The 144,179-nt window shown below is 45.9% G+C and overlaps 1 protein-coding gene across 2 annotated transcripts; it reads left to right on the plus strand.

The window, feature by feature from the left end:
• The first annotated feature begins 10,155 nt into the window (after positions 1–10,155).
• On the plus strand, positions 10,156–109,334 carry LOC116950145 (calcium-binding protein 7). Of its 2 annotated transcripts, none has more exons than XM_032967659.2 (6): positions 10,156–10,895; positions 30,055–30,278; positions 34,383–34,526; positions 76,521–76,633; positions 79,979–80,162; positions 93,264–109,334. In XM_032967659.2, the coding sequence occupies exons 2-6, from the start codon at positions 30,176–30,178 to the stop codon at positions 93,389–93,391; spliced, it is 672 nt and encodes a 223-aa protein (XP_032823550.1). In that variant the 5' UTR covers positions 10,156–10,895; positions 30,055–30,175; the 3' UTR covers positions 93,392–109,334. The 2 variants fall into 2 exon arrangements, with proteins under 2 accessions (XP_032823550.1, XP_032823552.1); XM_032967661.2 differs by having other exon boundaries at positions 80,009–80,162.
• Positions 109,335–144,179: the final 34,845 nt, after the last annotated feature.

The following is a 144,179-nucleotide window of genomic DNA, read 5'->3' on the forward strand; positions in this document are numbered from 1 at the left end:
AATTGCCTTCAGCTTAAACAATGAGGAGGATATCTCACAACTACAAACCCCAATTACTGCACATTACCTTGGCGTGTTTGTGTGTGTGTTTGGGCGGGAAATCACACGCGAATGTTTAAAAGGTATTCAAGCATTATGTACACATATGTGTATAATACATCGGGCAAGCATCCCAGTGCAATACCATCCTAACAACTAATCTTGAGACCCAGTGAGGATTTCCCAGATAAATAAAGGACATTACAGTAGTAGTATTATTATTGTGAATCGGTTTTGGGCTCGGGTACCAACATATACACACAATTGTGATTAAAACCACAGTACTCTATACTCGTTTGGAGGCATAGTTAATATTCTAAATTGTATGCGATTAGTTGATAGCACGTGTGTGTGTGTATTTATTGATGTGTGATGATGGAGAGCGGTGGTGTAGCGGTTAGCGCGCCGCCCTATGAACCCGGCGACCCGAGTTCGATTCACCGCTCACGGCCAACACCGGTGATGGTTATTTGAACCAATTCCTGACGCAGCTTCAAATGAGTACCTGGGTACGATGCATAAACATCGCCTCGAGGGATACAAATGCGACTGGGCGTTGTTGCTGGCCACCCCACCACCTCGTCCGCGGTGCCGAGGGTTCAGAGGTGTTGCTCGCTAACAGTACTTGCCCCGGCTGTCCGCTCAGACTAACACGGGGAGATGTTTTCGTCGTTTTTTACTTCTTTGTGCGCGCGCGTGCGTGTGTGTATGTGATTGTAAGGCAAGAAGAGACGCCTGGCCGTGGAGGCTTGACCATACATCTCCACTCCCTCGTGTGTCTTATCAGGTGCTGGCGAACAGTACTTTGCCTGCGGGGGGTGGATCGTTGTGTTTGATTGCGCCCGTGTGGTCATGTGCCCTGGTGGTTCTGGCTATTGGGGCTGTGTGGGTTGCGAGGGTTCGCTGGTTTGGTGACCGTCAGCACACCCAGTGATCCTGGGGGGGGGGGGGGGGCGTTGAAGACGCCGTATGACAATAGTTTGCAAGCGTTAGCCACCTCGTGTGCGTTACCGTGCCACAACAACATTACACATCGTAATATTTGGGGGGAGGAGACTGGTGGCACAGCGGTGAGCGCACTTCACGGCTAACCTGGCGAACTGAGTTTAATTCAAGGACCAAGGCTAACATCAGTGGCGAGTGATATCTGAATCGATCTTGCCCCTCCCCCCTCTCCCCTTGACCAACATGCACTAACCGGTATGGTAAAGTATGGTCGAAGAGCCCTCATGACCGACACGGCGTGGGGGAGCTTTTATTCAGCTCTGAATTAAAAAATTTTTGCCGTGAATCCATATTTATTTTACTTTCAACCTAATCATCAGTCACGCGCAATCCACCGCTGGATGAAGGCCTCCTCAATGTGCCACACCACCTCTTACGATCCTGCGATCCACCCAGGCCCCATGCACACACAACACACTGATCTTATCTCCTACATCCACTGCGCGTCATCGTCCTCTCGGACGCGTTCCGTCCCTTGGCTGCAACTCCTTTATTATTCTTGACCACCATCCATCATCCCTTCCGTTGAGGCGTCCTACCCATGCCCACTTTACTTAATAGTTTGAATTTCTGGCATGAACCAACATATCTTCTCGATTTCCACGTGTCCTTCATTCTGTCCCTCAATGTTATTCCGAGCATAATTCCACGCTTCTTCGGAGCGCTTTTCAGAATTTGTTTCGATATTTTCCGTGAATAACCGTGTTTCTGAACCCACGCGTCAAACGCGGAGGAGTTTTGCGCTGATTAAACACATCCGGCTGTGGACACACACTGAGATGGATATAATCACGATCCAGTTTCGGCTGTCCAGAAACACTCCACCCTGCTCTCGTCCACCTCTTTATTTAATAATTGTGATGTCTGCCCGCTTTCAATCGCTGCCCTAGCCGCACACACACACACACCGAGACGCTGGTGCCAGGTTAGGTTCACGCACACACACAGAGTCTGCTGCGTTCCAGGTGAGTCCCTTCGATAGACATCTCCACCTGTGTAGTGAACTTTGCTGCGCGTGGTCTGCGATTTTCTCATTTATCCTCAGCACGACTTTGCAGCCTTTTCTCCTCGGCTCTTGGAACATTTCCCTGAAGTTCATTCCAATTTTGACGCTACAACCAACTATCTCATCGGCGTATCCGAGACAGCTTACAATGAGGGAAAAAAGTATTTCATCCCCTGCTGATTTTGTACGTTTGCCCACTAACAAAGAAATGATCAGTCTATAATTTTAATGGTAGGTTTATTTGAACAGTGAGAGACAGAATAACAACAAAAAAATCCAGAAAAACGCATGTCAAAAATGTTATAAATTGATTTGCATTTTAATGAGGGAAATAAGTATTTGACCCCTCTGCAAAACATGACTTAGTACTTGGTGGCAAAACCCTTGTTGGCAATCACAGAGGTCAGACGTTTCTTATAGTTGGCCACCAGATTTGCACACATCTCAGGAGGGATTTTGTCCCACTCCTCTTTGCAAATCTTCTCCAAGTCATTAAGGTTTCGAGGCTGACGTTTGGCAACTCGAACCTTCAGCTCCCTCCATAGATTTTCTATGGGATTAAGGTCTGGAGACTGGCTAGGCCTCTCGAGGACCTTAATGTGCTTCTTCTTGAGCCACTCCTTTGTTGCCTTGGCCGTGTGTTTTGGGGCATTGTCATGCTGGAATACCCATCCACGACCCATTTCAATGCCCTGGCTGAGGGAAGGAGGTTCTCACCCAAGATTTGACGGTACATGGCCCCGTCCATCCTCTCTTTGATGCGGTGAAGTTGTCATGTCCCCTTAGCAGAAAAACACCCCCAAAGCATAATGTTCCACCTCCATGTTTGACGGTAGGGATTGTGTTCTTGGGGTCATAGGCAGCATTCCTCCTCCAAACACGGCGAGTTGAGTTGATGCCAAAGAGCTCCATTTTGGTCTCATCTGACCACAACACTTTCACCCAGTTGTCCTCTGAATCATTCAGATGTTCATTGGCAAACTTTAGACGGGCATGTATATGTGCTTTCTTGAGCAGGGGGACCTTGCGGGCGCTGCAGGATTTCAGTCCTTCACGGCATAGTGTGTTACCAATTGTTTTATTGGTGATTATGGTCCCAGCTGCCTTGAGATCATTGAAAACATCATTCCGTGTAGTTCTGGGCTGATTCCTCACCGTTCTTATGATCATTGCAACTCCACGAGGTGAGATCTTGCATGGAGCCCCAGGCCGAGGGAGATTGACAGTTCTTTTGTGTTTCTTCCATTAGCGAATAATCGCACCAACTGTTGTCACCTTCTTCTTTGGTTCTTTCGGTAAAGTCACGTAGAATGAGAATAAAATAATAAATTGATAAAATAAAATAACACAATAATATTCTCACGACGTTTCGACACCTTCTCACCAAGCTGCTTGGCAATGGTCTTGTAGCCCATTCCAGCCTTGTGTAGGTCTACCATCTTGTCCCTGACATCCTTGGAGAGCTCTTTGGTCTTGGCCACGGTGGAGAGTTTGGAATCTGATTGATTGATTGCTTCTGTCGACAGGTGTCTTTTATACAGGTAACAAGCTGAGATTAGGAACACTCCCTTTAAGAGTGTGCTCCTAATCTCAGCTCGTTACCTGTATAAAAGACATTTGGGAGCCAGAAATCTTTCTGATTGAGAGGGGGTCAAATACTTATTTCCCTCATTAAAATGCAAATAAATGCATAACATTTTTGACATGCGTTTTTCTGGATTTTGTTGTTGTTATTCTGTCTCTCACTGTTCAAATAAATCTACCATTAAAATTATAGACTGAACATTTCTTTTGTCAGTGGGCAAACGTACAAAATCAGCAGGGGATCAAATACTTTGTTTTCCTCACTGTATGTTTTCTCCACCGAATGTGTATCCCCTTGTTTCTGCAGTCCAATTTCTGGAAACGGTCTTCGATTGTTGTGAATAACTTTGGTGAAAGCGCGTACATTTGTTAAAATGTCTGTCGGTACCTTCTTCATGTATTCTTTGTGTGGCTGCTCTAATTTTTGAACATGGGTCGTGTTATATCTAAATACATATTTTTTTTACTCGGGCATTGATTTGTAAGAGCTTGAATGATTATGGTAATTGACCGTCATTGTTCATGTACATATTATGATCAGGGGTGCTGTGTGTGCTCCATGGTAGGGACACTTTGATGAACCCTCTTCACTGGCACATGGCCCTGCCTGTGGTTAACAGGCTTGAGAGCCTTGTACACCCCCAGTAGCTGTACTGGATTGGAGCGCCTATACCAGTCGGGTAACACGGCAAGACGTGAGACCAAACGTTGCTCTCTCCACCAACCCACATTCACGGGCATGGTGAAGTATGGCCAAGCAACTCATCCCCAGCCATTACCGTTGCGCTTAAACCACAGACCCCAGTCCCCAGCGATCTCTGAGTCCACAAAAATGGTGTCAGCTGTGAAGGTGAAAGAGCAGAGAGGTGCTAGGAATCACCGGATACGGTGGACAAGGGGACAACTCCAAGTTTCTGAATGGTGGCAACCTTTCTAGTACGGAGAGTTTATAATGATTGTGGAGTGGGATTTTTGATTTCTTCGGAAATCAAAAATCTAGTTTTAGGGTTCAATAATTCATCTGATGAGAGTGACCAGCTCACACTAATGCTCTCAAACCACTACAAGTTGCGTTGCATTCAAGTATTTGCTCCAATAACACACCACAATGAATGCGCGTGGGCCAAATGTATGAGGAAACTAACCAACTACGAAATTAGAGTAAAGCGCATTTGAACATCTTACTTGAAGACCTTCATGCAAAAGTAGGTCAAAGATGCAGGGACGAGATATCTCGATTGACGAGTTCGGCGCTTGGGTGGAGAGATGATGGGGGCGAGCGTCTGCTCGAGATGACAACCGTCAAAGGCATGACGAAGTGAAAATATTTTTTTGGAGAAATAATTTCGGAAAAGGACGTGAAAAAAAATCTCAAATGGTGACATCAGGACCAAGATTGACGTGGATTTCATTGGCAAACCCCAGCTCGTCAAATAGACCGCTCCTCCGTCCTCAACAAAGTCCAACGCAGAAGGCGATCAGAGAGACGGGTGGCGATGCAAAGTTGGCACTTCCAAGATGAACCATAGGGGAGGGTAAAGCGAAGTCCAAACAAGACCAAGATGGGGCACATTATACAGATCCAGCGCAGCACAACACTGATTGAAGATCTTGACTTAAAGCTTTCGTGATTACAGGCATTCATACTCGTTGGGTCTTTCGGTAAAGTCACGTAGATAGAAAAATGATAAAATAAAATAAAAATCACGACGTTTCGATCGCAACACCGTCTTCCTGCCTCAGCAGTCCGCCTGCTGTATTTTTTTCACCTGAAGACGATTGCTTGTGTTGCGATCGAAACGTGATTTTTTTTATCTACGTGACTTTACCGAAAAACCCACAGAGTACTGATTGAAGATTTTGCAAGCAATGGGAGCTTGGAGGCAGGGTGGCGTAGACGATTGAAAGTTCACAAATGCCAGTATTTGAGGACAGTGTTGGAAGCATCATTCAGGAAAGAGACGAGTCTTGAAAATTTAGCGGAGGAATTTTGTACCACTGATCTCGACAACGAACAACGTTCACGTAGCGCATGAATGAAGACCGACGATCTCGACGAAGAGAGGAGGCAGCTCTGGATATGATGCCCTTCGCGGCACGGTGAGGGAGAAAGTTCGTGGAGCCAGTGGTATAACTGGACATTGTTAAACAACGGGAACCTCTGTGCGCTTGTTCACGAAACATTTGTACGGAAAAAAATACTGCAATCACAAGACTGATGTCTCAAATCATTCCTTTGTTAAAACGGGGGCGATACATCAGACTTGGATGACTATAGTTCAATCAGCCTCTTATGGTCCACGTATAAATTGCGCACAGATATCATTGTAAACAGAATAATAGACGGATGGACAAACCAACGGAACAAGTGGAGTATTTAACTTTAATAACCTTGGTGATACCAGTAGCACTTTCTCTTACTGCGGTGGGGACAAAAAAACCCTCTATGCGCAGGAGTCGAAATACTCAAATGCAACACACGACTTAAAACAAAGGCACTCTTTTAGTCTTATCTACTCATAGGGGGCAAGTAATGTTTGCGAGCACCTATTAAGGCCGATATGCACGTTGAACTTCTTTCGCACCGTATGTAGCCATACCGCGCTAATCGGATGTGCGGGTGAAGGATGACAAACTAAACACAGAAAAAGAGTTCTAAAGAAAACTGTTTTCTTCAGTCTAGATATCACACACTCGAGGGTGCTGTGGCCAGCACCATGCCACACCGTCTTCGTCCTTCCGAGTGCGTACGGGATGGTCACGCACCCCATCAGAAGGAAAGGTCTCATTTCAGGCCTCAGTGACCTCGGTGATGCCCAGCACAGGTTCCTAGCGGCCAGTGATATTGGCCATAATTTTTATGTGATGTACCCATATCAGCACACGCCCTGATGTGTCTTGCCACCTTGGTGTACTTCCCGCAGGACTCAAAAAGTGAACTAACACAATTACATAATCCTCTCACACAGCTTAAAGGTCGTGATTTGAACGTGGCTTTTTCACTCCAGCGCTGTCCTACCAGACAGTCTCGTCCCTTCACCTGATGAAGGCCGCTTGTGTTGTGGCCGAAACGTCGTGAGAATATTATTGTGTTATTTTATTTTATCAATTTATTATTTTATTCTCATTCTACGTGACTTTACCGAAAGAACCAAAGAAGAAAAAATAATAGGTTTAACGCTTTCTGGCAATAAAAAAACAGGTGTTAAGATGTTCAAATACCAAATAGACATCTTTCGCAAGGAATCAAGTACTGCATTACCACACGTACATGTGGCAAAACGTGCAATGAAACTAGTAATATATAGATTTTTTTTATATATAATATATGGATTGTCTTTGAAACTGTTTTACACGTAGTAGGCTTTCGTGACCAATATCATATAGGGTTTTTTGGGGGGTGAGGTCGCGTAAATATAAATGTATCGTTAAACCCGCCACCACCCGACACAGCCAATTAGTAAGGTTTGTCGTGTAAACTAGTAACGAATTGGCGTATTATGTTTACGTGACAAACCTTACTAAATTGGCTGTGTCGGGTGGTGGCGAGCTTAACGACACATTTATATACTTACGCGATATAACCCAAAAAGAAACCCCTCTATAATCTTGAACACCGATTGCCCTACAACTACAGCCTTCTTTGGGGCCTCGTTACACTACCAGTGTCAGACCAGAGACCAATACCAAATAGGCGAACAGCACAAAGACAATGCACGCGTCAGAGCATTTATAGCTTGGGATGATCAGCTACGACATGGGGATACCTTTTCAAACAATTATAATTATTATTACTAGAAGATTATTTCGGGCCCCGTGAGGCTTTCAACTCCTAGGCCCCACGGATGGCTTGGGGCCTTCAACGAGTAACAATCTAAACTACTCCCAAGTAAGAAACATTAAAATGACCGTAACATTAAGGAATGTTATTAAAGTATCAACCAGTGCTATATATATAATATAAACAAATTCACGGACACCATTAGAAACCTCATTTGCCAGTAACAAAATATGATAATTGTTTTTTTACCCTTTTATCTGGCAACAAAAGTGACGCCTTTTTTTACAAGCAGTCATGTTTACATTGACCACAATACCTGCGGTCAGAACGCAAACAAAAAACAACAACTCTGATAATGTATGCACTGTCCTTGAAATTGATTGGTCCACACCCGAGACAGCTTTCTTTAGAGCCTCGTCTCACATGGTGTTGGACCAGAAGACGCCAAAAGGCGCACAGCTCAAAGGCAATGCACCATCAGAGTATGAGAGCTCGGGGTAAGCATTTACACCATTGGAAACCTCTTTGCCAGTAACAAAATATGATAATTGCTTACCCCGAGCTCTCATACTCTGATGGTGCATTGCCTTTGAGTTGTGCGCCTTTTGGCGTCTTCTGGTCCAACACCATGTGAGACGAGGCTCTAAAGAAAGCTGTCTCGGGTGTGGACCAATCAATTTCAAGGACAGTGCATACATTATCAGAGTTGTTTTTTGTTTGCGTTCCGACCGCAGGTATTGTGGTCAATGTAAACATGGCTCCTTGTAAAAAAGGTGTCAGTTTTGTTGCCAGATAAAAGGGTAAAAAACCAATCATCATATTTTGTTACTGGCAAATGAGGTTTCCAATGGTGTAAATTCTTACCCCGAGCTCTCATACTCTGATGGTGCATTGCCTTTGAGTTGTGCGCCTTTTGGCGTCTTCTGGTCCAACACCATGTGAGACGAGGCTCTAAAGAAAGCTGTCTCGGGTGTGGACCAATCAATTTCAAGGACAGTGCATACATTATCAGAGTTGTTGTTTTTTGTTTGCGTTCTGACCGCAGGTATTGTGGTCAGTGTAAACATGACTCCTTGTAAAAAAGGCGTCAGTTTTGTTGCCAGATAAAAGGGTAAAAAACCAATTATCAAATTCACGGACGTTCTAGGAACGTTGCACGGTGGAGTCGAGGGAGATGGGTCGTGATGAAGAGGTTCAGTGCCGTAAATCTATCCACGGTGACCCTTAGATAGGGCGTCGTAAAACGTGTTCCGCACCGTCGTAAAGCGAGTGTGTAAATGTTTCCCCAAACTTGAAAACTTGTGAAAGTTATATTTTTTTAAACTAACATTATTTTTTGTTAAGATAGAATCAATGCTTGATCGAATATAAACGTTTCACTTATGTTACACGCTCAAAAAAAATGGTTTAAGAAGTTACAACAATTCGGGACAGACAGAGTAAGCGACAAACTCTCACTTGCTTCATTATAGTAGTATGATGAGTACAATAATAATTATTATTAACTCGTAGATAACTCGTTGCTCTTTAATGGAAAAAAATATATACAGCTGTATCTTTCATATTCTTCTCACAATGCTGTACTCGGAGCCGTAAGAGTAATGGTTTCAGTTATGTCATTAAACAGCCAAGATTTACTTTTTTATATTCTCAAGGATTGAAATATTGTAAAAGGTTTTTACCCTTTTAGCTGCCACAAAAACTGAATACCTTTATACAAGGGATCATGTTTGCAATAACCACAATACAAGCTGTCAAAAATGCAAAAAAAAGAGACAACTCTGATAATGATATGCACTGTTTGCATTTTTGACTGCTTGTATTATGGTTATTACAAAACATGATCCCTTGTATAAAGGTGTCAGTTTTTGTGCCAGCTAAAAGAGTGAAAACCTATTACTATATCTTGTTACTGGCAAAGGAGGTCTCATAATGATTGAAATCTTATCCGAGAAAAATAATGAAATTAATAGGACCACACAATCTTAAGTTTTATTACGTAATTTTACCGAATAGAACCAAAGAGTATGGATCCTTGCAGTCACGAAAGCTTTAAATCTAGAATTCTTAAGTTTGAGAAATGTTAAATGAACCGTGTCAGTCATTTGTATTCGTTAAAGTCGCACGTATTCGGTGTCGCCATCTATTAGATGTATTCCAAACTCCTTAAAATGTTACAAGGAAAATGCCGTTCAGCCAGCTACCCAGCTAGCTTCGCTGGCGACGACCCACAGCAACTACTAAACAGCGACGTTATCGCCGGGGTAGACAGCTCGGAAACTTGAGGCATAGATTATTATTATATCTCAATAGCCGTGTGAACTGTATTTTACTTCCACAGAACTCTACAGTTTCACGCCAGCGCCGCCGCCGCCGGTGATTTATCAATTCGCTCGTTGAATGAGCCTTGATTTTAATATGAGACCCGCAATTCCCACTACCACCAACTCGACACTTGTCCCAAGGACCTCTCAAGTCACGCCTAAACAACCCCCACGCATCTTCTTAAAAAAAGAACGTGAAATTGGATTCGGATCGTCTGCATGCCTTCAATCTGATGGTGCAAAAAAATAATGCCATTGCCCATGGCTGTCACGACGTAGCCAAAAGGTGGTCGAACAATGGATTATTGAAGCCATCTGCGCAGAGAATTCAGTACTACGCCTCCCCCCCGCCTCGTATCCTTTGATTCTCTGGTTTCCTCGCACACGAAACCAAACATTAATGGATTTGACCGCACATCTCCCCGATGCAGGAGGAGGACCCCTCTTGCAAAAAGAAGCAATGGGACTCAGTCGGGATTTCTTGTGTAAACAAAGGACATTGCTGTAGTAGTAGTAGTAAGAATAATAATAATATTATCATTATAATAAATAGACCTCGCCGAATGGTGGAGGTGCATTCGTGAACATAAACGGTTAAATGGGCAGCTGCTACTCGCGGCACAGCGACAAAGGTCTGGGGCTGGTGGCCGCTCAACCCTCCCCGGCAGGGTGCCGCTCGGCGCCTCGTCTGTCGCCCCCGCCGCCACGTTCGTCTCGTCCGCGCCGGTGGCGGTGACGGTGTCGGTGTCAGCTCTGGAGGCGCTGAGAGTCCGCGCGCGGCCGCGCTCCGTGACGCTCGCAGCGGCTGTTAGCGGACGGGAGGTGCGGGCGGTGAAACGGAGGAACGGCGAAGGGTGGAGGAACCATGCGCGCGGCAGCTCCGGATTCCGGGACGATTTCTCGAACGCATCGACGGCATCTCGCAGCGAGCTAGAGACGCGGCCGTCGCGTCTCGCCTGAGCTCCTGCCGCGTAACAAGGTGGTGGGGGGGGGGGGCACAGAGAAGCTACCGAGACGAAGCAGCAAGTGTGTGTGTGTGTGTCTCTCCCTCTCTCTCTCTCTCGCGCTCTCGTCCGCATCTCCGGGAGCCGGCGGCACAGCCATCCCGGGACTTTAACGGAAGCCAAGACGCAGAGGAAAATAACAGAGGGATAAGGTGAGCGAGGATCTGTCTGCGTTGCTCCGTGTAGTTGCGATTTTGCCCGCTGCTGCGCGCGAATCTGTTGCCCGTCCGTCCGTCCGTGTGTGTGTCTGCGCGCAAGATCGCAGGACTGATTGTGTTTCAACAGGCGTCTCCTTTCTAAGATAGCAATTTTTTTTCCTTTCTCTCCATCCCTCTCGTCTGCACGCGCCAGGCAACGAGCGTGCCTCGTTGCGTGTCGTGATGGTGATGAGATGGCAAATTGTTCTAAATTTGTAGGGGGGGGGGAGGGAGGGAGGCTATGAAAGTGTGGATGTGTGCTTTGTGTGTTGTTCTCGCCGTCGTCGTTGTCGTCGTCGTTGTTGTTGTTGTTGTAGGCGTGCGTATTTCTCGCATTTACGCGGACGCGTGCCGTAACCCACGATCGCGGTTTGTGCGCCTGCCTCTGAGGTTCACGGATCTCCGGTTCGAGAGTCCCGTCCGGGTTCCGTTTGCCAATTCCAAAGGCACCGCGGCGTGCTCGACGCGCGATCCGTGTTGCTGATGCGTGCCGAGGTGAAGGTGGCGCTCGGCCGTAATTCCGTACTCCTAATGCGGTGGGTAATTGTTAATTTCGCTGAGAGTAATCACGACATAAACCCACCCATGTATGCTTGTCGTTACCAGGCGCCACTCTTGAAATGCACCCGGAACAGACGATCGCAGGGCGATGTTCGGTCTACAACGTTTCGTTTTTGTTGTTTCACATACAGATCTATTGTTTGTGCGTCTCTAAGCAGGAATGAATACGGTTGCAGACTCTGTGAAATTGCTCACATCCGTGGGTACAAAATGAGGGAGCTTTTCTGTTGTGCGGCTCAGGTAGAATGCGCATTGGGACGACCTGTACAGTCGTGAGTGAAGGCGCCCGTGCTGTCGGATGGCTGTTGCCGAGGATGTCTGTAGCCTGCTTGGTGTTTGTGTGTGCGTGTGGTCCCGACACGTGTGTGCATGCGCGGCGACACTCTGCGTTACGTTAAACAGGTTAGTGCATTACTGTGGCTGCATCATTACCATCATCGTCATCAGCAGCAGCACAGTCATCGCTATCACCTACGTCTTATTATACATCATTGTCCTCCACTTCATCATCATCATCACCCTCATCATCATCCCCAGCATCATCATCAGTATCCACCACATCAATGTTACCATCAACACCACCATCATCCTCATCAATTATCAGAGTTATCATCATCCTTGTCGTGACAATAATACATTTGTATCGTCGTTGGTTTGAGATGTAGCAATTAAGCGCGCAATAGATGCAAACTCGTATGATACGAGTGGCTGTGCCGTCTTCACCGTTTCTCTCCCCGGTGTCCCCGTGCACGCGTTTCTGTCCCTGGCTGCCCAAATCTGTCCGGAGCTCTTCACCACAGCTTGTCATTCCGTGCAGTGCCAGTGTCCAGCAGCACACACACACACATCCACGTGCTTGTTCTGAATAGTGAGCGTGATGCCGCATGTTCACGTGTATTGCCCCAAGCGATGCGCCTCTTCGAGTTATTCCGTGGGCGGCTCTCTACCCAGGCAAACTCCACGAGCTTGTTCCCATTTTTACGATATCTTTAGCGGAGTGACCATACTTTTTCACACGCGTGTCATATATATATACGATGACCGTCACGTGTTGCGTACGTGAAATGAATGGCACCTGTGTACACTACATTGATGCCATCAACTCACTATCGAATAGTCTAAAGTGTAAATACAAATCTGGTGGATGCTACGCACTAGTCCCTACCAGAGTCGACAAACATTGGCATCAATTTGTGGAAAGTCAGAGGACGTCGTCTCTTCACGAGACTGCCCTCCACCCCCGCCGTGGGAATGTGGAATTCCCACCGTTGGCTGAGGGCCAGCAATGCAAATGAGCCTTGTCTCGCTGCTCGTGTGCGCAGTGAGCCACTTGACGTTTGAACTTGACTCTGCCTGAAACTTGTCGTCGTTATCGAATATTTTATTTATCACCACGTAAGAGTCAAATAATATTCATGGCATCAGAGTTTGTTTAAGCAGACAACCCCCCTGCCTTCTCTGAGTCTCGTCAGCAGAGCGTGGACTGTTGAACGCATCTTGATAAGCTGTCCGATCTTATATTTGTATATCGGCCAGATCAATCGAGACACCATGGACCATATAGTAAACCACCGTAGTCTGCGCTCCTTCAACAGAAAAGGAATCGCAAAACTCCAGGAACTCTCTCTCCCTAAATCCCCCTCCGCGTGGCCAGCAGACCTCGACACTGGCATTTAAGCTCCCGAAGTTATCGCTGCCATCATGCTCAGGAAGAGAAGAGTGCCAACACTCTGGGCCATTGAGAACAGAGAACAGCAACGTGGCACAGGACATGTGTTTGTGCGGTAGATGTGCGCGCCGGCGTCTCGGATTTGCGTGATGCATCTCGCACTATCCACATGCTCTGGGGGCAGCGGGGTCGTTCAGGGTCGGCGTTCAACGATTCGCGCTCACTCACGATGCAGGGTCGCGAATTAATTTCATAAAATAAAGAATCGATTCTTTTTTAATGCTGTAATTTGTGTTAATATAGCGGCCTCTATCGGCTAGAGTGAGTCACTTGAACCCACTTACGTACAACATCGATTCTCACACACTCTGTCCAATGCATATATCCTGAGCTTAATAATCGTTATAATTAGATGAATCGATGTTTTGCTCCCCTCTTAGATTTTGGTCATCACACAGGCATGCATCACACATTCCTTGCATCACACGCTGCTGCATCACGCCCTGCTGCATCACACATTCTTTGCATCACATCCTGCTGCATCACACCCTGCTGCATCACACACTTCCTTGCATCACATCCTGCTGCATCACACACTTCCTTGCATCACATCCTGCTGCATCACACCCTGCTGCATCACACACTTCCTTGCATCGCATCCTGCTGCATCACACCCTGCTGCATCACACACTTCCTTGCATCACATCCTGCTGCATCACACCCTGCTGCATCACACCCTGCTGCATCACACCCTGCTGCATCACACACTTCCTTGCATCACACCCTGCTGCATCACACCCTGCTGCATCACATCCTGCTGCATCACACACTTCCTTGCATCACAGACATCCTTTCATCACACCCTGCTGCATCACACATCCCTTGCATCACACCCTCCTGCATCACACCCTGCTGCATCACACATCTCTTGCATCACGTCCTGCTGCATCACGCCCTGCTGCATCACACACTTCCTTACATCACACGCCCCGCTGCATCACACACCGATGCATCATCACACACGCGTGGAGCGTACAGCATTGGCCACGGGGTGTCCGTGCAGTCGCATATTTACCCAGGCGAGGGTCGCGTGGCTCGCCGATCACAGCACAGCACTCACGCGCCCTCTCCCCGTTATGAAATGTTTCGTTCGCCAGACGAGGTCATCCATTCGTGGCCCATAATTTGTACACATTTGCCTTGACGAATGAAAAAATGTAAGGGCCTTTGGCAATCCGCAACCGGGTGATGGCCTCCTAACGCCGTGGTTGTTTGACCGCATACTTCACCGGGCTGGGCATGGGGGGTTGGCGGTGAAGGGTTGTGGCTCCTCGCTGACCTTAAACCATGGCCGGGAATCAAACCCTGAGGCCGCCGGATCACGGCGCAGTGCGCCTGCCTCCTGCCGCCTGACGGCTCGCCCACTTTTTGGTTTTCTGTTTTACGAAATGACAAGGTCGAAGCGCAACCCCGCAATCGTTTGCTACACGGTCCCGTTGGTGGAAGGGCCTCCGCATTAGAGCGAACTCGAGCAGGAGGGAGTGGGGGGGGTGCTTGTTCTACTCTTCCGCGTTCAACCAGACGTTGTTGGGTGAAGGTGCGGCATGCCCACACTTTACAACCACCACCACCGCCACCACGCGACCTGCCACCGATCGACTGCCCAATGTCAGCTGCTGGCTGGACAGAGGTGCGGGCGATGAGCAACCTCCTCATGTCACAACTGCCGCGCCGGGAAATCGAATCGAACCGGCGACTTCTCAATTATCGTGGGTTCCTTTTTGTAGGCCAACCGGTTTCCAAGACAGCGCCCGTATGTTATCAGAGCAACGCTCTGTTTGCATGTTCACCACGCGTACTGTGTGTGGTTAATGCAGATTTGATTCCTTGCAAAATGTCTCTATTTGGTGTCCGAACATCTCAACGTCTGTTTTATTGGCAGAAAATATAAAACCTGTTCTTATTTTTCAGACTTCTCAATTGCAAGTCCAGTGTTTTACTAACCGTCACGGGGACGGCAAACTGCCCGTTTTACGAATAACTCTCTCTGTTTTGTTTAAACAATTGGAAACTTTATAATAATTGGCAGAGCACCACACAGCAGGGCCGTATGTGTTTAGCCTACTCGGGATGGCGGGCTGAGTTTGAGAGTTTGCTTGTGCTGAATCAATTGCTGCTGAAAAAAAATGAATCTCACTCCCAGAAGAGGGTGCGTTGGGCCGATTGGGTCGTGGAACAAATACTTAACACGTGTCTGTGGAGAGACGGATTATGGACATCAATATTGACGAGACGTTGTCTGCTCATCTCCGACGGGGCGATGGCCGTTAGCTAGGCCCCCTATTGTGACGCGCACGGAGGATGGTGTTGATCGGATCAATTCAGTCCCCAGCTTTCTCTGTGACCCTGTGCTGCTGCTGCTGACTACGCAGTAGTAGCAGTAGCAGCAGCAGCAGCAGCTCGTGACAGTATTCGGGCCGAGTCTACCTAAAGCGTGCTCGCTTCAGATAGCAGCTACCACTTGGTGTCCGTGACCTGGAATCGAACCAGGATCGTAGGATGGCGGCGGAGGCAGTTTCCTCCACTAGTTCCCACGTTGGATGTCCCGCGGTATATTTATTAGGGGGCGTTAAACAATAGCCGGTAGACCGGTTAGCGTTTTAAAAATCGATTACCGGTTAAGAAAAGGAGGAACCGGTTTTATACCCGAGTTATTTTCTTTATGCCGCTAATGGAGGGGGATTTTTTTTTTAAATCAGTAGCTCGTAGTGGACCTTTAACACGTACTTATGAAGGTACATTACTCGGTTCACTAATAATGGGGATATCTCAGTGTTTAGCCCAACACTTAAAGTTGAACTTTAGGCCGACCCTGCTCCATGACTGAAACTTACCAACCTCCTGGATGGCAGTAGCGTCACTTGTTGGTGATTCACGTGAGCAAATGTCCTGTTACCGGGTGTTTACTGTTACACGGGTAGAGGGTTTTACTATATACAGGGTGCTTCCAAAATGTGTTAACGCTTCTGAGAATGTGCAACAACAACAATACCACGAGAAGTGTGCCTCTGGGGCTCTGGAGAGACCACCTGGAAAAGATTCCAGGCACGCGTTGACAACGATGGCGAACAAGTGGAGACTCTTTGATTTCTTTGAAGCTATTGACATTACATTTGTTCATAATAAACGTTTTTGGGTTATATCGCGTTATTTTTAAATGTGTCGTAACCCTCCACCACCCGACACGGCCAATCAGTAAAAAAGTGTCACGTTGACAAAAGACAAAATAGTTCACTACTTTAGCCCACCGGTGTGTTGAAGAGTGACTCCACAACATATTTTTTACCATTTGTTATCATGTTCCAGTTGTATTATTGTCCGTTTCTTTTCCCATTAAAAAAACGATATGTCCCATATAAGTGTTCACATTGTTTTTTCAAGCACCCTGTATGTTGCGCGCGTGCCACGTGTGTCAGACCTCGAACCCGCCTGGGACGTTATAATTCACGTTCACATCACCCGGCTACTGCCCGCCTTACAAGCAAGCGTGGGACACGCGCGCTCCACGCACCTTCACAAACCCACGTCATCCGAAACCTTTGTAATGGTTACGCTATTTATAGCAACACGGAAAGTCATCACTGAGCGCCGTCGTGAGCAGGGACGAGAATGTCGAGGATGGGGGGGGGGGTGAAGGGAGAGAGGGAGAGGTTTTTTTTGTAAGTGGAATTAAAAGTTGATTCGCGAGTGATATTCGCAAGAGTCGCCCTGATGACACGGGCGTCGAGGCGGGTTAGAGCACGCACGCACGCTGGGTGTTAATAAGTGGTCGCGGTGCAGCCGCGTGTCGCCTCGCTTTGCTCAGCCACAGATTCACGGGGACAGCGTCCCGAACAGCACCACGGACAGCCGCGTCCACTTGGTACCCAAAGCCCTGTGCTGTGTCACCCCCTCCCCACCGCGCCCCAAACAAAGATAAAGATCCCCTGTATAGCCTTAACAATCTGTTGTTAGTGAGTAGCACCTACGAAGGTCGGCACGGCACACCAGGGGGTGGGTGGCCGACACCACGCACGGCCGCCTTTGTCTCCCCAGTGCTGATGTATACACACCGAACCAGGTACTCGTTTAAGGCTGAGTCGACCTCGCGGGAGATCCAGGACCGATTCAGATAATCGTCACTGGGTGTTGGCCGTAAGCGGGAATAGAAATTCTGGTCGCCGGGTTTGCAGTGCAGCGCGTTAACCGATGCGCCACCGCTCCCCCCCCCCCCCCCCCACACACACACAGTGCCCCCCACGCCATGCCCCCTACACACCGTGTCCGCCTCCCCCCGCATCACACGCTGTGCACCCCCCCCCCCCCCCCGCTCGTTCCACACTGGGCACCTGGACACGCACTGCCTGTGCCTGTAGCCTCGGACCTAATTCAGACCTCTCTGCTCGCACAATTATTGCGACCCATATTGACTCGGTTCGACGCCGATTGTGGATGGCCTTGGTATTCCATCCCTCAAATGACACCCTGGGAGATGTTGTAATCGCTGATTGGGTGGCAGCAGCAGCAGTAGCGGCGGCGGCGGCGGCGGTATTGTGTTGTGCTCACCGAATTGGGCCCGAATGCCAAGCGGCATCGAGCCTGGTTACTGTTTGGTATGGGAGAGTAAGTACCTGGAATACCAAGTTCCATGTCGGCGTCGGATGCGAGGTGGTCAGCAGATGGTATCACAGCAGCAGCGTTGAATCTGTTTTTAACACCTAGTGGGGCTTTCGCGATCAATATCGCAGTAAAAATATAAATGTGTTTGTTAAGCCCACCTTGTGGGTTTAATGTGTCGTTAAACCCGCCACCACCCGACACGTTTATATATTTACGCGATCTAAAACTACCAAAAACCTGTATTATGAGTGTTGAATCTATTTTTTTGTTGCGGAAGCTCTGAGCGTTACTCTGGGTAAGCCGTGGGGCTGTTTTCTCTTGGCACTCAGCTCACGACTCTCCTTAAGGAGAACCTCGAGTCTCGGTTTGGCTTCACCGAGAGAGACAATCCAGTGCATTGCTGTTATTATGTTAATCCGTGCGATGCAGTTTGCTATATATTTTTTTTAAGCTTATGATTTGGAATATTTCCACTGATGACCATAATGGTTTCTAACACCCATGTGTACTCATTGGTTTTTTCGGCTTTAATACTTTATTAACACCCATGTGTGTTTAGTTAATAGCTGTGTGGAGTGAATGCTGAACAAGAAAGAGAGTTTTATTATTATTATTACACGAATGTTAAACTAGTTTGCACATGTAGATATGCTCTTTTGCAGTATCTTTGTAGCGTTTGGTGGTCCACTGCTTTATACATTGAAGTGTGTACCGTTTTCTCTATGCTATTTGCATAAACACAAAGCGATATTCGGTATTATCCCATAATATCGGCAAGTCCTGTTCGCTGCATTACTGGAATCAATGCAGTGCGCTCACTAACCACTTCACCAACGCTGCCCACATATAATGCATAGAACGAACACCTCAATCGAGACGCGCACATCGCACCCCCTGTCTCTGACATTCCTCGAAGACGCTGGGTGGCGTAACCCCATCAACCGCATCAGATCATCAACAGGCTGATGTGCTCACATCTCCTGCATGAGTGGACAAATGAAAGATACGCGCCACAGCAGTGCGACTGTGGCCAAGAAACCCCGCATCTATGGACCGTATAGTAAACCACCGTAGGGGCCGTCCATAAATGACGTCACGCACCTAGGGGAGGGGGGGGGGGTCAGACATTTGTCACGATGTGTGACGAGGGGGGGGGTTGAGAAATGTGACGTCACATCAAAATGCGCAACTTTAAATAAATATAGACAACACGTTCTATTTAATCAAATAGACTTTTTAATACATGTTTTCTCCTACAACATCAGAGTGCAGCGCCGCATTAAATACGCACTACAATGACAATAGTTTAAAGCAATTTGAAGCATGTTTTTTTGGGGGGGGGCAGAGCTTTGTGACGTCATTTTTTGAGGGGGGGGTCTGACTTTTTGTGACGCCGTGTGACGATGGTCGGGGGGGGGGGGTCAAAAATCGTCCAAAATCACGTGACGTCATTTATGGACGGCCCCATAGTCTGCGCTCATTCAACGGAGGAGGAGCAGCAGATCCACACGAACTCTCTTGAAGCTCTCTTGTGGCAAGCAGACCTAGACACAGGCATTTTGCCTCTGCACATATTGCTGCCACCATACACAAGAATATAATATCTACATGTGGACGTATTGGGGGGTACACCGATGCAGCATTACACACCGGAACCTCATAAAACTGTTTAAAATCAGCATTTGAATCAGCAGATCGGTTGTATCGGGTCTTTAATTGACTCCGCAGCCAAGTTTGACGCGCGTCGAAGGTTTATTCAGTCTTATGAGTCTTGCAAAAAAAAGTCAATATTAACCGTTGATTTGGGTCCCGTTGAACCGAGGAGCCGACCGACCAAGTCTAGGGCACGTGGAGTCAAATGTTGTCCTTGGAACCACAGAGCCAGCCAATTGTCATCAGGCTGGGTGCTGCGATACGGCAAAACAGACTGGCGAAGCTTCGTGGTTTAGCCGCTCGTATAACATTCGTCTTCCGACTGCTTCGACATCACGATAACTGATTGTGACGCACGCCTGCGAAGATGTTGTCACCGGCCTCGCGAATAGCCGAATGTATATGAAATAATTATCGCGTAAAATTCTCTTTATATACACTGCGCAACCGATGTACCGACAATACGTTCGCATGCGGTGAGATGTTTTGTTAATCAAGAGAGTCAAATTGTAGGGGATGTGACCCGATCGCCAGTGACATTCTTCGTGCAACCGTTGTCAACGTCCCAGGCCAAGGGCTCCCCTCCTCGATCGACTCCGCAGTTGCGATGAACTCGATGGCCCACAACACCGCTCAGCAGCGCGTCAAACAACGCTTTGTGGTTGGAGTTTTTGTTTTGTTTTTTGACACGTAGGGCAATGCTTGCGACAGCACGCCTTTGGATTTCCCCCCCAGGATTGCGTCGTGCGCCTCCCTTTTACGGCACGTCCTGGCGAATCTGTCGGTCTCTTTGGGCCATTCAAAGTTCCGGTTGGCAGTAATTTCATTTGTGCAAGGACACACTTCGTTTTGCTCCGTAGTTCATCCCTTCTTCCTCTGCACTCTTGTGAGATAGTCTTTAATCACACGCTACGGTCCCGGTTGTTTTTTATTTGTGTACCTCGCGGGGTGATCAGCCTAGGTCGATACCACCCTCCCCCCTCTTGTACACAGCGATATCGCGTGTTGGGGCGATGGGGCGTGAGCACGTCGTTTGCTCGACCGAGTGGTGTCGGTGATGACAATGGTGAATGATGATGATGAGCACAAGATCCTAACACGAGCGTCCAGTGGTCGCCGAGCAGCACTGGCTTCCGGCTGCCGAAAGGAATACAATTATATAAGGGTCGCACTCATTACACACAAAGTGCTTGCCACAAATGAAGCACAATACCTCGCTGATCTCGTCAGGGAGCATAAACCATCATGACGCGAACTCCGATCAACCTCGCAGCATCAGCAGCGGATTTTGGCTGCTGGCCATCGAACAAAAACGGCGATCAGCGAATCGCGAGCGCGCTTGCAGATGCTCTTCCTCGGCCGTCTGGAACGCGCTCTTCCTTCCGATATCAGGAAGCCACTGGAGCTACGCACTTTCAAATCTCGATTGAAAATGCATTTCTTTAGAACTGCTTTGTTTAATTTGCTGTCCTCCCCAACGCCCCCCCCCTCCCCCCCACGGGACCTCCGATTAACAAGGTTGTCCACGTACACGTTGCAAAAGGAAGTCAACACACGTACACATAGTTCTGACCCAAGCCGCCGGGAAACGTCCCTGTGTTTCCATCTACCGTCGAGATTGCGACCTCATGAACATCGCAGCACTGACTCTGTGTGAGCAGCGGTGATGATGCCGGGGTCTCGTAGCTGTGCTGCTGCGAGAGAGAAAGGGAGAGCCTTGCCCGTAGTGTCGTGGCGTTACATAACCGTGCACGCACAGTGGACACGTGACTGCAGCGGCCCTTTGAATGTTGTGCTTTCAGCTAATAATGCATTTTTGTGGAGTTGGCATACGCAATGGGACAAATCGTAGGTTAATTTACATATTTTCTGCACGCTGTAATATCGCTTGGATTTAATGTGTAAATAAGGCGTGGTTAAAAATTGGCCATGCTAAATTACGATGGTGATGATGAATCATTTGTCAATAGCAATGGTAGTGGTGAGCAGTACCTGGATTTGCATTCAAACGTTTTATACATAAATCTATTTTCTGCCATTTCGTTTTACTTCACAGCCAGATGAGAGCCTGTTGAGAGAATGAATGTTTATTTTGGGGGTTTTAATGACATGCGAATGAGAAGGGAGCAAACAAAACAAATCAATGAAAATCCCTTGGTGACTCCACAGTAATGTGTTGGAATGTAGTTGTGGCCAATGCATTTCATTAACCAATGACTTGAATTGTTTAAGGATTACTTTTCTTTTTTTTTATACAAGATAAACACATTTTACTGGTAGGAACCTCCTGGTTACACCAGCCCATAGGGGATTATTGTGTCCGTCCGTTGTGCATCCAAAAATGGGAGGGGTGGGGCTGGGTGGAGAGGGGAGGGTGGGGAGGGGAGGGTGGGGAGGGGCTGGGTGGGGAGGGTGGGGCTGGGTGGGGAGGGTGGGGAGGGGCTGGTCACCCCGTGGTGCCCTTATAAAACTCAACGTTTATCCTACTCACGCCGGCTTGTGCCCGCCCTCACAGTCGGGCATATTTGCAGAATACACCACGTGGTGCCGCCGTTGACCCTGGCCATTGACTGAGCAACCCAACGTTCCTACCAGCTCCCTCCGCAGGAATGTGTTTTTAAACAAGGAAGAAAAATCATGCTTATGCATGGATTCTGTACTGATTTCCAACATGTGTTTATTCTCAGATTGGTTTATTTTTGTATGAATGCGTATTACCCACGGTTACATTTCTCAGAATAAAAGTATTGACATCAACAAAGAACATTTGAATAAAAATAAAAACTATGGCATGGGGAGGCTTTTCATGCAGCAATTAATTTTTTAAGGGGTTATACATTTATTCGAGTGTAACTGTTCGTGTAGTCCTGAATTGTGATGTATGCACATCGGAGATGCGGGGGAAGGACAACAATCTAAACACAAACAGCAGTTCAAAGGGAATGAGTTTGCAGTCTAGATTTATAAGCGTTTAATCATTATCCAGGCGTTGATTTATTTCTGTAACTTGTGGAGGATAATATACAGTATTTTACATCTGTTTCATTGGTATCTATTGATGAGTGTTTTTTTAAATGCATGTGCGGCACATTGCAGACGGGGGAAAATACTTATGTGGTTAGATTTATGTTTTCCCTGTTTGAGGTGTACAGAGAGTGTGTTGGTTTGTATGATGTTACGGAGTTTCTTTTAAGTTAAATATTAAACACTGCAGGTGTATTAACCGTTCCGTGCCGTATTCGTCACGTGCAACGTCATAGCTTCACAGTCAACGTCATAGCTTCACAGTCAACGTCATAGCTTCACAGCGAACGTCATAACTTCACAGGGTACGCCATAGCGCCACGGCGAACGTCATATCGTCACAATGAACGTCATAGCGTCACAGCCAACGTCATAGCGTCACAGCCAACGTCATATTCCATGACGTCCATACCTTCATGATAGCCTTGCGCTGTAAGATCTTCATTTGAAGCTTTCGTGACTGCAGGAATCCATACTCTTTGGTTATTTCGGTAAAGTCACGCAAATAACCAAGTGGACTAAAATAATTATTGGTAATATTTTACGCCCAGAATTTTCTTGTGTTCTGTCTGGGTGACACAGTGGCCGGGTGTGAACTTATACCACAATCCCCATACTGGGTTAGTAAATCAAGTACCCACTTATAGGAATAGGTTTTGCCCTTTTAACTGGCACAAAAACTGACACCTTTATTCAAGGCATCATGTTTGCAATAACCACAACACAAGCAGTCAAAATGCAAACAAAAAAGACAACTCTGATAATAATATGCACTGTCCTTGAATTTGATTGGTCCACACCCGAGACGGCTTTTCTTAGAGCCTAGTCTCCATTGGTGTTGGACCAGAAGACGCCAAAAGGCGTACAACTCAAAAACAGCGCACTCTCAGAGCATTGAGGGCTCGGGGTGAGCATTAACATTATGAGACCTCCTTTGCCAGTAACAAGATATAGGAATAGGTTTAACCCTTTTAACTGGCACAATTCAAGGCATCATGTTTGCAATAACCACAACACAAGCAGTCAAAAGTTGTCTTTTTTGTTTGCATTTTGACTGCTTGTGTTGTGGTTATTGCAAACATGATGCCTTGAATAAAGGTGTCAGTTTTTGTGCCTTTGTCAAGGCGCTTTGTTGCTTCTCACACAGCTTAAAGGTCGCGATCTGAGCGTGGCTTTGTTCGCTCCAGCGCTGTCCTCCAGACAGTCTCGTCCCTTCACCTGATGAAGGCCTCTTGTGTTGTGGCCGAAACGTCGTGAGAATTTTAGTGTTATTTTATTTTATCAATTTATTATTTTATTCTCATTCTACGTGACTTTACCGAATGAACCAAAGAAGATGAATCCTTGCAGTCACGAAAGCTTTAAATCAAAATACTTTTGCCACAGCAATGGAGAATTTACACTGCGGCCTTTAAAAAATGTAACGCCATGGTTGGCTTCATGGCCTATGGGGCCGTCCATAAATGACGTCACGCGATTTTGGACGATTTTTGACCCCTCCCCCCTCGTCACACGGCGTCACAAAAAGTCAGACGTTATCAAACATAAGCAAATACACACACGTGTTATCAACTAATCGCATACAAGTCTGAATATATAATATGCCTTCAAATGAGTATAGAGCAACACACACGCGATCTTGTCCCACGTCCGACCACGTAGCCAGACAGGAGTGAATTCCAACAGCATACGGCAATTTCTTTTCAGTAGAAATACTTTCCACGCATATACACAAAATTGCAACAAACGGAACCCGCATAAAGCGAGGGAAACCTGATCAGAGAAAATATTTTATTTAAAAGCCTCAACATGCCTCCTTTGAAAACTCAACACACCCGTTAATTAAATAATTAATCATCTCCTCTGCAGGCTATGGGCCTATCACTTTCATAATATTCAATCAGCCGTTGCGAATAGAGGGGGTCATTCGGAATCAGTCTATAAATGGGTCACCTTGGGCCACCGTCGTGAGTATTATCACTGCGCTTGTTGTGCCAGAAATACTCGCTGGGCCTTGAGGACTCTTGTTTCAGGAGGTCCCGTCAAAGTTTTCACCGGGGAATATTTTTTGTTACTTGGAACAAACAAACAAAAGTATCCAGAGCGCAGTGAAAGTCCACGGGTGTTGTGATGCACAACTCTTAGCGGGACTGCAAACAGGAAGGGGGCCCAAATTTTGACCTTCAAACTTTCGTGACTGCAGGAATTCATATTCTTGGTTCTTTCGGTAAAGTCACGTCGATAAAAAAGTTGAAAATAATAAAAGCAAAAACCCACAATTTTCAATTAATTTTATTATTTTTAGAACCAAGAATAGGAAGGGGCCCCAACGGTGAGCAGCAAAAGCGAGGGGGGCCCTCTTTTTGGGGGGCGAGCGCGTGCCAAATGTTATCCGTCAACGCTGTAAGAATCACTCCATACGTGGCCATTAATTCGCGCGCGCTTGTAGATTGGGCCCCACGTTGAAGGAGGGTGCTCTTCAAAAGTCCTTGCCTGCTGCGCGCCACCGCATGGAACGAACCGTCCTCTGTGCAACCATAGGGTCCCTTTGTCCCTTTGTCCTCAGTTTATGAAACCGAATGAGCTCTCGCGGGCCTCCGGGGGAGGAGGGGAGCGAGAGGGCGATGGGATTGGACATCGTCGCTCCGATTAAAAACGCAAACTGCGACGAGGAGATGCAACGGCGAAACGACCATCGCGGACGAAATGGGCAACGCGTTTATTTTGTTGTTTACAAATTTACAAAAAAAAACCTCAAACAAAACTCGAGCCACCGAGTTCTCGAGTCTCACTTCCTATGCTGTGGTGTGTGTACTCAAGAAGCCAGCTCCCCTCCCTCCCCCCGTGGTCAACCGCGCATCACCTGCCACCCGTGCCGCTGGTCTCCTGCTTCTGCCATATTACCCTCTTGTCGATTAAGCCTCCTTTCTCTGCCTTTCCCCTGGGTCCCGAGGAGGAGGAGGGGGGAGGGGGTCCTCGGTAAATGTCCCGTTGTGGAACACTCGACCCCCCTATCACCATTCATTCGCGCCAGCCAGGGCACTCTCTCCACAAGTATTCATTTAAATCCGCCTATGCCACCTGCGTCCTTTTTAGCTCAGCACGGCACGCGTCTCTCATTACGCAGGGTGCTTCAAAACGAAGTTAACACTTTGGAGAATTTGCAACAACACCACGTGACATGTGCTGCTGCCTCCGGGGCTCTGGAGACCTCCTGGAGAAGATTCCAGGCCACGCGTTGACAGCGATGGCGAACAAGTTGACTTTTTGAAGCTATTAACATTACATTTGTTATCATGTTACGCTGTATTATACCGTTCTTTTCCCATTAAAAACGATAGTCCCATATAAGTGTTAACATTTTTTAAGCACCCTGTATACGCGCGTGTATGTGTGTGTGTTCCGCACCATAATACTCTCTCTGCCTTTATTTAACTCCGTCTCATCGTTCTACCCCCATTTTTATTTTCATAAGGTTTGGTTTTTGTACCAAAACAATAATCGGGAGCGCGTACAATTTCTCGACAAGCCATTCGACCAATAGAGCCAAATTCTATCAATTCAATGACGGACGAGGGCCTACCCTGCATCGCGGGCCGCGAAAGACTCTTCGACCATACCTGACCACTCTGACCAGTGTGAGTTGTTGTTGACGATGCGGTGGAGTGCAGAAGAGCAAGGAGATTGCTGCACCCACCTCCCACACACACCCCCACCATGTTGCTTGGTGGCCACATGACTGCAACGAGCCTCAATTCTGCAAAGCTTCCAGTAACTCTCTTGGCCATGTGTGAACACGATGAGAGCCCACTGAGGTTGCAAAGTGAACTGGTACACTCGTGCAATTAAGTAAATTACCAATTTGTAAGCCATTCATTTTTTGACACGTGAAGTGTGCTTTTTCTGTGTGTTGTTGTTTATGTGGGGAGCGGTCGTGCAGTGGTTAGCGCTACGCTGCGCCACGAACCCAGCGATCCCAAGTTAGATTCCCGCTCACGGCCAACACCAGTAACGAATATTTGAACCGGTCCTGGGCCTCCCCTAGATCGACTCAGCATATAATGAGTACCTGGTACGGTGTGTAAACATCGCCACTGGGGAGACAAAGGCTGCCGGGCATAGTGCTGGCCACCCACCCTCTCGTGGGCCGTCCCGGCCTTCATAGGTGCTCGCTACAGCGCTTGCCCCAACAGTCTCTTAAGGCCTCCTTTGCCAGTAACAAGATATAGTACACAGTTAAAAGGGTAAAACCTATTACTATATCTTGTTACTGGCAAAGGAGGTCTCATAATGTTAATGCTCACCCCGAGCCCTCAATACTCTGATAGTGCGCTGTTTTTGAGTTGTACGCCTTTTGGCGTCTTCTGGTCCAACACCAATGGAGACTAGGCTCTAAGAAAAGCCGTCTCGGGTGTGGACCAATCAAATTCAAGGACAGTGCATATTATTATCAGAGTTGTCTCTTTTGTTTGCATTTTGACTGCTTGTGTTGTGGTTATTGCAAACATGATGCCTTGAATAAAGGTGTCAGTTTTTGTGCCAGTTAAAAGGGTAAAACCTATTACTAGTCTCTTAAGGCTTTACAGGGATCTTTGTCTTGTGCGTTTTGGTGCGACTGGAACGCGACTGGGCAGTTCGAGACAGTCACCCTCCAACAACAGCGGAGCACAGAGGAGCGACGCTCACAACAACGTAGCGGAGCTCCGGGCAGCTAAAACACAACAAGTTGGCACAGTGGGGAGCACATCTATCTATCAGTCATCTCAGTCAGTCAACCCACGGTACCTGGGTCTGTCACGTGAGCTCCAGCCAGTTTTGGACACTTCACGTGGCACTCAAAGTGCACCTAGCCTGGCACAAGCGCCGTGGTGACATCATCCCCACTTAGGGGGACACTTGTCGGTTATTATTGTTGTTTTTGGTGCAAATCGCACGGCACTTGCAAGTGCCATGCGCATGTCAACAGCTCTGCTCAGCACTTGTGGTTCGAGCTATTGAACCTGACCTGGACTTCTTCTGGGTCAGCTCGGCATACAATGAGTACGTGGCGCGGCATGTCGACGTCACCGGCGGAGAGAAAAGATATTACCACCACCACCCCCTGGTATTTTGGGATCTTCGTGTTTGTGTCCGGGGTCGTGCCCATGTGCTTCTATCGTGCGTAAGTGTCCTGAAGCGAACTCACCCTTGAAAGCATCTGATTTAACAAAAAAAAATCTATTATATTGCATGCATGTTGAACTTCTTCCGCACCGTACGTAGCCGAACGCGCTGGAAACTGCTCGGAGATTAATGTAATCGCGATGGTTTGATTAAATGTGTACATACGGCACTGGGGGGGGGGGGGGGGGGGGGGGGGGTCATGTGTTTCGAGAGAAGAGCGCATCTTGTAATTGCAATGTTCCAAGTTTATATCATCCATAATTAGAGATTTTTTTTTCGTCTTTGAAACTGTTTAACACGTGGCTTTCGTGACCAATATCACATAGGGTTTTTTTGGGGGGTTAGATCGCGTCAATATAAATGTGTCGTTAAACCCGCCACCACCCGACACAGGCAATTAGTAAGGTTTGTCACTTAAACGGAACGTGCCTATTCGTTACTTAGTACAGCACACCGGTGTGTTGGAGAGCAAATGCACAAGATTTACAATCTGAGTATTTGACTTTCGTTTTTCTCGGCTTGATCAAACGAGCAACAGGTTGTGGAAAGGCAACGGCAGCTGTCATTATTTTTTAACAGACTTGTCCTCTCCATGGAAATGTGGAATTGTCACCATAGGCCCAGGAGCTGTAACCGGGAGATGAGTATTGTCCATTTCTCGTTTGAGTGGAACACGACTTTGGACTTTATTGGTTAGTGTCTTCACTGACCACGATCATGTATATGACCTGCTCTCTGCTAACATAACCTGGCCGGCATTGGATGTTCATTCTAAAATGTATAAACTGTATCGTGGTGACATTGCCAGGCAAACTTTTGTTGAAATGGAACTTGTTGCTCGTGCGGAATTCTGAATAAGGACGCTGCATTTCCTTTGCTCCGTTTTCATTAATTAGCCTTTGCATTTTGCTGAGGCTGTTGAAAAAGATTTTAACGGTGAACGCTCCTCGCGGTAGATTAACATGGAAGGAACTTCAAATGTGCGTGACAGCAGTGATTAATGAAAATATCTGTTTTAAAATATTGTAAAAAAAATCAAACAAACCGTGACACCGTGTTAACGTAAACATTACTTTTTTTTTTATAACCGTAAAAAAAAAACCTTAAACAAAAAAAATCCATCGCTGTAAAAATTCCCTCTCCGACGACTCGGCAGCGATTAAACCTCCTCCTGTCACCTGGCAGGGAGCGGGGGGGGGCGTAGGAGGAGGGGCATGGTGGGGGGGCATGGTGGGGGGCATTGTGTTGGGGGGGACATGGTGGGGGAGCATTGTGGGGGGGCATGGTGGGGGGGCATGGTGGGGAGGGCACGGTGGGGGGGCACGGTGGGGGGGCATGGTGGGGGGGCATTGTGGGGGGGGGCACGGTGGGGAGGGCACGGTGGGGGGGGCACGGGGGGGCATGGTGGGGGGGCATTGTGGGGGGGCATGGTGGGGGGGGCATGGTGGGGGGGCATTGTGGGGGGCATGGTGGGGGGGCATGGTGGGGGGGCATGGTGGTGGGGGCACGGCGGGGGGGGCACGGTGGGGGGCATAGTGGGGGGTGCACGGTGGGGGGGGCATGGTGGGGAGGGCACGGTGTGGGGGGGCACGGGTGGGGGAGGGCACGGTGGGTGGGGGGGATTATTGTGGGGGGGAAGGTGTTCCCCCGTCACCGCTGGGTAAGAGGCTCTGGCCGGCGTGTGTTGTTTGTTATTTTATTTCTCTCGAAGTTAATGAGCGCAGTGCCCCGAGACACCGGCGGTGTTGACCGTGGGACCGACCACATCAGAACGTCAACGGGCCGGCGGGCGCCACTCCTTCTTCTTAAATGGAACGTCCAAAGGCACGAGTGGTGCGATTGTGGCCATGCAACACAAACTATGGACCCAGTAAACCGCTGTACAGGGCGGTCCGGTTGTATTGTGACCCCCATTTAATTCTCTAAAACGTCCAATATATTTATTTAAGTAAAGTTAATATAAAATATAAATAAATATGCAACCAGACAAAACAAATTTAGGGGTCAGTTAATTATTTTTTTGGGGGGGGGGGTCACAACGCATCTGGACCGACTCTGTAAGTCTACGCTCCTTCCAACGTTATTTAGGAGCAGCAAATCTACAAAATAAAAAACTCAAACTCTCGACGAACGAAGTCCACTCGTCGTGGCCAATTGCCATTTAGCTGACCAACATATTTACTGTCGTCATCGTCGTCGAACTGCGAGGCGAACTCATCAAATGAGCATAGCCCCCCCCCCCCCCTCCACCTCCCCCCCAAGCGGCCGGCTTACAATTACCAAGCACTGTCAAAAGTACGAACTTGCAACAACAACAACAACAAGAACAACAACCAGGACAACAACAATAATAACCGCGTGGCGTTGCCTCCGGCGCGTGTACAGGTGTGGCCGAGGTGAGGGTGGCGGCCGGCTTGGCTCGGCTCGGCCCGGCGCGCGTGGAAAAACCGCACGTGTCCGCCCGTCGTGGCCGCGCGCGTCACTGTGGCACGCGGCCGCCGCAGCCATGCCGATGCACCCGGTGAGCACGGGGCTCATGTATCGCGGCCTCTGCAGCATTCCTGAGCTTCCCGAGGGACCGCCCGACATCTCGGAGGACGAGGTTCAAGGTACGTGTTGCGGTGTGTGTGTGCGGTGTGTGCGGTGTGGGGGTGGCCCCAACAGTCTGCTAAGGCTATGCGGGGGATCTTTGTCTTTGTTTTTGCGGGGGGGGTGGGGGTACTGTGGGGAGTGATGCACACGTGTGTGTGTGTGTGTGGTGGGGAGCGGTAGTGTAGCGGTTATCGCGCTGCGCTTCGAACCTGGCGACCCGGGTTCGATTCCCGCTCACGGCCAACACCCAGTGACGATTATTTGAACCTGTTCTGGGCCTCCCCTAGGCCTACTCAGCCTCAAATGAGTACTTGGTGCGGGGTGTAAACATCGCCACTGGGGAGACAAAGGCGGCCGGGCGTGGTGCTGGCCACCTACCCCCTCGTGTACCGTGCTGGCCTTCATAGGTGCTCGCTAACAGCACTTGCCCCAACAGTCTGTTAAGGCTACAGGGGAAACTTCGTCTTGCACGTGGATGTGAAAAATGTATCAAATGTTTCTGCCTTCCTCCGGCAGCAGCGTAAGAGGACCTTTGTGACATAGCCTTGAGAATGGTGCTTTCCTAAATGTATTATTAGTGTTGCTGCTGCAGCACTAGAATGAACATTGTCCTTTGAACGTTTGTTGATGTTTATTGGGAGACATTTCCACTTGTTTAACTCAGAAAAGCCTCTTTAGGCAGGACACGCAGAGCCAGATTCTCATCTTGGTGAAACAGCCTAAACGAATGACAGTATTTATGCGAATATTGCCCCACTTTGATAGCAACGCATCTTTTCATGTAAATAATGTGGAAAATGTACTTTCGTCAAGCTAGTCACATCAAGGTGTAAATATATATAGGAATCAGAACGTAAGTTAATGGCACGTGGCAGAGCACAGGGACACATGCGCCTGGAATTCCATCGCTTCAAATATGTCCTCGGTTACCCTCATGTCTAAATCACCACGTGATGCTCATCTGTCGATTCCTTATGATAACTTCACTTGCAATTGCATTTGACATACATCCACATCTGTTTACTGATTGGTGACAACAGTCAGGCTGTATCTGTTTAATGTTTCTAAAACGTATAAGGAACAATCTGAAACATAATCTGCCTGAGCCGACTTATGCTTCAGGGAGTTTATGATCTCGGACATTGATTTATGTTCGTGGTATATATATATTTCCATTTCTCATGCGGCAGAAATTGTTTTGGCTCCCATTCATATAATTTGCTTTAATCGTTGTACTTTTAGTTCGATTTGTGTTGGCTTTTTTTTGTTATTCTGGTGACCACCGCCCTCCGCCCAGGTGACTCTTACCGATGAGACTGCGCCCACCGTTTCTCTTGAGTTCTCACCTCATGGCTAAACAACAACAACAGCAACAACAACAACACAAACGAACGTGAAACTTTAAAAAAGTGTCACGGCCGCTGGAACTCGCCCTGGGGGCAAAAGGGGCCACGTGTTGTGGCGGGGGAGGGGCTCACGTGAGGACACGCCGACGTGTGTGGGGACATTTGAATGCCCTAAGTGCGCGCACGGCATCGCCGTAAATATCAGGGCATTTGGCCCATATGTCAGCCCATCATAGAACACGTGGGTGCATAAAAGACGCCTGTTAAAGCGTAAGAGCGTGTCGTGGAATAGCGATGTGATTGCTGGTGAAGGCGCGCGAGTCACTCTGCAAAGGGAGGGGGGTGGGGGGGGGCGATGTCCCGGGCACGAGCCAAGGAGGCGCTGCGAGAGGTGGGAATTTAAGTCCACGGCATCAGTTCAAGTTTTAAGTTTTCAAAGCTCAACCCCCCACAAAAGGTCAAAGACCCACCGTGTAGCCTGAACAGACTCCAGGGGCTAGTGCTGTTAGCGAGCACCTATGAAGGTCAACACGGCACATGAGGGGGTGGGTGGCCAGCACCACGCCGGGCCTCCTTTGTCTCCTCAGTGTCGATGTTTACACACCGCACCAGGTACTCATTTGTGGCTAAGTCGACCTAGGGGAGGCCCACGACCGGTTAAAAATGATCGTCACTGGGTGTTGGCCGTGAGCGGGAATCGAACCCGGTTCGCCGGGTTCGTAGCGCAGCGTAGCGCTCACCGCTACACCACCGCCCCTCCACCCACATCCCCCCCCCCTGTTTTTTGCATTCACAGAATTAACATCATCCACACGCAGTGTCCACAATTAGTACCCGCGCCACAGCGTCGTCGGCCCTGTGGATCGTGGCGTACGGATGTGCGCAGAGGTAGCAACAGTCGTGCCGCCGTTCGTAAGGGACAGTTCTAAGCGACTCATTTCCCCTCACGGTGGGATTTCTCAGGGCAACGCGCTTAGTTTGTTGTTGTTGTTGTCCTCCTTCTTCAACTAAAAGCAGAAGTAGAAAAAAACAATTCCCTGGAATAAGACGGAGATGTTTGGCTGTGCGACGGACACCCACGCAGGCAGCGGTTAATGAATTTAAAACGGTGCAATTCCAATGTTCAACGAGGCAGGCCCCCTTAGCTTTCTCTTCCACCCACCCACCCTGCCACTCCCCCCCCCCCCTCCCTTTCCCCCACTGAGTTTCAATATCGAGTCGCGGCATAATCTGAAGGTTACCTCGCTAGTGAAGCTCCCAAATTCAATTTAACTAAATTTGCACACAAAAAATCCTCCTCCTCCCCCCCCCCCCCTAAAAAAATTCGTGCTTAAAATACGCGACCACGATACGATCTGGGGGGGCCCTCCCCACAGTGACAGGTTCCTGCCCCCGCTCCAGAAGGAGCCACCCACTTACAAATTTAAAATGACTGTTGCAGATGAATAGGACCCTGCTGCTGGGGAGCTAACAACTGTCTGTTCCTGCTGCTGCTGCTGGACCACTTTGAGGGTTGATTAAGAATGGAAGCTCTCCGTGTTGAGACACAGAGTGCGGGCTATCCACATGCCGCGGGTCTCAATTGAGTGTGATTCCGGTATCTGTATATCTTCCTGTACGTGGTACCAAACCCCTTTGGAAAAGAGCGCTTGGATATGGCCTCAAGGTTTTGAACGGCGGTTAAACTGTCACGCCCACTGACCCTGTACAATTATTTGAAGGTGCAGCTTACTTTTTCGGATTCACGTGTTTTCAATTGCAATTGTGGTCTAAAGTGTTCTAAAGTGTGGTCCTCGTTTCATGCTTTTGGTTGTGATTTTATCGCGGCCTTATCAAATGTTCTCATTGGTGGAAAATCAATCTTGATGTCATTGAAGCAGGCAGATATTTATAGAATCTGTAAAATGCAATGAATTCCAAAGTTACTGCTCTTCGCCAACACAAATACATTCTAAGATGTGTTGGTGTTAATGTAAGTAAATTAATACGTAACAATATTTTGGCTCCGTTTCATCCAAAGCGGATAATTAAATAATTAAATAATTTGCGCCACCAGCCTCTTCACCTTTTTCACTCTTTTCATCGGGAGCATTTGTGTGAGCAGAAAACTCCTAACCGGTTTCAACCTTGTAGCTTATCGTCAGCAGTGTGCCCAGAAGGCCCATCGCCTGATAGACCAAGATTTTGAATTATTTCGTTGGTTATGTGGTGGAAATAAAGTGTTCATTTATTGTTGTGTGCCCAGAAGGCCCATCGCCTGATAAACCAAGATTTTGAATTATTTCGTTGGTTATGTGGTGGAAATAAAGTGTTCATTTATTGTTCTGTTATGCAAATTGCCCACATCCCACCACCACCAGCACTCGCACGCAACCTATTCACCCCGGATGCACGCAGTGTCATCGGATGCCGAAATCGAATCAGGCCTGAGCCAGATGAACACATTGGTGGGGAAACTGCCTCTTGTAGGTTTGTGCTGTGCGGCGTTGAGAAAATGCCAGTGCAGCCGTGGACTCTTGATTATACGAGTCACGCTCAAGTTAACCCTGCACTTAAAATCCTAAACCATTATCAATTAACTTGGCCAAACATCCCAATGACAGAAAACCCTCCTGCCAAACAGCGTCGAGACCCCCCACCTCCCCCCTCTTTGAGGCGTTCATCCTTTGGCGAAAGCCGCACCCCCACGCGGTTTTTCGACCGCTTTGCCCCACCCCCCCCCCAACCGCGTGACGGCTTTCCGCGGTGTTCGTTTGTGGTGCGGTGCGCGTGCAGAGATCCGGGAAGCGTTTCGCGTCTTCGACCGAGACGGCAACGGCTTCATCTCCAAGCAGGAGCTGGGCATGGCGATGAGGTCGCTGGGTCACATGCCCAGCGAAGTGGAGCTCGCTATCATCATGCAGCGCCTCGACATGGACGGTACGTGACACGCCACGGGCGGCGGCGGGGGGGGGGGGGCCCGGTTGGTCATCACACTCGGGTCGTGTCGCCCCTCCGCCGAGTTAGAAACAAGAACTGTGACACTCACAAGAAGTGATTGCATCGCAACGTATGCGTATGTTACGTATGTTGAACTTCTTTCGCACCGTACGTAGCCAACCGCGCTAATCGGAGGTGCGGGGTGAAAACTAAGGAACAATATCGAAAGAGGAGATGACTACACGTAAATTGTCTTAGGCAGTGTATCATTGCACAACTAACAACAACTGGATTTTGTTGTTGTCGTTGTTGTTGTTTAACGTCCCGGAAAGTATTTACTTATTTCCCCACGGGAGCTTCCAGCACGTCAAAAAGAGGAGTATCACGGGGAAAACCCCAGCAGGGGTGGCAGCCCTAGGCCACACGTGACCGCGCACCCACAATTCCCGCCTGCCAAACGCCTCCCCACGTGGCTCACTCTCTAAGTCTAAGGGGTGCCGCTGTATACACAGCAGCAGCAGCAGCACAGACAAGCACAGACCTGAGCCCGTTCATCACTCATCGCCTTGGTCATAAAAAAAAACCGAAGTCAGGTGGAGAACCTCGTCGGCCTTTGCCGGTCAGGGGGCTGTTTACTCAGAAGCCGCTGCTGCTGTACGTTACCCCCTTTTCCTTCTACCGGGTTTCGAAAGAAATGAAAAAACAAGGCCGGTGATGACAGCTTTGGAGCGGTAATTAGAGGGGGGGGGGGCTAAAAATTTGCGGGGCTGTCAAAGTTTTCGGGGGGTTTTGCCCACGGCATGAACGCCTCCCCATTGGTGTCCCTTGCTGCTGATGGAAGAGACGTCAAGTGCCGTGGCCAGCAGAGGGAGGCGAGCTGCCTGCTGGAGTGATGGGGCTGGTGAAATGCACGGATGTTGTGCGTGGCGGTGTTGGTGGTGGTGCGTGTGGTGTGTATGAATCTGACTGAATGTGTGATAGTTTTGTGTGTGTGCGTGTGGGTCATGTAGCCCGCATGTCCAGCCACGGTCTGCCCAAGCAGCTTCCGTTCGGCTGAATAGAGGGGGCTAAACGGGCGCGACACGGGCTACAGAAGACATGGACTGATGTGGTACAATAGGATATGGAAGGATACAGAAGGATATGGACTTGCCGATGACTGCTACCAGCAATGTCAAGATAGGCCGCTGTGGAGGAGGTTTGTGAATGATTCTGCGGGGGAGTTGGACGCAGTCACCTTCCAGTAACAACGGAGGGTAGAGGGAGCGACGCTTACAACAACGAGCAGAGCGCCGAGCGGCTGAAGCGTAGAAAGTTTGCACTCGCTAACAGCACTTGCCCCAACAAGTCTGCTCAGGCTATACGGTGGACCTTTGTTTGTGTGTGCAGTGCAGGAGACTTGACAGGCATGAGTATGACCCTGGCTTTAGAGGTCAGAAATGTAACCTTGACCTCGGGGCCCTGCGAGCAGAACACCGAGGGGGTCGTGGTGCTTTGGAGCACTTGCGCCCACTAAAACGGTGCTTTGCTGATTCGCGCGCCACTGAAGTTGGTCATCTGTGTGGCTTTGGTGTCCGAGCACGGTGTTTCTCGACAGCCGAGCTCACCTTTGTCTCGCGTGTATGTACCGTATGCACGTTGGACTTCTTTCGCACCGTACGTAGCCAACCGCACTAATCGGAGGCGCGGTGAAAGGACAACGAACTGAACACACAAAGCGGTTCTAAAGGAATTCGTTTAGAAGCGATCTAGAATCTTTGCAATCAACATATGCACGCAATGCACGCGACTGGGGGTGGTTGTAAGGCATTGGTTGAAGGGAGACGTGGATGTTCCGGCTAGCATGGGTGGTGGTAATACGAGCACTGAAGTGTTGTGATACCTATTCTTGGTTCTTTCGGTAAAGTCACGTAGAAGGGAAACAATAAAGTACTAAAAGTATAAAACATTAAAGCTTTAAATCAAAATTTGTCGTGATACCGTTGGGTCAAAGGTCAACGATAACTACCAAAGTATTTTAGAGTTGTGCCCGTGCATTGTTTGGCTTTATTTCCGAGCAACATGCGGTACAAGCATGTTGCTCGGACATCAAGCCAAAAAACGCATCGGAGAACTAATAGGTCATCCTAGCAAGAGACTGGCCCCCTGTCATAGGAAGGTGAAATTTACAGCTGGCTCGAGGTCACAACGGAGCTGGGGAATGCCCTACGCAGGTGCGTGAACGGAGAGAGCGGCTTTGATTGTTGTGAAGCCTGCTTTTGAGTTGACTCTTCATGGCGTGAGCCATCATGAATGTTTGGTAACCATTAAGCATTGCCGCACCACCCTTCCAAAGAGATAACCGCTCGGCACATACACGGGCACGAAAGACATCAAACACCGTTTCTGACAGTACGGTGAACATCATGGGGAAAATTATGCAGGTCCTAATTGCGTATCTCAATGGTCTTAGATCCAATAGAGTTATCTCGAGATGATCACAAAACAGTCGGTTAATGACTTTGGCTGCAAATCATGCTTGAGTTTGTTGTGAATTATATATCAATACTAATCTACAGTCAGTCCACTGTGAGATGAAAGGCGTATCGCTCGTGGGGATGTTTGACCATACTTCACTACGCTGGTCAGTGCAATTTGGTGATAGGGCGGTGGCGACGGTGGGGGCGGGGGGGCACAGGGGCTGTGGTTCGGAATACAGCTTGGGTCGCTCCGTTCATAGCTCAGCGCGCGAATCACCGTGCCCACCTCTCACTCCGCACGCCGTTTGATTTTGCAGGTGGGAAAATTCTACGCAGAAAAAAAAAACATCTGTCGATAAACTACAGCGTTCGAGGGTACCATCTCCTGGGAGAAAAGGTAGAATGGTCACGTTGGTCCACAACACTTTCTGTAGTGTGCGCGTGTGTGGCGTGTCATTGCGGATTCAAGTCACGAACAAATAAAAAATAAATGTTGCTCATTGGCCTTGACGTTGTCGGCACCGATTGAAATGAAATGTGCCCTTCATTTCCAAATCGCACTGCATTTCACCCACCCCAGCCCTCGCCACTACATTTGGTTCGTTGGAGATGCCGTGACGGATGGCGATGCCGCGAAGATAACCAACTGGCGCCGTTTACGATACAGTTGTCCAAACTCCGTCGGCTCGCCTCGCTAAGGGCCGCCACGGGCCTTCGAGCTCACACCAGAGGAGGACGGGGGGGGGGGGGCATCGGATTGTCCGGTGAATTGCCATGCAACAGTCACACAACTCCCCAGGCAGGGCGCGTGATCAAGTGCCCTCGAGGCGATGTGGTTCCGGGGGCGGGGAGCGGCCACAGGGGGCAATTGAGAGGTCACTCTCTGAATTGCCCTCTGTGCCCTCAAGGCGATGTAGCTCCGCATGCAACGGGAGGGCAGAGTGTAGTTCCTATCCGCGCTTCATCGGGGGACGCGTCTTAGCGTGCACGTAATGTAAGCAGTCTGCCTCAGCAGCAGACCATGCTTTCCCACCTGATGACGGACGCTTGTGTTGCGCCCGAAACGTCGTGATTCATTTTATTTTATACCTACGTGACTTTACCCAAAGAACCAAAGAGTAACAGGGCGATGCGTTTATTGGCCCCGTTTTTGTCACTTTAACTGGGCTTCTTTTGCGACACGCCAAATTGGAAACAAATCCGGAGAGGATAACACGCTTCTGTTGCCAAAGGAAACTAAAGGATAAAATTTAAAACATCTAAAGTACGAGACTATAAGGTAAGATACGAAACAATAAAAACCTTGCAAACGTTTGTTCACGAAACAATCAGTAGCTGAATTTTCATCCCGATCATCAAATTTATATTTGCTCACTCCTGTGAGTGGCATGCATTTGTATGAATCGTATTAGATTTTGAAAACAATATGTAATCATTATGCACGAAGTGACTCTCCACTGTTACAGCTGCACGCGACACGCCGCTATTGTTATGAGTATATTGGCACTTTCAAGTATATTTTTTTATTTGTTTGTTTGTTAATGCGCTATTCATACTGGAGAGAAAAGTGATATCTGAATAAAAATTGGCCATTGTTTATTGATTGCCGGGATACGAGTGCCACCACCACCGCCAATTTCGATAACATTTTGATCAGCTAGTTTCTGCCACAGATGACGTCAATGTTCTTCTTCTTTGGTTCTTTCGGTAAAGTCACGTAGAATGAGAATAAAATAATAAAATTAAACAGTAAAATTCTCACGACGTTTCGGCCACAACACAAGTGGCCTTCTTCAGGTGAAAGGAACAAACCTGTCGGGACGACAGAGCTGTGTCGTCCCGACAGGTTTGTGTTGTGGCCGAAACGTCGTGAGAATTTTATAGTTTTATTTTATTATTTTATTCTAATTCTACGTGGTGACTTTACCGAAAGAACCGAAGAAGATGAATCCTTGCAGTCACGAAAGCTTCAAATCGAAAAGTCAATGTTCTTCTTTCGTATGGATTCATAGCCGCAGATTAAAGATGTAATTTTAGGGTTGTTATCCACTCAATAAAACGATGCTTTTGACCCCATTAAATAATCACGACACTTCTTCGTGCGTACGATAACGAGGAAGTTGCCATCGACATTTCCCATTCCCCCCCCCCCCCCCCCGGGGAATTCAAATGTGAAAGCTTTTTTATTTTCGTATTTGTACGTTTGAACGTTTTCCTAAAGAAGAAAAATCGAACTTTGTACAATAAACTTAGGGCGCATTTATGTATTTACTTACTTCGAAGTTTAAGCTTTTTTTGTTTTAATATTTCAACGTTTTAACGTTTCCCCCTAAAAAAAAAATCTAACTTCGTACAATAAACGCAGGGTGCATTGATGCATTTACTTAACTTACCCGTAATGTTATTGGCAGCGCCGGTTCCACGCGGCATCATTTCCTAGGCAACTCGCTCGCGACACACGTGTGTAGCGAGACGACACGTGTGTAGAGAGACGACACACACGTGTCATTCGCATTTCAAATCCTGTTGCAGCAGCGTTACGTAACGCACACTATATATTTAAATGCAAGCGCGCAGCAAAGCTGCGAGGTGATTAATACATTTTAAATGCTGTGCCGTGATGATATTGCATGCGTAATTTATTTAAATATTGTACGGTGATGTTGCGCAGTCTGTGTAACATTTTTAAATGCTCAACGGTGATACATCGTGTACTGTAGTGTATAGTACATTTTAAATGTTGCACAGTCATGTGTCGTCTATAGCATATTTAACTTTTTTTTACAGTGATGAAAGACATTCTCATCCATTGTTCGTCTGCATATTGTAATATCTTGTATGGAATCGTCAACTAATTTTGAAGACTCTATCCCTCTCATCAGTTACGGTTTATTGCATTGCCACTGAATTATTCATATTTTTCTTTTCCACGCGAAGCGGTGACGTGCGTGATTGGTGTCGGTTGGCGCATTTAGCTACAAATGCGCATCATTCCTGAGCCCCCCCATCACTAACCTGCTCGCGCCGACGTGGTGAAGTATGGTCAAACGACGCCCACGGCGCGCAGACACTGATAAGATCCCCCCCCCCCCCCGACGATCGCGGAGGCAATCCAGCTTCTATCTTGATTTGAAGCTTTCGTGACTGCAGGAATCCATACTCTTTGGTTCTTTCGGTAAAGTCACGTATAGTTAGAATCCAGCTTCTCTCAAACGCAGTGAGTCTTGTCGGTCTTTTGGGTCAATCATTGATGATTCAATTAAAACAAAGCACGCACCACTCCCACGACGTTTGTTTCTATCCAAAAAAACGTTGGCGTCCTCTAAACGTTCCGGACGCTCCGCCTTGTCCGCTCGAAGTCGCGGATGTGGAACGGAGCGCCACGCAGAGCAGTGGTTCTCGTAGACTTTGCCGCACCCCTTTGGTTCTCAATCGTAAAACGTGTTAATGAATACATAGCTCTGATGAAACCACGTAGTTGTACTTACCACGTGCTTAATTTGTGTTTTCGATGATTTACCTTCTAAACAAATCTGGCCGTGTCTCGCACCCCCAGAAAGGGCATCTCGCAACCCTAGGGGGTTGCGTGCACCGCAGGTGAAGAACCGCTGGTGTAGGGCAACGTGCGATCTTCTTTAAGCTGCAAATCACAGACTTAGTGTACAGACAGAGGACTTATTTTGCGCACATCACAGAGTTATATATGTCCCAGAGACAGACACATCTCCTGGCAGTAAAAAAAAAACAGTAAGGGCCGCACTTCCCCCATTGAGTGCGTGCACCCCAGGCTAAGAACCGCTGGCATGGAAGATGCTCAGAGGTCCAGGCATAATGCAGCAGGAGTTGCCGTGAGTTGCCTCTGGGATTGCCGCTCGTGAAGGGGGTTGCTCTGCCATCAGAGGCGGGGAGGAGAGGGTCACGGGAATGGAAGCCATCTTTCGCACACACACATACACATTGGCCCGGGATAGTGCAATGAAAACATTTTCACCACGCGGCCTTTTTTGGGTTGTGGTTCTGCGTGACCACTGACATTTCACTCCGCGCTCTGCGAGTTTCTTCAGGAACCCGAATACTCAGTTTTTGTTCCCAGCACGTGGGGTCAGAACGTCGGACATCGTGCCGAACAACACATCGGAGAGTTGTACTACATACCTGTGGTGCTCTTCATTGACAGTCCAGAGCCGGCCGTGTGGGAATTCCACATTTGTATGGAAGGGGCCACATATCCGTGGTGATACTCGCTATTGACGTTATAAAAATGGTACTCATTTTATCAAACCCCGACAGTTTTTACCTTTCACGGCCATTTGAACGCAGTCGAGCCGTGTAGTCGAATGTTAAGTCGTTAAAACGTATTTATTTTATTGTATTTATCCTGCATCTGATTGCCAACGTTCATTAAACACCCGGGTCAGTTGCGGCATTCATCAACGACGCACTTTCAGCCGAATCAGAGATTTCCAGTTACAATCAGCCGCACCATACCCAGGCACGCGACACCAAATGCGCGCATCGCTATGCACGCACCGACCCAGAACCCACACGCTCGTTACGCCGTATTGAGCAAAAGGCACTCTTGTCATGAGTTTCCAGGATCGCGTCGGGCGCATGCTAATTTGCAAACAACGGGGAGGTTACAAAGCTGCGCGACTCGCCTATATTATCGAGCGAGTTGTGCTAGGCAGCGTCAGTGGATCGTGCAGAGATGGGATGATCGTTTTGGCCAGTGGCGACACGCAGCTGTGATGCAATGCGGGCACCTTAGGGCACACACGGTACAGCGGGTACAGTGAGGGAAAAAAAGTATTTGATCCCCTGCTGATTTTGTACGTTTGCCCACTGACAAAGAAATGATCAGTCTATAATTTTAATGGTAGGTTTATTTGAACAGTGAGAGACAGAATAACAACAAGAAAATCCAGAAAAACGCATGTCAAAAATGTTATAAATTGATTGGCATTTTAATGAGGGAAATAATTATTTGACCCCCTCTCAATCAGAAAGATTTCTGGCTCCCAGGTGTCTTTTATACAGGTAACGAGCTGAGATTAGGAGCACACTCTTAAAGGGAGTGCTCCTAATCTCAGCTTGTTACCTGTATAAAAGACACCTGTCCACAGAAGCAAACAATCAATCAGATTCCAAACTGTCCACCATGGCCAAGGCCAAATAGCTCTCCAAGGATGTCAGGGACAAGATTGTAGACCTACACAAGGCTGGAATGGGCTACAAGACCATTGCCAAGCAGCTTGGTGAGAAGGTGACAACAGTTGGTGCGATTATTCGCAAATGGAAGAAACACAAAAGAACTGTCAATCTCCCTCGGCCTGGGGCTCCATGCAAGATCTCACTTCGTGGAGTTGCAATGATCATGAGAACGGTGAGGAATTAGCCCAGAACTACACGGGAGGATCTTGTCAATGATCTCAATCCAGCTGGGACCATAGTCACCAAGAAAACAATTGGTAACACACTACGCCGTGAAGGACTGAAATCCTGCAGCGCCCGCAAGGTCCCCCTGCTCAAGAAAGCACATATACATGCCCGTCTGAAGTTTGCCAATGAACATCTGAATGATTCAGAGGACAACTGGGTGAAAGTGTTGTGGTCAGGTGAGACCAAAATGGAGCTCTTTGGCATCAACTCAACTCGTCGTGTTTGGAGCAGGAGGAATGCTGCCTATGACCCCAAGAACACCATCCCCACCGTCAAACATGGAGGTGGAAACATTATGCTTTGGGGGTGTTTTTCTGCTAAAGGGACAGGACAACTTCACCGCATCAAAGGGACGATGGACGGGGCCATGTACCGTCAAATCTTGGGTGAGAACCTCCTTCCCTCAGCCAGGGCATTGAAAATGGGTCGTGGATGGGTATTCCAGCATGACAATGACCAAAAACACACGGCCAAGGCAACAAAGGAGTGGCTTAAGAAGAAGCACATTAAGGTGCTGGAGTGGCCTAGCCAGTCTCCAGACCTTAATCCCATAGAAAATCTGTGGAGGGAGCTGAAGGTTCGAGTTGCCAAACGTCAGCCTCGAAACCTTAAATCTGCAAAGAGGAGTGGGACAAAAACCCTCCTGAGATGTGTTCAAACCTGGTGGCCAACTACAAGAAACGTCTGACCTCTGTGATTGCCACAAGGGTTTTGCCACCAAGTACTAAGTCATGTTTTGCAGAGGGGTCAAACACTTATTTCCCTCTTTAAAATGCAAATCAATTTATAACATTTTTGACATGCGTTTTTCTGGATTTTTGTTGTTGTTATTCTGTCTCTCACTGTTCAAATAAACCTACCATTAAAATTATAGACTGATCATTTCTTTGTCAGTGGGCAAACGTACAAAATCAGCAGGGGATCAAATACTTTTTTCCTTCACTGTAGGTCGTTTGTCACTGTGCAGTGAGTCATTCAGAGACACTGTTGAGGAGGCAACGACGTTTATTCATCACAACAACAACACACACGCTCTTTTTTTTCTTCCTGATGACGAACGCTTGTGTTGCGATCGAAACGTCGTAGTTTTTTTTTTATTTTTTTGGTCATTTCCTTTGAACCTATCTACGTGACTTTACCGAAAGTAACAAAAAATCGGTATATATAAAGACACAAAGAATCGATTTTAAGCTTTCGTGACTGCAGGAATCCATACTCTTTTGTTCTTTCGGTAAAGTCACGTAGGTATAAAATAAAATAAATCACGACGTTTCGGGCGCAACACAAGCGTCCGTCATCAGGTGTGAAAGCGTGGTGCTGGCCACCCACCCCCTCGTGTACCGTCTCGGCCTTCATAGGTGCTCGCTAACAGCACTTGCCCCAACAGTTTGTTAAGGATATACGGGGGATCTTTGTATTTGTCTTTGGTGCGGTATATAAAGTGTGTCATGGTCATGTGGAGTATGGAGTTTTGGGGGTGGAGTATAAAGATCAGAGATGTAGAGTTGGGGTGAAACAGGACAGTCTGTGCCCAGTTTGCTTGTTAACATTTAATTTTTAGGATGGAGATAAACTGCTCTTTAATTAAAGGCACCTCATTAGGATTTTCTGTAAAAAAAAAAAACTTGGCAGATCGGTCCAAAGTGTCTCCTCCACACCCCCGCCCCATTTGCCCCAGCGAGTAATAATTACCGGAGTGAAAATACACACGCTCCTTGTAAGTGAGCCGTGCATCGAATTAGGGCCGCGGCCAGAAAGTAATATTTATCTGTGTTCAGGGACTGGAAATAGTTGACAGTGTGAAATAATTCCGAAATATATAACAAGCTCTACAAAGTTGCATTAAATGTAAATGTGTTTTTTTTAACACAGATTCCCCTTGCTAGTAATGTCTGATGCCAGTATCCGCAGAAACATTTCGATAAATATTAAACGTGGAAAATGACCACGACCCCAGTATCAGGCATTTGTGAAATCCCATCACTTTGCACTTTGATTGCCTTACCCTTGAATCGTTTGATGTATTGACGTCACCAACTCACATTTCAATGCACCCGATCTTGTTTAATGGCAGGTACTAAGCAGGATTTTGGCTTGATATGCACTCGTATCGGTTCCACCGGTGAGTTATCAGCTGTTGTCGATGTGGAGCTGCCAGGAGCTCACGAGATGGCCGTGTCTATTGTCACCACCCCCCCCCGCCCCCCCCCCCGCCCCCCCCCCCCCCCCCCCCCCATTTATGCGTCGACTTGTTTCCGGGTTCTCCATTTGACTCCCACATAGCCAAACACTCACGGATGGAAATAGCCCAAACATCCGGCAGATTCGCTGAGGCTTTCCTGGGAAAAGAATCAGCATAGTATTTGACATTATTATTTACTTAACTGCATACGTGTTAGCTTTACGTTATTGTGGAAAGTCCTAAGTGTTACGTTGAAAATATGCTATTTTGAAGTCCCATTCTCAAAAAACCTTTTCACATACCTCGTCTATTTTCACAGATTGAATAACAAGAGCGCATCTCCTCTGTGTTCAACACGATGATGATTCATGTGTAATTTGGACACAGCGCTACTTCTGAGCTGAGCTCATCATTGATATTCAGAATGTGCTCAGAGGATATGGCATAGCGGTGAGCCTGCCTGCCACTCGCCCGAATGTATGCAGTAAATTCACTCTTCCTCTGCGACACCATAGATTGTCCCAGTTGTGATATTATTCAATAATTTATTCTTTCTGGTCTCGTTTGTTCCGTCACTCTTGTATTTTTCGATCGTGCGTATTCTGTCTCGTTTATTACACGAGCCTAACGGAAAATGCACAATAATTTCCATAAATAGTAAACTATGTATTATAATCTTACATGCATGCATCGAACGGGTAGGAGTCATTTTTATTCGAAGCATAATTTGCATGCCTATATAGGCCAACGTGTAGACAGTAGGCATGTTATACTGGTACCCTCCGATTTACGAACGTTCAATTTACGATTTTAATTGTTTCTTTTTGCGTGAGCGCAATGGCCAAATTGTGGACACTTTTCGATGGACAAACTAGAATTCAGCCGCGTGAACGAAATTCCATCACGGCCACGCGCCACGAGGTCATCAAACGAGAAGGTCACTTCCGGAGACGGCGTCGTCACGGTGTCCCCTGCAGCAGCAACGGTGACGCCTCTCCACCACATTCGCCTTCGTCAGCCATTCCGACGTGCAGCAGGGATCTCTTGGTGGGCTTCCGCGCAAAGGTTAATTATTTTGGTTTTTTAAATGAATTATTATTAGTAGCGGTATTCAATCGTTTTAACATTCATGTTCTCGATCATGGTTATTGATTTTGTATTTTGCGAAAAGTGATGTAGGTGGATATCTTGAGGTTAGGAGTTAGAATTGGAATGATTGTCCGAAACATGTTTTGTCTTCAAGAAATAAAAAGAAGCCATTACAATTTAAGACATTTCGTATTTCCACGTGTTTTTTTATTTAAAGAACGCATCCCTTTCGTAAATACCTTGATCTCTCACGGCTGTTCGGTAATATCTGTGGGGCATTCCTCAAACGTCGCCATCCGTTGGGAAGTTGTTGTTGGGCCATGGAATGTTCATTTAGCAGATTGGAACCATCGTATAGTCCGTTTAACACGTAGGCTTTCGCGACCAATATCGTCCATAAACGAGACACTCCTTGCATGCCTATACAGGTCACCATATATCAATTGGGGATTACGTGTACGCAGACAATAACAGGGTACTGCTATTTTATTTCACGCAAACAACAGGAGTTACAAGAACAATGTGCATGCGTAATGTACATTGATTACCATGTGAATAACTCAACGGGCGATGGATACCCATTGCAATTTATATTCATTCATTAATCCTCCCCCCCCCCCTTCACACGTGAAGGACTCACAAGTGACGTCATCACACCTACCCCTCTAAGGAACGAAAGCGGAGGAATTCTACACGAATCTGGCTCTCGCCTGATGATGCCGGTTGTAATTACTGGCGAAACGTCGTACTCAGATTGTAAATGTTGTGGATTTGCTCTCCAGCACACCGGTGGTTTGTGCTAGTAACGAATTGGCCACGTTCTGTTCACGTGACAAACCTTACTAATTGGCTGTGTCGGGTGGTGGTGGGTTTAACAACACATTTATATTGACGTGATCTAACCCAAAAAAACTCTATTATGGATCGTATACACCGTCTCAATTTGTGTGACCGGGAGCCAGTGATGGAAATTCCACATTCCCATGTGACACAGACGACCGCCACACCTACGGTCTAATTGGTTCCTGGAGGATGGTCGCAAGTCGAGGCGTCGTAAGTCGAACCCTCATCCCCCACAGGCGCAATGCTATACATTGGGGTTCCGTTCCTGGAAACCCATTACATTCCATCAAAATACCAAAATAGACGACGAAAAGAAATGAAAATAACGCAAATATTTATTGTAATTTTACGTAACCTTTTCGAACATTTATTCAGTAAAAACAAAAACACATTTGAAAATACTCAAGTAATTTTTTTTTTGCATGCGCATCACATTTCCTCTTCTTGTGATGCATGCGCATCACATTTCCTCTTCTTGGCTGCAGACTGTGGGGGCTATGCGGTTCCTAGGCATGCGGCGGACGAGCAAAGCAGCACTGTTATCAGGGCATGTTTTTTCGTGTCGTTTGCATGTTCACCACAAAGTCCCGCGTGTGGTTAATGCAGACACGATTCCTTGCGAAAGTCATCTCTCTATTTGGTGTTTGATCATCTTCACACCGAGTGTTTTTTTTTTTTTACACGACAGAAAGGGTATACAACCTATTGTTGTGTTACGCATGACGGGCGCAGACTCAGCGCCAGTTGACGCGGCGTCGAGTAGCAAGTCGTTAGGCTGTCGTAGACACGAATTTTGGTCCTTTACTGTGGCGGTAAGAGGGGGGGGGGGGGGGTGCCTGAATTTCGATGAGAAAGGTGGTAAAGGCCGAGGGTCGCAAATCGAGGACCGTCTTAAGTCGGGGGTCACCTGTCCTTGTTTCAACGACCGCCAAGACATTCGCGATGGGCTGGGTTGGACCTCCGGATGTGGGTTGACACGTGCGCACCTCTCTCTCTCTCTCTCTTTGTGTGTCAAGCGCCTCTGAGTTGTTGACTTGTCTGTTAAAATCCGGCGCGTTACAAGTGCCATTATTATTAAACGCCTAATCATAAAATCTCACAAAATCGCTCTCCCCGAGGCATTACCTTGGGGCTGCTTTGATAATACATCTGAGTGAAATAAACGACGTCTATTATGATATTGCTGGAATGTTGTTGGTCGTTAAGCCCCCTCCCCCCATTCCCCTCCTGTCCCTCGCCCACCACCACCACTGGTGTGCGTTCACACACCTCCACCATCACTACAACCAACCCCCACTACCACCACCACCACCACCCCCACCACCAACCTCACCTCCACCCCCACCACCACTACAACCAACCCTCACCACCACCACCCCCACCACCAACCTCACCTCCACCCCCACCACCACTACAACCAACCCCCACTACCACCACCCCACCACCAACCTCACCTCCACCCCCACCACCAACCCCACCCCTACAACCAACCTCCACCACCTCCATCCCCACCACCCCTACCACCTTCACCACCTCCACCCCACATCCTCCACCACCCTCACCCAGCTCTGTGACCAGAGGGAAGGAGCGCCGCCTAAACAGGGAGAGCTGCGGCCTAAGGAGGAAGTCATTGGGGGGGCTCGGGGGGCAGTAGCTACTTGTGCTACTAGTAGCTACTAGTAGCTACTGTTATCAGGGCATGTAGCTACTACACAAGTAGCTACTACACATGTAGCTAGTACACATGTAGTTACTACACATGTAGCTACTACACAAGTAGCTACTACACAAGTAGCTACTACACAAGTAGCTACTACACAAGTAGCTACTACACAATGTAGTAGCTACTTGTGTAGTAGCTGCTACATAAGTAGTAGTAGCTACTAGTAGCTACTACACAAGTAGCTACTACACATGTAGTAGCTACTACACATGTAGTAGCTACTACACAAGTAGCTACTACACAAGTAGCTACTACACATGTAGCTACTACACATGTAGCTACTACACATGTAGCTACTACACAAGTAGCTACTACACAAGTAGCTACTACACAATGTAGTAGCTACTTGTGTAGTAGCTACTACATAAGTAGTAGTAGCTACTAGTAGCTACTACACAAGTAGCTACTACACATGTAGTAGCTACACATGTAGTAGCTACTACACATGTAGTATCTACTTGTACTACTATCGTAGCAAAAGTAGCTACTACAAATGAGGCTACTACACATGTAGCTACACACACACAAGTAGCTACACACAAGTAGCTACACACATGTAGCTACTATGTAGTAGCTACTACACAAGTAGCTACTTGACCTACTATCGTAGCAAAAGTAGCTACTACCTATGTAGTAGCTAAGGGCCCCGCACTTTCGAGGGCCTCGCGCTAAACGCTTTCAAGTTATCAATTCCGGTTCAGTGACTCTGCACTTGCTCTATTACTATAGTACTATACCACCTTCAACTTTTATGAACGACTGGGTGTTTAAGGTTCGCGATTTGTCGTTATTTTCTGGCTGTATAGCAAATGAAAAAATGCAATTACTTTACTGTGCAAGTTAAAAATGTGTGTTTTAATATTGATGTGGGTTTTTTTTTTTATTGTAGCGCCTCTTTATGACATATGCTACAGGCGGGGGGGGGGGGGGGCTGGAGACGCAGCAGTCTCTATCGAGGTGGAACTCTCCTCTCCCTGTTCACTTCAGGTGATGGAAATCGATAGACTCAAATACATACAGGCAGCAGCAGTTTTATTAGTTCGGCGGAGGCGGACGTACGCCAACCCGTTGAGTCGCATTACGCCTGCAATGAACTGTAGTTGCATGGGCAGTTCTAAAACAAACAAACGCAACTTTAAATTAACAAAGATTACTTAGATGCACGTACGACGTCGCTAGCAAACGATCCGTGGACGCGTGAGAGTTTGCCTCCAGGTCTGTCTTTCCGGATTGCGACATTTGCAAGTGCGTGTGCTTAATGCAAGACTCGATTCCTTGCAAAAGGGGAATCTATTTTGGTGCTTGAACATGTTACCACCTCCTGTTTGATTGCCAGAGAGGGTTTAAACCTATTCTTACTTTTCATACTTTGCAATTAATGGCGCGGCCGTGTCTGATTGTGGGGGGGAGGGGGGGAATCATCAAGCGAACCGGATTTTAATTTAAAAAACACATCCAGACACTCCTAAAGCCTGATACTCCATATTTTTGCTCGGGTTTCCAAGATATGCCTGTCCATAATGGTGATGGCAACGGTAACTCTCCCGTGTGGCGGCAGCAGCGGTGGTGGTGGTGGTAACAAGGGTAGCCACGTGTTCCAAGGCAGGGAGATCTTGGTAAATCATGGCCCTCTTAGTCCATCCATCATCCCTCTTCATCCCTTGGCCTGGGTAGGCGTTGTGCAGCCGTCGTCCCGGGCTCACCAAGGCAGTGATTCTTCTTAACCCGGGGTGCACGCTGCATCCCCTGGGGGTGCGAGAAGCCCTTTCTTGAGGGTGAGAGACACGGCCAGATTTTGTTGTTGTTTTAGAAGGTAAATAATTAATCGAAAACACAAATTAAGCACGGGCACGTAAGTTAAAACTTACTTTCATTCATCAAACCTACGTATTTATTGACATTACTGCGTACATTTTTTTTTTACGATTGAAAACTAAAGGGGTGCAAGGCTGCACTAAAGGTGAAGAACGACCACAGCTCTCTGGCCAGCCTTCCCCCAGCCCCGATAGCCTCTTTCCCCAGCTATCGTTGGTGCACGCAAGGTTCACAACCACCCCATGCACCCTGCCCCTTTCACCCTCCCCCCCAGGGCCACACGTCTTAACTCTCCGTGTCCCCCTGAAGAAATTCAACGTGAGCACTGGTTTCATTGTCATGATCGTTTTTTATTAGCTCACAAGCTCGCAACGCAAAGCATCAAATCGCGCCGTACACACACACACATCAACAATTGTTGTCTTCGTAATAAAAAACTATTTCGTGTTTTACAGAAAAGGAAACATACGTGTGTGTTGAGTAAAATTCAACTGAAAGGAAATGCTGCGCATCATCATCACACGCATCTAAATAAAACAGGAAAGAACCGGTCAATGCTGTTGGATTTAAAGGGCGGAATACATGAATAGAAACACAGTTAAATGCCTCGGGGCTTGGCCGAAACCTTCCACAAACAAACAAACAATGTCCTCGTTTCTCGTGAACATCGGCCTCCTCCCCAGGCCCCACACGAACGTCCTAAGTGTCCACTCTCCCCTCGCAAGCAAGTAGCCATCCGCAGACGCTCCTCTGTTCGACTTTACACAAAAACTATGTTCGGGTCACGTTACGTCGCAGGACAAGACGAGCTGGGGGCCTGTCGGCACCATTCACCCTACGGTACCATAGCTGTCAACCCATACGGGTTGACCCCGTATGCTTGTCCAGGGAAATTGAGTTTTCAGGTCCGTACGGCGTACAGCCGTTTCAATACGGGCACACAAAAAATGTCTTTGTTTGCGTTTCTCCCTTGTGATGGGACTTTGTAGGATGAACGTTGAGATTTATAAGGGGCACGGGGTGACCAATAAGGTCTGAATCGGTCTGTAATAAGGTAGGGCACTGATAAGGGGTTGACAGGCATGGAAACCCACACGCAGAGCCTAGACTGCTTCCCATGCTATGTGGAAGCGCTCTGCGCATTCTCAAACCTCAAAGACCCTGCCTCCACCCCTCATATTGTACCTCTTTCTGAATCCCATCATCCTACTCCAGCATCTTCTAGCCTATCCCCCTCTATCTCCACAACACGGGTGCCACGGTGGCGAGATGTTAACTACCTCGCCTGATTTACAGGATGCTCGTGGGTTCGATCCCGACTCTGACGCCTGCTGCTGTATATTTGGAGTTTGCGTGTCTCTCCTCGTGGTCACGTGGGGCTTTATCCGGGTCCTACCGGTTTCCCTCCACGTTTAATAACAAGTGTTTAGAGTATCTGGCCGCTAAAAATCGTCCAAGTGATAAACCACTTTGTAGATCTGTCACTTGTGGCCAGGTCGCTTCTGAAAAAGAGCTATGTCGCTCAGTGGGCCTTAGCTGGTAAAATAAAATAATTTGTTTAGTTTTAGCTTTGAAGGCAACCAAAGGATTGGCTCTTCTCAGTTCCAAGTGAAGAGCGTCCAACACACACATACATACACCAGAGGGATGTAGGGACGTTCAGCGTCTCGTGAACACAATGTGCCCTGTTGAACACACGGGTAAAGTGTGCTGGACAGGAGACTTGGATCAATACCATGTGCAGGGCCGTATAAGAGTCACCGTGTGAATTTAGTGGGTGCTTGCTTTTAATTTAACTTGTTTTCATGGGAAAGGTGTACCAGCCTTTGCATAAATTTAAAGGAAATAATAATGCAAGGTCCTTTGGCAGTCTACTGCTGGAAGGCGGCGGCCTCCCATTACCATGTAGGTCATGAGAGTTGTTTTTGACTGAATTTCACCACGCTGGTCAGCGCAGGCTGGTAAAAAAAATGGGGGGAGGGGGGTCAGATTTCACTCGCCACTAATGTCAACAGTGGCCAACGATTAAATCGAGGTTGCCGGGTTCATAATGCTGTGCACTAACCAGTCCCTCTGTTGCACTCGGAGAGAAATATTAAATGTGGAAAGAGAAAACCCAACGCATATCCCAGGTGGGCTGACATTGAGCACCGCCATCTCTTCAAAGCCCCATGACTACAACACCTGGCAAGTCCCAGGTCGTCACCACATACCAATGACTAACCAGACTCCAACCTGCTTAGCTTCTGAGATCCAACAATATCTGGCGTAGTTATGGACATGTTTTATGCTGGTCAAATTGAAGTTGGGTGGCCAGGTAGCCAAGGAGAACTATGTCAAGTATAGTTGCCAAGGGGTCCATTAATTATTGATGTTGAGGGGGCACAGCGCATGGACCCGTTTCCCTCGTCCGATAGTTGGGGAGGGCATACTGGCCAAGCTGTTCCCGGCGCTCTCACACCCATGGCTGTATAAGGTTTTGAATTCTTAACAGCAGGTATTTAAATATATAGCTGTGATATCTGCCAGAGTTCAATTACAGGCAGGCTAGACGATGTAATTGGATAGGTTCGGATGCGATAAAAAAAAGCCGCAACACATTCCCCACGTGCTTACGTAACCCGCGCCCACCCCCACTGTGCCCTCGTTCTGCTCGTTCTCATTGAAAATAAATTGTCAAGCGTTCAGTCATTATATCCTTGCGTCACATTCTTGCTCCGGATCTATGGCTCTTCGTTTGGCGCACCACGCCCGCACATTATCACCGTCGCCTCCGCGCACGTGGAGAGCCTCCAGGCGACGCTGATTCGACGCAAGTGGTGGCGTCCATTTATTCACTCGCCCTGTGACGTGTTCACACTCCTGCGAGACCATCGCTCCCTCTCAGTTGCCCCACGTGGCTCCGACCTGTGAGTCACGTGCTCTCTATTGTGTGTTCAGAGGCGGGGGCAGGGCCTATAAAGTGCCGCCTATTCGCCCAAAGCCGATCGCGACCCAGTGGTGTGTTCGTGTCGCTATTGCGCAAACTCTGTAGGCTGTTTGTAAGCAGCCATGCAAATTCCTGCACACGTCCGGCGCTAAGAGGGCATGGTGTATCATTGAACGTAACCACACCTGTTACATTTTATCCAAGCAATTATTTCTGCACGCGTTACAGTAAATGACTATCACTTTCACTACAATTCGGACTGAAATGGGTTATATTTCTCACGTATGCCTCTGTTGTAAAACATTTATTGTCCCAAGCAAGCATTTTATACAAACGCAGTTATGCAAATGAGACCATGAAGATATGTGTAATTAGCCACGTAATTATTGCAGCATATATAGCCCGGTATTGCTATTCCAAAAGGAATGGTTCTTCACATAATGCCATATTAATATTACTGATGTTTAAAATTGTAAGTACATAATGAGAATTAACGTCGTTTACAAGCACGGTATTAACGATAGCCAGTAGAATAAGGAGGCATTGTAAGTGTAATAAATGGATGGTGCGCTTCATTGAAATAAAATAGCCCAAACAAATGGACGGAGTCTGCAGAACGTGCAGTGGCTTGCGGCTTTTTGAAGCTCAATTCCATAATCATAGCTCGGCTTCTCGATGGCATTGGAAGGCAGGGGTACAGGTGGGCACAAACTACGGCTGCACAGCTTTAGTTTGTATACTCTCAAACAGATCTGCTCATCTATTTAAAGCGTAATTTAGTGTCAGATTGTGTTGGGTCTTTTGATACACACAGATTGTTTTGACTATGGCCAACTCGATGGATGCTGAATGGCCTGAACTCATCAGATCTCAAAAGCTAAGCAGGATATTTTCCTCGTGAGCATGATTAGTACTTGGCACAAAAAGATCTGTTCAAGGACCGTACGAGTTTGAAAAAGTAACTTGTTTTTAATCGGCGATTTATGATAATTTTGCTGTTCATTAATTATCAGTGTCATCAGGAAATGAGGCAGAGCATTTTCATTCTCTTTTTGAATAAAAAGACACGTGAAGCAGATAGCACAGAAGTACTTCTGAGGTGCCTTTAAGTTACCCACTTTTTCCGCGTGCTGGAAAGCACTGCACTTTTCCCAGTGCCTCACTATGGAGATTCTCATCGCAAGACAGACAGAAACATTTACATCTCAGAGTTGAATTTTCCAAAATTAAGCGAACATTTTTTTGTGTGTGCACAGACTAGTGACTGCCTGTATATAATTGTAGAAAATTTTGAACAAAAATTTGCTATTATTCTTTTCTTGCGGTTATAAAACCAGAACCAACCGAAGAAAGAACATGTGTTTATTTCAGCACCACACCTGGGAATCCCAGCCCTGATAACTATAACTGTCTGTGTTTAAAGCATTTCACTCACGGTTAAAACGATTTAGTTGTTATCTCGGTTGCGGATTATCTTAGCCCCGCATCTACGCGTGTGATAAAAAAAAATCAACGGCGTGTTGGAAGTGACCATAACGAAAGACGAAGTTGTAGAGTTATCTTCTGAAGATGTGGATACGTTTGGTATTAAGAAGCACTTTCTTGGCTTAAGGTGACACACTTTCAGTGGATGTGCCCGCAGGGATATATTTAATTTACTCTTTAAATGAGTTTTCCACACTAAGATGTCCCCACACAATGCTATGTGCCAGGCATCAGTACTGCTGGTGTTCAATTATTATTATTTTGTTGTGTTTCGGTGCAACACAAGCTATTAAGTCGTGTCCTGCAGGAATTCAGTTTACAATGCTGAGATCCCCAGGCACGTTATTTAGATTGCCTCTGTGGGACCTCCTTGGTACAAAAAGATCTGTTCAAGGACCGTACGAGTTTGAAAAAGTAACTTGTTTTTAATCGGCGATTTATGATAATTTTGCTGTTCATTAATTATCAGTGTCATCAGGAAATGAAGCAGAGTATTTTCATTCTCTTTTTGAATAAAAAGACACGTGAAGCAGATAGCACAGAAGTACTTCTGAGGTGCCTTTAAGTTACCCACTTTGTCCGCGTGCTGGAAAGCACTGCACTTTTCCCAGTGCCTCACTATGGAGATTCTCATCGCAAGACAGACAGAAACATTTACATCTCAGAGTTGAATTTTCCAAAATTAAGTGAACATTTTTTTTCTGTGTGTGCACAGACTAGTGACCAGACTGAAAACATCAACTCACGACAATTGAGAACCCGGTTTAATCACTGGACATCTGTGAACAAAAATCTGTATAGCTCATTGGATTCCTCCAGTATTAATACATATTCTAATTCAGAATCTGATCATGTACAAGGTCGCCCAGATCTCTTTTAACCCCCATTTAACTCTCTAAAACGTTTTTTTTGTAAGTTTTTATTTAAAACATAAACGAATATGCAAAGGGAGAAAAAAAACATTCGGGGTCAATTCATTTGGGGTGACACGGCATCTGGCTGACCCAGATGTCTTGGCGACGTCATCCCGTGGCGGTGACGTCATCCCGTGGCGGTGACGTCATCGTACCGAGAATCGAGTGTTTTCTTCCGTCGCTCGCATTGACTTAAGAGCTGCGTTGACAATCTCACACTACCCTAATTTAAATCCAGGTTTCTGGCTCAGCGCTCGGTGACCTCTAAACGACCCGGTGACCTCTACATGCGTGCACACCTGCGTGCTTAGTAGCTGGAGTGGCCCGGTGGCCCAGAGGTCCGACAATTATTCTCTGATACCCTGGGCCACCCGGGTTTGCGACGCAGATTTTAGCGCCGATGTCAAGGGGTGGTGCCACGAGCAGCCCATTTTGGGGCCACGAGCAGTATTCTGTGCACCGGTGTGGACCAGAAGTAGTCACCACTCGACGTGTCCATGTCCAACTGAACACTGCAATGTGGTACATCACTGGAACCCTCGATTAGCATCCCCCCGCCCCAACACCCTGGCTGCCCGGGCTGTCACAAATCTCTCTCCCCACCCATCTGCCGCGTGTCTGCGCTGTAACCCTCTGGGAAGTCCCTGCGGATCGAGGAAAGCAGTCGCCCCTTTCCCATTCATCAGGACCTCAAACGCGTCCCTCGTCATCGCTTGAAGTCACGCCAAGGCCCTTTTGGAGCCGTGCGCTTGAACTTCAACCCCCGATGAAGCTCGTGGAGCCGAATGGAGTTCAAAAAGAACTCACAAATACCTTGTGAAAGACCGGACGCAGAATATCCCTGGGTTTGACCTTTCACGAAGCTCACGGTCCGCCCGAAATCGCGTCTGCACGAATCATGGCGCATGCGCATACCTGAGCAAGAACTCTCCAGTAGTGTGCGACTGCGGTCATCCTGAACAGAGACCGTACAACGTGTCACGACGGACAAGAAGAAGAAGAAGAGGCAGAAATCGTGTTTGGGTCACGTGACTACAAAGATCCCCCGTGTAGCCTGGAACAGACTGTTGGGGCAAGTGCTGTTAGCGAGCACCTAAGAAGGCCGGCACGGCACACAAGGGGGTGGGTGGCCAACACCACGCCCGGCCGCCTTTGTCTCCCTAGCAGCGATGTTTACACACCGCACCAGGTACTCATTTTAGGCTGAGTCGACCTAGGGGAGGCCCAGGACCGGTTCAAATAATCGTCACTGGTGTTGGCCGTGAGCGGGAATCGAACCCGGGTCGCCAGGTTCGTAGCGCAGCGTAGCGCTAACCGCTACACCACCGCTCCCCACAGACACACACACACGTGACTACGGACATCATATGACGGACAAGCCACAAAACCGAGTTACATCACAGTTGAGTGAAACAATTAAGATAATAGGCTGATTTCCACGATGCTAGTAGTTGTTATTAGATTAATGATATTGTTTTGCTATTGTTTATAAAGATCTGAGCTCAAAGTTTGCATGTGTTGTATTTTTTTGCGGGCGACGATTTTTCCCCCCCCCCCCCCCATTAATCTGGACCCCGTTGAGCTACGTGGGGCCAGGGGGGGTTTTTGTTTTGTTTACCGAGCTCGCTTGCGTCTCACGCCGCCGCCACTTCCCAAGACGATGCGTTGCTGTGGTGGCCTGCTGGAGGGACACTGTTGCTTACGCATGCGTGCACAACGGGAGCAGCTTATGAGCTCTTGATGTGAGGTCACCCACCAAAATGTTTTCTGTCCTACCTGAAAAAATGTGTGCCCTCCCCCCCCAATAAAAGGGGCTCCCAGAGAATTAAATCACCCCAATCGTCCATTAAAAATGTATTGCAGTGCCGCATATATCCCACGAAAGAAACAGATATATTGCACATATGCAATGGGTGTATGATACCTTTGCATCACTTGATAAAAGCAACCACCCTGCAGAGCACTGAGCGGTTACTCTCTAAAGTTCGACACCGCTCCCCCTCCGCCTCTGTGTACGGGTGCGGCAGTGACTGGATTTACGAATTCACTATGTTTCTGTTGTTATAAGGGGCCGTCCATTAAAGACGTCACGCACCTAGCGGAGGGGGTGGGGGGGGGTCAGACATTTGTGACGATGTGTGACGAGGGGGGGAGGGGTTTGAGAAATGTGACGTCACATCAAGATTCGCAACTTTAAATACATTTCGACAACACGTTCCACTTAATAAAATAGACTTTTTAAGAAATGTTTTCTCCTACAACATCAGTGACAATAGTTTAAAGCGATTTGAAGAATGTTTTTTTTTTGGGGGGGGGGGGCAGAGCTTTGTGACGTCATATTTGAGGGGGGTCTGACTTTTTTGACACCGTGTGACGAGAGGGGTCAAAAATCGCCCTAAATCGTGTGACGTCATTTATGGACGCCCCATAAGTGGCGTGTATTATATTAAAACAGGTTGGGTAAAAAAAAGTAAATTAACATAGAATCAATAATTTTTTTAAATCCCCCTGGTCATTCCACTTCTGGATTAAAGCCTCTCTCCTCCCCACTCTGTCGGTCATGGGGGTTATCTGGCCATACTTCACCACGCTGGTCAGTGCTGCTGAGTGAATGGCGAGCCAGAACCGGTTTCGAAACCACTTGCCATTGATGTTAGCCGTGCATGGGAATCTAACCCCAGTATCTAGGGTTCATAGTTCATTACACGACCCACGACGCAACTGCTCCGTTTAAATAATAAGGATAAAACTACCACACGTCCTATCCTACTCACGGACGAGTTAAAACTGTATATAGCCTTCATATTGTCTTGAATAAACGCATAGAGCACACCGTGAATGCCTTTAACGTTCAAATAATCGACACGATCACTGATTTAAAGCTTTCGTGACTGCAGGGATTCATATTCTTGGTTCTTTTGGTAAAGTCACGTAGAAGGGAAACAATAAAATAATAAAAATATAAAACAATAAAATTCTCACGACGTTTCGACTGCAACACCAGCAATCATCATCAGGTGTGGTTTTCACACCTGATGATGATTTGCTTGTGGTTTTCACACCTGATGATGATTGCTTGTGTTGCAGTCGAAACGTCGTGGTTTTCACACCTGATGATGATTGCTTGTGTTGCAGTCGAAACGTCGTGAGAATTTTATTGTTTTATATTTTTATTATTTTATTGTTTCCCTTCTACGTGACTTTACCGAAAGAACCAAGAATATGACACAATCACTGTTATAATCAGGACACTACTGGAAACCCGACGCATTAATCACAGCGCACTGCACGAGTAGTGGTCGTTGGAGAGAAATACTAATTTTATTATTGGAGACGGATGGTTACTCGGCTTATAAAACTTAAATTGAATACGCCTCCATTCGTCTTACTTCCTCGCAACGACAACAAAAAACTGACCCCCATTTGGGTAATTGCTACACCTGATGTTGCTGTGGTGTGATGGCTGGCGTGCATTGGGCTGCAGTCCAGTCGTCCTTGGCTCAATCTCCTGGCAAGGCAATTTAAAACAAGGGTGCAAGGTTCTTGACCCCCTCGCCCCGGCCTGCCACCACGAACCAACAACCTCTGTCGTCCCAATAGTATTAATGGGCTCAGCCACAATTAATCAATCGGCAGGACACGTGCATCTGATGGGTTAAACTGTGGTTACCGTCACCTCTTCCGATGTTGTCCGCCCGGCCAACGTGGAAGAGTAGGCCAAAACACTTCCTCCAAATCTTCATTTGAAACTTTCGTGACTGCAGGAATCCATACTCTTTGGTTCTTTCGTTAAAAGTCACGTAGGTGTAAAATAAAATAAATCACGACGTTTCGGGCGCAACACAAGCGTCCATCATCAGGTGCGCCCGAAACGTCGTGATTTATTTCATTTTACACCTACGTGACTTTACCGAAAGAACCGAAGAGTACGACTTCCTCCAAAGCTTCTCGCTTCGTGTGGGAAGTGCTTCTTGCGGCAGTAGCATGAGCAAGCAATTGCAGGGCTGCGCCTTTATCCTTTACGCCCGCACGCACTCCCCCCCCCCCCCCCCCCGCATCTGTTAGTCTTCCCATCCATCCGTCGCGCGTGTCTGGACGTCCAGTGTTGGGGGGGGGGGGGGCGGATGCGCGAACGCAAACGACCCACTTGGAGTCCTCAGAGGGGCCGGGCAATGCGCGCTGGCATCACGCACAGGTCATCTCGATGACTGTCCGCAATTGCTGGGTGCCGTGGCGAAGCTCGGTGGAGCCTCTGTGTGGAAAAGAGAACCCTTGTTGAAAAGTGAAAAGAGCAAGGACGGTTGGTTTGTTGGCTGTTACGTAAACGGATTTGTTTAATTAAGATGAGATTAAGATGCCGTACGGAAGCGTTAGCATAATCTCCCTTCTTAAAAATGCTTTGTTACTTGTTGCTCCCGTGGGAATTTCGCGTTAGTCGTCGCATTTTTTGGGCTGCCTAATTTGGGAATGTCCCTGCAGCTTAGTGGAAGAGTGGGGCTCGCGGTTATCATCACACCGCGCAAATAACCCAGAATCCTGTGTTCGATTCAGGCCAAATCCTAACATCCAGTGGCGAGTGATATTTGACATGGCCCGGGGCACCCTCCTTCATCAACCTGCATTGACCAGAGCGGTGAAGTATGGTCATACAACCCCTGTGACCGACGCGACAACGGCGAGCTCTTCTCTCATTAACATTATTTTTGTTTAAAGCATTGTAAATAAGAATTTCAATTTATTACGCACACAAAATCATAAGCTGTTGCATGGAATAGCTGGAGAGTGCACATATGTACGCGTGAACATTTAATAGGTGCTCACTAACAGCGCTTGCTCCAAGAGTCCGTTAAGGCTCTACGGGGCATCTTCGTCTCGGTGATCTTTTAGCAATGGCGCTGACTCGATGCTTGCTATGGGCCAAATGGCTTTGAAAATAGCGCTCAGTATCATGCTGCAAATTTGAATTTGTTATACGAGATTGTATTTTTTTTATTGGATATATATATACTTGCAACTATTATTTTCTCTGGTTTATGCATTGAGATAAAGTAGACCATTGACATGGGCACACATAACAATACGCCTTTAATTAGAAAGAGGCGCACAGCAACACGAAACAGCAATTGTCTACGCCTCACACTTTACACTTTCTTTTTTCCCCCAAATTATATTGCATGCATGCGCACGCGCGCGCGCGTAAAATTTATTATTGAAATGTTGGTGCACAGTTATGCATAAATGCTGCAAACACACAAGAGCTTCACTTTCTAAAGTATTGCAATTTGGCCTGAAAAATGTGCTACGCTTCAAAGATGCTAGCAGTGTTATAAAGTATAAACTTAAAAAGGGCTAAGAAGAAGCCAATTCATTTCCAAGTGCCTACGAAGAATATTCCATTGCTGGAAAAAATGCCAATATATACGATTAATATTCCATTGCTGAAAAAAAATGCCAATATATTTATAGATTAAGTTTTTGTCGACAGCTTGGTGCGTAATTGGCATTTTCCACAAGTATCTGTTGTGTCCACAACCAGGGCCCAGAACCAGCACCACTGAGGCTTTGTGGCCTTGTCATCATTTAACAACCCCTCTCTCTCTCTCTCCCCTCGGAGATTTTGGTGAACCGTCACAATGTCAGGGTCACAGTTCTTTCCCCCTCTCCTGTAGTCCCGTTCACATCGTTCAGTCATCTTATTTTTGTGTTGCATTAGCCTTGAAAAGTAATTTTTTTATTATATATATAAATGTATGATTTTTTTTATGTATTTTAAGAAAAATATTACATTCATAGAAGGACTGTTCGATCAACGTACTGTTAGGAGCATACAAATTTAATCGATTAATTATTACATGATGAGGCCCTCAAAGAAGCATATTGCACATTATAATTAGTCCAGCAACGTCACCAACGATCGTCCAACCGCCCCCGGTTAGCGCACCGAGCATTCACTTACGTGTCTGCAGAAATAAAGAGTGCTGCACTGAGTTATGATTGAGGCTTTGAAGGCAGCCCAGTGAAAGCATTGTTCCTCGTCGGACGCTACAACGATGTTGTGCTCCATCCTCATCGGGGAATTCACAGCCGGGAAACGCGACTTGCACCGACAACCACTGGTAGAAAAATATGAAAACGCAAATCTGTTCGTCACAGATTCTCTTTCACGTGTTTGCCTTGCATCTGCCAGTGCAACTTTAAAACAAACACTTATCTGCATTTTGCAAATGTGAGTGGAGGTAACCACTGCGAAGTAGAATGCGCTGCGTGACAGAGAGCCATTCCGACTGCGGAACGAACGACACCCTGTGACCTACTTGACTCTTAAAGTCGTCAAAATAATGTTTAGGTGCAAAAAACCCCGAAGTTTTCAATGCACACACTTTTATTTGCGCTCTAAAGTACAAAATGAATTATTTTGACCCTAGAATTAATCGCATTTGATGTGCTCACTAAAAGTGAGTGGCTTCCTTTCGATATGCTTCATTTTCTTAAATGCAAGCCACCCAATTTTTTATTCAGCACATCAAACGTGATTTATTATTGGGTCAAAACGAATATATTTTATACTTTTCAGTGCAAATAAAAGTGTGTGCATTCAAAACTTGTCGTTTTTTTATTGACCTATTTCGGGTCTAAAACAAGAACCGTGCAGATATTTCTAATCCTGAAATAATTCGCACATCCGGCCGCGATGCGATAAACTTGTGAGTGCAATTATTTGCTAAATGTAAAGGGCATTCATTAAAAGGAGGCCGATCGTAAATCGGCGTCTGTTTTGCTCGGTTGCTGGGTGGTCTCCAACGCTCCTCGGGGGGGGGGGGGGGTCCCTTTTCCAACTCCTGTTTTCAGCGATTTTGATTTGTATGCACGTTGAACTTCTTTCCCACCGTAGGTAGCCAACCGTGCTAATCGGAGGTGTGGGGGCAAAGGACATTGAGGCGATGTCCTGGACCGGTTCAGATAATAATCGTCACTGGTGTTGGCCATGAGCGGGAATCGAACTCGGGTCACTAACCGCTACACTACCGCTCCCTGCGTGTGTGCATATACACAACAACCGCCATTCGTCACGAAGTGGCGGTGACATCACCACGGGGCTTGTGTCAGGCTGTGTTCACTTTAAGGCCACGTGAAGTGTCGAACGCCCGCCGGCAGGAGGTCACGGGTCAGACCCAGCAGGTGCCACGGGTCGACTGACTGAGATGAATGGCCGATGCGCCACCTGTGCCCCCTACTCTGCCAACTTGCTGCGCTCACTCTGCCCTCCGTTGTTGTTGTTGTTGCTGGAGGGCGACTACCTCCGACTGACCGGTAGCAGCAGCGTCCTTCACGAGCCTCTTTCCACAGAGCGTGCGTATAACTCAGATGCGTACACACTCACCGCTCCCCACACATCCGCTGTGGGTAGCATTAGCTCACTGCGGGGCCGTTCACTTGTGGAATAGCTGTGCCTGGTGTGCGATGTGTTCTCAGCGGCCTCGGTTCAAATACCTGCGTGCATGCAATCATGGCACAAATTAACCCCGGGGGGGGGGGGGGGGGGGTGGAGGACAGGCAGGCGGGGAGAAGTTGAGGGTTTGGCGCCAATATTTTGCTTGGAAAGCTCCCCACTCTTTCAAGTGTCTCTGGGTGGCTGGCAAATTCGCCAATCTGCTCTGGAAGAAAGTGTCGCAGGGAATTAATGTAAGGCGATGCATATAATAAGTGTAAGGTCATCTGCTGTGGGGGTTTTTTTTTGTCCTGCCCCAGGTGTGTATCGTAATCAATCGCGTGTAACTTTACATTGGGAGAAACATCCTTATATAGTCCATATACTTTAAACACATCGGCATCATCAGATACACGGACTTATAAAAGAGGAAGAAAGTCATTCTAGATTTGAAGTTTTCGTGACTGCAAGGATCCATACTCTTTGGTTCTTTCGGTAAAGTCACGTAGGGAAAAAATAAGTAAATTGAAACAAAAATGAAAACAACTAAATTAAATCACGACGTTTCGGGCGCAACACAAGCGTCCGTCTTCAGGTGTTTTTTTCGCTGTGTGTTTTTTCTCCACCTGAAGACGGACGCTTGTGTTGCTCCCGAAACGTCGTGAATTAATTTAGTTGTTTTCATTTTTGTTTTATTTTATTTATTTTTTAGCTACGTGACTTTACAGGAAGAAAGTATATACTGTATATCAGACTGAGGTTCGGGCTATGGCCCGCTTTCGTGTATGTGAGCGATATTAATGGTGCACACAAACGCATACTCTTTTCTTTAATTTTCAGTGGGTGACTTTTAAAGGTGCACTTGTACTGCCAGTGAATGATGAGTATGTACAGATGGCGTTGTTAACATAAGACATATGCTGGATCGACAAAAAAAACGTTTTAGCGCCATATTTTTCGAACGTGTTAGACTGCCCTTCATAGCCGTGTACATTCATTAAATAAAAAAATTAACTGCCATGAAGCAAAAAATAAGTTTATTACATTCAACAAGATAAGCTATAACTATTATACTGGTCTATTGCTAAACCATAATCAATGTGCCACAAAAGCAATTATTCTGGTTATGGCCTCGCAGAGTCTCTGTAGCGAGGTCGATTCATCCTGTCCAATACATAAATGCCCGTGAGTCTAGTGATGTGATTGCCAGCAGCTTTCCATCAACACGGTGAACTGGCAATCTTTGCCATCCATGTTGCTGTCTTGTAAAACAAATAGTTTTGGTGAGAATATTACTACATTTACGAACCAATTTCATCGTCAGCCATGATCGATCCACGGCTGGATGATAGCCTACCCACGTTGTCACCATCTCTCACGAGTCTGTGATGTAACGATCAATCCGGAATCTGCGCACGAGCTGATTTCATCTCTCCATCTCCTCCTCAGTGGGTGCCCTCTCAGATGTGTTCCATTCCTTGGCTCCATCCATCTCGCCATCGGCATTCATCCCTCCTAGTCACGTGTCCTTCCCAAACCCACTTCCTTTAACACAGCTAGAATTATGCTTTTAAACCTGCGTATGTTTTCTCCAATCCACGTGTCCCCTATTCCTGCCCCGCAAAAATGCTTAGCATGCACCTCCCCTATGCTCCGTTGCATACTTTGTCTCTTGCTCCATCTTTTGTGAGCGACCATGTTGCTGAGCCACGTCGCGGGCACCGATTCAACGTTGCTTTCTCGAGGCACAGGTGTGTAGATTATTTTGTCCAGTTGAAAAAAAATGCGCTCCAGCCTGCTCTTGCCTGCTTGTTTACTTCGTTATTTTTTTTCATTCTGGTCCATCCTCAGCATGCTGTGCCACTCTTGACAGATGCCTCTCGTTACGGAGAAAAATGTGTTGCACCATGACCTTTGTTTTCATCAGTTTTTACCCTCTGAGCCCATTTTTTTTGTGTGTATCCTTTTAAGCATATCCTGCGGTTAGTTTTCACTCGACGCTATAAATTAATAGGACGTCAGCAAGTGCGAGATGGTTCTCATCAATGTTTTCTCTATTAAATTGAATGCCTTTGTTTCTGCAATCCAACGTTGGGAAAATATCTACCGATAGTTTGCGAGCTAAATTCTTGAAACCTCACTTTAATCACTGGAAATAAATGTATTTATTTACTTGGCGAATTCCATTTCACGCGGCGTCCCACATTCAAAACACCAGATACATTTGACTGGCCAAATCATCACGATCCCAGGCCGACACGTGACTATAGATACACCAGTTACACTGAAAATAGATTAACACGTTTAATTTGTAACAGATGCTGATTGCTTGAGAACGATCATTTATCAAGTGACGAGGCACAGCGTTTGTGCGCAATTATACAGCCATGTAAAAATAAGTTAATATCACATTAACATCAAACGACAAAGATTACTTTATACAGTGAGACAATCGTTTCACGTTGGTGACGTGTGCTTATATAATCTATCGATGGTGTATTATTAGAAGCTTGTAATTTTCAATATCAATCTTTCGCTATGTGAACCGTGTCCTTTTAAGAACTTTCCATTTCATATTCCACAGTGGTAGCCAATCGGTCGAATTGCCTATCTAATTTGCCCTTTTCGAATATAATTATTCTTATTTATCTTTTTTTCTGCCTTCAAGTCATAATACATTCATGTTAATAATCGTGTCTGTCCATAACATTTTAACATCCTTCCTTAAAAAAATCCACACGTCTTTTGCTTCTGGTTTGCTTTACAGCGCGTTCATAATTGTCCAGCTATCGCATCCATATCAGAAAACAGACCTGCAGCATGGAGTAGCACTGCAGTATTCCAATTCTCGTTGTGGTAAACAATTTTATATTTTTAAACACAGATCCCATTTTCTGAAATATATCTGTGAATAGCACTGTGATGAACCTTGCATGTTATCTCACGCTACCTAAATTGTTAAACTGCTCCACCTGCTTCAAGTTAGTGTCACTGACTTGTAGCTCACATCCAGGTATGAATCTTTTCTTTGATGATGACTGTTGTCTGCTCCATTATACTTTTATTGTACTTATGTGTGTTGAACTTCTTTCGCGCTGTACATAACCAACCACGTTAATCAGAGGTTGTGTCGGTCCGAGATCAAAATTAACTCCCACCATCATTAATTCTACGCATTATTGAAATATATACACGTACTTTTCTATATATACACTAGCTGTACTACCCGGGTTCACCTGGGACTTGGATCCACCCCACGCAGCCGTCTTTGTCTCCCAAGTGGCGATGTTCACACACCACAGCAGTTACTCGTTTGAGGCTGAGTCGACCTAGGGGAGACCCAGGAGCTGTTGAAATAATCGTCACCGGTGGTGGCTGTGAGCGGGAATCGAACTCGGGTCGCCGGGTTCGTAGCACAGCGTAGCGCTACCCACTACACTACAATGTGTTACACTTCCACATGCGGGGGTCACATGACAGATTTGACGTTACAGCTCACTTGCCGTGCAAAAAATAAATGCATTATTGAGCTCCCCCCCAAAAAAGTGTATTTTTATAATTGTTTCATGGTGGGGGAGAGAGTTGCTGTGGTAAGAGGTTATATAGGTAAGAAAGGGGGAGGAGCAAAGGGGGGAGAGGGAGGGGTAGGGGGTAGGGGGAGGGCAAGCGCTGCGTGGTGTAGTAGTACCCAGCAGATATGATAGACGGCAACCAATACAAAGCAGTGAGGGTTTTACATGGATAACAACATCCTTCCAATGATTGCTCAATTTGTATCCATCTTCTCGGTTGAAGTTATGTCTATGTTTATATATCTGGATGGCTTCATTAAAAAACCTTTGATAGTAGCCCGAGGGTTTGCAGAGGACCTTGGTCTCAGAAAAAAAAACAATATCATGCGAGCCCACAGCATTATAACAATGGTCAGCCACGGCAGATATTGGTTCTGCCGTGTTTCAGATCTGAATTGTGTTCGCAAACACGGTCCGAGACATGTCGTTTCGTTTCCCCAATGTAACAGCCACCACAGCTGCCTGCAAAACAGTACACACAACCTGTTGAGGGTGAGTACAGTAGCCACTGTCTATAAACCTGCCCATTTGGCAATATATAGTTCAGAAGTTAATTGTTCAAACTTCTAGTCTTTCCACCAAGCGCTCTATCTCGGACTGAAGCTGGGTATTTTCCACTGCGGTTTTGGAAGGGGACTGCTCCTCTTTCAATAGGCGCTGACTTAATGCCATTGGAAGTGCTTCGCCATAATGCAGGGTCAGTGACCTCATAGCACCAGGAATGGCTTGGTTGCTGATTTGATTCTTGTGAACTGCCCAACTGCTCCTGAGGTGGAAATGATGGTTCTTGTCTACCATTAGCTTTTGAGGGTTCGCCTTCAAAGGATGGCTCTGGGGGAGTAGCAACATTACTGGAAACTGAACTCGTGCTAGTTACTTCCTTACAAGTGACAATAGTGCTGCTGCTGTCATCATTATTACTATCAGAATTTTTTTTTAAAGGAGTTGGCAATGAGTGGAACACTTTGAAGCAAACCTGCCCCTCTTGCCTCCTTTTCTTTTTTGGCTTTCCTTTTAGGAGCACCACTATTCCAACGTTTGTGGTCCATATTTCAGAAGTAGTATGCTATTTACATGAATATATTTATAGCATATCTAAATATTTATTAAATAATAATTGAATTAATAAATATTAATAATGACAACACCCTTCAAATACTGTTGTTGGAAAATACAATCAAGCGGTAGTATTTTATAGTCTACTTGTACCTAAAGGCAGCTCACGCTTTAAGCACCGAGGGGCCTCATATTGTAAGCGCGAAGGGGCCCAAGGAACCTCACACCATAGGTGCCAATGGCCCTAGGGGCCCTAGTGGTCAGCTCACTCTTTAAACGCCAAAGGGCCTGGGAGCCCTCACACTGTAAGTGCTAAGGGGCCCAGGGGCCCAAGTTCTCAGCTTACGTTTTTAAACACCAAAGGGTCTGGGGGGCCCTCACATTGTAAGCGCTGAGAGGTCTGGGGGGCCCTAGTGGTTAGCTCACGCTATAAGCACCCAGGGGCCTAGGGGTCAGCTTGCGCTGTGCACACTGAGGGCCCTGGCGTTCAACTTCCTGCTGCGGATACAGCTTAGTTTGCAGACGCCGGGATATTGCATGTCAGGAATCTTATCCTTCACAGGTGGGATCAGATCACGAAGTTTATGTACTGTGTTCAATCGGACTTGGATCTTGTGTTTGTTCATGATTTTGGAAATATTTTGGTTACCCCTGCTATGTATGGCAAGGTGATAGTTTTGATTGGATCCTCAGATGGCTCCTTCCAAACGTGAGGAAGGAGCCATCTGACTATGCCTTTAAAACTGAAAACTACTTACCTGCAGTACCTCTATTTAGAAAAGAGGAGGGGGGAGACGAAAAATAATGGATGCGGTCTGAAAGCCACTGTAAGCGTAATCAATCAATTAAGACCCGAAATGGTTTAGCAAATCCTTCCAATGATTGCTAAGCCAGAATACATCTTCTCGGTTGAAATTGTCTCTGTGTTTGTATATGTGGATAGCCTCATGAACAAATCTCTCATGGTAGCCAGATGGCTTGCAAAGAACCTCTGTCTTGGAGAAGTCAATGTCATGTGAACCGACTGAATTATAACAGTGATCTGCCACGGCCGAGGTGTTGGTCCTACCGTGTTTCAGGTCTCCTTTGTGTTCACGAATGCGGTTCGAGACATGTCGTTTGGTTTCTCCAATGTAACTACTACCACAGAGGCAACTTAGTTTATAGACGCCAAGGTACTGTATGTCTGGAATCACATATTTTACAGACGGAACCAGATCACGGATTTTATGTAATGTGTTGAATCGGACCTGGATCTTGTGTTTATTCAAGATTTTGGAGATCTTTTTTGTGATCCCCACAATGTAGGGTAAAGTGATGGTTTTGAAAGGCTCCTCAAGAGGATCCTTCTTCATGGTTGGAGTGATAGCTTTGCGGATTGTGTAGTCATACCTCTATTTAATTACACTATCGAATACATAATTTACACCCCTCTGTCAATCATCGTGTTTCTCGGTGTGGATTTGTGAACACACTTTGTAAACAGCACATTAAATAGTACGCGTTTTCAATGCGCAGTTCATATTGTAACAAGCGTTTATACCAATGTTACTCTACAGAGTAGTGGGTCACCGCTCCTCTTATCCGCATTGGTATGTGGGGACTATGGCTTAGCCGGACTATTCGTGGTTTCCACAGATGCATACGGACAAGATAAGTATTCTCAAACTGGAGGAATTAACGGTGCAATGCATCTCATCTGTTAAATATCTGCAGGTAATAGGATTGTCATCGATTGGTCCTGGCTGCAGACATTGGTAGGTCACAAATAATAATGAAGATGAGAGGGCAGTTTCACTGTATTATGCATACCGTTATGACAAATAAAGGACTTAAGTCGTGTAGGCAGTTTGAGCAGCTTTGGATAAGACTTATGATCCTGCCTATGACCAAGCATGGAGTGCGTTCGCTTGTTCAGCTCTTCTGCGCATTCGTCCCACCGCGTTTATGTACGCGGTGGGACGGAGTCGCCAAAAATAAATGTATCAATGACAATGTTTTTTTTTACTTATGTTTATTCGGGACCCCGAGGTCCCGCCATGAGGTTCATATTGTTGTTGTGCTATTGCAATGCACCAAGTGCTGTTCTTCCCCTGGGTCAATAAAAACGAATTCCAGTAATTATTCAACAAACTCTCTTGGTTGTCCCCACACTTTTGTCCCCCGCTCATGCACACGCTGGTGCAGTCGCGACTCGTAAGCGCAATGCCTTTTTTGTGCTTTAAATCAGCAACAATTGTACCGACGTGTGTTGTTTAGAATACACTTTCGCACGCATCCTGTAGTAGTTACACATTTGATTTTTTTAATTAAAATTTTTGGTAACCGCGAATAGTCCAATCGGAGCGGCTGTTGCTGGCCAGCCTCTGACCAATGAGAGGCGCGCTTTTAATGTTGCTCGTGATGGCGCCGGTGCGGTCGCTGTTGTCCGCTTAACGTGAGACCTCCTGATGACGGTAGCTTGTGTTGTGATAGAAACGTCGTAGTGTTTTTTTGTTTGTTTGTTTCATTTTCATGAATTTGAACCTATTTACGTGACTTTACGGAAAGAGCCAAAGAATGTGAGACAAATAATGATGATAATTACTACTTTCGCGATTGTTAAAGTAATTACATAGTTATACTCGTGATAGGTTTGCTTCGTCACGTCCGTTCCGACGCGCTGAGAGCAACACAGCGAGAACGTGTGATCATGAGTTTTAATTAAATGCCGTAATGTTATCGCTGTTTTCATTGGCTGAATGTTCTCATGATCTTTTTTGATATAAATGCCCTTCAATTAAAGTGATACATCCGTGCACGTTGAATACGGTGTCGCGTTATGCACTACGGTGCATATGCTCGGCATTATTAAACCCATTGTAGGGTCAAGGGTTGACGTAGGCTAAGCCATCATTGCCATCGCTACAGGGTCATAAAATGGGTACCAGTTTGTGCGAAGTCGTCAGCGGTTGTTGAAGATGGTCCCTGCCACGGAAATGTTTCCACTGGTGGAGATGAGCGCCACACAATGCCCGCAGGGGTGCTGGTTGTGGAGGCCGTTTGACCATACTTCACCCCGGCTGGTCAGTGCGGATTTGGTAAAGGCAGAGAGAGCATAGACGTACAGTACAACTCGATTTAAACACAACGTCGCCGCCCTATGACAACCTGTTTGTGCATAGTGGGCACCCATCCAGGCACTGTCCAAGCCCAGGTCAAGCTTTGCCTTTGAGGTCCGACCAGATCTGGCGCATTCCAAGTCCGGGTGATTTGTTCATATGCGTAGAGGGTTAGAGTGATGCTGTTTTTAACAGTTATCATCTCGAGGTGGCGAGGTGAGGTCGTGGGTTCGATGCCGATCCTCCCGCCTGTATATTTGGAGTTTGCATGTTCTCCCCGTAGACGTGTGGATATTTCTCCGGATCCTCCGGGTTTGCCCTCCACATTTCCAAACATGTGCTTCGAGTATTTGGCTGCTATACATTTCCACATGATAGGCCACTTCTTTGAGCTATCACTTGTGGCCAGGTCGCTTCTGAAAAAGAGCTTTTTAGCTCCAATGGGCCTTACCTGGTAAAATGAAATAGCAGTTAAATACTAAAAATAGTTTTCACGGTACAGAAATAATTACGTCAAAAAACTAGTTTTTTTTGCAATCCACACGTATTTTCACACAAACGTAGAAAATACATTATTTTGCCTCCAGAATCAATCAAATTTGATGTGCTGCGTAAAAGTAGTTGGCTTCCTTTGAATGTTTCATTTACTTTATGAAAGCCACCAACTTTTATTCAGCACACATCAAATGTCAATAATTCTGGAGTCAATATAATTAATTTTCTACTTTTGTGTGCAAGTAAAAGTGTGTGCATTTTTTTTTACGTGCAATGTAATCGAAGAACTGTGTGTTGTCTTGGTGTGGCCCGGGACTTTTGCTATCATTCCAAAGCTGGGATTGTGTTGACAAATCGACAGGAATTTACGTAATCCTGCAATCTCTGCTTGTATGCTTCACCTTGATTTATGTTTTAAATTTTAGCTACTTGGTTACCTTTTCTCTATCTTGCACTCATATCGATTTTTTTTGCATTGTATGTTGTTGATGTAACTTGCTGACCTGCCCCCACTTGACATCCGGAAAGAAAAGCTTCATCGATCATCGGATTTTTACAGGATAAATAAAATAAAGATCCTAGTTTCTGACGTGGCAACATGATTTTCTTGGCTGATGGGTGGTGGAGGGTTACAGCTCTAGTTGACATTGTACCTACACGATCTAACCCAAAAAAAAACACACAATTAAATTTTGATTTAAAGCTTTCGTGACTGCAGTAATTCATATTCTTAGTTTTTTCGGTAAAGTCACGTTGAAGAGAAACAACAAAATAACAAAATATATATAAAACAATAAAAAATTCTCACGACGTTTCGACCATAACTCAAACGGTCATCATCAGGTGTGTCGGTTTGCATAAATTTATTTTGAAAACGGCATATTTATTTATATATATAAAAATAACGTTTGCGTCACGCGCAACGATTGGCTGTTTGCCAGGACTAGTCCATCTATTTTTTGAAAAGAGGAGGGGGGAGACGAAATTTGTTTTTATGTATGCTGTCTGAAAGCCACTGTAAGCGTGAACAATCAATCAAGAACTGAAATGATTTATCAAATCTTTCCAATGATTGCTAAGATAGAATCCATCTTCTCGGTTGAAATTGTCTCTGTGTTTGTATATGTGGATAGCCTCATGAACGAATCTCTCATGGAAGCCAGATGGCTTACAAAGAACCTCCGTCTTGGAAAAGTCAATGGCATGTGAGCCTACTGAATTAGAACAATGATCTGCTACGGCCGAGGTGTTGGTCCTACCGTGTTTAAGGTCTGCTTTATGTTCACGAATGCGGTCCGAGATATGGCGTTTGGTTTCTCCAATGTAACTACTACCACAGAGGCAACTTAGTTTGTAGACACCAGGGTATTGTATGTCCGGAATCACATCTTTTACAGACGGAACCAGATCACGGATTTTATGTAATGTGTTGAAACGGACCTGGATCTTGTGTTTATTCAAGATTTTGGAGATCTTTTTTGTGATCCCAGCAATGTAGGGTAAAGTGATGGTTTTGAAAGGCTCCTCAAGAGGGTTCTTCTTCATGGTTTGAGTGATAGCTTTGCGGATTGTATAGTCGGAGTAACCATTAGCCCTAAGAGCTTGGTGTACGTGCTTGAGTTCACTGCTTATGTGTTCCTGGTCGGATATGCATTGGGCTCTATGATACAGAGTCTTGATGAGAGAATTCTTCTGTGATGGATGGTGGTGGGAATCCGGTTTCAGATAAGCATCCGTATGGGTAGCTTTCCTATAGACAGAGTGGCTCATTGAACCATCAGGTCTCTTTTTAATTAGGACATCCAAAAAAGGTATCTTGCCATCTATTTCGACTTCCATGGTAAATCTGATGGCTGGGTGTATGGAATTGATGTGGTCGAAGAATTGGTCTAGAGCAGGCCGGCCATGTGGCCAGATGACAAAAGTGTCATCCACGTACCTCTTCCATAAGGTTGGGCGCAGAGTGGCAGTCTGGATGGCGTCAGTCTCAAATTTCTCCATGAAAATGTTAGCTATAACTGGAGAAAGGGGGGAGCCCATTGGGGTGCCCTCAGTTTGTTTGTAGAAAGTTCCATTCCAAGTGAAGTATGTATTGGTTAAACAGTGTCTCACCAGGGGGGGTACCTCAGTGTTTAGTCCTTGATGAACCAAGTCTTCAATGATTGCAATGGTGTCAGGTACAGGAACCTTGGTGAATAAGGAAACTACATCAAAACTGACAAGCAGGTCGTCTGGGGACAGGGAAATACCCTTGATTGTTGATACCAGGTGAGTAGAATTTTGTACCGCAGAGGTGGTCTTTCCAGTGAAAGGACGCAGGATTTCAGACAAAAAACGAGCTAGTTTGTAGGTGGGGGAGCTGATAGTAGAGACTATGGGACGAAGAGGTGTATCAACTTTATGTATTTTTGGTAAGCCGTATAATCTTGGTGGCCTGGCAGCAGAAGGTTTCAACGAAAACTGTTTAGATTGATCAATTAATGCGGTTGAATCAGAAATTATTTTGTTGGTTTGTGTGACGAGGCTGTTGGTGGGATCTCTTTTTATTTTTGTATAACTACCATCGTCGAGTAATTCTTTAATTTTGTTGTTGTATTCTATTTTATCCATGATAACAGTAGCATTGCCTTTGTCAGCTGAGAGAACTACAATATCATTCCTCTTTTTTAATTTATATAATTCAAAACGCTCATCTTTGCTGAGGTTGCTAGCTGGCATCTTAGCGTTACATAAAGTTGATACACCTCTTCGTCCCATAGTCTCTACTATCAGCTCCCCCACCTACAAACTAGCTCGTTTTTTGTCTGAAATCCTGCGTCCTTTCACTGGAAAGACCACCTCTGCGGTACAAAATTCTACTCACCTGGTATCAACAATCAAGGGTATTTCCCTGTCCCCAGACGACCTGCTTGTCAGTTTTGATGTAGTTTCCTTATTCACCAAGGTTCCTGTACCTGACACCATTGCAATCATTGAAGACTTGGTTCATCAAGGACTAAACACTGAGGTACCCCCCCTGGTGAGACACTGTTTAACCAATACATACTTCACTTGGAATGGAACTTTCTACAAACAAACTGAGGGCACCCCAATGGGCTCCCCCCTTTCTCCAGTTATAGCTAACATTTTCATGGAGAAATTTGAGACTGACGCCATCCAGACTGCCACTCTGCGCCCAACCTTATGGAAGAGGTACGTGGATGACACTTTTGTCATCTGGCCACATGGCCGGCCTGCTCTAGACCAATTCTTCGACCACATCAATTCCATACACCCAGCCATCAGATTTACCATGGAAGTCGAAATAGATGGCAAGATACCTTTTTTGGATGTCTTAATTAAAAAGAGACCTGATGGTTCAATGAGCCACTCTGTCTACAGGAAAGCTACCCATACGGATGCTTATCTGAAACCGGATTCCCACCACCATCCATCACAGAAGAATTCTCTCATCAAGACTCTGTATCATAGAGCCCAATGCATATCCGACCAGGAACACATAAGCAGTGAACTCAAGCACGTACACCAAGCTCTTAGGGCTAATGGTTACTCCGACTATACAATCCGCAAAGCTATCACTCAAACCATGAAGAAGAACCCTCTTGAGGAGCCTTTCAAAACCATCACTTTACCCTACATTGCTGGGATCACAAAAAAGATCTCCAAAATCTTGAATAAACACAAGATCCAGGTCCGTTTCAACACATTACATAAAATCCGTGATCTGGTTCCGTCTGTAAAAGATGTGATTCCGGACATACAATACCCTGGTGTCTACAAACTAAGTTGCCTCTGTGGTAGTAGTTACATTGGAGAAACCAAACGCCATATCTCGGACCGCATTCGTGAACATAAAGCAGACCTTAAACACGGTAGGACCAACACCTCGGCCGTAGCAGATCATTGTTCTAATTCAGTAGGCTCACATGCCATTGACTTTTCCAAGACGGAGGTTCTTTGTAAGCCATCTGGCTTCCATGAGAGATTCGTTCATGAGGCTATCCACATATACAAACACAGAGACAATTTCAACCGAGAAGATGGATTCTATCTTAGCAATCATTGGAAAGATTTGATAAATCATTTCAGTTCTTGATTGATTGTTCACGCTTACAGTGGCTTTCAGACAGCATACATAAAAACAAATTTCGTCTCCCCCCTCCTCTTTTCAAAAAATAGATGGACTAGTCCTGGCAAACAGCCAATCGTTGCGCGTGACGCAAACGTTATTTTTATATATATATATATATATATAAATAAATATGCCGTTTTCAAAATAAATTTATGCAAACCGACACACCTGATGATGACCGTTTGAGTTATGGTCGAAACGTCGTGAGAATTGTTTATTGTTTTATATATATTTTGTTATTTTGTTGTTTCTCTTCAACGTGACTTTACCGAAAAAACTAAGAATATAAAAACACAATTGTTAGTCATCACCACATCATGACTACTGCCGTATACCAGAATGGTCATCAAGTTTGCTGATGTTTTGGGCAATGTGTCTTCTCCAGAAAAAGAGTTAAAAAATGTAATAACATCTACCATATTTTCCTAATTTAAATGTTTCAACAGAAAATTATTCCAAATTCACTGCACACTTACAAAAAAAAACAAGTATAAACACAAACCCGACACAGCTCATTCTAAATCGTAAGTATTTTTTCAACTTGCGCAGAGTTCACTCCTGTAAATGTTACCCATTCCCTGTCTCCACTAAAAATCTAGTTATCTCATTAGGCTCCTCCCTGGTTGTAAATGAAAGTGATGGTTCATATGGCTGGATGTGATTTAACACATCACTTAAAATTTTAACAGTAAATTATGAAGGAAAAGTATTTCGGCAAAATGTTAGCTCCAAAAGATAATCCCAAATGCCCCGACGCCGGCAGCTTTGCTTTAAATCCTTGGTTTGACCCTTGCATTGACCTAAGGGCGTGAAACAGGTTGTAACAGGCAGCGGGGGTTTGATATTTTCAGCCTAACCACCAACGAATGCACAATAAATTAATCCCATATTGATGTGAGCACTTTATTACACCAGCTCCAGGATTAGAAGAACAAAAACAAACAGAATAACGTGTTTTCTCTCCAGCTAAAGTGCATTTAATTTAATATGGAGGTCACGTGCATTTTCAAAATATTAAATCAGCGTGGGTCAGGCAAAGAAATGTATCAACATAATTAACAGGAAAAGGGCTGGTCTGCCTGTCCGCTGCTTCCTGTTGAGGTGTGTTAGTGAAACGCCACCTCATTCATGTGCAGCCGCACATATTTAATTCCTGGGCAACTGCACAGATTTTATTCGTGGGACTGAAAAATCTCAAGCAGAGTTGGTTGACAACCTGAAGTGACGAGCTAGCGCGGAGCGAAGAAAAAAATAATCACAAGTCTGCCAAGTAAAATAATGTAGCGGCCATCGCGTCAATGCTTCTTGTGAATGTGTGGTGCCTTCCTCAGGTGATGGACAGGTGAACTTTGAGGAGTTCATGACCCTGCTGGGCCCCAAGCTCACGGCAGCTGACAATCCAGACGGATTCCTGAGCAGTGAGTTTGACACCATCTTCTGGAAGGTAGGGCCTCAACTTCAGCCTGTTCAACCAGAGTTATGGTTAACCAGGACTCGCGTCTCTGAGTCACGTAGAGGTGGGGAGATTAGTTGAGCCTTAAGCCCTCGAAAGATGGGAAGCGTTTGCCAAAAATACGGCTTACCATTTGTGGCACCAGACACGTTTTATACGGCGGAACTTGACTGTGGTTTGTAAAATCTTCAGTTTTAGAAATGTACTTAAAATGTAGCTATGTCTAATGCAATTTATCATTAGAATAGAGATTTAAAGCTGTTGTGATTACATCGATATATGTGCAATAGAAAAAAAATTATTAAAAGTAAGTATTCTAAATCCAATGCAGAATATTGTTCAAAGGAAAATTTAAAGAAATTGCATTCTCGTTAGAAATGATGGGGGGGGGGGGGGAGGCACCCTTCTTCATTTGATAGCTAAAATAAATAAATATTGTGTCACAGTGACTCCTTTTGCACGCGACCTTCCATATAATCCGGCATCAAGCGAACGACCACGAAGACGTTTCTGAAATCGCCCGCAAAATGCACAAGAGCCCTCTTTTTTTTTCTAATCCACAAATCTTCGGTCCGTCGTGAAAGCCCCCTCATCCCACTGCAAAGGTCAAGCGAAGGTCCGGCGCAGCTGGCTGTCACTTTACCAGCAGGGGCAGTCGCCGTGTCTCTGTGCAGGCGGCAGGCGGCCTGCTGAGCACAAGATTTTGCCAGACAGGGCAGAAGTAAGAGTAAACGTATATACGAAACGTGGACTTTGTAAATACGTCGGGCAAAGTTTTTCCTGATAATGTTCCGTATTGTGCACGTATATGCCATGCTGTAATGAAGACACACACACACACGTAGCATCGCAATTTCGGTGCAATTTGTATATTTAAATGGGTAGATTTAAAAAGCCTAAATGGAAGCACGCACGTGCCACTTGGGAGCGCATCTGGGTATGATTTATAGAGATGCGCCAGATCGCTCTGTCCAACTTGGCAGAATGTCACTGCTGTTGTTACATCTTGTGGTGTATGTTATTTACTTTGAAGAGCCACGGTTTAGCTGTCTGAGTAAAACGTCGTGTCTCTCTCAACGTGCAATCAAACTGCTTGGCTTCAATTACACAAAATAGTACTGCAATAATATTTTTCTACGGCATGATGGTTAAACTGTTACATTTCTTAAACGTAATATACACTTAAGTACACACGGTCAATTCTCTCTATATATAATGGCATGAACTTAACTTACCATTACGTGGTGCTTTAAATGAAGTGGCTGATCTCGCATGTCACTGCTGGGGAAGTGTGTGTTACTGTAAACAACGGTTACTGCTCAGAACATGTAGGGCAGTGGTTCTTAACCTTTACCGCAGCCATGCACACCTTTGGTTCTCAATTGTAAAAAAATGTAGAATGTTAAGAAATACTTAGTGTTTGATGAAATAAAGTAGTTGTGCTTACGTGGCCTTGCTTAATTTGTGTTTTCGATTATTTACCTTCTAAACAAATCTGGCCGTGTCTCGCACCTCCAGAAAGGGCATCTCGCAACCCTGGGGGTTGCGTGCACCGCAGGTGAAGAACCGCTGGTGTAGGGCAACGTGCGATCTTCTTTAAGCTGCAAATCACAGACTTAGTGTACAGACAGAGGACTTCCTTTTGCGCACATCACAGAGTTATATATCCCAGAGACAGACACATCTCCCGGTAGTAAAAAATATATGTATAAGATACAATGCGATGTACGGTTTTCCGATGCAATGTCGAGTTGTACTGTGTGTTCTGTTGGCATAATGCCGGGCGTTTTCACTCCACGTGCCTACGAGCTTCTATAGAAACTGGATGCAGCACAGCTGCAAAGGCCTGTGTAATAGTAAAGCAGTGTATGGTTTCTCTCGATACTTAGTGATAATGTGTTTGGTCATAGAATAAAACAGACGGTGCCACGTGATGCAGCAACTAAAGCTGGCCTTTTGCAGAAAATCTGAGACTGGTAGATATAAACACTTTCACCTCTTATAAAAAAACATTTCCCTGTCATGTATCTGCACAAAGCGTACATGTCATTTATCTCTTTGTGTTATGCTTTTTTTTAGTTTATTTAATATTTAAACTTATATCGTCTACACGTAAGATTTCTGGAAAAAAACATCTATTCGTAGAATAATACTGCTAAACACCAACACGTGACCTCTTGACGAGTGACTAAAGCCAATACTGTATGCAAATTATGATAGTGATATAACTTTGGTATTTGACATTGAGCGACGGCTAGAAATTGATTTGACTCGGACCTACATTCACCTAAGTGACCTTGTTTTGAGGACCATTTAAGTACCCGTGCATTTTGGTGAGAACAAAAATGTATTACCTTGCATTCACAATTAACGAGTCTGTTTTCGCAGCTTCTTGTAATCCCGGCATGGTTTTCCAAGTCGGGTCGCATGTTGGGCATTCGTTCACTGGATATTTAAACTAGATTTCAACTACGCTCTGGTTCTTTCGGTAAAGTCACGTAGGTATAAAACTAAAATAAAATCAATCACGACGTTTCGGGTGCAACACAAGCGTCCATCATCAGGTGGGAAAGCGATGGTCTGCTGCTGAGGCAGGCTGTTTTAAAACAGTATATTTTGACTATTTTTAATTTTACCAGGCAAGGCCCACTGATATATATAGCTCTTTTTCAGGAGCGACCTGGCCACCAATGATAGCTCAACGAAGTGTCTTATCATGTGGACATTTATAGAGGCCAAATACTCTAAACGTGTGTTTATAAATGTGGAGGGAATACTTGAGGATGGTGGAAACAATCCACGCGACCACGGGGAGAACATGCAAACTCCAAATATACAGGTGTCAGGATCGGGATCGAATGCATGACCTCCTGTATATCAGGCGAGGGAGTTAACATCTCCCCACCGCCACGTAGACAACTGCTGACGGCCATCTTCAGGAGCTGAATTGAGTATTCAACTTGAATTGATTGTTCAACTTATACAGATGGTCACGGCATTGTGTGGCAAGAGCTCAGAGAGAAAAAAACTTGCTCAACCTGCAACTCACCCAGAAATTCACACGAAAACCTTCCATCCCTTGAAATTGGGAAATTCAGCATTTTACTGTGAAGAAAATAGGACTGAAACATGCGCATAGGTAAACATTGCCAATATTGTTTGACGATATGACTCTTTTCCTCTGAAAATTGCCAGCAGCTTCCTTCCCACCCAAAATACGAATCCGGGCCCTGCAAGTGTCACATTACGTGAGTCAGTTGGCAGCCGCGTGTCAGTCATGTGACCCAGGGGGCAGCCCCACGCCAGTCACGTGACCTGCAGCTGCACTGAGAGTAGCTCTCGTCGTCCCCTGTGCCTGTGTTCCAGTTCAACGTGCAGCAGATGACGCTGGAGGAGCTGAAGCAGGTGATCTTCAGCGCGTTCCGCGAGCAGGTGACGATGAAGGACATCGAGACAATCATCATGAACGAGGAGGGGAGCAACATGGAGAACTCGGAGAACTACTGTGCACAGGTGGATGGTACGTTGGCCGGAGGGGATTGTTATGATTTCATTCACTCCTCGGGTGGATCTGGTTATCTGACGGTGGTGACAGCTAAAACAAAAAAAAGCCTGCCCTAATCTTTTAAAATAAAGTTTGTAGTATCTGCATCATTGCATCAGACAGAGCAAATTTTCATTTGGAACTGCGGCTAGAAGTGTATTATTGCCCTGTGTTAGAGATCGGCCCTGGAATATTACATCTACTTTTGGAGTCACTTCAACAAGCCGCTTTTATAATGCCCTCCACAGATTCTCATGCCCTGCATGTCAATCAACTAAATGTCTCAAATTGCCCGAACAAAAAAGAACATGTATTGTGATGATTTTTTTGTGCATTTATTGGTGACCTGGGCTGAGATCACGACGATGGACCGCTATGCTTTTAACCATTCATGGATGGCTCTGCTCGTATTCAAACCCAGGCAGGATGTCAGCCAGAGTCCGACTCAGTGCTCTGACCCTTGAGCCACGCAACTATATCGCAGCTGCTCATTTTAATGCAGTTGACCTCATTGAGCTACTGAGACGTGGATCCCCTTTATGATTTAACTTCAGGAGGGAACGCTTATTAGAACTGTTGGTACTATGAGCACTTGACACGGTAACAAGATGGGGCATGCCAACGTTTTGTTTTAACAGGTGAGATGTTTCGACTGCAAGCAAAGGAGATTATCAGCCATCGTCAGTCTAAATGTCCCCCAACATCATGGAGGGGTTTAAGTCGGTGGAGAATCCATCAAGGGATAATGGTAGGAACGAGGTGGACAGTTAATGTCAACACGTCCCAATTTCCAATCTGACTCAAGGAGCAGTCCATTCCAGATGCTGGTCAGCAGACAGCATTCACACTACTCAGGTGTGTGGAGGTGTGATACAGGGGTGTGGAATGAGAGCCAGAGTTTGTTGTATTTACCAGCACATTGTGTGTGTGTGTGTGTGCGCACGCTTGTGGATATACGTGTGCGGCCGTGCGTGTCATCATCCAAAATGCAGGCATAGAAGATGAGACACGTCGTGCCATCCCGTTCGAGAGAAAAAAAAAATATTTTGTTGCAACGTTGCTGTTGGAGTCTCTCACACTCCGCCTTTTTGTATTTTGCCTGCCGAATACAGAACCTTTTGAACCAAACGCCGACCGTTAGACACCTGGTCAAATCCTGTGTTAGCATCGACTTAGCCCTAGAGTGATGTTCGTTTTGAGTTTGCAGAAAGAGAATTGGGACGAGGTCTCCTGGAGTAAAGTGTGGAACCCCTGACAATGAAAGAGTGTGCGCACTTTCCCTAGGGTTGTGAGCGCTACTCTAAGTGGCCTTATAATGCAGCATAATTCCGCGTCGTCTTGGCGTGTGTGATCCCTGAGATGGGAACGGCTAAGTAGAGGCCTGGTGAGTGCTGGTGGTGGGCTGTGGTGAAGGAAAATTTGTCTCCTTCAGTTATAGAAAAGGTTACAAAGTTTGAGATTGTTTTTCCTTTGAGATTTCTTTCCCACTGGGCTCAGTGGGGGGGGGGGGGGGGCGGGGGGGGGGGTTCGTCTTTTTCCCCATCTGGGTCATGGCTCAGTCAATGCACCACGTGCAGACTCTGCTCACAGCCAGGGTTGCTCACTTCACACATTTGTACAGTGCGTGATGTTAAATGACACTTTACGGCGCTTTGTCAATACACTGCTGGATGAAGGCCTGCCCACGCCCAGGGCCGTATTTTCCAATAGGCCACAGTCGGCACTGAGCCTAGGGCCTACGAAAACAAAACAAAAAATGTGACCGTGTTTTTTTGTTGAATAAATAATTTTTCTACATGGCAAAGGCTAAGCACAGTATATATATACAAAGAGGCAGGGTCATGTCAATGTCAATCTTTTTTTTTCATAAGGTGAGATAAATTAACACCGGAGATGAGCTCTTGGAGATGTTTTTCATTGCAAAAGTAGCAAATAACATCTTCAAATTGTGTTTTTCGCACAATCTCATGCACAATAGAGTGTAGTAGTGCAAGGGAAGACACGTGTTATCACTGAAGTTATCACTGAAGGTCTACGAAACAGAAGTGCCTAGGGCTTCCAAGAACCTTCATCCAGCCCTGCCCACGCCATGTCAGTTGTGCAAGTTGTTTGGCCATACTTCACCACGCTTATCGGTGCGGGCTGGTGAACAGGGTTGAAGGATGGATTCAGATATTACTAGCTGCTGGCGTTAGCCTTGATCAGGAATTGAACAGAGTTGTTATGTTTTGATTTAAAGCTTTCGTGACTGCAGGGATTCATATTCTTGGTTATTTCGGTAAAGTCACGTAGAAGGGAAACAATAAAATGATATTGTTTCCCTTCTACGTGACTTTACCGAAATAACCAAGAATAAGAGTTGTTATGAGTTCGTGTGACAGGGCAGGAAGCACTGCACAACCACTGCTTCCCAATGTCTAATATTAAGATGGAATTTACCAGACCTGGATTATTGTTATATATTACAAAGATCAGTAAACCAATACTTGGCATCAGTGCAAAAGCAACATAGGAATGCTTCCATTACATGTACTGCGTACGAGGGTATAATAATTGATAATTTAATTGACTAATATAATTTCTAAGCTAACAATACATGCATAATGTTGCATGTGTAAGAATACATATTCTTCAGTTTATAACCATTGCATGTTATGGGGTCACAATACTCCATCAGCCACGAGTGGCCAATCATTCACCACAAGGGCGCCACGGTGGCTATGAGATGTTAACTACCTCGCCAGGTATGCAGGAGGTCGTGGATTCGATCCCGACTCTGACGCCTGCTGTATATTTGGAGTTTGTATGTTCCCCCTGTGGTCACGTGGATTTTTCTCCAAGTCCTCCAGTTTTTTTCCCCTTCCACATGTAGAAACTTGTTTAGATTATTTGGCAGATATAAATGTCCACGTGATAAGTCACTTCGTTGAGCTCTCATTTGAGGCTAAATGACAGCTGAAAAAGAGCTTATCTGCTGAGTGGGCCTTACCTGGTAAAATAAAAAAAGTAGTTTAAATTTGAAAAACTAAATCAATTCTTGAATCGAATTGTGACCCTGAATCCCTTGGAGGAGGGCTTGATGAACCTTGAAACCCCGACTGTGTAACACAAATACACAAGGATGTGGCGGCACTCTGTGATGAGCTGCTGAAATACAAGCCACGGCATCACATCACATCCAGTCGTATAAAAGTGAGCGCATTTTTTTGGAAAAAAAATGTGTTCGTGCATGCCATTGAAATGCACGATAAACTCTGCTCATCAAAACGCTACCACGGAGAAAATGTATTGGCCGAGACCGTGCCAATGGACATGTGTTACGTGAAGATGAATATAAAAATGTACACTCGGGCAACGCTTGGAAAATAATACCGAAGCAGTAGACGTTTCGCCTTTCTCGAGACATATTTGAGCTACATTATTAGTGAGCACTCTAACTTTGCAATTGTTTTTTTGTTAAGTTCATAAACAGTTACGTTGAATATTCTTGGTTCTTTCGGTAAAGTCACGTAGAAGGGAAACAATAAAATAATTACAACTCTGACTGGAAATCACGCTTCGGCTGAATTTGGTTTGATAGAAAATTATACATGTAGCGACTTGCACGAGCAGTGGTGAATGAGACATTTATTTCGAAAGAAATTTGGGTCCTGTGGGTCCAGAAAATGTACCCGTTGTGGAATGGTCATCACTATTGCACGATAACTATGGGTGCAGTATATCACAAAACGTAGAGAGACCCTGCTCTAAAATTTATTCGAGAAAAAAAATTGCTCCCACCAAAAAAGTAGTCATATTTTTGTAAATATTAATTAAGTCAGTGTATAGTATTGCTTTCCCAAACTTGACCTTGAAAATGTGTATTAGATTATGTTGTTGTTGTATGAGTGATTACCACGATATAGTACCCTCTTCAAATATTTAACGTGTTCTGTGCATCGATAGTAAAGAGTGCCACTGACATTCAAATCGTTCGTGGGGCCTCCGATTGTAAATAATTGTTCCGGTGTGAACCATAATATATTCATAAACTCATTATTTAGAGGCTGAGAAACTGATTTCTAGCAGTGAAGCGAGGGTAGATATTGAGCTCTCTACGATCCGACCGAATGAATAGCTCACAGAACAGGCAATGCCTCATTATTTAGACATCACTGCTCAAATTAACGACAGCTGCAATGTGAGCGATAACAGCAATACATTATGGATGCACTTGACCCGACTTTATGATTTGCCCGAGTGCTGAACGTGCTGTCCCGTCTTAGAGAATTGCAGAGTCCAGCTGTGCTCCAGAACTGGATTAGAATGATGGGCAGAGAGAAGGGGATTTCATCTGCTACTCCGCGCGGCGGAATCGCCTGCCAGGAAGAGGCTGTCCCACCTGTAAACCCGCCCTGGATCGCACCAGCAGGGTGCAGTGCTAACACTTTATCTCTCTGATGTTTTGCTAATACTAATTTAGTACATATGGCGGTCACGCCATGCTTATATCAAACGAAGGTGCTATGCCTCACCGACAGTCTGTGGTAGTTTTACAGGCGGGTGGCGGGTGGGGGGGCGATATTGCTGTAAGTAAAATCCCAACTGAGTAATTTGTGGGTGATTTACTTTTTTCTAAAATTGGAACATTTGGACCCGTGACCATGGCACACGATGGGCCCACTCTTTTGAAATGACGTCACGGGAGCTCTCACGATCACTGTTAAGCAGGTGGCGCGGATACACCAGGGCGGCTTGCCGGAAACGAACTGCAGGCATCAACAGCAAGGGACGAAGGCGCCGTCGCTTGTTGTCCTTCTCCCACACCGCCGATTAGCACGCTTGGCTCCGTACGGTGCGGAAGAAGTTCAACATATGGTGACATACATGTGACGTGCTTTTGGGTTCTTCAGCGCGGTGTCCAAACGTTTTCACTCCCCGTTGCTGGGAGCTTCTCCGGGAACGGAATTCCACTTGAACAAGCTCCGAGCACGTGGAAGTGAAATCTCGGGAATGACCGTGAATTCGGTTGAATGCCATTAAATACAGTTCCTGAAAAAAGCTCCCAGCACCACGTGGCCAAATGTCAGACCTAACGAGCGAACAGCACACGATACAACCCCAAAAAACCACATCGCAGAGCCGAAAATCGACTCAACAATAACCCACGTCGTTGGAAACGCTTAACATAATGCGCTTGCCCCAATTAACTTTTCTTTTGCAAAGTGTTTTGCTTCAAGGCTTTTAGAATGTTCCAACGAGAAAACTGTGGCTGTAATGCAATGCACATTACAATGTATTTGGGAAGTTTGCTTCAATCATCGTTCACTAAAGTGGAACAGAAACAACATACTTTTGTAAAACTTTCTAAGACATAGCCGGGGGTACAGCTGCGAGATTACAAAACTGAGGCATTGACCCGGATGTTTGTGCGACAAAGGAGGCCAGAGGCTGAAAATGCTCTTAGCCAGCTGCCGAAGATGGCATATTGCATTGTGTTGTCATTTTAGTGCACTCACTGGGACCGTTGCTACAAATGGCTCCCAAGATCTGGTGTAAAGCCAGCAGCTAACGTGGAGATAATGAAATGCACGAAGCTTCCCATTGCTACACCAAATCGCGTTGGTTATTTGTGGTGTATCCCGTGTTGCCCTTGCGATGCTGGCGATGAGAGAACCACGTGACTGGGTTTATCCTGCTTCATAAGTGTGGCTGCCAATTTAAACAAAAAAATTTTAAATGCACATTACCACTTTTTTTGTTCACGAAGACGAGTAAATGTATTTTATGAGTGTGAGGTAGGGGATTCTGTTTGTTAACTCCTTAATATTTAAAGTTGTTCTTAACTGGCACAAAGACAAAGATCCTCCGTATCGCCTTAACAGACGGTATAGGTGAGTGCCTATGAAGGCCAGCACGACACACGGTGGCGTGGGTAGCCAGCACCATGCCCCGGCCGCCTTTGTCTCCACTGTGGCAATGTTTTAATCGTCACAGATTTTGGCCGTGAGCAGGAAATCGAACTCAGGCTTCCAGGTTCATACCACAGCGTGCTAACCTCTTCATTACCGCACCCCACTTAACGGGCACACACGTACATACAAACACACGCGTGCACATGTGCATGCTCGCATGCGTACGCAGTATTCACTAGCGGTGTGACGACACATTAGTTAATCGTTCTAGTCCGCGAGACGTGAATAAAATAGTGCGTCTAACAATCATTTGATTTGTAATTTGTATGTCGCATGCAAATGAGTTCATGATGACCCCTTCACTTCATCACAATCTACATCTAGTTACTAAGTGTCCACCGTTACACATTCGCTGTAAACATCTCTGAAAAGTCACTCCACATCTCCCGAAGAAGCTCTTCACTTTGGCATCATAGTTTAAAAATATTGCTATTCCTCCATACGACGTCGTCATCGTCATCATCGTCATTCACCACACTTACGAGGATCAATTCCTGAATCTAATTGTGATGCTAAATCGCGCAAATTCATTGAGTCGCGAGGAAGCAAATCATCCCATCCCGCACATTCACGTGCGGGTGTGCATTATAAGATGAAGCTCAGCTTTATTTGGCCAGACTTGGAACTCCTCGCCTCAATCCACCATGCGCTCCCTCTTCGACGATCATCACGGTGCGTGGGCAGATAGCCCGCAGGTGTCCACTGCACAACATGTAATTTCAAACTTGATTTGAAGCTTTCGTGACTGCAGGGATTTCTCTTCGGTTCTATGTCATTTATGTTCTTGGTTCTTTCGCTAAAGTCACCACGTAGAAGGGAAACAGTGAAATAATAAAAATATAAAACAATAAAATTCTCACGACGTTTCGACTGCAACACAAGCAATCATCATCAGGTGTGAAAACCACAGCAAGAAATTTTGAATCAAAATCTATGTAATTTGTTTCCACTTTCCTCTGTTTTGTGTCAGTATTGCTCAAGTTTCGGGCACTTCTTTCTGGCACCAATCTTTTATGTTGTCGTCATCAAGCCATTCTCCGTTAGGTCTTCCTTTCTTTCCGGTTCCTTCTATTTTCTACAAACAGCAGCAACAACAACAGCAACAACAACAACGACAACAACAACGCATTTTAATGTTCTTGTTGTTGTCCCCTACCATCACCTATTTAAGTTCCAAAAGTAATAATAATTTAAATTTATGAAGGGCCCCTTAAACAGTCGTCCTAAGGGCACCATGCATGGAAAGGCGGAAATAGTTGAACATCAAACAAGAAGAGAAGAAGAAGGAGTGGAGAAAGACGTTTGCAAATAACTAAAAGAGAGAACATGCCAATTTAAACGGGTCGCTTTTCCGTCGAGATTTGAAGATCTGCAGGTGCCTCGGTAAGTCCCCTGACCTCGAAGGGCAACGAGTTCCAGAGTTGAGGTGCCACGATCATCACCCCGAGTGTGAAACCTCAGGCCGTGGTAGCAGCGAGCAGGGCACGAGCTGAGGACCGTCACGATCTCGATGGGACGTTAAGTCGGCGGTTCCCAACCTCTTTGAGCGTGCGGACCCCTTTTCAGCCTCCGAACATTCCGCGGACCACCACCAGACGCTGATACCGGTAGTTAATTGAAATTGTACATTTCCTTGGTGAGGATGTTATAATTCGAATTGTTATTTTATTGTTTTCCACAAGCGACCCCCCCCCCCCCCCAATGTATTAGTAGCCTCACGGCTCACCACAGGTCAATGGACCGTAGGTTGGGAGCCGCTGTCCTGAGTCGACTCACCTCTCCCTTCACACCTGATGATGATTACTTGTGTTGGAGTCGAAACGTCGTGAGAATTTTATTGTTTTATATTTTTATCATTTTGTTTCCCTTCTACGTGACTTTACCGAAAGGACCAAGAATATGAATCCCTGCAGTCAACAAAAGCTTTAAATCACAGTTGAGATGGTTGTGGACTTCAGGAAGAATACAGCCCCACTCACCCCCATCACCCTGTGCGACTCCGCAGTGAAAACTGTAGAGTCCTTCCGCTTCCTGGGCACTATTCTCTCCCGGGACCTCAAGTGGAAACTGAACATCAGCTCCCTCACCAAGAGAGCTCAACAGAGGATGTACTTCCTACGGCAGCTGAAGAAAGTCAACCTGCCAAAGACAATGATGGTGCACTTCTATACAGCGATCATTGAATCCATCCTCACCTCCTCCATAACCGTCTGGTACGCTGCTGCCACTGCCAAGGACAGAGCAGACTGCAGCGTATCATCCACACTGCTGAGAAGGTGATTGCCTGCAATCTACCAACCCTCGAGGACCTGCACACCTCGAGGACCATGAGGCGAGCAAGGAAGATTGTGGCCGATTCCTCCCACCCTGGACACTCTCTGTTCCAGCTACTCCCCTCCGGCAGAAGGCTGCGGTCCATCAGGACCAAAACCTCACGCCACAAAAACAGTTTCTTCCCATCTGCTGCTGGCCTCTTCAACAAGGCCAAGGGCTTACACTGACTTTAACATTTTATCTACAAAATCACACCTTGCCATATTTACACTATGTTACCCTATTTGTATTTTTTTATTTTTAGATTGCATCTTATAGCTACTTTATTTTCAATATTTATTCAAAATTTTACATACTTTAGCCCCTTAGTGTTAGTTAGACTTTGTACCTTTAGTATAGTTAGACTTGTATACCACTTATTTTAGATTTAAGATTACTATATGTTGAATGTATGCACCTTCCTGCCAAAGTAAATTCCTTGTCTGTGCGAACTTTCATGGCAAATAAAACCCTTTCTGATTCTGATATAACTTACAGATACAAAGAAAAATGTGTGCCTCGGACCTTGAAAGGCTTTTTTTTCCAACAGTGGCTCAATACATCCTTGTTTTCTGTTTTATCCCACGGACATGCCTTGCTAGAGCCCTCCATTCACAATAAATATATTTTTTATATGTATTTTTACTTGGCCCATAATACAAAGAACGTATTCAAAACGTACGTTTAAAAAGTACAGGCGTTAGCTTGCTGTATGTTTCCTCGCATGACCTTGCATTGCAAGGGCATTTTCGCAAAGTGCTACACAGCCCAGAGCGTACGAATTCAAATGCATTGCTGACTGCGTCCCATACAGAAAAAGTTAAATCAGCCCTGAAACATTGTGTTCATTTTGGTAAAATGCATTTCTGAACTTTACTCAGATTTATATAATCGTGACCTTTTGAATACACTGTGGTTAAATTGTGTGCAAGTTAAACATGAGCGCGTGGCTCAGGCGTAATGCCCATGTCACAGCACAGGGACAAACGATTTTGAAATATTTTTCCTGGTTCAAGTGCTTAGATGACCACTTGAAGTGATCCCATCTTCATAAGTGACTTGTTTGATTGTTTTCAGGACTGTCAGTAATTGCCGAACAAAAAATACCATCAAATAATCACAGTCATGTATTTACAGCTCATCCCTTTTACCCCAGTTCTGATCTATTTGGATGAATATTTCTATAAACACATTAAACAAAATGAAAATCTTTCAGGGAGCCGTGCTTGTGGATGTGGTAAGAGAGGCCTAGCTAAAAAAAGTGGAAACTGCTGGGATCATTCCCAAGAGTGGCCCCAGTCATGTTCTGTGGTCTCGTGAAGGTGTGTAATGAGGATTTCTGCACTCTTTCGTGTTTGTGCTGATATCTTTATGAATGTACATCTGTACTATCAATAAAAGAGCAACGTTGGCACGATTTGCTTATTGCATTAGAGTTTTATTGGCCAAACCCATGAACAATCTCTTAGTATGGTGTTCCTTATTTTTCAGTTTATAAGTATTGTTTAAAAAAACAATAATTGCGTGAATGTTCTTAGTGGAAAGTTAGGGATAGAGTGGATTAGTGAGGAGGTGGGTGGACGCATCATCATCATTATTATGTTTTTGTGGTGCAAATGTCCAAACCCGCCAAAGGCGATGGTGTTTTTTTACAGCGAGCTGGCGGTATTACGCGCGAGGTTTTACACGCGAGGTTTTACACGCGAGCACAGCACGCGGGTCGCCGTGAGCCACGGGTCGTAGTCGGGAGTCGATTTGTGTCTGTAGAAGCTGGTACGCCGCCGATCGGCGAGATTGGACGGAGCTGATCGATGGGAGACTCTTGAAGACGAGCAGGCACGTTGGGCTCATTTTGTACAATTTGTCGGGGCGAGTTGCCTCTTGATTTTGCCTATGGCCAGCGCAGTTTCGGGCGTCTCCGGCCCAAAGAGCTGGAACACGCTACCGGCTCACGTGCGGGTCCATCCCCGCGAGCCTGAGCCAGTTCTGCAATAGATTCTCAATGCTCCGTGGTTAACTTCTTCTTTAAACCTTGATACCGTGTCCAATTACATCCATCGGTTAAGGAAATAATCTGGCACGCCCGTGAAAGGGAAATGAACACGTTCGAGTGGACGACCGTATTACTATTTTATCGTTCCGTGCAGCGTGACCACATCCATTTGCATTGCCCTCCCTGGGGCTGTACTCCCAGGGGGGGGGGGGGCATTTGTGCATAGAAAATAAAACGGTGGAAGTGGCCAGTGGATGAACCCAGAGAGTGCACTCGTCCGTGCACTCGCCATCACCCCGAAGATGATGGACCTCGTGGGGTTCTCGGAATCTAACCAGAGTTGAAGCTGGAAGAGCTTACTTACGTGGGAGGCTGATTGGGAGTAGGTATTGAAGGTGTAGCCGGCGCCTGGCTCTGTCTCTCTCTCTCTCTCTCAATCCAGCCGTGAGAGCAACAGGCCGGATAAAAAAAAACACTTTTGAAAATGTGGCAGATGGTATGGTGGCAAGAGGGGGCTGCAATACGATAAAAATCTGACTGAAGTAAAAACGGCGCTTAAGCCAGTCAAAGAAAGGGATGAAAGGGGGCATGCCATCGTTGGCATTGATTACATGTTATTGATTCTGCTAAATGATTTTGCCGGCAGAAAGTGCAAAATGTTACTGCTAAGTTTTACAAAAACTGAAAATTATTCATTACAATCTGCCCACGACGCCGCCTCTCGCCGCTCCACGCTCTTGCTCTTAAAGAGTGTTAGCAGCGACCGACATCAAAAACACTATCTTAATTTTTTTTAAAACCCCTTTACTTTTGCTCCATTGACCGCGGGTTTTAAGTTGAAATGAAAGATGGTGGGCCCAAGAAGCGGGCGAATTGACAGGGCAGAATCGTTGTTTTGGGGGCAGAATATTCTTTATGGATCACAATTAGCGATCCAAAACACCTTAAACATGCCCCCTTTGATGCTATAACACCATATACGGCCAAAGACACGCACACTTCCAAGAGCCCGCTTTCATTTAATGTCAGCTTTTATCGTATTCCAGCGCCACGGTGGCTAGGAGATGTTAACTACCTCGCCTGGTGTACAGAAGGTCGTGGGTTCAATCCCAACCCTTACACCTGCTGTATATTTGGAGTTTGCGTGTCTCTTTCATCATCATCACGGTGGCTCGGAGATGTTAACTACTTCGCCTGGTGTACAGGAGGTCGTGGGTTCGATCCCAACCCTGACGCCTGCTGCTATATATTTGGAGTGTGTGCAAGTCTCTCTCCCCCCGTGGTCACGTGAATTTTTCCTCCGGGTCCTCCGGTTTTCCCCTCCACATTTAGAATCGACATCACGCGTTTAGATTATTTGGCTGCTCTAAATTTCCACGCGATGAGCCCACTTCGTTGGAGCCGTCATTTGCGGTGGCCAGGTCGCCTCTGAAAGAGAGCTACGTAGCTCAGTGGGGCCTTACCTGGCAAAGCAAAAAGAGTAAATGATGGAAGCCCTGTACATTGCGTTCTAGCTCCACCGCAACTTTCTAAGAGCCCTGTTAGGGCCACAAAAAAGCAGCAGCACACGTGTGGTTCTGGTAACGGCTTTACTTTATTTTAAAAAAGGTCCTCTGGGAACGCACTTAAGCGATCGACTTTGACCACGATGGGGGGTGGAGGGGGGGTCTCCTCTCGCGGTGTCACGGACCTCACATGGACGATGTCAGCACGTCCAAAATATCTTTCCCCTTGCGGATGCTGACCTCTTCACGGGTTGTTGAGACCCCTCGTTGTTAGCAGGAAAACAATGTTTTCCGCACTTCGTATCCTCGTGAAGGATTATCATCATCGGGTGTTTTCCATGACCGGGGGCACGCGTGGTGACCCAGTTCATCGAAATTGATTTGGCGGCTGAACGCGGAGTGAGCACGAGGCGCTTCGGATTTCACGTTCGCCAACCTCCAACTTGTTGAAGGGTGCGATTCCATTCGGTAGCTCAATAATAAGCTGGTCATCCACACGGATTATAAGCAATGTGGGTCTGTTTGGTCCGTGTGCTGTACGTCCAGCTAACAAGTCCACTGGTTGTGTGAAGTCCGGCGCAAGAAAGGATGAGTGGCTTCACTCCCTTCACTTCATTGGTTTCGATTTTCTGACTTACCCTCAGTGGTTGTAGCTGATTGCCGTGTTGTCAGAGCCAAACGGAGTACTTCAGCGTCCGCTTTGCATCGGCACGCGTTTAGAACATTTGCGTGCTATTAATTTCCACGTGACAAGCCACTTCGTTTGTCATTTGTGGCCAGGTCGTTTCTGAACAAGAGCTACAGTATACAGCTCAGTGGGCCTCACCTGGTCAAATAAAAATAGTTTCGAATAGTTTAGTTAACGGGGTGCACTGACCGTTACGCTACACGACCACAGACACAGCACTCGTATTCACTCGCACCCACTCAGTGCTCCACGTGGCTCTAAGCTGTGAGCCATGTGCCGGTCCTGTATGTGTCTGGAGCAAGGGACGCGGACTAAACTACCTCCCGTCCGCTCACAAGCCAATGGCAACCCAGCGGTGTTCACGCCGCTATTTGCACAAAATTCAGTCCCGTCCGTGCCGCAACGACTGAACGCAATTCCTACAGACTCGTTTGGCGAAGGGACGCGATCACATGAACACACCCGCACGCCGTTGCACCTTTTACCGACACTCCACTCCTCCGCCCGCCATCCAATTGTAATATGAATTCTGTGCGTGCCCGCCAGCCAAAGGTGGGGTTGACGCAGAGTGTGCCCGCTGTGGGCGTCTTTTTCTGACGTTAAAAATGTCTCTTTCTGTTGCAGTTTACCCGGGCAGGCGGAACAGGCAAACGTGCGTACGCAAGAGTCTCATCTGCGCGTTCGCCGTGGCGTTCATCATCAGCGTCATGCTCATTGCCGCCAATCAGATCCTGCGCAGCGGCATGCAGTGAGAACCCTGGCTCTCCGTGGGGGGTCGGAGGAAACCACGTGGAGCGGCATCTGTCGGATTCTCTCTGTCTCAAGAGGCCCGCCGAGAAATTCAAGCCGAGGGAGGCGTCATCAGCGGGACCAGTGCAACGTCACCTTAGCTTTCCTAAATGTGTATGATTGGGTAAAGTATTTATTTTTCGATTTATAACAAAACAAAAAAACATGCTCTTGGCGAAAGGCACCGTTGTGGCATACTTAACCTTCATTGGACTCTGTTTTTTTTTGCGTGTGCTCCGAGCAAGGAAGGTTGGCTGCCTTTTGGTGGCGTGGAATATCTCACGCTAACAGCTCTCATTGCCCAAGAGCAGGCGGGATCACTGTCTTGTGTTCCACAGTGGTTTTGTCCACTATAAACAAGACGGGCAGCGGCGTCGCACAGCCGTGTTTATCTGCTGACACAACTGCTGACGCCAAGGACTGCGGTTGCGTGGAAATTGCACACTTTAATACACCGGGAAAAGAAAACAAAAAAAAAAGAAGACGAACACGTGTGGATTGGATGTGTTACTTACCTAAGGGAGTATGCAATGTTTGTATATAAGAGCGACTAGGCACTTCACACGGCGAGGGTTGCGAATGCAGTTGTGTGCGACCTTTGTCCGGCAGTGCACTGCGTTGACTGCATGTGCACACTGCACTAAGTGCATGCAGCCCACCGGATTCCCGGGCCACCATTGCTTCGAAGCTACGAGGTCTTCATTTCAGGGCCAGAGAGAGTGAGAGGCGTTCAGCCATGCAAGTCATTTCTGCTCCACGGACAGCGGCATTTGCTGGCGGTTCGCTGCGACCAACGCTATTTGCTCCTTATGGCAAAGAACAACCTGCAATAGGACAGCTCCGCAAAAAAAACAACGCAGAGGATTCAGCGTCAGCGTCATTTTCTGTTTTTGTTTTTTTATATTTTTCTTAACGATCGTGAGTTATGCTCATTAAATGAATTATGATTGCTCAACCAAACCCGTCTCTTTGGAGACGCAAGTGTATATTTCTATAAAAGCTGCCCGCATTTCACGTCGACCAACTACAGCAGTTGACCGCGCCTTATCGCATCCAACAGCGCGTGCGTTAGAAAAAAAAAATCAGCAGAGCTTTGTTGTTGTTGCTGATGCTGCTGACGACTGAGGCCTTTGGATTCGGCTCGGGAGGGACGGGAGGGACGGGGGGCCGCGTCCACTGACCGCTTAACCGAAACAACGTGGGCCCAATCAGCGGGTGGCCCACCGACGGTCTCGCTCACGCGGGCGATTTGACTTGTCCCAGCCGCCTGTCATCGCCCTGTTTGCATCGGCTTGATCAAGTACCCTTCCAGCCGCCGACTCTGTGCGTCTCTAAACTTGCAGGAGGCCAAGCTGGCGCGCGAGAAGTGCCGTGTTGGTTGCTTCACAATTTGGTTGACGAAAGGCAGTCCAGTCAGACCTCATACAGATCCCGCATTTGTAGAACAGCACAACAACAATAAATTGATGTTATTTTTCTCGGCTGTTATGCCGCTGAAATCTAAATGAATCTCACCGGCGTAATAACTAAGCGTAGAAATGTAGTTTATAAAAAATATATATAAATGACGTGTGTTAATAACACACGTGAAGGAGTAATAACACGCAGTACATTTTGCCACTTTTATGAAATACTCGTTGATGCAACCCAGAGATTGTTAAACAGATGTACGCATAAATACCGTAAATTACAAGTTTCTCCACTTCATACGTGATGCTAATTAGAGTTACTTTGCCTTGATCCCAGTTGAAGAAGTAACGCCTCTGAATCTAGATTTTAAGTTTTCGTGACTGCAGGGATCTCATACATACTCTTTGGTTCTTTCGGTAAAGTCACGTGGGTATAAAACAAAATAAATTAAATCACGACGTGGGCACTTCAGAAATTTGTTTATTGCTGTGGTTGTTTCCACATGATGACGGGCACTTGTGTTGTGCCCGAAACGTCGTGATTTAATCGATTTTGTTTTATGCCTACGAGACTTCACCGAAATAACCAAAGAGTAACGTCTCTGAAATTCCCGACGATGTTTTCGCGCGTAAAAGAAACCTGCCACCCCGTCAAGGTCTTTGTCGCATGCCCCTTTGGAAAACGATATGACGAAAAAAATGGTTTGCAAACTAAAAAAAAGAGATGTTGCACAATATTTTGTAGAAAATAATAAGCGTCACCTGTTATATTTTTGATTTGTTACGATGTAATATTATCCCAATTGTTTTTTTTGGGGGGGGGGGGGTGGGCAGAAACCATTAGCGGTGTTTATCGGGTTGCTGAAACGTTGAAGAATCCAAAAAAAACGTTGACCTAGTTTGTGAAATAAAGCGAGTGAAGCTGTCAATGACAGATTATGCGTGAAAAAAACAAGCAAACGCACTTGGAAAGGTTTTATTTTAATGGAAAAAATGTAACGTCAATCAATTAGTTCGAACAAAAAAAAAGAGACCACAACAATTTGTTTCTCAGTATACCAAGAGCAATATTGCGTTTTGTTCTTTCTCCGGAACAAAATTCAACGTTCTTTTGTTCGATTCATTCCACTGGGAGATCCCCCCTTGGATCGGTCAAACAGAAAACTTACAACGCGTAGAAAATAAAATAAAAACTATGAAATGTTTGGATGATATGAATAGATTCTTTTTTAAAGACACACACACACATTTTATTACATAACTCTTTAAAGAGATGGCGATTTCCCTGGAATGACATTCACGTGAACTGCTGTCCATGGGGTTTTTTTTCTGGGGGGAGGCATTGTCACAAAGCATCAGCAGGAATGTGTTAACTCGATGGTCTCACATTTATTAGAAAAGCTCTGTGTTTAAGTTGAGTTGTAGCCTAGGATTGCACTATAACTTAACGTGACCATTATTATTAATCAGGTTGCCTGCACCTGTATATATTGTATCATATTGACTTAAACAAAAAAAATCCATGCAATAAACATTTTATTTTAATAGCTGCCTGACTTCATAATGATGTAGGGTTAAAAAATGTTTTAAAGATAAAAAAACAGTGCAAATAAGTAATACATCGCACTGTGCGCTCACTCAAAGATGAACTTTGTAGGCTTTGCAAAATATATAGACAGAGAATTCATGCTTTGTAAATTATACATACTGTTTCTGAGCTTTGAAAACACGGTGTGTGGAATATATCCATACAATGTGCATGTATTACCCTATACTCTAGTGTATAGTGTAAATACATGTACATATATACTGCGTGATGTATATACATTTTGTGCTTCGGGGTACACGTACAAAAAAGGGCTTAAAACAGTCAATTGCACCACGTAATAAGTATGTATCAGCAACGTCTCCTACTTGTGCATGTTTGTTCTAAGTTAACCCTTCACAGTATATACGCAGTACGTGTACATAAATCACAGCAGCCATTGTCAAAAAAAAACGTGTCCTAATTTGTCTCCACGTTTCCAGGACAGATCTCTTTAGTCGACGCTATGGTACGTGTTTATATATATTTATATGCGCGTGTGTGTGCGCTCAGTGCAATAACACGTGTGTGTGTGTGTGTTCCTCCTGCTAATGACGACGACGTAGAGACGCGTGCTGTGTGTGTATTCCCGTGGACCTGTCGTGACAGAGCGATGGACACTTCTCGGTGGTTACAACAGCTGTTGACCCTCTCGTGACATTCCCGACACGACGATCGGATATGCATTCTGTGTTTCCAATATTACGATTGTTATACTCCAGTTAAGACTTTAGCGATGTGTACAATAGCGAGGCTAGCATTATACTTGGGGGGGGGGGGATAACTTTTTTGCGGGCATTCATAATTATATGCACATAATGCTCACTTTTCCCCCCATGAATATGTTTAAATTAACCATTTATAATTCACGACTACATTAAATTACGTATACATTCAATCATGATCTCATTCAGTCTTTTCGCACACTGTTGACTCGACACGTGGATCTGCGTAACTGTTCCGCGTGTGTTTTAGACCATCGCGGCTCATACCTGGTCTCACGTGTTTAAGAAGCCTCGCCAACACAATTCAACGGTGCAGCGAGGGGCACGGGCCCCGCATGCAGGGCAGCGGCGGCTCCTCCGCTCGAGTCGAAACAAAAACACCGACGCGCGAAGATAGAGAGCACGGACCGATTCAGTTTCACAGAAACTGAAAAGGGGGAGACAACCCTGCCGTGGTTTGGTCGGTGTATGATGACGCCCTTCAATCGAGTAAAGCCTCGTGGCTTTTCAGGTTGCGAAGTTTCGACCAATTTTGTTCAAAAAAAAAAATTGGGCACGTGGGAAGAAATCCGGAGTAGCCACGCTGTACGCGGGGAGTTAATCACTCAAAATGCGCCGTGCAGAATCTCTCCATTCCTGGCCACATCACGACCCTAAAGCTTCACGTACAACGTCTGGCATTTCCTCGGCACGTGTTAGCTAACCTGTCGCAATCCTGCCTCGCAACACCTCGAACGAGATTGGCAGCATTCAGGATGTTGACGGTGGTATGAAGGCCAAATTGTGAGCGAGTGGCGTCAGGAGTTTTGAATGTTTGGCGCAAGGCCCTGGGGTTTGGGTGCTGTTGTATTCAGACGCTGACGCAGTAAGCGAGCGTCCACGTGGGAACAGCTTCGGGTTTTCCCGTGACGGGGCAATGCTTAACCACTGCAAACGACTACGCTGTATCACGTGATTTAGGGTTCGTGCTAACCGTGTCGTCCGTCTGTTTCTTCTAAATATCGTTAAAGTAGTGATTATCGTTATTTTTTTGGCAGATTTTATCGCCTAACAATTTTTCTTCTGAAATAACGAAAGCACAATTATAATGTTTTTTTTTACAAACGGAATAGCTATAACCCGTTAAATTAGTGATTTGACAAATGTTTTCTGGAGTATATGATTGAATGGCAGTGACGTGACCGCGTAGTTTCATAGTTCACTCAATGGCTTAATGATTTACGTGCAACTGACAGCATGCACACGAGCAGCTTGACAGGCTGCAAAGTCGCAACGTTTAAAATACCCACGGCAGGATGATGATGTTGAGTGACCTACATTTTAAGAACGTTCAAGTAATCGACATATCCACCGGAAGTACAACTAAAAAAGCATCGTAAAAACTATACAATAAAACTGAACGCTATTTTTTTTACACGTGTATCGGAAACTCATATCGTGTTCAGTTTTCATATCGTGGCAATGGATATCGTGTCACGAACAATGATGTTGAGACAACCCCCTGTGAGAGACGCCAGCCCACGGGGGCTGGCCAACAGCTCGCTCTGCCAGTGATTTTTACCCATACGACTGTGGAGGGCAAAATCTCACGAAGTCACGCTTAGGTTTACCCACTCAAATGTAGGAGGCAATTACCCATATCCATTGTTGGTTCTACTCAGAGGGTGTAAACTCCGCATGCCTATGGTGGGGCCGACCTCTCCGTAGGCCGTTGACTGTTAACGTTCCATAAAGTGGTACCTATTCGAATTCCCCAAAAATGCTATTACACAGTGTTATCTGTCACGTTTACTTTGTGGGATTTTCTTCATCAGTTCAACTCGGATTTGTCTTCAGGACGACCCATTTGAACTATGCGTACGGTGCAAAAGAAGTTCAACATACATTACATCCCAGTAACATTCGCTCATGGCCTCATTTGAAAGTTGGGGGGAGGTGGGATTGGGCCTTTCTCCCTTTAAGACTTTTGTAATCCTTCATAATGTCTGCCCATACTTTTATTTGAATTGTAAGAAACTCTCATTCAGATTCATCAATTGCGTGTGGGGATACGTATTTAAATACGGATGGAAATATTTACATACCTTGCAATTGCACCGACCACATAGATATAGGTGGAGGCGCTATAATGGCACGCTCTGATTGCTCACGGACTCACACTTTGCTGCCCAGCATCTTGGCCAGTGATCAGACCCATCTTGACAGTCTCTCACAGTACCTCAGCTCGTTCCCGGCTCCAGGTTGAGAAGGCTAAAAAAAATTACCCACGGATCTTCCAATCTCAGGTAACGCGCGCAGGTGGAGTCAATTTGGAAACTGTAATGTCATGACACTGGCTTCGCCAGGGCATTCTCAGCATGGGGACCCACATACGCGCAAAGAGACGAATTCATGGACTTACGTAGAGACCCATAGACTTCCACCTGTTGAGTCACAGGTGTGGCGTGACAGTGGTGTCTCCATCAGTGTGTCCTCCACAATGTGGGCACATGCAGCCCATGCAGCGTCCACGTGAAATTGTCTTGTAGGAACCCAGAATTGGTCAATCATCAATGAATCATCCACCAATTAATCGCACGCTGCCTCCACGTGCCAATTATCAATGCACCAATCGGGCATGCCTCATCGCCTGAGATTGGGAAAACATAATTTGAAATGTTTAGCCCCCTCAACCTGGAGATCCATGAGCGGCCACTGTATGGTGCAGTGAGGCGTGTACTCTGTGGGCAACTCAAAAGGTGTAACTTCAAGGTGCCATTTTAATCTCGCAACATTTGCTGATAAGTTTAACGTCGTAACAAAGTCACGCGTCCCTCCGTGAAGTGACATCCTCTGGTGTGGCCAAATGTACACACGGAATCGCGCGCATGATTTGATGCAGTAGTTTGTGAAATGGCGCTCTTTTTTTCCAGAAAGGACCTGGTGAGCCCTTGTGTTACTTACTTATGCCTCTGTGAAACGTAAGGCCCCTGTGTATTTGGATAAATCAGTTCCAGTTTACTTACATTGGGACAAATGTCTCTCGATTAGTATCAGTCTTTTACAACTGTTTTATTTCCCAGTTTTTCAAGTTGCATAAACGATCAAACGCATATTTCATGAGAAGTAACGAGACTCCACATTTACCAGATCAGTGCTGTGTTCTACGCTGAACACCATTTGGAGTGAGTCGTTTTCCCTCTTACAAATGGACTCATGGCCGAGGATAATTTCGCAAAACATTGATACTCATGGTAAATATTACATTTATTGCCCACTTTACACATTATACGCCGCTCATAGGTTAGAGGAAATGTATTTCACCCAAATGCACTTGCAATTGCTTGCAAGTGCATTCTTAAAACTGTGGAATAGTCAGTTGATATATTTTCCAGTGTGGTGGTCTATTTGACCTAAGAGCTAGAGATCCCCAAATCCAGTGTTGCATGGAGATAATTTTACATTGTTTTTAATTTAATAAACTGATACAAATGGCAAAGAGCTCCCATTATATAGCTGCTCAGCCCGAGCTATACATCCTCTGATACGTGCATTGCCCTTGTACTGTTCAGATTTTGGCGTTCTCTGGTCTGACACTGGTAGTGAGACTAGGCCATAATAAGGCTGTACGTCTCTGGTGTAGGCCAATCAGTTTCAAAGACAATGCATATATTATAATTATCAGATCATGTTTTGTTTGCATGTTCACCACAAATACGTGTGGTTAATGCAGACTTGATTCCTTGCAAAAGGTATCCATTTGGTGTTTGAACATCTTAACACCTGTTTTAATGCAAGAAAGGGTAAAACCTATTCTTGATGTTCATACTTTGACACAAATTAAGTTTGAAAAACAACGAACAGAATAGATGACACCGTGAACTGTCAGGTTTGGAGCAATGTTAGAGACAGTTTCGCTCGTAGAGTCAAAAGGCAATCATAGTTTGTTAGCAATAACTTCAGTATGTATTTTTTAAAGTTATTTTTGTAAAAAATACTTTCGATATCCTCCTACGTTCGTTCGTTCGTTCGTTTCTCAATCCGCTTGTCCTGTAGAGGGTTCGCGGCGGCAGCGTGTTGAGTAGTGCCAGTCCAGACCTCCCTTCCCCTGGCGACGGACTCCAGCACTACATTACTCTATACTATTACACTACACTTTCCACTACATTATTACACGATACACTACTCTACACAGTGGGACGTTGCTACTGCCCGGTAGAGTTCCAGGGACAGTCTATCGGGGGGAGGCGGGGGCATCCTTAGCAGGTGCCCGTACCACCTCACTATCTATTGGTACTAATCAGTGCCGGATTAAGCTCGTGCGGGGCCTGTAGCATATGTATTAAAGTTGCCCTAAATTAAAAAAAAAACGCATCAATATTAAAACACAATTTTTTTAACATGCATACTAAAGTAATTGTATTTTTTCATTTGCTATACAGCCAGATAATACGACAAATCGCCAACCTTAAACACCCAGTCGTTCCTAAAAGCTGAAGGCAGTATAGTACTATAGTAATAGAGCAAGTGCAGAATCACTGAACCGGAATTGATAGCTTGAAAGCATTTAGCGTGGGGTCCTTGAAAGTGCGGGGCCCGTAGCTACTACATATGTAGCTACTTTTGCTACGAGGATAATCGGGCACTGGTACTAATACAGTAATAAGGAGTAATGCCCATTTTCTTTTGTTAGTATAATTGTCATTCACTGTCGATGCACTTCCACTTTAGAAATCGTCTCTAGCTGTGGAAATTGTTAAAATCAGGTGGTGGTGGTGGTGGTGGCTACGCTCACATCCGCAATTCTTGCATCAAATTGGGGGCAAGACGAATTTTACTTTCGTGTGTTGAGAAACGTTCGGGGAGAAATTACAACTCGAGATTAACGCAAGTTCTCGAGAGGCGTCTTGAGAAGAGCTCGGCTTTGCATCGCACCGTTTAAACGTCCGTTTCGGTGCAACTTCTCCCGAATGAAATGTCAAGCGTGAGTTTCACTGCATTCTTTTTTTTTAACTAAAACATTGAGTTAAATAGATTCCATGTGACAACGACGACGATGATGATGATGATGACACAATAACGGCGAGCGACCAGGTTTCCCGCCACATGATCGCAGACAGGCGACTCTGCCACAACTCTTTGCGATACTGAACGGTTGCCGTGCAATAGCGATGATTAAAATGGAAATATACACCTGATCACACTTTTATTTCAAGTACATAAATATACATCAGTGCTACGATGAGACACGTTTGCATTGTTTTAGAATGGAATTTTCATATCAAGGGTCTTTCTTTGAACAAACAATCCAACCGGATGTTTGCTGTTCTTTTAGAAAGATTTCTGACAAAAAAAAACCCCGTTTCGGGAGGTTATTACGTTTGTTGTTCTGCTTTGCGTCGCGAGGCTAATATATTGTTACGTATCTCTGTGTGCGTGTGTGTCCGAGTTCGATTCCCGCTCGCGGCCACTAACACCAAAGACGATTATTTGAACCGGTCCCGGGCCTACCCTAGGTTGACTCGGCCTCAAATGGGTAACCGAGTGCGGTGTGTAGGCCACCCACCCCGTCCGTGTGCCGTGCCGGCCTTCATAGGCGCTTCTCGCTAACAGCACTTGCCCCAACGGTCTGCTAAAGGCTATGCGGGGGGTCTTTGTCCTGTTTGTGAGCGAAGCGAATTGGCAATTAATTATGAAATAAATGGTGGTTCATTATTTTTTAGCACTCAGCTGACAGGTTGGCATCTTTTTTAACACGTAGGCTTTCGCGGCCAATACCCATAATCCAGGGGTTTTTTTGGGGGGGGGGCGGTTTAGATCGCGTAAATGTGCCATTAAATCCACCACCACCAAACACAGCCAATTAGTAAGATTTGTCACGTAAACAGAACGCGCCAATTCGTTACTAGCACAGCAACACCGATTGTGTGCTGGAGACCAAAGCCCCAACGGTTTGACACCTTGTCTGCCGCAACTGTGATTTGAGACTAAACCAAGAGCGACCGGTCTTGAGTTGGCCGAGTTGAAACCTCGTTGAACACCGAGAGACAACACGAATAACAAACGTTGGGCCACTGGTGACATGGCCAAACGTACAAAGACCCCCACCCGCCTTATGGCCTCTTAACAGAGTGTTGTGGCAAGTGCTCGAGCGGCGGAGGAACGGCACGCGCGTGGCTTTTAGAGTTGGCCAACGCCTACCGCACAACCACGGAATCGCCCGCATTTTTGTCTCCCCGACGTTTTACGCGCACGCACCGCACCGGCGACTCATTTGAGGCCGAATCGACCCAGGCACCGGCTCGAAATAAATCGTCGCCGGTGGCTGGGTGGCCGTGAGAGCAGCGCGCTAACCGCTGCGCCACCGCTCCCCCCACGATGTCAACGCGCGCACTGGCGGTATAGTCTGGGGCAGAATTATCAAGTTCTTGGGGTGGGGGGTTCTGCTGCTGCGGGAAAGATGTTCTTCATGAAGAAGTCGCTGTGATGTTGGCTGGTTGGCGGTGATGTTAAACGTGCATCGAGATGCCCCGAGTCTCCAAAAGCAATAAAGCAATAAAAATCCGCTCATTATTTAAAGTCCGTTGTAATGTCATCAGTGATAATTGTATACAGTTGTAGATCGTAATGACTTGTCTTCACTCACAAGTGTGTTTTTATCAATGTAGTAAAAAAAATAAAAGTATCGTTCCTTTGTTCATCATAAAATATAGTTTTATACAGTACATCGTTTGTATATACTGCGTGTATAATTTATGCATATGCTGTACATTTAGACACGTGATGTGCATCGATGTCTCGATTAAAGCTCATGATTTACGTTGTTCGCGACACGCGCATCGCATCGGGCCTGTCAGAACTGGTGATATTGCAGTCGTATTATTCTACTCTAGTTCCCGTGTTGCGTTGTGAAACGTCACGTGACCTCTGCAGCCACGAGGGGCACTAAAAATTTACGACAATATCAAACAGCAGCAAAAAGATTAAAGCCTACATTTAAAAAAAATCTATCTCTTTCCTCCCGTGCACGCAAAAGTCAAGGGTGTAGCCCCGGAAACTTGCTTACTCATTCCATTATTGTCCAGGTTCATTATCAAACATATATCTATGTATCTCGTTACAGTAACATCACTGGCCCAAACGTCCTTCAAGAAGATGCACAAATAACAGACACTGCCGGATGCTGAACAGCATCAGTGATGGCTTTCGGTGGTGACCTTACACTCACGTTATACGATTATTAGTATTATTTATGGGCAGGCAGATAAAACAAAATCAAAGTAACGAGGCAACAAACATTTTTAGCCGTTCGCATCAATATTGCATCTCCCGACAGACCTCGGATTGGGCAACATTAATTATTCATGATCAAGTGGGAATCCATTGTGCCAGTGTCCTATGCGTTCTTGGCTATGTTTAAACAACAACAACAACAATACACAATCCAAGTGCGCTAATGAGCGCTGCTTCAGTTGTTTATCTTTAAGTATGTTTGCTCCTTGAACTCTATTTTACCTTTGAGAAGTTTGCCCGTAATTAATGTACTTGTGTCAATTTTTTCCCCCAATATATAATTCACCATGGGAATTGCTGTGTAAGATCAGGCTCAGAAGACTAAAACTCACAGAAGTGTGTCCAGCAGTTAATTGTATAATATATGTATGTGTTACATACACATAAAGACGTGCAGTCATGCATACATGCGGTTTGTTTCGGGTAAGAGGTATTTCGGGTTGAAACGATACAAGTACATTCTTAGACAGGCACCGATTCTCAAGCTCACGATTTCTGCATCAACTCACATATGTTGGAATGGATGTCGACAGATTCTTGCGTGTTTGATCTCTGCGGCTACTAGAGGCACTATAATTCATTGTAATGTTAAAAACAATTGATTCCTGAATTGAATCAGAGCCCAGAATTACAAGTAATGGAATCACTGGGAGGGGCGAATTGTTCCACTATCAAGTGACAGCTCGCATTTAACACAGATGGAGAGTAGCTTAGCAGCATTGAATGGACGTGAAATCTTCTGCGAAACACCACAGCTGGCCGAGAGAGACAGACTGAGCAGCCGTGCACTCTGCACACAGTGAGTTATGTTTTAATCTCCTAAACCCTGGGTTTCCACTCACAGAATTAACTGGGTATGAATATTATGTATCCAAGCCACTGAATTTCATGTCTGAAGTTATGCAGCAGCCGCGTGCCGTAAATCTCTTTATCATCTTGTTCCAATGAACATGTCGAGACATTTCTCCGTGTTGGCTATTTCTTTAAGCCGTGTGTACGATGTCTGTTCTGTAAACGGGAGGAAAAATTCCGGCGGCAAAACCTGGGATTCTCAAGCCCAATTCTTTGTGAGCCTGCTGCAGTCTTCATTGTCACCGTGGTCGCCAACGCTTTGCACGTTTACATGCAGTTTTGTAACAATGCAGGCGTCTGGCGATCAATGAAAACGAGAGCGTGCCGCACGTGCCCTGCGATGACTCGTGCGGAGCAGCGTTTGAGAGAGACCACGGATGTGGTCTCTCTCAATTGCCCCTTGTGTAATGTGTGCACGTGTGTTGAACTTCTTTCGCACCGTACGTAGCCAAACGTGCTAACCGGAGGTGCGGTGGCGGGGACAACGAACTAACACACAAAAAGCAGGTCCAAAGAAATGAGCTTTCAATCTCGATGAGCATTTAAACGTGCATAGCTCCCGTGGTTTCCTAATATCGGAAGGAAGAGCATTCCAGACGGCCGCAGAAGCGCATCTGATAGCGCGCGATGTGGTGGCTGTCTTTGTTCGATTGGTTAACGGGTGGAACGTGTGCGTGCCATGGCTCTTCAAACGATGGTCCCCAAAGCTGCACAGCCAGTTGCACTTTGAGCGTTGAAAGAGTGACCAACTGTTTTAGCATGCTATTTATTTAATCTGCTACTTACAAAAATGTATTCAATCGTTCAGCAACCTGTTCAAGAAAGAAACCGAATGTATTCATGCGTCGCAAGGCAAAAACCAATGACTGGGTGTCCCCTGAACAAAATTAATCAGGCTTCATTCCATCACCTCTCCATTTCAATTTTACCGACATTCCCAATTCGCGTACCCATTGGAAAGCATCGCTGATGTATGCACAAGGAATGGTGTCAAGAAACATTTGTGTACATTTTATGCGGAGGCTTTCATGACCGATATTAGAATCAAAATAGTTTTTTTGGGGGGAGGGGGGGGTCAGATCCCGTGACTAAAATGTTGTGTCGTACACCCTCCTCCACCCGACACAATCTATCACGTGATGAACAAAGGGGCTAATATATTACTGCTTCGGCTCACCAGTCTGTTGGAGAGCAATCCACTACGTTTAATAATTAGGTACGGACCATCATGGCTGGTAGTTACAACCAGCATCATCATTAGGCCTCGGCAAGGTAATTTACCTTTTTTCCCGGGTAAAAGGGTAAAGGTAAAGGTGTCGACATGCCAAGGGGTAAGGTAAAGGGTAGGGTAAAGGTAGCTCGGAAGAATTACCCGGTAGGGTAAAGGTAGCGCGAAGTATTAACCCGGTAAACACGGTGCCTTGCTTACTGCTAAAAGCTCCGTGGCACAGTCCGTGGCCTCCATTTAATAAGTAATATTTTTTTTTTACTTTTTTAAAAACACGCTGTTATCAAATGTACTCGTAATGGAAGAATTCCACGACTCCAGGAAGTGACCCCGAAGCTTGCCACAACGTAAGGGGACCGTGGGCAATTACAGCCAACGTCAGTTGAGCGTGGACAATTAGACCCAAGCCGAAATATAACATATATAAAAGAATGTTTAAAAATATTTTTATTTTATTTTTAATGATAGAATATAGTATTGTCATCAGTATGACATACGTATACCAAGTTCGCAGTCGAAACCACATTGGGAAGTGGGTTAAAATTGAGTTACAAGATTTGAGGATACAACAATAACAGAGTGAGTTTAAAGAAAGCGTGTTAAATTTGGAATAATCGAAAGTATTCTATATGAATAGAGCGCTCTACCTAGCATTTACCTTTTATAAACCTTGTTCATGTGTAGTACCCCAGTAATTACCCTGTAATCGGGTAATTTGTATGGGGTAAGGGTAAAAGGTAGGGTAAAGGTAGGCTCGTTGTTTTTACCTTTTACCGAAAGAACCAAAAAGAACCAAAGAAGATCATCAGGCAGTTGCCAGAATTGTGAAAAAGTCACCCAGTCTTGGGCCTTTAAAAAAATAAATTCACGCAAAAAACGGGGCAAAGACCCCAGGGCCGACCCAGGACACGCTGTCGGGACGATGTAGCTCAGCTGGCCTGGGAAAACCTGGGAATTCCCCAGGAAGAGTTGGAGTCTGTCGCCAGGGAAAGGGAGGTCTGGACCGCCACTACTCAACACGCTGCCACCGCGACCCTCACCGGCACAAGCGGATTGAGAAACGAACAAACGAAATTCATACAAACGATGAAAATAAAAAAAAGTTATCAAAACAATGAAACTCCCATGTTTTGCGGGAATATAACATAACCATCTTATACATCTAATTAACTTTGACGAATCTGTTTCACCACGTAAGTATATATATATACCGTCACATTAACATATCGAACTTAATTTATTGTTAAGATAACGTAACATAATTCACGTGAATACATTTACGCTCTTGGAATCACTTCCTGTCACCGCCTGCTCCCATGTTAGTGCATATTGATGACATCAGCGCCGCCCCACCCCACCCCCCTCCTATTTAAGGAGCAAAACTGGAGGACATTTTCACGAGCTTTGAAACTGCCTGATGATGCTGGTTGCATTTAACGGCGAAACGTCCGCACCTAGCTAGTTAAATGTGTGCCGGATCGCTGTGCCAACACGCCAGAGTATGCACATTGTATGCATGCCCACGTGAGCCAAGGTACCGATGAAAATCTACCTGAGCTCGGGTTATTATTCACACATCCAGCTCGCTCTCTTCCTGCTCACGTCCAGAGCGGTATTTCTCCACTCCGGTCCTCACCTTTTTTATCATGATTACCACTCTTTTATATGCATACACAAATTAAGCCACTGTCAATTGAATGCACCTGATGGATGGTTGGTGATCGCTGAATGTATGCACGCACGTATGTTGAACTTCTTTAGCGCCGCATGTGGCCAACCGCACTGATCGCCAGGGGCAGAGCTAGGATTCCAGGCCGGGGTGACATTCAACAAATTTTAATTTCGAGAATGATTAGAGAGTCAGGCTGTTGAACTAGACGCCATCGGTTGGCGACACGCTCTGACGATGCAGTTGCACGGAGTCCGCCAGACCGAGTGTCGTACACTTATACGCAGAATGTCACCCCCTGTCACCCCCCCTGGCTCCGCCCCGTACTGATCGCAGGTGCGATCGGTGTGGTTGGCCACGTGCTGAAGCAGTCATGAATTGGCACGTCATTGTTCATCACGTGACAACTTTATTAAATTGGCTGAGTCGGGTGGCGGAGGGTGTACGACACACATTTCACTCGATAGATCAATTATGAAATGTCCACATGACAACGAATGCCTCGTCAATATTTGCAACAGTGTAGCCAATCGCGAGCAATCTGGCCGCAAAATAAAATCGGGGGCGGCCTCGTGAGCGTGGCCCAATTCGTGAAACTTTGAAAACCATTTCTTAAACTGCAATCCTCCCACTGGGCACTCTTGTCTGCTGTATGCGTGTCTAACAAGTAACAATCTATCCGCTGTAACGGGGGGGGGGGGGGGGGGCATTGAACACAACGATGAATTCGCTGACCTGGAAAGCCCAGAATAAGGGGGAGAGAACATAGTGTCCTGGTGCATTATAACATTAAATTGCATTGACCAAATCATACAGAGCGGCTCAATCAGCGTCATCTCCATATCTCGTGTTCTGGGGATCTGAGACAGAGCATATTAATAACGTGTCGGTGGTTAACTGAATATGCAATTGCTGTAACACGTCGGTGCTTTTGTGTTTTGTGTGTGTATTTACCATACGTTGTACAGTACAATAACTATATCGTTTCATCGTGACCTTCGTTTATGGGCATTACAGTACATTGTTATATTTCCAAAGATATCCTTGTTTTGTTACGTGCATTATTAACAATAAGCAATCGCGTATGAAGGGGGGGGGGGGGTCTACATGTATATCTGTCCACTAAAGAGTCCATTTAAAAACAAATAAAGAAAACGTTCATAGTCGTTCACGGCGTGTTGAAGCTAATACAACAGTCTAGCAGTAGATACATCGATCGCACTAGTCAAGCGAGCAAATGGAGTGGGCTTCAATTCCGCTGGTTGCTTTGAGCCACTGATGGAAATTCCATTTTCTCATGAAAAAAAAATCACAAGGGCGCTATGTTCCACGGACGAGTTTAATCTGCAGCAGGTTTCACGGGAGTGAACGATACGCTATGTCATTGGCGAGTTACTTTTGAACTTGGCAAATTTGGACCGTGATGCCGACAAACATTGCCGACTCTTTTTGAACGTCATTGGATCATTGACATCCGCCGTGGAGCGGGCGGTGAATAATTGTTGTGATAAATACACCCACAATATTCACCTGCAGCGTGATTGCTGGGCATTGAACTGCAAATTCTTGCAACGAGCGGGAAATTAGTTCACTCTCTGCTACGTCACACCTCAAACCGCCCCGTGGCCGGGACAGTATTTTCACAGCACCTCGAACCATTCCGTGGCCAGGACAGTCTTTTCACAACACTTCAAACCATCCCATGGCCAGGACAGTCTTTTCACAGCACCTCGAACCATCCCATGACCGGGACAGTCTTTTCACAACACCTCAAACTATCCCGTGGCCAGGAGTCTTTTCACAACACCTCAAACCATCCCGTGGCCAGGACAGTCTTTTCACAACACCTCAAACTATCCCGTGGCCAGGAGTCTTTTCACAACACCTCAAACCATCCCGTGGCCAGGAGTATTTTCACCGCACCTCAAACTATCCCGTGGCCAAGACAGTCTTTTCACAGCACCTCAAACTATCCCATGACCAGGACAGCCTTTTCACAACAACTCAAACTATCCCATGACCGGGACAGTCTTTCCACAAGCCAACCGCTATCCGTCCTGTGGAAAAGCCTAGGGCTAAGAAATAAATGTTAACTGCCGGCACTGATGGATATTAGTGCATCTCTATCAGATTGCAATAATGACGTGCTGATGATTGAGTTTATGGGTGACACACACTTGTTATGAATGTGGTTTCTAAGTGGGTGAATGCACAGTAAACGAGTTGTTTTGCTTGGGTATGAAAAAAAGCCTCATTTTGGAGTGAACTATTATTCCCTAAGTGATACAAATTATTCTCTCTACCCCTGTGTTTGACTGCTGCCGCACAAATTCAAAGCGCGACAAACGTTGACATTTTTTTGGCTGTCCTTCCGCCGCACCTCCGATTAACACGGTTGGCTACGTACGGTTTCGCTCCAAAGAAGTTCAACGTACATTACATACAGAAGTGTAACGATTCAATGATTTGTCTATCAAAATCAAGCCTTAGCGATACAGGGCATTGGGTCGTGCTCGCGAGAATGGGATTTTTGGTTGTTGTTGTTTTACGATCGTAGCTTGCATGCGATGGGTTTTTACGCGACCCCTGTTTTCACCACAGTGGAGTTCAAATGTGTCATTGCGGCACGCGCGCATATCAACGACTCGCTCAAGAATCGTTTCAAGCTCGAAAAACGTCCCGAGACCCGGCGCATTATCGGTATAAAATGTCGACGCTATTTTTGCCGTCGTAAACGCAACGGAGAATTGTTGGCGGATAAAAAAAAACCCCAAAACGGTAAATATAAAAACTAAAATCTGCGGGACATCGTGTTATTTATACTTACAATGGAACGTCCCCCCCCCCCTCCTCCTCCCCAACACTGCTCGGTTATTCTGACAGCTGTTTTAGGTCTTTTGTATGCGCGTGTACAGAAAGATCTTTGAACTCCATTTAGATCCTTGGAATTGATTTGCTGCTGGCGTTTTTTTAATTCCACCATGCTCGATGAGTGTGAGTTAAAATAAAAATGAATTGCTCTACAAGCCATTACATTTTGCTTTATTGAACATGCTGGGCATGGAGAATTAGGATAAAACATAACTATATGCTGATTACTTATGAGACCTAAATTTAGACACGGGACAGGCATGAATTTTAATATATCACTGACTTGTCAAAGTCTACATTTTATCTCCTCATTACTGTTCATACTTGCAATTGTTGTACCTGCTTTGCATATAGATATGCTATATTTTCTATAAATTGTCTGAATTTTAAATTGATATTTAACACCAGACCGATTTGACCAGCAGGGTCAATTTCCATGACTGCCATGACACAGGCGAAAGGATATCATCCAACAGTGGATTGACATTGGGCTGTAATTATAATTAAATTCATACAGTCACTCATTTAAAAGTTGTTGGGTTTTTTTACCATTTCCATCAGCGGTCAGAATTATCCGCATTAAAACAAATCCTTCAGTTGCGTTGAACAAGGGTAGCATACGTGCAGTAAATATGGTGTACATTAGGACTCACTCGTTATCATGAATTTCAGAGATGTGTCCTTGCCTTGGCCCGGCGTGAGGGGTTGTTGATCAGCATGGCTGCCCTGAACGCAACACTGCAAGAGGTGTACCAATGTTTTGCAACGCATCGTAAAGCACGCACGTCACGGCTGACACACACATACACACATACACGCGTGTGTCACGGGGCATATAACAGATGGCAACAAATGACGGGTACTACCAGAGGAATACCTTTAAGAGGCTCACAGAGTTCTTTGCGTGTCGAGATCATCATTCATGGACCCGCTCCTTCCGAACTACGTGCCATTGTTTCAAGGGACACCCATTGCAGCAGTGTCTGAATTATGCAGACCTATATTGTGGGGTTTGTATTTTATATGTCACATGGGGTTGACAGCGGGAGCAGTGGTGCAGTGGTTCGCACATCCGTGGCAAATGTCAACGGTGAGTCATGCCCGAAGTGGTCTTGAGGCCCCCTCCTCCTCTTCCTGACCAGTCCCTGCTGAACCACATCATGAAATATGATCCAACCACCCCTAGGACTGACTGACATGGCATGGGGAGACCTGCATCCAGCAGTGACAACGTGGCTGTGAATTTTTATTCTCATTATTATCAGATTCTGGAGAGAGGGAGAAAAACATTAAAAGCGGTCGCTGAACGAACACTGCATGTGACGGTCGCACCAGTCCCACAGCCTTGATCCAAACCACATCCCAAAAAAAAACCCAAAGTCCACGCAGTCATTCGCGGTGCGCAGTTGCCTTGACTGCCAATGAAGCATCAGATGCATGCACGTGGATTTAAAGCTGGGTGAAGCCAGCCTAATGCATACCGTACTGTAATAGATGGCGGTGGCTTGGAGGAAGCCTTCAATCCGGTCGTGGATTGATCATGGCTGATGACGATGATGGTGGTGAAGCGTTGTTGGCTAGAGGCTGACGCAGGAGTGGTGCTAGCTGAGTGCCGGAGCGGGGCCCTTCGCCACTGTCCTTTTGGGCCACACCAAAGTCACTTTTCAGTTACGGTGCCCCCCCACACACACACAAAACATATCCTTTGCTTGCCCCCTCCCCACGTGAAAGGAGCTGGGCCTGCCCAGAAATCATGCCCTGCTTAGTAACCAGGCCTGTGGCACGATGAAAACTGCAGAGTCTGATAGGGGGGAAGGGGGGGGCAGAAGGGCAGGAGGGTGGGAAGACAGAGAAGTTGGGAGGACCTCAAAACAGATCTTCACACATTTCACCACTTCCACCACGGGACCCTTCCATTATCTGGTAAGACAAAGAAGTTGGGAGGAAATCAAAACAGATCTTCACATTTCGCCACTTCCACCACGGGGCTACTTCCGTTATTGACGTACACTCGTCACCACCGGAATCGCCGACATCCTTCGCCTGCAGCAATCGCCCGGTGTCGCCTCGACTACCGCAACTCCCGGCGTGGGTCGATCTTCATCGAGTAGCCTCGAGAAACCATCTCGTCTCCATTGTCCTCGGCACCTGTCATCCTCGGCTAGAGTCACGTTGCCAGCAAGGCTCAGCATTGCATGCACAATAGACTCTCGATTATCCGCGCTAATGACGGTGGGGACAGCCACGGACAATTCAGAATCGCGGATAAACCAAACATTGTACGCGTGCTCAGTGATAACACTTTCTTCCTCCCGCGCAAGAAGAATCTAAGTGGATAGCAGAGCCACGCCAATCAAAATCAATCAAACTCCGCCCACTGTTGTAAAGATATGCAAATACTGTACTGTAGAGGCGATCGCGTGGATTTCGGTATAACCGGAGCAACATATTTGTTTTGGTTTAATCACTTGGCTCGTAATAAAAAACAATTCCAAGAATGCTAACTGTTTTTAATTTATTAATTTGGGCTGAAGGGAAAACCCACGAGTTATTAATTTATTTCAAAATCTCAGGTACGTGGTCAATCCGCAAATCGGATAAACAGCACGCGGATAATCGAGAGTCTGCTGTATTTATTTTCGGTTGTCCACCATATCCACCATGTCCGCCACCCTGCCGCCACAGTTCATGGTAGAACTCTCCGCAGCGCAACTCACAACACAATCGCTGCAGCATGGACCAGGACCGTCACTGTCAGACGTTGATTTTGTTGTTGTTGTTGTTCCAGTCCTCTCCGGCTCGAAGACTCCACCGCCGCATGCACGCGCAGCAGTAATTCTGCGTCTACTTTTAAGGGACGATTAAAGGCTCCCTGTCTCTTTCGCCGAGGCTTTCGAACGAAACTGGGTTTTGGCTCCCGCACCTCAAGAGTTACGGGCACATTTTTTTCAGTCCGTAGACAAAAACATTGCGTGTGCGTGCGCGTTATAAAGTGTGCATTATTACCAGGCCAGAGAAGAGCGTTACGTGGATCAGCGGGGCAAACAAACGGTGGACAACTAAAGCCTTCATCCGATGCGTTGGTCACAGTTGATGTTGCACCCATTCATTTGCGATTTATATATTTTTTCTCGGTGTCTCTGAAAACGATCGCCAACATGGTATGGTGTTTGGGCGTGACACCCCTTTCGAATTTTTGCCTGCCTTTAGCAGGTGTTTAAGTGCACACACTCATTTTCTCAACACCATCATCATGCCAGTAGTATTATTCCTGATAAATGCATGTCCTGAAAGTATTCATATCCCCATTTCTAATTTATCAGGTTTACAGTTCATATTTGTTTTTTATATTTTTCCCAGCACCCACTGAAGTCGATGAATGGTGTAAACGTGGGCGCGTGTGTGTGCGTGAAAGACACAGCAGCAGAAGCAGTGAAGTCATGCATCGGTTGGCCAACACTGAGGTTAAAATACTTTACTGTGGAATGCATCTGTTAAGAATAGCAGTGGTGTGACCTATCAGGACACAGAGGCACATATCACAGCACAACGATGCATATATACTCCACGTGTCAGGCAAACACGAACATCCCACAGGGACATAAGCCGAGAACACGAAGACACCGATTTCCACCAAAAAGTCTTTGGGGTTTGCCGCACCACGATCACTGCGGCGCTTCATGCCGTGACGGAAAGATAATTATCGGCGCGCAAGGCTTGTCCGTGGGTCCGGCCTTCACCCCAAAACCAACCCCTGGGGGGCCCACATCGTGTCCTGCGCTCCACTGCGCAGTTGCATGACAGGGGTTGTCTCGCCCGCCGCTGAAAGGAGAATTGCCGCAGACAGCAGGTACGCGCGTCGTGAACCAATCCCACGGATACTTGTCACAGACAGCAGGTACACGCGTCGTGAACCAATCCCACGGAGAATTGTCACAGACAGCATGTACGCGCGTCACGAACCAATCCCACGGAGAATTGTCACAGACAGCAGGTACGCGCGTCGTGAACCAATCCCACGGAGAATTGTCACAGACAGCAGGTACGCGCGTCGTGAACCAATCCCACGGATACTTGTCACAGACAGCAGGTACACGCGTCGTGAACGAATCCCACGGAGAATTGTCACAGACAGCATGTACGCGCGTCGTGAACCAATCCCACGGAGAATTGTCGCAGACAGCAGGTACACGCGTCGTGAACCAATCCCACGGATAATTGTCGCAGACAGCAGGTACGCGCGTCGTGAACGAATCCCACGGAGAATTGTCACAGACAGCATGTACGCGCGTCGTGAACCAATCCCACGGAGAATTGTCGCAGACAGCAGGTACACGCGCCGCGAACCAATCCCACGGAGAATTGTCACAGACAGCAGGTACGCGCGTCGTGAACCAATCCCACGGAGAATTGTCACAGACAGCAGGTACGCGCGTCGTGAACCAATCCCACGGATACTTGTCACAGACAGCAGGTACACGCGTCACGAACCAATCCCACGGATAATTGTCGCAGACAGCAGGTACACGCGTCGCGAATCAATCCCACGAATACTTGTCACAGACAGCAGGTACACGCGTCGTGAACCAATCCCACGAATACTTGTCACAGACAGCAGGTACACGCGTCGTGAACCAATCCCACGAATACTTGTCACAGACAGCAGGTACACGCGTCGCGAATCAATCCCACGGATAATTGTCGCAGACAGCAGGTACACGCGTCACGAACCAATCCCACGGAGAATTGTCACAGACAGCATGTACGCGCGTCGTGAACCAATCCTACGGAGAATTGTCACAGACAGCAGGTACACGCGTCACGAACCAATCCCACGGAGAATTGTCACAGACAGCAGGTACGCGCGCCGTCAACCAATCCAACGAATAACAACGCATCGCAGACACACACACAAACAATTCAGGATAGTGGCACCACAAATGAACAAAACAAAAACGTCGCTGGCATTGCGGAAATAAGAGTGGAACCTCCATCATCGTCGTCGTGGTCTGAGGCACAGCATCTCAACTTTGCATCTGGTCACTGTAGCTGATAAATAACAGCTGACACATTTAAATGGGGGGGGGGGGGGGGAGACATTAGCATCGAAATCTCAGACCGCATTCTCGGCACAAACGGATGCACCGTTTCCCAAAATGCCGCATTGAATATGGATCCCCCATCCCTCCCCGAAACTACTTTCATATCAAAGCAAATTCGGTAGCATTCTTTAAAATAAGCATGCTGAGCCGGTGAATGTAGCCTACATAAATAATGCTCATCCCAGCACATCCCTGCACATCCAAACTTCGCGTTCCCAATCTACAATAGAGGTATAAAGCCACGTGTGGTCAAGACTGAGTGCAGCACTGTCGCTGTGTCCAGCAGTGAATAGGCAATGACCCATGGTGACAGTGAAGGTGATGACACTTTATTTAACCGGGGCGGGATACCATTGGAGATTCAATCTCACACGAAAGTGGCTATGCAACCTCGAAACTCTGCCCTACACCGTGCCACTATCATCCACTGCAGCGCCCTATTTTGTTCGCGCAGGAGACCACCCAGGAGTTAGAGAGGCTGCTCCGAACCATCCGTCCTTCCCTGCCTCAAAAACGCAATTACAATTACCCTCATTAAAAAGTAACTAATGACTGCATTCATTAAGGTAATTAACTCATGAACTTGATAGATTACTTAATGATGCGCACCTGCGGGCAAGCCCACCCCAGCAGAGATCCTGCACTTGAGTCCTGCACACGTACGGAGGTGCAAACCGCTCCCTACATTTCCTTCCAAGGCCCTATGCCACATCCCAAACCAAGTTTGGGACTTTCTCTGCACACTACCTGCCCACACCCCCATCTCGCCCCCCCCCCCCCCCACTTCATGGCCCTGCTGTCCTACTGCTAGCCCCCAAAAAACAACAGCACGCACCAGGCAATTGAGAGAATGAAACCAACGTGACAACAGCCAATCACTCCATGTCGTATCTCGACAGGGAAAGGCCCGTGGTTTATGACGCATGCCCCTGTGCACATTTTGTTTTGTGCATTTGGCCTCGGTGTCGTCTCTGCGCACTGATGCCACTTAAATTTGTATTTTGTATCGAATGAAACCACGTCGTTATTATTAATTTATTTTTTTTGTTTCTCTCTCCAGCATTTCGAGCAATGATGCTGGATATCCACACAGGACGTTGAGATGTGCGGCAGGGGGTTCTAGGGGCTTGTGGCGGGGTGGGGGTGAGACAAAAAAAATGCTTTCACCGGTGCGCTCGATTATAAATTGCTGCCCGAAATCTCATCAGCAACGTCACCGGCAGATGCCACCATGGGCATTGCAGGGCGCGCGGACGGGCACTCTTTGCTGAATGCTAATGTGTCGAGAGGCAGTGCACGCGGCGTTTTGGAGAGGGCACAGTCGCGGCTTCCCGGCACCGGCGTACCTGTTTCTCTACCCTGTTGCGTTTCTGAATCGTTGTTTGTTCGTTGTCCTTCCATCCCCCCCACACCACGCCGCACCTCCGATTGGCGGCGGTCGGCTACTTACTGCGCGAAAGAAGTTCAACATGCGTGCGTATACATTCCGCGGTCACCAACCATCCGGCGGGCGCATTCAATTGACATTGGCTTAATTTGTGAATGAATAGTTTTTTTTTGTTTTATTTGGGAGAGGAGTAGGAGGACGGGGATTGGCTGAGGCAATTGTCTGGGCGAGCGAACCTTCGAGAAGGGGGGCAAGGGACGGCTTGGAGGGAAGAGGACATTCGAGCATCAAGAACCGAAGCCCGTGGCCGAGGAAGAGTGCTGGTGTCCACAGTAAAGGCTCTTAGTGAAGCTATGACACGCGTCGGCGTCACTACACGCACATATAAATAAACGTGTCGACACACAAACGGAGTCAATCCAACTGTGGTCACAACACTTGGCAAGCAGTCAGAAGGCCGTGAATTCAGTTACTGGCCGAGGGGTCCACCCCCCTCGCCGCCACTCAGCCAACCTCCTCTCTGGGCGTCAATAAAACACAAATCGCTTTGTGTGATGAAAACAGGGGACGGTGGCCTTTGCATATCGCTGGGACTGCGCCATGGGAATGTAGAATTTCAGCCTCTGGCTCCGGGGTCACCCAATAAGGATGAGCTTCTACTATCCCCTCCCACCCCATCGCTCATTTGAGCAAGGATATACTTTTAATTTACTATTAAATAAATTCATATTGTACAGCATTCAAGAAAAAATTACATTGTCAAAGTACAGGGTGCTTACAATATTTTTGGGAATTTGTACACAAGCACAAAAAAAATAAAGGCGCCACATTTGCAAACAACGCTGCCCTTATTCTGTTGCATAAAACAAACATATAATCATAATAATTTAGAATTATTTGGCACCTTTCACCAATGTCTCGAGTGGGCTAATGCTTCAGCCAATTAAAAAGAAGCATGATTAAAACGCTATTCGGTTAACGTAATTGTACTGCTTGCACAGTGATACAACGTTGATGGAAAATATGTAAATGTTCATTTTTGCGCGTGGGGTGGCAGCAATATGTTAAATGCCAAGGTCGAGGTTTGGTAGCCACGAGAGGCCATGTAACAGCGGTAAAAAAAAACACCGTCTGCTTTGTATACTGGTGCTGGCTTTGGCAGTCGCACATAAAGTAAATTGCTCGACTGTAATGGGAAGATGATACCCATCCACGTACGTGCAGCAAGAGCTTTGATTAATGATGCCGCTCGTGTAATAGACGCGAGAGAAACGCAGGACTCATTCGCCGCCCTTCATCACCAATCAACAAATGACGTCCGAAAGTGAATGCGATATCGGTGTGTGCATCCACACGTGACTATGGTGCTGCTTCCATCAAACATCTTAAACAAACGTTGAACTTTAAAACATGCAATTAAAATAGCACGCAAATATTTTATTTCATTTCGGCCAATCTAATTGGGGCTTTTTTTTCTTTCCATTGCCACGTGCATTTTTTTTCTCTCCCAAAAACAGGGAAGTGTTGCAAATCAACCCATCAGATGAACAACATGCGGTAGAGGATGACAATATAATTACCCACTCACAATAAACAGATCAGTGCGAAGCGATCTGAGTAACAAGAATGACCGCTTACAGTTAATCGCTTCAGGGTCATCAGCGGGCAACTTCCCCCTGCTGCCCTACTCGTTTCCAAGAAAAGAAAAAAAACTCAAAACAATTGTGATTTATTATTAGAACACTGACAGGCCACTGCTGTTAGTCAATTGCACTTGCTGGATGAATTGCCACACTTACGGACACGGGAGTGCAGTTCAGCTCTGAAAGTGTTGAATACGTACGAGAGAGATTCCCGAGCTCAAATGAGCATCAACGCGGTGGTTCGTACGTTCTGTTTACAACCCTGAGGCAGCGTTGGACAATTCCACAATCCCTTGGTGGGTGGCGTCAATTTTAATCCATAGGCTAAGCCACTGTTGACTTCCCCACGAAGTGAGAGTTATTTTATCGACCCCGGAGGGATGCTAGGCTGAGCCATCCCCCAACCACCATGATTGAACTCGCAGCCTTTCAATTGTGAGTCGCTCACTCTACCCCCCACCCCGAGTGACCTGGCCTGACAAAAATGAATAGACACATAGAGTGTACACGATGGGTGGTGTCTGATTTGGACGTGCACTTCTCCACCCAACCCCCCTTCACCAAACCCACATTGACCATCGTGGTGAAATATGTCCCAAAAACACCAATAGTGACTGGGAAGACGTTCGTCCAGTAGTTGATTGACAAAGAACTAACAAACACACTACTTTTGATTTAAAGCTTTCGTGACTGCAGTAATTCATATTCTTAGTTTTTTCGGTAAAGTCACGTTGTTATTTTGTTGTTTCTCTTCAACGTGACTTTACCGAAAAAACTAAGAATATGAAACACACTACTGTTAAACAAAGTTATATGCGCTTAGAGTTTCCTGGCTGGCTGCTTAGCTGGGCTACTCTCCACCCCCAAGAAAGTTTTAGTGGCTGCTGCGGGCCGTTGCGACCGCAACTCGCGGGGTAACTGGCGACACGGCGGAAGAAGTTCGTAGCGAAGAGGTGCGAGTAACAGGTACAGGAGACTGGCATGGGTTCATTTTAAGATTGGGTAAACTTTTAAATGTGCGCTCCTAGTAGTTGTGATTCTTTCTGTCGAGCTATTTTTTTCAGAAGCGACCTGGCCACAAATCGTAGCTCAACGAAGTAACTTATCGTCATGTGGTCACTTATATCAGTCAAATACTCGAAATATTCTGGCGAAAAAATTACTTGGTGCGGCCTGTAAAGCATCGCCACTCTCCCGAGTGCACCGAGTACTTATTTGAGGCTGAGTCGACCTAGGGGAGGCCGAGGACCGGTTCGGATAATCGTTCCTGGTGTTTGGTGGCCGTGAGCGAGAATCGAACTCGGGGTCGTCGGGTTCGTAGCGCAGCCGTCGTGAACCGCCAAACTCCCCACGAATATCCCGCACCTCCGATCGGCGCGTTCGGCTACGTACGGTGCGAAAGAAGTGCAACATGAATACACAACCAATAAACGCACGCGCACTTGACATGTAAGGTAGGTTGAACAACAACAACAAAACGGCTATGAACAAACGAACGTTATTCATTGGAGCTGAGAGTATCTTCGCATTCCGAGGTGGCTACTGTCCACCGTGAAGGTTGCGAGTTCGATTGACGGTGCAGCGCGCCACTCGTGTTGCTCACGGGTGAATGGATTGCGACCCAAGCCTCCGCCTGTGCATTTGCACCCAGCGCGATTCACAGTCTCCTTGGCGATGAATATTGGTTGGTTCTTTCGGTAAAGTCACGTAGATAGAAAATACAACTAAAATAATAATAATAATGGGGATGGGTGGCGGTGTCGGGCGCCTAACAACGTGCGCGCAGTGGTACTAAACAATAAGCTATTTTATTTTTGCTTCTAAAATTTTCCCCACTGCAAGATGCGTCTCTCGCGGTGCCAATTTTTTTTTTTCATCAGCCCGGCTGTTTTGCCGCACGATCTCACCGGGCCCTTACCGCGAGCCATTTTACTCGACGCAAAAAAAATTCGTCTCGGCGGTAACATCGACGTCGAGGGTGGAGGGGTGCGGTGCAATTTTGCTCATTAATAATCATAATGCTAATTCCAGTGATTAAAGCGCCCTTGAACAATCGTGCTCATGGCATTCCAGAGCCTGCCACGAAGTAAACGTCGCGCTGTGGAATAGTCCGCCATCGACGTGGCCGAGGTTACTCAAGGAAAGGGCCTATCACACGACGGCCTCTAAAACTCCACAACCCCCGCGTTTGGACTCGTTTTGTCCTTCCCCCGACCACGACTCTCTTGCTCCTGCACGGGAACCGCGGGTGGTGGCTTTTTGAGGCTCCAGTGCCACCTGGAATTGTAAGTCCATCTTTGTGCCCCCTCTTTCTCTGTCTCCGCTCTGAGTCAAATGCGATTTGCCTGAAACGTCAGCCTATTGTTGTATATGTGTGTACTGCAGCAGCTGGGCTATCCGAATATTTGAGTCGTGGATGACTGCCAATTATCCCATCCAATATACGCGACAAATAGGATATTACGAAAAGAGTGGGATAAGAATCTCACCTCTGTTCTCACTTGTTCCCGCCTGTGCCAAAGTGCAATTGATGAAGACACATTTACAAACCAATAAATATTCATAAAATACCTAATGTATGTTGTAAATGTTCATCGTAATATATATTATTGCCTTTAAAAACGCTGCCAAAACGAAATACCGGATCTACACATTTGCTTGTAAACGTGGCCAATAACCATCGCACTATTCCTGTAAAATGTAATAAATTTTCACAGATTGACATGGAAACGTAACACGAATTTATAAATACGTGCAGAGGAATGGAATGTTAATGCACTGCACAAAAAAACACTTGCACCTATTAAGCTTTGTTTTATATTAAAATCACAACACAAAGCCATCCCTTGAAAGTGATGGCAAGGTGAAAGCAAAACACACACACACACAACATGAAACATCAACATTTAAAACAGCATGAGTGATGGAAGGTCTGAACTAAAGCAGTCATAAGCAGTAGATAATATTTGGTCTTTAGTCTAGATCAGTGGTTCTTAACCTGGGGGTGCACGCATTTCCCAGGGTGTAGCGAGACATGGCCAGATTATTTTAGAAGGTAAATCATCGAAAACACGTGAGTACAACTCCCTTATTTCACCAATGCTCTGTGTTTATTAAAATGATACATGTTGTAACGATTAAAAACCAAAGGGATGCAGGCTGCAGTAAAGAATAAGAACCACCGCTCCAGGATCACTGATCCTAACTCCAGTCATCTCGAGTCCACACGATACAGCTTTCAGTAACCCCGCTCTCCCTACCTCTGAGCCACGCCTCCATCCCCCCGGCAGCAGCAGCAGCTTTCCGTGGTTACCAACCATCAGGTGCGTGCAGTGAGCACCGGCTTAATTTATGGGCAGAAAGGATTGGTTGAACCGCCTCCATCAGCGCACCTCCGATCAGCACAGGTTGCCTACGTACGGTGCGAATGCAGTTCAACATACATAGGTACATATACAAGGGCGGAGCCAGGATTTTCAGGTAACGGGGGGAGGGGGAGGGCAACCCCTCCATCAAAGAAAAATGATAGAGAAGTTGTGAGTAAGTAAGGTAGTTGTTAGTAAGGAGTTGTTAGTAAGTAAGGAGTTGTTAGTAAGTAAGGAGTTGTTAGTAAGGAGTTGTTAGTAAGTAAGGAGTTGTGAGTAGGTAAGGAGTTGTTAGTAAGTAAGGAGTTGTTAGTGAGTAAAGAGTTGTTAGTAAGTAAGGAGTTGTTAGTGAGTAAAGAGTTGTTAGTAAGGAGTTGTTAGTAAGTAAGGAGTTGTCAGTAAGGAGTTGTCCCTTGCTTTTTATTCGACGCGTGTGCGGCGATGGCGCAGCCATCGATCGAGGGTCGAATTCGTACCGCGTTGTGTGATCGGCATCGCGCTCACTGAAGGTGTCGATGCCTTCAGGGAAGTCGTGGACTCTGTATACGCAACTGCGCACAAGTCTGTGCGTCGCTTATAACTGATGTGCCGTTACTTATTGCCGATTATGGACTCAGACTATTGTCCTATCATCTCATAGAGTCCCTGGCACGTAATAATAATATGCTACACAGTGGCAGTGGGGGTCGCAAAATGCGTATTTATTACTAATAAACCCCAATGATCCAACCGAAATTAGGGATTTCGATCGGATCATTGGGGGGGGGGGCACGTGCCTCCCCCCCCCCCCCCCACCACTGGCTCCGCCAGTGTACATATACATACAGCGATCGCCAACCATCCAGCAGGTGCATTCAATTGAGAGTAGCTTCAATTGTGTACGAACAGATAAAAGTGATAATAAAAAAATTTAAGTGGATTGCCAGAGAGATTCGTGAGGACTGGAGTGGAGAAATTCCGCTCTGGACGTGAGCGGCGAGAGCGAGCTGGATGTGTGAATGATAACCTGAGCTCAGGTAGCTTTTCATCGGTACCGTGGCTCACGTGGGACCCATAACAGAGCCGCCCACAGCTGCTTTAAACGTGATCTCGCCTTTATAAATCACTCGCAACGGACACAAAGGTAAATGCTCTGGATACCAACCTAACCACCCTTTAGATACAAAAAAATATATAATTCTCTTTTCAGGATATATTTATTGCTCTATTTTAAAAACCACTCCTTCGCTGTGATTAATGGCTGTCCGGACGAACAGAATGTCTTAAGTAAATAGGTGAGCATGTGAATAATGGCTTTCGTGATATATCTCAACGGTGGTATAGCTCCCAGCTCGTGCCAAATTGGAGTCCTCAATTTGACAGCGTCATAAATATTACTTTAATACCTCGGAATGCAACATATTGTTTGTGCTTGTTTGTGAGCAAACTTACCAGTGGGTTAGGATAAATAACAATGTTTTTTTGTTGTTGTTGTTGCCTCTCCAACATAAATACATGCTTGGTTTGTATTTGTAGGGAACAGTGACCATTGTCTTGATTAAAATGCATTGAGTTATAGTCGCAGGCGATATGTTTTATAAAGACTCAATTTATTTCAAAATGTGATCTGGTGTTGGCCTTTTGCCGCACAATGAACCAGTTTTGGTCACGTGATCAGCCTCATGCTAAATTAACCACAGCCCTGGTCTGAGAGCAACGGAGCACGATGAACATTGAACCACAGTGGAGTAACTATGTACGCTTCGAAAACAGGGCCTCGAGTGCCCAAACGGTTTGAACTTTTTTAGAAATGTGCGTAAGCTTAGCATTGTCCCAAATCTTATTTTATGTAAGGGATTTATTCGAGAAAATGTGTGGGAATTCCGTGAGTATTCCCACAAAGATGGTGAAGACCACCCTCATGTCCGCCATCAGTCACGTCCACACGCAACAACAACAACAACGACGCCAAGAAGACACGCCATTGGTGACATCATCACAACGCTTGTGCCAGGCCAGATGCACCTTGAGGCCACGTGAAGTATTGAAGGTGGCAGGAGGCCAATGAGACAGACTCCAGTGACATGGATTGACCAGGCGAGATGACTGGCAAGATACACCTCCTGTGCTCCCCACTGTGCCAACTTGCTGCGTTTTAGCCACCCTGTGCTCCGCTAGTTGTTGTGAGCGTTGTTCCCCCAACCCCTCGAAGTTGTTGGAGGATGACTGCCTCCAACTTGCCAGCAGCGTCCTTCACAATCCTCCTCCACAAAGGTCGATCTTGACAAAACCAGTACCAGTCATAGTAAAGTCCAATCAGCTCCACATCCTTCTGTACCGCATCAGCCGATCTCGTCTACCGCTCATGTCATGCCCGTTTAGCCCCCTCTATCCAGCAAAAACAGAATCTTCTTGGGCATGCGGTGTCTGGGCATGCAAAGCAGCCTCGCCTGACGGAGGAACTCACTGATGGAAGTTCAAGGAACCGTGAGCTCCTCAAACAAACCAGCCTGCTTAAACCCAAGATTGATCGCAGGCAAACCATTCTGAATGTTTCAAAACCGACACAGAATGTTCCCTCAGAGGGGTCCACGGTTCACAGGCATAGAGGAGGGAGGGCATGACTGTGGCTGAGAAACCCGTATGGAGAAATAGGAGTGAGGTCTTCTCTGCCAAACCGGAGCTGGTTATAAGCACACTGCCCAGCTATTGTGTTGTCCTCCCCCCGCACCTCCGATTAGCGCGGATTCCTTACGTACCGTGCGAAAGAAGTTAAACTTACGTACGTATGGAAAATTTCCCACTCTCTCCACAACTGCCCCACCACTAATGGGGAAATTAAGGGGTGGAGTATTTGATGACATGAAATACCCAAGCAGGTGTTTTGTTTTTGTAAGGCTGATTGGAGAACCCCCATCTATTAGAACAGGGGTCAGCAAGTACAATGATAAGAAGATATATTTTTTTCGAATTTGGTCATTAAAAAAAACTCGATATTTCAAGGGCCGCAGTGCAATCTGAATACGAGACGGTGATCCCTAATAAATAACGCCACGAAGCAGCTCTGGAGCCACAGATTGCTGATCCGAGCCCATGGTAAACTGAGCTCCCGTGGTAAATTGAACTTCCATGGTAAACTGGACTCCCATGGTAAACTGGACTCCCATGGTAAACTGGACTTTCATGGTAAACTGGACTCCCATGGTAAACTGGACTCCCATGGTAAACTGGACTTTCATGGTAAACTGGACTCCCATGGTAAACTGGACTTTCATGGTAAACTGGACTCCCATGGTAAATTGGACTCCCATGGTAAACTGGACTTTCATGGTAAATTGAACTTCCATGGTAAACTGGACTCCCATGGTAAACTGGACTCCCATGGTAAACTGGACTTTCATGGTAAACTGGACTCCCATGGTAAACTGGACTCCCATGGTAAACTGGACTTTCATGGTAAACTGGATTCCCATGGTAAACTGGACTCCCATGGTAAACTTGACTTTCATGGTAAACTGGACTTTCATGGTAAACTGGACTTTCATGGTAAATTGAACTTCCATGATAAACTGGACTCCCATGGTAAACTGGACTCCCATGATAAACTGGACTTTCATGGTAAACTGGACTCCCATGGTAAACTGGACTCCCATGGTAAACTGGACTTTCATGGTAAACTGGACTCCCATGGTAAACTGGACTCCCATGGTAAACTGGACTTTCATGGTAAACTGGACTCCCATGGTAAACTGGACTCCCATGGTAAAATGGACTTTCATGGTGAACTGGACTCCCATGGTAAACTGGACTTTCATGGTAAACTGGACTCCCATGGTAAACTGGACTTTCATGGTAAACTGGACTTTCATGGTAAACTGGACTCCCATGGTAAACTGGACTCCCATGGTAAACTGGACTTTCATGGTGAACTGGACTCCCATGGTAAACTGGACTTTCATGGTAAACTGGACTTTCATGGTAAATTGAACTTCCATGGTAAACTGGACTTTCATGGTAAACTGGACTCCCATGGTAAACTGGACTTTCATGGTAAACTGGACTCCCATGGTAAACTGGACTCCCATGGTAAACTGGACTTTCATGGTGAACTGGACTCCCATGGTAAACTGGACTTTCATGGTAAACTGGACTTTCATGGTAAATTGAACTTCCATGGTAAACTGGACTTTCATGGTAAATTGAACTTCCATGGTAAACTGGACTCCCATGGTAAACTGGACTCCCATGGTAAACTGGACTTTCATTGTAAACTGGACTCCCATGGTAAACTGGACTCTCATGGTAAACTGGACTTTCATGGTAAACTGGACTCCCATGGTAAACTGGACTTTCATGGCAAACTGGACTCCCATGGTAAACTGGACTCCCATGGTAAACTGGACTTTCATGGTGAACTGGACTCCCATGGTAAACTGGACTTTCATGGTAAACTGGACTTTCATGGTAAATTGAACTTCCATGGTAAACTGGACTCCCATGGTAAACTGCACTCCCATGGTAAACTGGACTTTCATGGTAAACTGGACTTTCATGGTAAATTTAACTTCCATGGTAAACTGGACTCCCATGGTAAACTGGACTTTCATGGTAAACTGGACTCCCATGGTAAACTGGACTGCCATGGTAAACCGGACTTTCATGGTAAACTGGACTCCCATGGTAAACTGGACTCCCATGGTAAACTGGACTTTCATGGTAAACTGGACTCCCATTGTAAACTGGACTCCCATGGTAAACTGGACTTTCATGGTAAACTGGACTCCCATGGTAAACTGGACTTTCATGGTAAACTGGACTCCCATGGTAAATTGAACTTCCATGGTAAACTGGACTCCCATGGTAAACTGGACTCCCATGGTAAACTGGACTTTCATGGTAAACTGGACTCCCATGGTAAATTGGACTCCCATGGTAAACTGGACTTTCATGGTAAATTGAACTTCCATGGTAAACTGGACTCCCATGGTAAACTGGACTCCCATGGTAAACTGGACTTTCATGGTAAACTGGACTCCCATGGTAAACTGGACTCCCATGGTAAACTGGACTTTCATGGTGAACTGGACTCCCAGGGTAAACTGGACTTTCATGGTAAACTGGACTTTCATGGTAAATTGAACTTCCATGGTAAACTGGACTCCCATGGTAAACTGGACTCCCATGGTAAACTGGACTTTCATGGTAAACTGGACTCCCATGGTAAACTGGACTCCCATGGACTCCCATGGTAAACTGGACTCCCATGGTAAACTGGACTTTCATGGTAAACTGGACTCCCATGGTAAACTGGACTCCCATGGTAAAATGGACTTTCATGGTAAACTGGACTTTCATGGTAAATTTAACTTCCATGGTAAACTGGACTCCCATGGTAAACTGGACTCTCATGGTAAACTGGACATCCATGGTAAACTGCACTCCCATGGTAAACTGGACTCCCATGGTAAACTGGAATTTCATGGTAATTTGAACTCCCATGGTAAACTGGACTCCCATGGTAAACTGGACTTTCATGGTAAACTGGACTCCCATGGTAAATTGGATTCCCATGGTAAACTGGACTTTCATGGTAAATTGAACTTCCATGGTAAACTGGACTCCCATGGTAAACTGGACTCCCATGGTAAACTGGACTTTCATGGTAAACTGGACTCCCATGGTAAACTGGACTCCCATGGTAAACTTGACTTTCATGGTGAACTGGACTCCCATGGTAAACTGGACTTTCATGGTAAACTGGACTTTCATGGTAAATTGAACTTCCATGGTAAACTGGACTCCCATGGTAAACTGGACTCCCATGGCAAACTGGACTTTCATGGTAAACTGGACTCCCATGGTAAATTGGACTCCCATGGTAAACTGGACTTTCATGGTAAATTGAACTTCCATGGTAAACTGGACTCCCATGGTAAACTGGACTCCCATGGTAAACTGGACTTTCATGGTAAACTGGACTCCCATGGTAAACTGGACTCCCATGGTAAACTGGACTTTCATGGTAAATTGGACTCCCATGGTAAACTGGACTCCCATGGTAAACTGGACTTTCATGGTAAACTGGACTCCCATGGTAAACTGGACTTTCATGGTAAACTGGACTTCCATGGTAAACTGGACTCGCATGGTAAACTGCACTTTCATGGTAAACTGGACTCCCATGGTAAACTGGACTCCCATAAATTGAACTTCCATGGTAAACTGGACTCCCATGGTAAACTGGACTCCCATGGTAAAATGGACTTTCATGGTGAACTGGACTCCCATGGTAAACTGGACTTTCATGGTAAACTGGACTTTCATGGTAAATTGAACTTCCATGGTAAACTGGACTTTCATGGTAAATTGAACTTCCATGGTAAACTGGACTCCCATGGTAAACTGGACTCCCATGGTAAACTGGACTTTCATGGTAAACTGGACTCCCATGGTAAACTGGACTCCCATGGTAAACTGGACTTTCATGGTAAACTGGACTCCCATGGTAAACTGGACTTTCATGGTAAACTGGACTTTCATGGTAAACTGGACTTTCATGGTAAACTGGACTTTCATGGTAAACTGGACTCCCATGGTAAACTGGACTCCCATGGTAAACTGGACTTTCATGGTAAACTGGACTCCCATGGTAAACTGGACTCCCATGGTAAACTGGACTTTCATGGTGAACTGGACTCCCATGGTAAACTGGACTTTCATGGTAAACTGGACTTTCATGGTAAACTGGACTCCCATGGTAAACTGGACTCCCATGGTAAGCTGGACTCCCATGGTAAACTGGACTTTCATGGTGAACTGGACTCCCATGGTAAACTGGACTTTCATGGTAAACTGGACTTTCATGGTAAATTGAACTTCCATGGTAAACTGGACTCCCATGGTAAACTGGACTCCCATGGAAAACTGGACTTTCATGGTAAACTGGACTCCCATGGTAAACTGGACTCCCATGGACTCCCATGGTAAACTGGACTCCCATGGTAAACTGGACTCCCATGGTAAACTGGACTTTCATGGTAAACTGGACTTTCATGGTAAATTTAACTTCCATGGTAAACTGGACTCCCAGGGTAAACTGGACTCCCATGGTAAACTGGACATCCATGGTAAACTGCACTCCCATGGTAAACTGGACTCCCATGGTAAACTGGACTTTCATGGTAAATTGAACTTCCATGGTAAACTGGACTCCCATGGTAAACTGGACTCCCATGGTAAACTGGACTTTCATGGTAAACTGGACTCCCATGGTAAATTGGACTCCCATGGTAAACTGGACTTTCATGGTAAATTGAACTTCCATGGTAAACTGGACTCCCATGGTAAACTGGACTCCCATGGTAAACTGGACTTTCATGGTAAACGGGACTCCCATGGTAAACTGGACTCCCATGGAAAACTGGACTTTCATGGTAAATTGGACTCCCATGGTAAACTGGACTCCCATGGTAAACTGGACTTTCATGGTGAACTGGACTCCCATGGTAAACTGGACTTTCATGGTAAACTGGACTTTCATGGTAAATTGAACTTCCATGGTAAACTGGACTCCCATGGTAAACTGGACTCCCATGGTAAACTGGACTTTCATGGTAAACTGGACTCCCATGGTAAACTGGACATCCAAGGTAAACTGCACTCCCATGGTAAACTGGACTCCCATGGTAAACTGGACTTTCATGGTAAATTGAACTTCCATGGTAAACTGGACTCCCATGGTAAACTGGACTCCCATGGTAAACTGGACTTTCATGGTAAACTGGACTCCCATGGTAAATTGGACTCCCATGGTAAACTGGACTTTCATGGTAAATTGAACTTCCATGGTAAACTGGACTCCCATGGTAAACTGGACTCCCATGGTAAACTGGACTTTCATGGTAAACTGGACTCCCATGGTAAACTGGACTCCCATGGAAAACTGGACTTTCATGGTAAATTGGACTCCCATGGTAAACTGGACTCCCATGGTAAACTGGACTTTCATGGTGAACTGGACTCCCATGGTAAACTGGACTTTCATGGTAAACTGGACTTTCATGGTAAATTGAACTTCCATGGTAAACTGGACTCCCATGGTAAACTGGACTCCCATGGTAAACTGGACTTTCATGGTAAACTGGACTCCCATGGTAAACTGGACTCGCATGGTAAACTGCACTTTCATGGTAAACTGGACTCCCATGGTAAACTGGACTCCCATGGTAAACTGGACTTTCATGGTGAACTGGACTCCCATGGTAAACTGGGCTTTCATGGTAAACTGGACTTTCATGGTAAATTGAACTTCCATGGTAAACTGGACTCCCATGGTAAACTGGACTTTCATGGTAAACTGGACTCCCATGGTAAACTGGACTCCCATGGTAAACTGGACTTTCATGGTAAACTGGATTTTCATGGTAAACTGGACTCCCATGGTAAACTGGACTTTCATGGCAAACTGGACTCCCATGGTAAACTGGACTCCCATGGTAAACTGGACTTTCATGGTAAACTGGACTCCCATGGTAAATTGGACTCCCATGGTAAACTGGACTTTCATGGTAAATTGAACTTCCATGGTAAACTGGACTCCCATGGTAAACTGGACTCCCATGGTAAACTGGACTTTCATGGTAAACTGGACTCCCATGGTAAACTGGACTCCCATGGAAAACTGGACTTTCATGGTAAATTGGACTCCCATGGTGAACTGGACTCCCATGGTAAACTGGACTTTCATGGTAAACTGGACTTTCATGGTAAATTGAACTTCCATGGTAAACTGGACTCCCATGGTAAACTGGACTCCCATGGTAAACTGGACTTTCATGGTAAACTGGACTCCCATGGTAAACTGGACTCGCATGGTAAACTGCACTTTCATGGTAAACTGGACTCCCATGGTAAACTGGACTCCCATAAATTGAACTTCCATGGTAAACTGGACTCCCATGGTAAACTGGACTCCCATGGTAAACTGGACTTTCATGGTGAACTGGACTCCCATGGTAAACTGGGCTTTCATGGTAAACTGGACTTTCATGGTAAACTGGACTTTCATGGTAAATTGAACTTCCATGGTAAACTGGACTTCCATGGTAAACTGGACTCCCATGGTAAACTGGACTCCCATGGTAAACTGGACTTTCATGGTAAACTGGACTCCCATGGTAAACTGGACTCCCATGGTAAACTGGACTTTCATGGTAAACTGGACTCCCATGGTAAACTGGACTTTCATGGTAAACTGGACTCCCATGGTAAACTGGACTTTCATGGTAAACTGGACTTTCATGGTAAACTGGACTCCCATGGTAAACTGGACTTTCATGGTAAACTGGACTCCCATGGTAAACTGGACTCCCATGGTAAACTGTACTTTCATGGTGAACTGGACTCCCATGGTAAACTGGACTTTCATGGTAAACTGGACTTTCATGGTAAACTGGACTCCCATGGTAAACTGGACTTTCATGGTAAACTGGACTCCCATGGTAAACTGGACTCTCATGGTAAACTGGACTTTCATGGTAAACTGGACTCCCATGGTAAACTGGACTTTCATGGTAAACTGGACTCCCATGGTAAACTGGACTCCCATGGTAAACTGGACTTTCATGGTGAACTGGACTCCCATGGTAAACTGGACTTTCATGGTAAACTGGACTTTCATGGTAAATTGAACTTCCATGGTAAACTGGACTTCCATGGTAAACTGGACTCCCATGGTAAACTGGACTTTCATGGTAAACTGGACTTTCATGGTAAACTGGACTCCCATGGTAAACTGGACTTTCATGGTGAACTGGACTCCCATGGTAAACTGGACTTTCATGGTAAACTGGACTTTCATGGTAAACTGGACTCCCATGGTAAACTGGACTTTCATGGTAAACTGGACTCCCATGGTAAACTGGACTCCCATGGTAAACTGGACTTTCATGGTGAACTGGACTCCCATGGTAAACTGGACTTTCATGGTAAACTGGACTTTCATGGTAAACTGGACTCCCATAGTAAACTGGACTCCCATGGAAAACTGGACTCCCATGGTAAACTGGACTTTCATGGTAAACTGGACTTTCATGGTAAACTGGACTTTCATGGTAAATTGAACTTCCATGGTAAACTGGACTCCCATGGTAAACTGGACTCCCATGGTAAACTGGACTTTCATGGTAAACTGGACTCCCATGGTAAACTGGACTTTCATGGTGAACTGGACTCCCATGGTAAACTGGACTTTCATGGTAAACTGGACTTTCATGGTAAACTGGACTCCCATGGTAAACTGGACTTTCATGGTAAACTGGACTCCCATGGTAAACTGGACTCCCATGGTAAACTGGACTTTCATGGTGAACTGGACTCCCATGGTAAACTGGACTTTCATGGTAAACTGGACTTTCATGGTAAACTGGACTCCCATAGTAAACTGGACTCCCATGGTAAACTGGACTCCCATGGTAACCTGGACTTTCATGGTAAACTGGACTTTCATGGTAAACTGGACTTTCATGGTAAATTGAACTTCCATGGTAAACTGGACTCCCATGGTAAACTGGACTCCCATGGTAAACTGGACTTTCATGGTAAACTGGACTCCCATGGTAAACTGGACTCCCATGGACTCCCATGGTAAACTGGACTCCCATGGTAAACTGGACTTTCATGGTAAACTGGACTCCCATGGTAAACTGGACTCCCATGGTAAACTGGACTTTCATGGTAAACTGGACTCCCATGGTAAACTGGACTTTCATGGTAAACTGGACTTTCATGGTAAATTTAACTTCCATGGTAAACTGGACTCCCATGGTAAACTGAACTCCCATGGTAAACTGGACATCCATGGTAAACTGCACTCCCATGGTAAACTGGACTCCCATTGTAAACTGGACTTTCATGGTAAATTGAACTCCCATGGTAAACTGGACTTTCATGGTAAACTGGACTCCCATGGTAAACTGGACTCCCATGGTAAACTGGACTTTCATGGTAAACTGGACTCCCATGGTAAACTGGACTCCCATGGTAAACTGGACTTTCATGGTAAACTGGACTCCCATGGTAAACTGGACTCCCATGGTAAACTGGACTTTCATGGTGAACTGGACTCCCATGGTAAACTGGACTTTCATGGTAAACTGGACTTTCATGGTAAATTGAACTTCCATGGTAAACTGGACTTTCATGGTAAATTGAACTTCCATGGTAAACTGGACTCCCATGGTAAACTGGACTCCCATGGTAAACTGGACTCTCATGGTAAACTGGACTCTCATGGTAAACTGGACTTTCATGGTAAACTGGACTCCCATGGTAAACTGGACTTTCATGGTAAACTGGACTCCCATGGTAAACTGGACTCCCATGGTAAACTGGACTTTCATGGTGAACTGGACTCCCATGGTAAACTGGACTTTCATGGTAAACTGGACTTTCATGGTAAATTGAACTTCCATGGTAAACTGGACTTCCATGGTAAACTGGACTCCCATGGTAAACTGGACTCCCATGGTAAACTGGACTTTCATGGTAAACTGGACTCCCATGGTAAACTGGACTCTCATGGTAAACTGGACTTTCATGGTAAACTTGACTCCCATGGTAAACTGGACTTTCATGGTAAACTGGACTCCCATGGTAAACTGGACTCCCATGGTAAACTGGACTTTCATGGTGAACTGGACTCCCATGGTAAACTGGACTTTCATGGTAAACTGGACTTTCAATGTAAATTGAACTTCCATGGTAAACTGGACTCCCATGGTAAACTGGACTCCCATGGTAAACTGGACTTTCATGGTAAACTGGACTTTCATGGTAAATTTAACTTCCATGGTAAACTGGACTCCCATGGTAAACTGGACTCCCATGGAAACTGGACTTTCATGGTAAACTGGACTCCCATGGTAAACTGGACTCCCATGGTAAACTGGACTTTCATGGTAAACTTGACTCCCATTGTAAACTGGACTCCCATGGTAAACTGGACTTTCATGGTAAACTGGACTCCCATGGTAAATTGGACTCCCATGGTAAACTGGACTTTCATGGTAAATTGAACTTCCATGGTCACCTGGACTCCCATGGTAAACTGGACTCCCATGGTAAACTGGACTTTCATGGTAAACTGGACTCCCATGGTAAACTGGACTCCCATGGTAAACTGGACTTTCATGGTAAACTGGACTCCCATGGTAAACTGGACTCCCATAAATTGAACTTCCATGGTAAACTGGACTCCCATGGTAAACTGGACTCCCATGGTAAACTGGACTTTCATGGTAAACTGGACTGCCATGGTAAACTGGACTTTCATGGTAAACTGGACTTTCATGGTAAATTGAACTTCCATGGTAAACTGGACTTTCATGGTAAATTGAACTTCCATGGTAAACTGGACTCCCATGGTAAACTGGACTCCCATGCTAAACTGGACTTTCATGGTAAACTGGACTCCCATGGTAAACTGGACTCCCATGGTAAACTGGACTTTCATGGTAAACTGGACTCCCATGGTAAACTGGACTTTCATGGTAAACTGGACTCCCATGGTAAACTGGACTCCCATGGTAAACTGGACTTTCATGGTGAAATGGACTCCCATGGTAAACTGGACTTTCATGGTAAACTGGACTTTCATGGTAAATTGAACTTCCATGGTAAACTGGACTCCCATGGTAAACTGGACTTTCATGGTAAACTGGACTTTCATGGTAAACTGGACTCCCATGGTAAACTGGACTTTCATGGTAAACTGGACTCCCATGGTAAACTGGACTCCCATGGTAAACTTTACTCCCATGGTAAACTGGACTTTCATGGTGAACTGGACTCACATGGTAAACTGGACTTTCATGGTAAACTGGACTTTCATGGTAAATTGAACTTCCATGGTAAACTGGACTCCCATGGTAAACTGGACTTTCATGGTAAACTGGACTCCCATGGTAAACTGGACTCCCATGGTAAACTGGACTTTCATGGTAAACTGGACTCCCATGGTAAACTGGACTCCCATGGTAAACTGGACTTTCATGGTGAACTGGACTCCCATGGTAAACTGGACTTTCATGGTAAACTGGACTTTCATGGTAAATTGAACTTCCATGGTAAACTGGACTTTCATGGTAAATTGAACTTCCATGGTAAACTGGACTCCCATGGTAAACTGGACTCCCATGGTAAACTGGACTCTCATGGTAAACTGGACTCTCATGGTAAACTGGACTTTCATGGTAAACTGGACTCCCATGGTAAACTGGACTTTCATGGTAAACTGGACTCCCATGGTAAACTGGACTCCCATGGTAAACTGGACTTTCATGGTGAACTGGACTCCCATGGTAAACTGGACTTTCATGGTAAACTGGACTTTCATGGTAAATTGAACTTCCATGGTAAACTGGACTTCCATGGTAAACTGGACTCCCATGGTAAACTGGACTCCCATGGTAAACTGGACTTTCATGGTAAACTGGACTCCCATGGTAAACTGGACTCTCATGGTAAACTGGACTTTCATGGTAAACTTGACTCCCATGGTAAACTGGACTTTCATGGTAAACTGGACTCCCATGGTAAACTGGACTCCCATGGTAAACTGGACTTTCATGGTGAACTGGACTCCCATGGTAAACTGGACTTTCATGGTAAACTGGACTTTCAATGTAAATTGAACTTCCATGGTAAACTGGACTCCCATGGTAAACTGGACTCCCATGGTAAACTGGACTTTCATGGTAAACTGGACTTTCATGGTAAATTTAACTTCCATGGTAAACTGGACTCCCATGGGAAACTGGACTTTCATGGTAAACTGGACTCCCATGGTAAACTGGACTCCCATGGTAAACTGGACTCCCATGGTAAACTGGACTTTCATGGTAAACTTGACTCCCATTGTAAACTGGACTCCCATGGTAAACTGGACTTTCATGGTAAACTGGACTCCCATGGTAAATTGGACTCCCATGGTAAACTGGACTTTCATGGTAAATTGAACTTCCATGGTCACCTGGACTCCCATGGTAAACTGGACTCCCATGGTAAACTGGACTTTCATGGTAAACTGGACTCCCATGGTAAACTGGACTCCCATGGTAAACTGGACTTTCATGGTAAACTGGACTCCCATGGTAAACTGGACTCCCATAAATTGAACTTCCATGGTAAACTGGACTCCCATGGTAAACTGGACTCCCATGGTAAACTGGACTTTCATGGTAAACTGGACTGCCATGGTAAACTGGACTTTCATGGTAAACTGGACTTTCATGGTAAATTGAACTTCCATGGTAAACTGGACTTTCATGGTAAATTGAACTTCCATGGTAAACTGGACTCCCATGGTAAACTGGACTCCCATGCTAAACTGGACTTTCATGGTAAACTGGACTCCCATGGTAAACTGGACTCCCATGGTAAACTGGACTTTCATGGTAAACTGGACTCCCATGGTAAACTGGACTTTCATGGTAAACTGGACTCCCATGGTAAACTGGACTCCCATGGTAAACTGGACTTTCATGGTGAAATGGACTCCCATGGTAAACTGGACTTTCATGGTAAACTGGACTTTCATGGTAAATTGAACTTCCATGGTAAACTGGACTCCCATGGTAAACTGGACTTTCATGGTAAACTGGACTTTCATGGTAAACTGGACTCCCATGGTAAACTGGACTTTCATGGTAAACTGGACTCCCATGGTAAACTGGACTCCCATGGTAAACTTTACTCCCATGGTAAACTGGACTTTCATGGTGAACTGGACTCACATGGTAAACTGGACTTTCATGGTAAACTGGACTTTCATGGTAAATTGAACTTCCATGGTAAACTGGACTCCCATGGTAAACTGGACTCCCATGGCAAACTGGATTCCCATGGTAAACTGGACTTTCATGGTGAACTGGACTCCCATGGTAAACTGGACTTTCATGGTAAACTGGACTTTCATGGTAAATTGAACTTCCATGGTAAACTGGACTCCCATGGTAAACTGGACTTTCATGGTAAACTGGACTCCCATGGTAAACTGGACTCCCATGGTAAACTGGACTTTCATGGTAAACTGGACTCCCATGGTAAACTGGACTCCTATGGTAAACTGGACTCCCATGGTAAACTGGACTTTCATGGTAAATTGAACTTCCATGGTAAACTGGACTCCCATGGTAAACTGGACTTTCATGGTAAACTGGACTCCCATGGTAAACTGGACTCCCATGGTAAACTGGACTCCCATGGTAAACTGGACTTTCATGGTAAACTGGACTCCCATGGTAAACTGGACTCCCATGGTAAACTGGACTTTCATGGTAAACAGGACTCCCATGGTAAACTGGACTCCCATGGTAAACTGGACTTTCATGGTAAACTGGACTTTCATGGTAAATTTAACTTCCATGGTAAACTGGACTCCCATGGTAAACTGGACTCCCATGGTAAACTGGACATCCATGGTAAACTGCACTCCCATGGTAAACTGGACTCCCATGGTAAACTGGATTTTCATTGTAAATTGAACTCCCATGGTAAACTGGACTCCCATTGTAAACTGGACTTTCATGGTAAACTGGACTCCCATGGTAAATTGGACTCCCATGGTAAACTGGACTTTCATGGTAAACTGGACTCCCATGGTAAACTGGACTCCCATGGTAAACTGGACTTTCATGGTAAACTGGACTCCCATGGTAAACTGGACTCCCATGGTAAACTGGACTCCCATGGTAAACTGGACTCCCATGGTAAACTGGACTCCCATGGTAAACTGGACTCCCATAAATTGAACTTCCATGGTAAACTGGACTCCCATGGTAAACTGGACTCCCATGGTAAACTGGACTTTCATGGTGAACTGGACTCCCATGGTAAACTGGACTTTCATGGTAAACTGGACTTTCATGGTAAATTGAACTTCCATGGTAAACTGGACTTTCATGGTAAATTGAACTTCCATGGTAAACTGGACTCCCATGGTAAACTGGACTCCCATGCTAAACTGGACTTTCATGGTAAACTGGACTCCCATGGTAAACTGGACTCCCATGGTAAACTGGACTTGCATGGTAAACTGGACTTTCATGGTAAACTGGACTCCCATGGTAAACTGGACTCCCATGGTAAACTGGACTTTCATGGTGAACTGGACTCCCATGGTAAACTGGACTTTTCATGGTAAACTGGACTTTCATGGTAAATTGAACTTCCATGGTAAACTGGACTCCCATGGTAAACTGGACTTTCATGGTAAACTGGACTTTCATGGTAAACTGGACTCCCATGGTAAACTGGACTCCCATGGTAAACTGGACTCCCATGGTAAACTGGACTTTCATGGTGAACTGGACTCCCATGGTAAACTGGACTTTCATGGTAAATTGAACTTCCATGGTAAACTGGACTTTCATGGTAAATTGAACTTCCATGGTAAACTGGACTCCCATGGTAAACTGGACTCCCATGGTAAACTGGACTTTCATGGTAAACTGGACTTTCATAGTAAATTGAACTTCCATGGTAAACTGGACTCCCATGGTAAACTGGACTCCCATGGTAAACTGGACTCCCATGGTAAACTGGACTTTCATGGTAAACTGGACTCCCATGGTAAACTGGACTCCCATGGTAAACTGGACTTTCATGGTGAACTGGACTCCCATGGTAAACTGTACTTTCATGGTAAACTGGACTTTCATGGTAAATTGAACTTCCATGGTAAACTGGACTCCCATGGTAAACTGGACTTTCATGGTAAACTGGACTCCCATAGTAAACTGGACTCCCATGGACTCCCATGGTAAACTGGACTCCCATGGTAAACTGGACTTTCATGGTAAACTGGACACCCATGGTAAACTGGACTCCCATGGTAAACTGGACTTTCATGGTAAACTGGACTCCCATGGTAAACTGGACTCCCATGGTAAACTGGACTTTCATGGTAAATTGGACTCCCATGGTAAACTGGACTCCCATGGTAAACTGGACTTTCATGGTGAACTGGACTCCCATGGTAAACTGGACTTTCATGGTAAACTGGACTTTCATGGTAAATTGAACTCCCATGGTAAACTGGACTCCCATGGTAAACTGGACTCCCATGGTAAACTGGACTCCCATAAATTGAACTTCCATGGTAAACTGGACTCCCATGGTAAACTGGACTCCCATGGTAAACTGGACTTTCATGGTGAACTGGACTCCCATGGTAAACTGGACTTTCATGGTAAACTGGACTTTCATGGTAAATTGAACTTCCATGGTAAACTGGACTTTCATGGTAAATTGAACTTCCATGGTAAACTGGACTCCCATGGTAAACTGGACTCCCATGCTAAACTGGACTTTCATGGTAAACTGGACTCCCATGGTAAACTGGACTCCCATGGTAAACTGGACTTTCATGGTAAACTGGACTCCCATGGTAAACTGGACTTTCATGGTAAACTGGACTCCCATGGTAAACTGGACTCCCATGGTAAACTGGACTTTCATGGTGAACTGGACTCACATGGTAAACTGGACTTTTCATGGTAAACTGGACTTTCATGGTAAATTGAACTTCCATGGTAAACTGGACTTTCATGGTAAACTGGACTTTCATGGTAAACTGGACTCCCATGGTAAACTGGACTCCCATGGTAAACTGGACTTTCATGGTAAACTGGACTCCCATGGTAAACTGGACTCCCATGGTAAACTGGACTTTCATGGTGAACTGGACTCCCATGGTAAACTGGACTTTCATGGTAAACTGGACTTTCATGGTAAATTGAACTTCCATGGTAAACTGGACTTTCATGGTAAATTGAACTTCCATGGTAAACTGGACTCCCATGGTAAACTGGACTTTCATGGTAAACTGGACTTTCATGGTAAATTGAACTTCCATGGTAAACTGGACTCCCATGGTAAACTGGACTCCTATGGTAAACTGGACTTTCATGGTAAACTGGACTCCCATGGTAAACTGGACTTTCATGGTAAACTGGACTCCCATGGTAAACTGGACTCCCATGGTAAACTGGACTTTCATGGTGAACTGGACTCCCATGGTAAACTGGACTTTTCATGGTAAACTGGACTTTCATGGTAAATTGAACTTCCATGGTAAACTGGACTCCCATGGTAAACTGGACTTTCATGGTAAACTGGACTTTCATGGTAAACTGGACTCCCATGGTAAACTGGACTCCCATGGTAAACTGGACTCCCATGGTAAACTGGACTTTCATGGTGAACTGGACTCCCATGGTAAACTGGACTTTCATGGTAAATTGAACTTCCATGGTAAACTGGACTTTCATGGTAAATTGAACTTCCATGGTAAACTGGACTCCCATGGTAAACTGGACTCCCATGGTAAACTGGACTTTCATGGTAAACTGGACTTTCATAGTAAATTGAACTTCCATGGTAAACTGGACTCCCATGGTAAACTGGACTCCCATGGTAAACTGGACTCCCATGGTAAACTGGACTTTCATGGTAAACTGGACTCCCATGGTAAACTGGACTCCCATGGTAAACTGGACTTTCATGGTGAACTGGACTCCCATGGTAAACTGTACTTTCATGGTAAACTGGACTTTCATGGTAAATTGAACTTCCATGGTAAACTGGACTCCCATGGTAAACTGGACTTTCATGGTAAACTGGACTCCCATAGTAAACTGGACTCCCATGGACTCCCATGGTAAACTGGACTCCCATGGTAAACTGGACTTTCATGGTAAACTGGACACCCATGGTAAACTGGACTCCCATGGTAAACTGGACTTTCATGGTAAACTGGACTCCCATGGTAAACTGGACTCCCATGGTAAACTGGACTTTCATGGTAAATTGGACTCCCATGGTAAACTGGACTCCCATGGTAAACTGGACTTTCATGGTGAACTGGACTCCCATGGTAAACTGGACTTTCATGGTAAACTGGACTTTCATGGTAAATTGAACTCCCATGGTAAACTGGACTCCCATGGTAAACTGGACTCCCATGGTAAACTGGACTCCCATAAATTGAACTTCCATGGTAAACTGGACTCCCATGGTAAACTGGACTCCCATGGTAAACTGGACTTTCATGGTGAACTGGACTCCCATGGTAAACTGGACTTTCATGGTAAACTGGACTTTCATGGTAAATTGAACTTCCATGGTAAACTGGACTTTCATGGTAAATTGAACTTCCATGGTAAACTGGACTCCCATGGTAAACTGGACTCCCATGCTAAACTGGACTTTCATGGTAAACTGGACTCCCATGGTAAACTGGACTCCCATGGTAAACTGGACTTTCATGGTAAACTGGACTCCCATGGTAAACTGGACTTTCATGGTAAACTGGACTCCCATGGTAAACTGGACTCCCATGGTAAACTGGACTTTCATGGTGAACTGGACTCACATGGTAAACTGGACTTTTCATGGTAAACTGGACTTTCATGGTAAATTGAACTTCCATGGTAAACTGGACTTTCATGGTAAACTGGACTTTCATGGTAAACTGGACTCCCATGGTAAACTGGACTCCCATGGTAAACTGGACTTTCATGGTAAACTGGACTCCCATGGTAAACTGGACTCCCATGGTAAACTGGACTTTCATGGTGAACTGGACTCCCATGGTAAACTGGACTTTCATGGTAAACTGGACTTTCATGGTAAATTGAACTTCCATGGTAAACTGGACTTTCATGGTAAATTGAACTTCCATGGTAAACTGGACTCCCATGGTAAACTGGACTTTCATGGTAAACTGGACTTTCATGGTAAATTGAACTTCCATGGTAAACTGGACTCCCATGGTAAACTGGACTCCTATGGTAAACTGGACTTTCATGGTAAACTGGACTCCCATGGTAAACTGGACTTTCATGGTAAACTGGACTCCCATGGTAAACTGGACTCCCATGGTAAACTGGACTTTCATGGTGAACTGGACTCCCATGGTAAACTGTACTTTCATGGTAAACTGGACTTTCATGGTAAATTGAACTTCCATGGTAAACTGGACTCCCATGGTAAACTGGACTTTCATGGTAAACTGGACTCCCATGGTAAACTGGACTCCCATGGACTCCCATGGTAAACTGAACTCCCATGGTAAACTAGACTTTCATGGTAAACTGGACTCCCATGGTAAACTGGACTCCCATGGTAAACTGGACTTTCATGGTAAATTGAACTTCCATGGTAAACTGGACTCCCATGGTAAACTGGACTCCCATGCTAAACTGGACTTTCATGGTAAATTTAACTTCCATGGTAAACTGGACTCCCATGGTAAACTGGACTCCCATGGTAAACTGGACATCCATGGTAAACTGCACTCCCATGGTAAACTGGACTCCCATGGTAAACTGGATTTTCATTGTAAATTGAACTCCCATGGTAAACTGGACTCCCATGGTAAACTGGACTTTTCATGGTAAACTGGACTTTCATGGTAAATTGAACTTCCATGGTAAACTGGACTTTCATGGTAAACTGGACTCCCATGGTAAACTGGACTCCCATGGAAAACTGGACTCCCATGGTAAACTGGACTTTCATGGTAAACTGGACTCCCATGGTAAACTGGACTCCCATGGTAAACTGGACTTTCATGGTGAACTGGACTCCCATGGTAAACTGGACTTTCATGGTAAACTGGACTTTCATGGTAAATTGAACTTCCATGGTAAACTGGACTTTCATGGTAAATTGAACTTCCATGGTAAACTGGACTCCCATGGTAAACTGGACTTTCATGGTAAACTGGACTTTCATGGTAAATTGAACTTCCATGGTAAACTGGACTCCCATGGTAAACTGGACTCCTATGGTAAACTGGACTTTCATGGTAAACTGGACTCCCATGGTAAACTGGACTTTCATGGTAAACTGGACTCCCATGGTAAACTGGACTCCCATGGTAAACTGGACTTTCATGGTGAACTGGACTCCCATGGTAAACTGTACTTTCATGGTAAACTGGACTTTCATGGTAAATTGAACTTCCATGGTAAACTGGACTCCCATGGTAAACTGGACTTTCATGGTAAACTGGACTCCCATGGTAAACTGGACTCCCATGGACTCCCATGGTAAACTGAACTCCCATGGTAAACTGGACTTTCATGGTAAACTGGACTCCCATGGTAAACTGGACTCCCATGGTAAACTGGACTTTCATGGTAAACTGGACTCCCATGGTAAACTGGACTCCCATGGTAAACTGGACTTTCATGGTAAACTGGACTTTCATGGTAAATTTAACTTCCATGGTAAACTGGACTCCCATGGTAAACTGGACTCCCATGGTAAACTGGACATCCATGGTAAACTGCACTCCCATGGTAAACTGGACTCCCATGGTAAACTGGATTTTCATTGTAAATTGAACTCCCATGGTAAACTGGACTCCCATGGTAAACTGGACTCCCATGGTAAATTGGACTCCCATGGTAAACTGGACTTTCATGGTAAATTGAACTTCCATGGTAAACTGGACTCCCATGGTAAACTGGACTCCCATGGAAAACTGGACTCCCATGGTAAACTGGACTCCCATGGTAAACTTGACTTTCATGGTGAACTGGACTCCCATGGTAAACTGGACTTTCATGGTAAACTGGACTTTCATGGTAAATTGAAC

This window comes from Petromyzon marinus, chromosome 38 (genome assembly GCF_048934315.1).
Source record: "Petromyzon marinus isolate PM22_M1 ecotype Great Lakes invasive population chromosome 38, UKy_Petmar_22M1.pri1.0, whole genome shotgun sequence".
NCBI lineage: Eukaryota > Metazoa > Chordata > Hyperoartia > Petromyzontiformes > Petromyzontidae > Petromyzon > Petromyzon marinus.

Excerpts from the sequence above, each read along its gene's own strand:
- LOC116950145 (XM_032967659.2), top strand. The coding sequence starts at position 30,176 with ATGCCGATGCACCCGGTGAGCACGGGGCTCATGTATCGCGGCCTCTGC. Across the intron at positions 30,279-34,382 it reads CTCGGAGGACGAGGTTCAAG|AGATCCGGGAAGCGTTTCGC; the intron begins GTACGTGTTGCG and ends GTGCGCGTGCAG. Across the intron at positions 76,634-79,978 it reads TTGACACCATCTTCTGGAAG|CTCTCGTCGTCCCCTGTGCC; the intron begins GTAGGGCCTCAA and ends CACTGAGAGTAG.